This window comes from Mesocricetus auratus, unplaced genomic scaffold (genome assembly GCF_017639785.1).
Source record: "Mesocricetus auratus isolate SY011 unplaced genomic scaffold, BCM_Maur_2.0 Super-Scaffold_100010, whole genome shotgun sequence".
Lineage (NCBI taxonomy): Eukaryota > Metazoa > Chordata > Mammalia > Rodentia > Cricetidae > Mesocricetus > Mesocricetus auratus.
The window spans coordinates 76,828,582-76,972,760 of NW_024429194.1; the positions used below are offsets into that span (position 1 = coordinate 76,828,582).

At 45.2% G+C, this 144,179-nt stretch overlaps 1 long non-coding RNA gene across 1 annotated transcript; it reads left to right on the forward strand.

Annotated features, from left to right (window-relative positions):
- The first annotated feature begins 9,692 nt into the window (after positions 1-9,692).
- LOC121142662 lies at positions 9,693-116,783 on the forward strand. Its single transcript, XR_005879688.1, has 3 exons — positions 9,693-9,852; positions 73,866-74,034; positions 116,034-116,783. It is a non-coding gene; the product is annotated as an uncharacterized LOC121142662 (long non-coding RNA).
- Positions 116,784-144,179: the final 27,396 nt, after the last annotated feature.

Genomic DNA, 144,179 nt, shown 5'->3' on the forward strand with positions numbered 1-144,179 from the left:
GCCTGCTATGTTAAGCACAGAGGTCTTGGTACTGGTACTGCAGCAAGACTCATCTCTTCTGATTAATATGGGGCATGAAAGTATGTAAATAGCAATCCTTGAACCGATGAGGCAGTTCAAAAGGGGTGGGCCTCCCCGAGATCAAGATGCTGGGTAGAAGAGGGCAGGAAAGGAAGGCAACTCGATCAGCTGGCATCAGATTACATCTGGATGGGAGCCAGAAGCTCAGGAGGGCATTGTAGGCAGTTATGCACCATTCATCTTGAAAGGCCAGAAGGCTTGTAAGTGTCCTACTATAAAGGAATGATGACCGTTTGGGGAGACAGACATGTTTAACTCAATTTACACTTTATCCAATGTACACCTGTGTGGAGACATTCCATGGTATCCCTTTAATGAGCACAATTTCTACGTTCTTGTGTGTCAGTTAGATGAGAAGGTTAATTTAAGTTATACAAAGGAATGGGAGCTCTCTGTTCCATGCCTGAGAGTCAGAGGAAGAACACACCCAGAGTCCCGTCCCACATGACTCACCTGTAATGGAGAAAAACACAGATTGGCAAAGAAAGACAAGCAATTTAGCTCCAGTCTTTGGAGAGTGAAAAACAAGCAAAGACCAAGGATGTTCAGAGGGTAAAGCTGAATTTGATGAAGTCAAAAGCTCTATGACATGGTAGAAAAGAAAACCCTAAAGCTTCAAGCCCACCCTGCCTGCAGCTATGGGCTGCATATTGTAAGGGAGCACCATGCTGAGCTAGCATGTACCGTGTCAGGCCACAGCTGTGCAAGCCTGAGGGGAGGTTCAGATGTCTACAGTCAGCTATGGAAAGTCTGAGCCTGTGAGGAAGCTGACTGACAGAGAGGACTGAGGGAGGAGAGATGAGTTTTCAGTAGCCAGGCCACAGGTCACAGGCCACAGGCCACAGGACACAGGACGCAGGACACAGGGCAGTAGGCTGAGCCTTTTCCAGCATGTAAGGACCTTTGGGATCAGAACTGGCTGACTTATTGAGACCTCCAGAACTAGTGTGAACTCCCACCCCAGCTTATTTCACAAAATATAATTATTTTATAAAAATGTTTGCATTCTGGGTCTGGAGAGATAGCTCAGAGGACTTAAGTTTGGTTCTAAGCTCCCATGTGGTGGCTCATAACCATCCCTAATTGCAGTTTCCGGATATCTGATGTCTTCTTCTGGCCTCCTCAGGTACCAGGCCCACACGTGGTACATGTGTATATAATGTGGGCAAAACACCCACATCTGTAAAATAAAATAAATAAATCTGATAAAACTGAAAAAGTAGTTGCTATCCAGAAGTTTACATTTTATTGCCCAAATCTAGCAGAAGGCAACAAACTGCCCAAATAAAACAAATGAAACAAGAATAAATCTGTATTTTCAGCTCACTTGTGGGGCTGCTGCAAAGATCTGCAAGAGAACGAGCAGATGGGTCAGCAATAAAGCACACAGCTCATGTTTAAACAGAGTCACAGCAGCACAGTCTGCTCCAAGCCAAGACGTCAGCTCCCGCCAGCCAAGTCCGCCCAACGAACCAAAGGAAAACAGTATGAATGGATTCTGAAAAATCTATGTCGACGTTAGCAACTTTCCCTAATGAGAAAACAAAGAAGGGAAACAACACCTGCTTACTCAGGTTGTGGAAACGAAGAGGTTCCCCTAAAAAGGACACACAATGGAGTCTGTTACCACCACCAGGTGACGCTGCTGAGGATATCACCAACTGTGACAAGATGGCCTTGAAAAAAAGAATTGACCTACACAGTGGCAGAGTTGCCTTCCTGTCTGGGATCTCAACAGCAGGAAGTGGACTGGGCTCTAAAAATAGCAAATGTTAAAATTCCAGGAATAACGTGTAACTTTTAAAGGGGGAAGGGCGAAACCTCGGGCCCTCTCGCTGGGCCCAGGAGGGAATTACCCTTTTGTCCAATGTGTCAGTGTTGTCCCAGCTGTCCCCACTGCCCACTTGTCTCTCAGGGAGCAGGGAGTACCACAGTGCAGTGTGCAAGGAACTCTATTGCACTTAGAAACATCTCAGTGTTAATCTGGTGATACTTTTATGTTTTATGACCTGATATTGTAATCCATCTCCTACTGTGCTGGATATGTAGATTTAATTTTGTCTTATGTCCAGAAAAGAATAGATGACCTATAGCTCTACACTACTTATATCTACATTTGTATTATCTACATCTGTCTCCATATCATCTGTGTAATGTGTATCTGTGTCATCTATGTATATTGTATCTATCATCTATATTTATTCTGTATCATTTATATCTTGATGTCTATGTCATTCCCATTATCTATACTATTTTTGAAATCTTATCTGTCATTGCTATCTATATCTTCATTATATCATCCATATCTATATCATTTATATTCATATCATTTATGTCAGTCTATGTTATTTATAGCATCTCTATATAGTTTATATCACTTATATCCACATCACATATAATTATATAATTTATATCTATGTTATCTATATAGTCTATATAATTTACATATTCTATATTCATATCATTTATATAACCCATATCTGTCTTATCTATATCCATATAACTTATATCACCTATATCCATATCATTTATAACCATAACATTTATGTCATCAATATCAGATGCAGTGCTGGCCTTCATCCAACTTGCCTATCTCTTGTACTCTTTTTCAAATATAGAGGTATCTTTCCTCACCGACCTAATTCTAGGGCCAGAGTCCCCTCCTTCAGAGTCCCCCATTGAGCTGCTCACATGAGGCCATTCACAGAGGACACAGTATGAGATGCTACTGTGCTTGGATGTAGCAGTGACCTTGATGTATATGCAGTGAGTGAACACGTCAGATGCTGGCCCACCCACTGCTCCACCAAGGCCTGGCATGTGGCTACCTGCCCACTTTTGCTTGCGGGTAGGCATGTACGCACAGATGGGGAGTAGGGGGAGGAACAGGTGGGGTCACCAGGAGGTCAGTGCTGGTACCTCCTGATGTGCTGCATCAACCCTGAACACATGATGGCTCCAGGCTGTCATGGGAATCTCACAGCAGTTCCTCGCTCTAAGGCCGGGACGGCATCCGAATGTTAAAGACTCCCTCAGCTCATTCCAGGCTAGGGACATCTCTGTACTGTTTCTTGCTTTCCATGTTTTCAGTTTTAAGTAGTTATTCAGACATATGTCAGCAGTTTGGGAAGAGCCTCCTCATCAAGGGCCAACCTGTATGAAGCTCCTCTGTATAAGTCCTCAAGCAGAACTCTGAAGCTCTGTCAACCCAGGATGTCAAGATTTAAGCTTCTGTGGAGCTCAGATCCACTATCACCACACTCAGCTCAGAGGCTACTTGACTCTCCCTGGTGTGACGTGCTGTGAATGCCATCATGGTGATCCTCACACAGGCAGCCTATGTTTGCTGCCCTGGAACCCTGGCCTTCTTGTTCTGACATTCTCCCAGACTGTAGGATGGAATGAAATATGAACCTCTGGGCTTATGACTAGGTGCAGCTAGGTAGGTGGGCAGGAGCTATGCCCAGGTAGTGGTGCTAACAGTGGTGTTGGGATGTTCAAGGAGGACAGCAGCTCTGCTGGGACTGCCCTTGGGGCATCTCCTACCCTGAGTCCTCATACCTCTGCCCCTTGTAGGGCCCATGCTCAGCTGACAGTCCCTCCTTACTCAACCGAGCCCCTCTGTTCTAGAGCTGTAGTGAGGCTACCTCAAAAGAGCATGGGATTGAAGGTGCTTCGGGCTCAAGGGCCAATCCTTATGTACTGGAAGTACAGGGCTTAAAAAGAAGGGAGCTCCCTCCCCCAGGGGAGCTGGGCTGGGTTTCTTTGCCTTCTGATTTGTCCACTCTTCTGTCACGTATTCGCTTGTCCCTGCATAAAACTCACCATTGGACTCTTCAGTTGGTGGGACAAAGGGATGTTTTCTTTGTTGTCCTTTGGTCTTGCCTTCATGGAAGGGGACTGAGACCTCTTCAGTGGTCTGTTTGCCTTTCAGGCGTCACAGAAGAACATTTTATTGATTTAAGTCCAGGCCTGGCAGAGCTGGTGCTGAACCAGTGAGGTGAGGACAACAACTACACTCACATGGCGTGTGGAGGAAGTCAGGCCACCGGATGTGAGTGACAGACCCAGGCCTGGCAGAGCTGGTGCTGAACCAATGGTCCAGGCTCTGATCGAGGGTCTTTAGGCTCTGCGTCATCACATAGCCAGGTCCCCTGGGAAATCCCAGCCAGTGCTAGCTTCCCTTAAGGGTTGGGCCAGAACCAGGCCTGTAGAGCCTTTTCAGGAAGTGCTTTTCTCTGGCTGAGGCAGACAGTATTCTCGCAGGCCTCAAGGCAGGGGACAGCAGGAATGTGGCAGTACCCAGTGATCATTTTCCAGTGGAGACTCTGGTGGTCATGTGGACACGGCAAGGGGCACACACTTCTGTCAGCAACCCACGTCCACCAAGAAGACGAAACTTTCCTTTCCTGTTTTACTTCTCGGGGGATTATTTTTATCTGGAGAGAGAAGGATCACACCTAATTAGGCTCTGTCCCTGCCAATGAGTTAATTGCAATCTCTGAATATTTTGCCTTTTCTGAGCCAGGCTGCCCGAATCTTTTAATTACTATCTACAGATCTGTCACTGTTGTCAACAATAAATCACTTCTCCCTATGGCCACAGATGACATCATCACAACAGAGTGTTGTTCGTCCTTGGCCTTCCTCGTGGGTCACCAATGTCTGGAAGTTACTAGACAGCTTTTTCTCAGAGGTCAAATCCCTTAATTTACTCAATAATTAGATTTCCATAAAAATCAAAGAAGGCCACTTCTGACAAGTGACAGGTCTCTAGTGTTTATGGTCAACACACCTTGACCACTCGGAATGGATGGCTCTTTATATTTTAATGAAAGAAAGCCAATTAGCTATAAACTGATTACTAAAACAGAATCGGGGTCATTTCTTTGCAACAAATCAATCAACAAAATGCTAATTACAGATCGTCGTTTCGGCTTGGATTAATCTATTAGTAATTAAAGTGAAGTGCAAACCCAGCCTTGGACTTAATTGTAGCCAAAAGGCACAAACGTCTTTTTCTTGACCGGTAAGATGCTGTTATTTAGCTTAATGTAGACAGAAAACCCATTAATTGTCTAGGACATTCATGGGTCTAATAACATTTTTAGAGGCGGTCTTTGGAGGCATTCACAATGAATGTAACTGGGGTTGTACTTCGGAAAGATGGGCATCTTCTTTTGATTCGTTTATAATTGAATTTGCATTTTTATTGTGCTTGTAAAAGCAGATTTTTTTTCTAGTGCAGAATAGTAAATCTTGGGGCCTAACTCTCAGCAGGGCCACTGAATTCGTCTCTCACAGAGGGCAGCAGGTGCATGGGTGAGGTCAAAGTGGTACTAGTTCTTGACTCCACAGGGGACAACATTTCCTGTGACCCTGGGGAGGAAAGGAGGCTGGGGTCACAGAGAGGGACCCTCTGGTGTCTCCAGAGCGATCTCTTCATTTTCCTATAAAGTCTTTCTATGTGTGTGTGTGTGTGTGTGTGTGTGTGTTTACATGCAAGTAGTGGTCCAAGGTCAACCTTTCTGCTTAGAGCAGAAACCAATTCAGGGACATGGCTTACAGGCTTGCTCCTCTGGCTTACTCTGCTTGCTTCCTTACACAACTCAGGACCACCTTCCCAGGTGTGGTGCTTCCCACAGAGAGTTGGCCCTTCCACCCACATCAATTAGCAATCAAGGAAATGCCCAAAGGGTCAGTCTGTTGGAGGCAATCTTCAGTTGAAGTTCTTTCTTCCAAGGTGACTCTAGTTTTTGTCCAGTTGGCAAGAACAACAAACACTGGCACTTTATTAACCCAGCCATAATTGGAACTCTGTAGACCCAGTCATCACTGGTACTCTGTAGATGCAGTCATCACTTTTCTGTTATTTGCATTTATGGTTTTAGAGTCTATGTGTGCTCATGGTTTTGCTTTGTAGATGAAGAAACTCAGCGTCAGGGAGATTCTCTGCTTGAGAATCACATGAGCAACTGGGACACACGACCCTGTCCCCTGATGATGTTTTTGTAAGAGGTCTTGAGACAAGAAAATAGCTCCGTGTGATGGACACAGAAACCATTCAGGCCCTGGTGACAGCTGGGTAGGAATGTTGAGAGCAGAAGAAACACAACTGGACTCTAAGAAGGCATGTGGGGAGAAGTATCTTCCATACACAGTGTGTGATAGGCTAGTTCACCTGCCAGGGCCCAAGGGACTCAGCAGACAACTGGGGGTCAGTTGTGGTACATTCAGTGGCTCCATCTGGACCAGTGTTGCCACAAAGTGAGTCCACATTGGTTTTCATCCTCAGGCTGTGCTGTTGATGATGTGATTGGCTTGTTGCTTTGTGTGTTTTACAATGGGTCTCATGTTTTATGAAATGAAGAGGCATTGAGGGGTTGGGGCAATGGCTGAGTAGGTAAAGGATGAGACAGGCAGAATCCCAGGGCTTGGTGGCCAGTTAGTCTAGCTGAATTGGTAAGCTCCAAGTTCACCGAGAGAACCTGCCTCAAAAAAATAAAGTGGAGAGTGAGAAGCTCTGGAGTAAGATGCAAATTCCTCAATGCTCCTTGACACTCATCTATTGTCCCTAGGAAAGGGACAGCTCCACATAAACACAGGCTTTAATACAATAGAATTTTGCAGGTGATAACTCAGGTTTACAAGTGAGAGCCATGCTTTGGACTCCCTCAAGCATCAGTGATCAATTTCAAGTTTCAGTGAGTATGTCAGATTTTTTTCTATGATAAAACACTATGAAAAAAGTAGCTTATAGAATGGAGAGTTTATTTGGGTTTATGGTTCTAGAGGAATAAGAGTCCATCATGTCAATGCGATCCCCATTAAAATCCCAGTACAATTCTTCACAGACCTTGAAAGAACAATTCCCAATTTTATATGGAAAAACAAAAGACCCAGGATAGCCAAAACAACCCTGTTCAACAAAGCAACATCCAGAGGCATCACCATCCCTGACTTCAAGCTCTATTACAAAGATATAGTCCTGAAAACAGCTTGGTATTGGCACAAAAATATGTAGGTAGACCAATGGAATCGAATTGAACAACCTGATATTAACCCATATATGTATGAACACCTGATCTTTGATAAAGAAGCTAAAATTATACAATGGAACAAAAACCATCTTCAACAAATGGTGCTGGCATAACTGGAGGCTGACATGTAGAAGACTGCAGATAGATCCATGTCTATTGCCATACACGAAACTTAAGCCCAAATGGATCAAATACCTCAGCATAAGTCCAGCCACACTGAACCTCTTAGAAGAAAAAGTTGGAGGTACCCTTGAATGAATTGGTACAGGAGACTATTTCCTGAACATAACTCCAGTAGCACAGACACTGAGGTTGACAATTAATAAATGGGACCTCCTGAAACTGAGAAGCTTCTGTTAGGCAAAGGACATAGTCAATAAGACAAAAAGGCAGCCCATAGAATGGGAAGATATTCACCCCACATCTGACAGAGGGTTGATCTCCAAAATTTACAAAGAACTCAAGAAGCAAGTCTCCAAAACACCAAAGGATCCAATTAAAAAGTGGAGTACAAAACTAAATAGAGAATTCTAAAATGGCTGAGAGGCACTTGAGAAAGTGCTCAACATCTCTAGCCATTCAGGAAATGCAAATCAGAACAACTCTGAGATCCCATCTTACTCCTGTCAGAATGGCTAAAATCAAAAACACCAATGACAGTTTTTGCTGGAAAGGATGTGGAGAAAGGGAACACTCCTCCACTGCTGGTGGGAGTGCCAACTCTTACAGCCACTTTGGAAATCAGTGTGGAGATTCCTCAGGAAAATGGGAATCAGTCTATCACAAGACCCAGCAATCCCATTCTTAGGCATATACCCAAAAGATGCACATTCATACAACAAGAACATCTGTTCCACTATATTCATAGCAGCATTATTTGTAATAGCCAGAACTTGAAAGAAACCTAGATGTCCCTCAACTGAAGAGTGGATAGAGAAAATGTGGTACATTTACACAATGGAGTACTATTCAACAGGAAATAAACAATGGAATCTTGAAATTTGCAGGCAAATGGATGGCACTAGAAGAAACCATCCTGAGTGAGGTAACCCACTCACAAAAAGAGAAACATGGTATGTACTCACTCCTACATGGATTTTAGACATAGATCAGGGGAGTGCCAGCCTACAATTCCACTGCCAGAGAGCATGGGGAACAGAACCTTCATCCAGTGACTGATGGAAGCAAAGGCAGACATCTACAGCTAAACACTGAACTAAACTCTTGGAATTCAGTGACAGAGACCAAAGGAGTTAAGATTGGGCTGGTTTAACCCACAGAAACAGCTGACGTGAACAAGGAGGAGCTCTTGGATCCCAGACTGATGGCTGGGAGGCCAGCATGGGGCCCCTGAATGTGGGTGTCAGTGAGGAGGCCTAGGCAATCTATGGAGCCTTGGGTAGTAGATCAGTATTTATCCCTGGCACATAAATGGACTTTGGGTGCCCATCCGACAATGAGGGATGCTCTCTCAGCCTGGACTCTTGAGGGAGGGCCTAGGCCCTGCCCTGGATGAAATGACAGACTCTGGAGATCCTCCATGGAGGGCCTTACCCTCCCTGGAGAGGAGAGGGGATTGGCAGGGGGGGTCTAGGGAGTCTGGGGGAGGAGGAGGGGAGGGAGAGGGAGCTGGTATTGACATGTGAAGGAAGCTTGTTTCTCATTTAAATAAAAAACCAGACCCCCCCTCAAAAGAGTCCATCATGGTGGGAGGTCTGGCAATAATCAGTAGCTATGGCAGGCACCTGGGAGCGGGAAACTGAGAGCTCACATTTTCAACCACAAGCAGGAAACAGAGAGTGAGCTTAAGTGCAGCAAGTTGCTGTATACTCCAAAAACCCACCCTCAGTGACATACTTCCTTCAGCAAGATCTCACCTCCTAAACCTTCCTGAACTGCACCACCATCTGAGCACTAAATGTCCAAATGCTTGAGCTTATGAGGTGTGGGGGACAATCTCACTCATATCACCACTGGGAAGATGTGGTAGATCAAAGAGAAGAAGAACCAGAGAGGTGGATGAATTTTCCCAGAGCAAGTCCATCAATGAGGAGTCTTGATGCTCAGGGGGCCTGGGCCACAGCTGTTGCTGTGAGAACCACGACGAACTTCTGATACATGGACCCCTATCTTGGTAGTCTGTGATTTCCTTGGTTAAACTCTTGCCCAGAAGAGGTACGCATGTGGACGCCCTGGTTCCTGTCCTGTTTAAAAACTGCCCATCAGAAATGTTCTCATGTGTCCCAAGGTTGGAAAGCTACAGTTTCTCCTTGTGAACACACTTGCAATGGACTGACCATTGAGCCCATGTGTGGATGGACCACAGACTTGTGGACAAGAAGCAGGGTCTTGGGGGGACTGGGGACTTTGGGGGATAATTCTGTAAGGAAAATTTGCCCAGGAGAATCAGACAAAGAACGTAGACCCTGGGGTCCTTCTGTAGAGGCTGGTGGTACCCAGTGAGTCTTGGAACCCTGGACTAGAAGAGAGCAAAGGCTTGTGTCCTGATGTCACAATGGACACAGAGATAGGACACTGTCAGGTTAACCCTGAATGCCTTTGCCATTGGGATATGGACCATCTCTGGTGGAAGCCTTGGATCAAGAGGCTTAGGACACTGTCAGGCTAACCCTGAATGTCTTTGTCATTGGGATATGGACCATCTCTGGTGGAAGCCTTGGATCAAGAGGCTGAGATGAGGAGGCTGATGATGCCAGCAGTTCCTGGAGAGGTATACCAGCATGGGTCCCCAGGGTGGGAAATTTAGCGTAGCTGTGACTGATTGCCTGAAAAGGCAGGTCCTCACTCTGGGAACTAATTTCCCTCTCCTGTTTCCTAATATTTAAGTTGAAGGCCCTGGGCTGTAAGCTATAGAGTGTAGCAAGAGTTGAGAAGGTTTTAACAGTCATCTCTGCAGAGTTTAGAAAAGTGTACCCCATCCATGAAACAGCAACCAATCTTCCCTACTCCCAAAAGTCAATTAGAGATCCTGTAAATAAAAATATAGTTGCCGAAGTAAATAAACTATGACCTATAGAGGCCTTTGATGACATTGTCCTGACCACCACCCTGCAGCTCATGGGATCCTTGCTTCAATCCTTCTTCAGTCCCAACCCTCGGGCAGGTGATTGCTAATGAAGCACAATCAGAGCCAAACATGCCCAGGGCATCCCAGAATCTTCCATCGTCCCCATGGGATGTCTATTGAAACCCCAGACAGCTATGGCACAGTGATACCTTTGCTTTATTCTAGTAGGTTCTCTGATCCTTGGGCCCATTTTTCCTCCTTGCTTGCTGTGCTGGTTGGGTTCTGGACTGTCTCCAGATAGGTGGATGTGAGAAGAATGGGATGGGACATTAAGAATATGGGCTATAAGCACGAGTATAAGCTAATTTCAACCAGGGGGTAGAGCTACAGTGGTGAACAGGTAGGTAGGAATGTTTGTTAAGCTCTCACTTCCCCCGAGGCTGCCCTGTTGCTCTGCCTAGTTCATCCACTCTGAAAACCAACATCGGCCTTGGTTTTGAAGACTGTGGGGGAAAGCTAGGGTAAGAGGTTTTTGACGTTGGTCCATGCTTCCTTGGGCCTAAAGGGCACTGGGTCTTGATGCCAGATAGTAGGGGTCCCTTTTTTGTTGCTTGTCTCCTGTATCCTCTCAGTTGTCCCAACTGAAACTGTGATAGAATCAAGCATGTCCCCTAGAACCTCTTAAGGATGGGGACGGTGCATCTGCCTTATGGACATCTCAGAGCCCAGAAATCCCACTGACATGTTGAGTTGTGCCATGGGCCAGGCTAGGGAAACTCCTGCTATCTGTCAGGTGGCTACAGCCAGAGACCAGAGCTTTCCAGATGCGGTCTTACCGTAAGCCTGAAAGGGCAGAGCCAGGATTCAGTGTCATCCCTCCCTCCAGTGTGGTTGGATGTTGAGGGCTGTTGGCTTGATCAATCCCTTACAGTATCATGGAGGTGCACACATGCTAGACTGCAGCCTGGTCAACCTGGTGTGACCATTTACATTGCAATCACAGAACAAACGCTGAGACCCTTCGAAATACATTCCCGGTTCCCTTGTCATCCATGTTTGCCTTTTGCAAACTCACTGATGTTTCTCCTGACCGGGCAGTATTAGTGACCTTGCTGGTCAGGGGGAAGGTGAATGGACTGCTGGCTGTCACTCTTGGGGATTGTGTGAGGAAGCCGGATGTCCAATAGGCAAGCAGGGAAGATGGATGACTGCTTTAAAAAAGCCGGAATGCTCTGATCTCCAATAGGAGTGCTTGCAATTTGCATTCATTAGCAAAGCAGGACGATTACAGTTATGATTTAGGGTGCAAATCAGAAGCTGCATCTGCGTCCCCAGGGCTGGAGTAGGTGCTCAGGGAGGGGAGAAGGAGCTGAAGCCCTCAGGGGTCTTGCTCAGCAGGAGGCTGTGTCCCCAGAGCTGTTTTTCCAGAGTTACTTTTACTTATTTATCTTATCCTATTTGGCGTTTTGTTTCTCGAGACAGAGTCTTGCTATGTTGTATGGAATGGCCTCAAGCTTGACATCCTCCTGCTTTAGTCTCTGAGTGCTGGAATTACAGACTTACCACCACATTAGACTCAGGTCTGCTTTCTGAGCCTCAGAGAATCTGTAGGGAGCCCAGAGAGTATCAGCAAAGTGGGGAGATGATTAGCAGATGAGCCAGCCAGTTCTAAGGTCTACACTGCAACATTTTACATTGGACAAAGCAGAAAACAGCAATTACACAACTCCGCCTGGTACTGTCCTCACTTTCCCTGCAAACTGCTGATTCTCATCATGTAACCCACCTGTGAGGCCTGGGCGGTTCCCTGGGAGCTCAGTGCCCACACTGGGTAAATGTCTCCTTTTATGGGTAGGTTGACCACAGTGAGGGGATGTCCTGCCTTACCCCTACGCGTGCCATTAATGGTGTGATTGGAGGTGCCAAAGAGTGTGCCTGCCATGCATGCTGGAGCATAGTTTTACTGGATATCAACTTAAAAGTCAAACCAAGCTTGAGTCAGCACTTATGAACATGAGCATTCTGACCCACTTTTAACAGGTGTTCCCCACGTATTGTCCAGGGAAGGTTCCTGGGCCAGGCTCATAATAGACCTTTCAGGCCCACAGCAGGCCAGTAAACCCTTCTGGGCCTCAGCTCATTCTCTCCTAGGAGAATTGCCTTTCTTTGGGATGGGAATGTGCCTGATGGTGCTTGGATGGATCAATAATAAGGTGGTTTTACAAAGGATGTGGGACAGACTACTGCTGACCTTATACAGGAGCAGATAGATGCCTCTTGAAGTTTGAAAGGGGGAAAACCCACTGGAGAAGTGAGGAGTGTAATTAATTAGAAAATTAGCATTTCAAAGGGCTGTGGAAGCAGGCTGAGTTTGAGGCATGAACTCGCTGAATAGCTGAATAATGGGGTGTGACAGGTTTCAGCTGCCCTAATGATCCTGTGCTCCCACATAGCCAGGGGTTCCACTTTATCCCCAGGAAATGCCTTGGGAGGCTAGCTAGCACTACCACACTGACCAGGAGCCCAGGTCAGCAGGAAGGGTAGGGCTGACTTGATGGGTGGGGCAGGCATGGCTTTATGGGTTTTGGGGGAGGCTGCTGGAGGCTAAGGGACATCCCAGTGCCTGCCAAACCTGGCACTTGTAGCTTTTTCCCGAGCCTGCTCCAACCTGTCTTGGGCTCCCCACTCTGATGGAAATGTTAGAACTGCCTACCCTGTCACTGCTTGTAGCCTTTCTGGGTCACAAGCCTGATCAAACATAGTGGGTCAGGGAGGCCACTGGTCACATCCTCACATGGTCCTGCTCCATGGCAAGGATGGCTTCAGGCTGACTGAGGACAACCCTTCCACACCTCCGAGGAAGCGTCATTTACAGTCTCCCAGATTGTGGGCTAATCTTTCTTTGTCCCCAGATGAGCTACACCGCTTCAAAGGAAGCCACTTAAAACCCTAAACAGCCTCTGTTGTGAATTTCAAGTTTGGAAATGGGACAAACAGCGGGTTGCCGGTTTGTTGTTTTGTGTGTGAAATTATTCGCGTATATCCACTTGTCATCTGTCATCAGCAGACCAAAGCTTCGCCTCAGCAGCTGCTCAAGAGCTGGCTGGGAGCCGGAAGGCAGCCACGTCCAGGGATCCGAATGGGCTTCCTCCCGTCTCCTCCTGGTGGGGGAGATGGAGTGTTTCTTCTGCTGGAGCCTGGCAGGAGGAACAATCACTTAACCTGTGAGGTACTGAGGCCATATCCCATATCCTCTACCGGCTAGAGTGAAGATCTTTGGCTTCTAGTGGTGTAGCTTCTCCCACATTGTACTGGGAAGCACTCAGCTTGGAGTATTTGTCTCCAAGGCAGGAGACAGACAACACCACTATTGCTCTAATGCCCAGGCTTCAACTTGGAGGAAGACCATTTGTTTACCTGTTTAAGCTCCTCTCTGCCTTCACACCCTGCTTCCTTTCCCTTTTTCTCCTCTTCCTCTTTCAATAAAACATGGCAAGCACAGGAGTCCTCTCTTCCCACCCCTTCCTCTTCTCAGTGGCTTCCTGCCCTCAGTAGAAATCTTGCTCTCTGGCGTGTGGAAGGCCTATCCTCATCCCTACCTGTCTGGACTGCTGTGATTATCTCTGAGTTAGTCTTCATTTCTCTGTGTGACCAGAGGGATCCACAGCTATACAGCACTCAGCCAAAGCCACGGCCCAGGGCTCCTTCCCTCTCCTCTCTTTTGCCACCCAGAGGCCTTGAAGGTGCCTCTATGGGGGACATTTCCGCTCAATCTGGTGGAGCTCTTGAAAATAGCACCCCCATCTCATGGGTCACCTGATTGCCTGTCTTCAGGTAGCCCCCACATCTACTGTAAGATAATGAAAAAACCTGTCTTCTGGGGACAGTTTTTGGAACACTTGGAACCCACAGGCAGCCTGGGGAGTGTGGCGGCACCTCTGGGCTGAGGCTAGGTTGGGAGTGCCTGTCATTTAGAGAATAGATCTCTGAGGGGAATGGCCTGTAGAAAAAGTCTAGGTTCTTGCAAGCTCCTAGCAGGAAGCCATGGTACATATAACCTGAGAGAGAGAGAGAGAGAGAGAGAGAGAGAGAGAGAGAGAGAGAGAGAGAGAGAGAGAGAAAGGGAGGTGGATGGGGCAGGGGAGTGGCTCATGACGCTGCGAGCTCCAGGGTTGTGGCTCAAGTTTGTGTGTGGGTCCTGCTTGTTATTCTGCCCACCAGATGACACTGCAGAGATTCAGAGTTCTGTATGCAGGCCAGACAACCCAGAGGGTGATGTCTGTTAGATTACAAGGCTGGGAGGCACCAGGAACTCTTTCTAAACCCATTACCAAAATGCACTTGGCCAAGTCTGCATTAGTTCAAGGGAGGGGGGAGGACGAGTACTGAGTGACTTATGAAAACCCAGAGTCCCTCAGTGGCAAACAGAAGCCACCGTGTCTGCAAAGTGCTGTGCTTCATGCTGAAAGGGACAGCATGCAGAGGCCAGCAGGAAGGAGGGCTCTGGAGTTGGGTTTCTCAGATGGAAACATCAACGGAGTAATATGTGTGCTCAGGACATTGAATAATCAGATTGATTAAAGAAGGTGTGGCTTTGGTGAGTAGATGTGTGAAAGACCCCACAAATAAAATGGAAAATAAGACAATTCAATCATGGGAACCTCAGACCAAACCTTAAGTGGAGTTGGGGCAGTGGGCCTAGGAGCTGGGACATGAGGCCATGGAGGTTAGGTGGGAGTCAGCACCAAGCCATAGGCAAGAGAGATAGAGCAGTATTCAAGCCACATGGAAGAATGAAGCCTGTCTCAACTGAATAAAAGGAAAAATAAAAGTATTAAGATTCCAGGAGTGCAGATAAATCAGGGCTTGAAGGAAATCTCGTAGCTGTAAGTGCTAGTAGTAGAAAAGAGAAATTGTTTAAAATTGGTAATTTAAGTTTCACCATAAGCACATAGAGAATGGAAAAAAAAGCTCAAGCTTAAAGAGAGAGGATAAATAAAATATGAGCCAAGGGTTGATGATATATAAAAAATAGTCAACAGAAAAATAACAGAACCACAATAGGAAAAAATGTGTGGGAATGTTAGTAAATGTATAAACGTCTAACAAGAGGTTACTGAGAGGAAATGCATCATCCATTAAAGAAACAAATAAACCCTCAAACCCTTGTGGTTTTGTGGGTGAATTCAAGAAAAGAAAGCCTTGGAATGAGTGACCCTGGTTCACAGAGGATGAAAAGACATTTCCAGTAGTCTCTTGGGCTCAGAAAACTCTTTGGTACCCCATCAAAGGCAGAGAGGAAATCCCAAGGGGGGAATTAACTATCTACCATGTGTATGGAAGAAACCCAACACACGGCAGCAATAACTAACAACATGAGGCGTTTTGACAGCCCATATTGGTCAAGGGATGTTTGTTCAGGAAGTCAAGAGTTGGCTAAATTTTTTAAAACTAGATATCTGGGACTGGCCACGTGGCTTCATGGGTAAGAGTAATTCTGCTGGAATGAGGCCCTGAATTCTATATCTAGCACCCACAGAAAATACCAGGCATGGCTCTGGGTACCTGCAACCTCAGCACGGGGAATTACAGAAACAGGTATCCTGAGAGCTCACTGGCCAGACAGCTTAGCCAAATGGTAAGCTTCCAGTTCAGTGAGAGACCTACCTACCTTAAACAGAAATGCATAGAGTCATAGAGGAAGATACTTGGTAACCTTCTCTGGCCTTTGCACAACTATATATTTCAGTACATGCAACAGACATGTGCATGACTCACCCCCCAGAATACCACGCATAAATCTAGTGAAGCATTCATTTCAGTAACAGCATTCAGGAGAGGAGGAATTTTTTGTATTGACAGATGTAGAACAACAATTAGACAAAGTTGAACTCATGCACACACAGACGCTCAGCAGGTAGAACTTGAGTCTACTACAAACTGATGATGTCTCCCAGTTAATGTCAGGCTTACTGACGTGTCCAGTGCCTCCCTTAGAACCCGGATGCTGTAAGCATTCAGATCAAAATCCAAACAAGAAATGCAACAATGTCATTGTCACAAGGCCAAGGTGCAAACCCACCAGGCTTAAGTACAACAATGATGAACTATTGAGAAATGAATTGTTTTTTTAAATCCATGTATAATCACTGAAAAATGTTTAAGAATTTCTTCTATGAAAGGCATCTGACTTCTCTACCTTAAAAGCTGTACAACTTGACTGGGTGAAATACACTAAGATCTAAATAAAGGAAGACTTGTGGGATGATGCTTCTCTTTTGAGTATTTTTTCCTAAGTTTGCATCTACTTTTGAAAAGCAAAAGTTGTGCTGTTACTGAGATGATAATGATAGTTACAGTGATCTAGAATGGCCAGGTAGCAGGGCTGGAGAGATGGCTCAGTGGTTAAAATCTTTTGCAGAGGACTTGAGTACAGTTTTTTTTTTTTTTTTTTGGTTTTACGAGACAGGGTTTCTCTGTTTTGGAGGCTGTCGGTCCAGCCTGGCCTCGAACTCACAGAGATCCGCCTGCCTCTGCCTCCCGAGTGCTGAGATTAAAGGCGTGCGCCACCAACGCCCCCGGCTTTGAGTACAGTTTTAAAACCCACATCAGGGGATCTGTTGCCCTCTTCTGGCCATCTGAGGCACCTGCACTCAGGTGCTCATACCTATACACAGACACACACTTAATTCATGTAATTTAAAAAGCTTCTTAGAAAAGAAGATGATTTTCTAAGAAAATGCTTTGTGTGTGTGTGTACACAGTCATGTGCTCCATGATACGCATATGGAGGTCAGAGTGCAACTTGTGGAAGCTGGTTGTCTCCATCAACCACATGAGTGAACTTGAACCATTAGGTTTGGCAGCAAGAGTATTTACCTTCTGAGCCATCTCCTTATACCCAGGTGATTTTTAAAATCTGAAATCCTCTTGTCCTAGCCATGTGAATATGTACAGTTTGTGCTCAGGTTCTTGTGTGTACATACAATAGCATTTCTTTCTCTATTTAAATAAAATATAAATATATTATTCCCCTCTTCTTATCCCTCCTATGACACCCCCTTCTCAAATTTAAGGTCTTCTTTTCTTTAACATGATATATATATATATATATATATATATATATATATATATATATGATCCACATATAAATACAAGCTATCGCTTCCACCCGGTGTTGCCTGCATGTTTATGTTTCTGGCACTGACCATTTGGTATCGGATAACCAATAACAAATCAGGTTTGCATTCCTGGGGAAGACAACTTCTCTCTCCTGGGTGGCCCTTTCTCTGGGTTCCGTGTGATCCTGTCTCCGGGCTCACTCTGCATTGTCTTAGTTCCCTAACTTCAGAGCTCCCCCAGTGTTCAGATGTTTAACCGAGAATAACAAGGAACCTTGCAAAACTGTTTCCCCGTGTCCACACAACTGAGCTGCAGCTCTCTATCTATGAATGGAGGAGATCACACAAGAACACCTCCTCAGTTCTGAGGGCTGATGGCCAAGTCGGGTTCTGTGTGTGAGGTTCTCAGAGAGCAGTCATAGGTAAGAGCTCCTGCAACATTTGCTGTCAGAAGGACTTCCCACTGCTCAAGGCCATATACTTGTAGAACCTGGGTCAAGGCTCAGGAGCACCAGCAGGCAAAGCGTGGGATGAAGGAACCTCGTGTATTCCCTTTCATTGGCTTGAGGGTGGACAGCCCAAAGGAAGCATGGCCACTGGTGTGGACCATTCCACGAGAGAGGAAGAGTGTGAGCAAGGAAGAAGGCTCCTGACCTGGTGCGAGATGAGCAGTGGAGGATATGCTGAAGGAGAGGAGGAGAGAGGGAGGGAGGAGGGAAGGTGAGGAGGAGGAAGGGAGGCGTCAGTTGACAGGCTGCCTTCAGCCATGGCACTGACGGGAGCCTACAGAGTTCAGCCCGGCTGTAAGCAGACCCTTTCCCTTGTCTGTGCTGAGGAGCAGCGGTGAAGGAACCCTGCCCCTCACTGTCCCGTAGGAGGACAGACTCATTACAGAGTTCATGACTGGGCAGGTCCTGAGGCAGGTGAGTCCAAGAGAGCATGATGGACAGTTGTCATCAGACGTTTAGACTGCTTGGAACCCCTTAAGTTCCTCCTATGCGTGAGATGGGTAACCTGAGTCCCGCTGTGGTGAGTGGCAGAAGGCAGACAGCCAGTGTGAATGGGTAAATGGAGAACGGCCTCGTGGCGTAGGTGGGGAGTGTTACCCCAACAGTCTAGGATCAGCCAGTGAAAGACTCTGGCCAGTGTCCTAATTGGACCAACACTGTCATGTTACTGCTCTGTTGGAAAATTAGTTGAGTATGGAATATCTGTCAGACTCGTCCCAGGCCACTTGTCATATCTTTCTCACCCCATGAAAGTCACTGTTTGTCATGGCTAATGAGGCCAAGATCATCAGGAGGCCAGACTGGTCAGCCCAGAGACAGAGCTGCATATGTTTATGCATGTTCATGCATGCACACCATGTGTGCGGGTGCATGTGTACATGCATGTGTGTGCCTGTGCGAGTGTGTGTGTGTGTGTGTGTGTGTGTGTGTGTGTGTGTGTGTATGAGTGCCTGCAGATTTTATGGGTTATCCTTGCTGTGACATCCTCTGTGGCAAGCTGCTCTCTACAGTACTCATTCAGGGCTTGCAGAGAAGGCATTGCTTAGCAGTGGTCCACCCTGTGGTTAGCTGACTTTTACCAGCTACCTCAGTCATGCAATGGGCTGCATCCAGTTGGCTGAAGAAACAGCCAAGCCAACAACTCCTGAGAGACTCCATCTGGAGACTGTATGTACCAGAGGACCCTGCTTGAGCTTCCCACCTGCTGGCCTGTCCTAGAGCTTGTGACTACATGAGAAGTTGTCTTCCAGTGCATCTCACACACACGCACACACACACACACACACACACACACACACACACACACACACACAGAGGTGTGTCAATCACTTCCACACAGAATTTGAGAACTTCCTGGAAGTTGCCTACCCAAAACATATCCCTAGCCTCGAGCACAACGTTCACAGCAATTTGGGTGATTGAGAGGCAATCCGATACTGGAAAGAGAGTGATTTACAAGTTGAGCCCAGCCTCTCACTTCTAACAGGCTGGCAAGGAACCACTCACACTGTGGCACACCAGCCATCATGCCTGATGAGACACTTGAATCCAACTCTCAGAACAAGAGATGAAACAAAAAACAAATGCAGGAGATCCAGAAACTATATATTTTGCACGCTCTTCCCAGAGGGAATTAGAGTAAAAGCCTAGACTGAATTTATTATTGTTTTCCAAGAAGAAGAAGAGGGAAGGACGCGCCTGCTTTCTGCTGGGAAATTAGATTGCCTGAAGGATGGAGAAGCGACCTCTCAGTCAGTCTCCATCAGTGAGAACCCTGAGAAATACCCTCCCAGGCCCCAGAGGAACTCTCCCATACTTCTCTTGGTTTGCTTTGTCTTGAGATAATTAAGAAAATAGTCTCACTGTATAAACAACCAAATACAAAGAAGATGTAGGACCTATTTCTAAAACCTGTTTTAAATGATTGAGACATCATTGAGTAAAAAACCAAGTTCCACATTTATTTTTTCTTTGCTTCTTCATAAGGAATGTTACTTTAAAATGACATCTATGTTTTATTAATGCTAGCAAGTCTGGAGAGAGAAGATATTGTCATATATGAGGGTAGGAATGTCAAGTGAAGCAAAGAGCTGAGGGCCAATGTAATGAAGTGGTCAAATTTTTAAAATAACACACACTGGTTATTTTAACACACACACACACTTCTAGGACCTGGCTCTTCACTGACAAGGGTGTGAACCCCCCATTCAAGGACTGGAACTATCCTATGATATAAGGGGTACATAAGAGAATGGTGACCTTTAGCATACATCTGTGACTGAGCCGTGCATGATCAAGCAAAGACCAAGGAGACTCGGCACCCTTAGCAGGTCGGTTAGGCCTGCTTCTTTAAACACACACACACACACACACACACACACACACACACACACACACACACAGTGTTCTTCTATGTGAGCACTTAGCTCAGTGCTGTACCAGTACTGAAGCAAAGGAAAAGGTAAGCCCCAGGGGAGTCACACTGACAAGCTGTAATTCCAAAACATCCTTCTCTTCTTGCAAGGCTCTTCTCTTGTAGTAGTCTATTTTTTTGGGGGGGTGATCTTCATGGCTGCTAAGTCTTCCCTTTATTCTGTATGCACAGGCAGTAGCTGAGGGATTTCAGGAGTATGGAGACATACCTGCAGGCTGCAGTGCTCCTTTGAGCTGTGACTGTGCTCTATGAACTCCCTTGATGTAGGTCTTCTAATGTGCAAGGGTATAAGTTCCATGGGAGGGCAGATGGTAAAGAACTCAGGACTTGAAAGGCAATAATTTCAGCATGGTCCACTGTAGACACCTTTGAGTGGAAGCTCACCTTGCCCACCACTCACAAGCAGGAAGTGGTAACAGTGGGCAGAGATGGGAGCTGTAGGACTGAAAGATGGGCTCTTCTGTTCTCCCAGCTTTGTGGGGACCAACAGTCCGGAGGCAGGCAGCCCCAACACCTAAGGAGGCATACTGTTCTAGAAGGCTACCAACAAGCCAACCAATGCATGCATTCTACTCTCCACCACCCAGGCAATGCTTATGACCGTGGGTGTGCTTGGGTCTATGAGATCCATCTCTTGGGTCTGAGCTCACACTTGCTTCTGTATTGCATGTGGCAACATTGTATATGATGGGCTTTTCCTCTGAGCTGGTCCTGGGGAAAGCAAGTTTGTTTCTCCAGCTGAGGACAGAGGCAAATTATGTTTTTCTCAACACCACATCTGTTAAGATACCCATGGGCTTTTATTCTCATATTATCGTCCTCTGAACATTTCAAATCTACATTCAACTGAGTCTGGATGGAAGATGTCAGAGACAGAAGAGGAACAATTGGTCTGACTGTGGTGAGCAGAACCCTTAACTCAGAACCTGTTGTCTGGGAAGTAGTTTTGCCTGGGCTGCCCTGGTCTTGTTGTAGAGCAGGGGTTCTCAATCTTCCTAATACTGCCAACATTTAACACAGTTCTTCATGTTGTGGTGACCCACAGCCCCAATATAAAATGATTTTTGTTGCCACATCATAACTGTAATTTTGCTACTGTTATGAGTTGTAATGTAAATATCTGTGTTTTCCGATGGGTTTAGGTGACCCCTCTGAAAGGGTTGCTTGACTCCCAACATGAAGTCTTGACTTATAGGTTGAGAACAGCTGTTTTAGAGCAAGGGATCTCAAGGTTAGTTAAATTCCATGTCTGCCTGTTTTGGGGGCAGAGATTTCCAATTTCAGCCAGGCAATCATGGCATAGCTTGAAGAACTGGCTAGGATAAAGGGGGAACAATAGTCTTGTTGGAAGGCTCATGGAGGGAATGTGTAAGTGTCATCCGTCATAGGTCCACTGGAGAGGTATAGCTGAGTCTTACAGTATGCCAAGAGGGGGCAGAGAGTTCATCTAAGGCATAGTAAGGAGCAGTTCTGTAGACCTAGCCACTTATGATTACATCAACAGGTCACTACTTCTGGGCGTATGGAGGCATGAGAGCATGGGGCTTCTAGTTCCTCGATGTCAGGACTAATCTTTTGTGTGCTGAAACTGTGAGACCTTCTGTCCTCTGGCTGCCTACCAGCTCACTGCTGGCTGTACTCAGACCTGGTACACAGGAGGACAGAGCCTCAGATATGTCAGACTGTGGCCAGTGAGGAAGAATGGAGTTTGGGGACTGGGAACTTAGATACCCTGTGTGAGGGAGGCGCTTCTTGCTAGAGTCACTCTGCCTTAACATCATCATGTCAGAAACAGCTTTCCAATACCTACTGTTTTTTTCAAACTTAAAAATTTAATGTCTGGCCGGGCGTTGGTGGCGCACGCCTTTAATCCCAGCACTCGGGAGGCAGAGGCAGGCGGATCTCTGTGAGTTCGAGGCCATCCTGGTCTACAAAGCGAGTTCCAGGAAAGCCTCCAAAACAATACAGAGAAACCCTGCCTCGGAAAAAAAAAGAAAAAAATTTAATGTCTGGATCCAAATTCCTAAATTTGCTCTAGCGCCTGCTGTACACAGCTCTTCTCTGTGGTGGGTTGGCTGTTAGGGCATTCTCAGAATTTTAAGATCTGTTCTTTTTGCCAAGGTCCAATGGAATTCCCTTTTTGCACACCCTGCAAGGCATGGATTCCATTCATCTAGAAGAATTCTGTTTGAGCATGTTACTGGCAGATAAAATGGATTTGGTTAAGAAAGTTTTACTTTATTTCTGTTTTATTAAGGGTTTACTTCTAAAGAATGAGTAAATATTGGATTACATGAAGTGCCATTTTGCCCATGCTAGGATAATTATAATGTTATCCCCCTTTACTAAATGAATTTACTGAGTGATAATTATGTATTTTTTCTTATGTAAGCCAACTCATGAATTCCTTGGACAGGATGAATAGTTGCAGTAATGTGGCAATAGATTGCTGGATTAGCCTGTTAATGTTCTTGGTCAGAGTTTTACTTAAAAAACATCTTTAAAGTTATATTAGCTGATTTAGGATTTGGAGGCATGTGATTTTTTTCTAGGATTGTTAGGGCTTGTCATGAATACAGAATGGTCTATCCTTAGAAGGCTGGAGAATTTACTTCTAAAACAGCTTGGATCTGACACCCAATTAAAAAAAAATATATATATGGGTGTTTTGTCTATATCCATCTTATGTCACTGTGTGCATTGCCCATGGAGGCCAGAAGATGGTGTTGAGTTCCTTAGAATTAGTGTTATAGATGTTTGTGAGCCACCATGTGAGTGCTAGGAATTGAACCCTGGTCCTCTGAAGAGCAGCCAGTGCTCTTAACTGCTGAGCTGTCTCTCCAGCCCCAAACATCCTAAGCTTAATATTTTAAAAAATGTTAGAAGTTCTAGTTTTCTCATGCTAGTTTTGGCTTTGTGAAAGGTGTGAAGGTTTTGTGAACTGTTTGTTTGGAAGGCAGGGTCTCTTGTAGCCCAGACTGACCTTGAATTCACTGTGTAGGTTGAAGATGACCTTGAACTTCAGATCTTTCTGCCTCTACCTCCTTAGTGTTGAATTACAATCATGCACCAACCCACTTGGTTTATGCAGTGCTGGGGACAAAACCAGGGCTTTGGTATGTTATTTAGGCATTCTGCCAACCAAGTCTTACCCACCTCTGGAAACTGATGGGTTTAAAAATAGATTCTATCAAGTTGTTCATACATTGACTGACCTTCTCGTCTTTCCATCATAGACTTCATCAGCTGTCTCCCCCTCGCCCCAACCCGTTCCTTACTTCTGACCAGTGGCTTCCATTTAGTTTTCTGCTTTATTAAATCTTTTTCTTTTTTTGGTTTTCGAGACAGGGTTTCTCTGTGTAGCTTTGGAGCCTATTCCTGGCACTTGCCCTGGTAGACCAGGCTGGCCTCGATCTCACAGAGATCTGCCTGCCTCTGCCTCCCAAGTGCTGGGATTAAAGGTATGCGCCACCACCCAGCCATGTTTTATTAAATCTCAAGGCTGTTGATTTGGTCCATGTGTTCACAACACTAGTGTTGCTACATAGACCCTCCATGTTTCATGGGCTTTGACCTGATAAATGCATGGCAGTGTTAAGTTAAAAATACACTGAAAGGCCCTATATCTAGTGGAGCAGCTGTAGAGGGTCATCTGGTCCCTTTGAGATAATGGGAAAGAGGTGTGATGTACCACGTGATCCACAAAAAAAGGGCAAAATTAATAGTCTGACACATACTGTGTGTACACCACAGGGATAGCTTTTGTACTATGGTAAACAACCAAAACACCATAAGTCTAACTGATTGTTCATCACAAGTTAGGGTTGAATGTACATTTCTGTGTTCTTCTTTTCTGGCATCTTTAGTACATTTCTGTTTAGCATTTCTTTAACCCCTGCATTGCCACTCTCTATTTCAGTTCTAGGTGCAGACGCTATACTCTTTTCTCAAAGTACCCCATATTTTGACTCTTACCACCTTCCCCCATGTTAGCACTTTTAAATGCTGATTTCTTCCTCAAACCATGCAACATCTAGAAATTGTTTTCCAGTTTCTAGGCTTGTCTCTTTTTGAAAACTCAATCTGTGGCTTGTTATTGGGATCATTTTGAGGTGATGTGGTGTTCCCTGCCTTTGCTGTGACTCTGCGAGCGTTCTCCCCTCTCTGTCTCAGATTTCCATCACTTGTGCCCAAACACATTCATGACTCGAGCAATTCTAGTTTTCACACAGAAGGGTGACTGTCCCGCAGTTCTGTTCATTCTTGTTAATTTTTGTGCTTTTACACATTTTATTTTTAGAGTAGTCCTACATGATGTTGGTTTATGTTTTGGGTTGTTTGGACTGTATGGGTTAAATTTACCAGTGATTCTTCATGTCTATTGCCCACAGAGGTTTCTTTGCTTGTGAATGACTTTATTTTCATTGAAAAAGTTCACATGTATGGATGTCTTTCCTGCATATATGCCTGTGTGTGCAGTGCCGGAGGAGGCCAGAAAAGAGCATTGGATCCCAAGGACTGGAGTTACAGACAGTTGCGAGATACCATGTGAGTGCTGCCAATCAAAGCCTGGGTCCTTTGTAAGAGCAGCCAGTGCTCTTAACCACTGAGTCATCTCTCCAGCCCCTGGGTGTTTATTTTTGAGCACTATGCTTTAGGGGCATCTCAGATGTTTTTTTTCTAGGGCAGTCCAGTGTCCCCTGGGTCAGGAACCTCCTAGTGTGACCTTTCCTTGATCCTGGTTTCCAGCTCCTTTTCTGCTAGCACAGCTGCCCTCTGGTGACCACCCTTGACCTGACACAGTGGCCTGTCCTGCATCAGCCAGCCCTTTCTGTCCTGACACATGCCCACCCTTGATAACCCCCATGACTTCAGAGTCCTTCAGACTTGTCAGCATTTTCTGTGCAGTCTGAAAACCTGTGACTTTTTCCATTATGTAGGTGCCTGGCTACCCTGCAGTGTGACAGAATCCTAGACAAGAGGTCATGGGAGCTTAGATTACTCATAAGTTTGGCCCCTGTGTGGGGCTGCATGTGGTGGTAGCTGTCTTGCTGGCAGAATCACCAGGCAGCAGGTGTGTGTGTGTGTGTGTGTATACAAATGGACACACATGCATGCATGTATGTGTGAGTGTGTGTGCTCCTTGTACTTGTTTTAATCTCTTATAAGATCACTGATATTTGACTTTGGTGACCCCACCCAATCATAATCCCCTTATAGAAGACCTGCTGTGAACAACTTGGCTTCTCTGTACCTCACAACAGGGATTAAATTTCAACTCATAGACTCCTGGGGAGGGCATAGAAACCTTATCCAAATTGCACTGTATCTCCTGTAACCCAAGTGTCCTGGCTGCCACCTTCCTTCTCCTCCCCCTCCCCATCCTCCTCCTTCCCTCCCCCTTTCTTGCCTTCTTCCTGTCTTGCAGGCCTCTTATTCTTCCTCTTCTTTATCCTTGTCTCCATCCTCCTCTTCCCCCCACCCATAACCTTCTTGCAGAATACTCCATGACCTCCTTGTTTCAATCTCCCTGCTCATGGATCCCAGGTCCTCTATGTTTTCATCATCCAAAAGTACAGGTGGCATCAGACTGAATAAGTGAAAGGATGAGTGAGCTCAATCCTGTTGAGGCGTTGTCTATCATGGACTGTAGCAGACTTAAGACACAACAATGAACAGGTTGTAAATGTCAGGGTGACTACCAGCAAAGATCATTTCTTACAGTGGGGGCTAACCTTTGTGTTTATCTTATATCCAAATGTGTGTTATGTGTTAAGAGGTAGCAGCTCAGTCATTGTCTAAGTCAGTTAAATTCCATATTGTTAGAATTAAACTTTGATCTGACCCACAGGTGCCTTTGAGGTTATTGATCTTGTAACCAATTAATCTTTGCTGGCCATTCTTTTAATAGAAACAGGATGAGGTAATGAGTGATCATGGGACTTCACGGCAGGTGTCAACATTGTTCCTAAATCCACCTCAGGTGCACGCTCAGTAGTTTCAGGTGATGAATCCAGAAATACGTTGACATCCTTAGGTCAAGCTCTGGGGAGCACAACCTTGGTTGAAAATGGGTCTTTGCCAGTGCCACAGAGCTGAAATCCTAGCAAGCATAAGAGGTACTGGCCCAGTGATCGAGTCCTTCAAAGGAGTAGAAAGCTGTCAGAGGCATAGGGACGCCACTGAAGTCACAGTGCAGAAGGGATCCTGCCTTCAAGTCTCCCAAGAGGGCATGGCTAACCACATCTTGACTTGGCTCCTAGCCTCCAGCCCAGTGGAAGATAAACCCTCCTGGCTTGTGGCACTCTGTCTGCCAAGGGCACTTACCCCAGTTTGGACTTTGACATACCGTACCTGTGCGTATGGGGCTGGTGACACTACCATCTTAAAGATGCCAACCAGGCCCCATGTGTCCTGACACCAGTATGCTGAGAATGTCTGGTCCCTGTTGGACAGATATCCCTGTGCCCCATCTGTCAGCCAGGAACATGACTGCTAAACAAAAGCTCAAGGTAAGAATGCATTTACAGCTTGCTTTTCTTCAGATATCCCCTCAATCCTTGCTTTCTCTTGGGGAGGCTGTGCATGGTCATCAGCAGCTTCTGAGAACCACATTGGTTCTTGCCAGGCTGGCAACCAGCACTAGCTAACTGTCTGTGCCCACAAGGATGGTGCAGACTTTGCCCCAGAGACACAGCCCCAGACTGGACACATTGTGACTAAACTACCAGCTGGACGATGGCAAGCCGTTCTACCACACCCTGGCCTCCATGTCCTCAGCAGCAACATAGAGACAGTTGTGTTATAATCTCCAGCCTGTTTGTGATGGATTAAGTCAGGAAAAATGTCCACAGTGTGATGGAGTCTCCTGGCCTGAGGCAGCTGTCAGTAAATGACCCTTTTTATTAAAGCATCTGCCCTGTGCAAACATATCTGGGCTTTGTCTTAATGTCATTAATCAAGAGTGACACTAACTCACGGCAGGGATGACAATTCTAACCCCACTGGGGCTGAAGGGAAGTGATTGCGGGTTTTTGAAAGTACTTGACTGGGCTGGGGTGGGGTGGCCCACTCCCGGATCAAACAGCTGGCTCTTTCTCTGGAGCCCTGATTCAGGAGCATTGTTATCGTGGACTACATGTTGGTGTCTTCAGACTCATGTGTTGAAGTCCTAAATCCTCTCATGGTGGGATTAGGAGGTGGACCCTTTGGGGGCTTGGTCAGGTCTTGAGGAGGGAGCATTTTGAACAGGAGGATCACAAATTCCTTCTCCTTACACCAGTCACAGACTAAGACGATGTTAGCTATAAACCAGAAAATGGCCCAGACTAAACGCCAAGTGGTCCAGTCCCTTGATCTTGGGTCTCTGGTCTCAAAGACTGTGGTTTTAGTCACCAAGCCTCTGCCATCTTTACTACAGAACTCAGAATGACCAAGGCAAGGTCCTAGCCTATGTCCACCCTCGTGAGGCAATGGCAGAGCAATGGAGCCATCCAGGAAGCAGGGTGTCCATGCAGAGTTTACCTTCTGCTGTGGCTGGCTCCTCAAGCCAGCTTCTGTCTCCCCCACTGACCCCATGTGGTTTCCCTGAGCAGATGACTGTACATCCTGTCCCTAGTCACATGTGCGTGTCAGCTACAGGGTGGTATGAGGGAGAGCGTCTGTCAGGAGCATGCATGGCAGTGGAGTCCTGGCCCTAGGGTGCATCAGGAAACGAGTGCTCAGTGTGGATGGGTGGCAGGCTCCTGTCAGTTTAACTCCTGGCTCTCTGAGACTAGAGCTGGCTGCACACCAGCAGGAAAAAAACTTCGTCTTCCTCCTCCAGTTTCTGCACACCATTTCACAGGAGAAAACAGAAACACCACAGGATGGCTGATCCCCCAAATCAGTGTTTCTGTGGGATTAGCCCCCCTAGAACCTCTTTACAACGCCCCTCTTGGGATCTGTGGTAAACTCTCCTGTCATTTCTGGGATGAGGGTTTTGGTTCATTTGAGGAAGATTTGCGTTTGGGGTGAGCAGGTATCTGTTTGCCAAAGGGCGATAGGTTTGAGAATAGGCGGGCGCTTGCAGCTGTGCTAGAAGCAGTCAGCTTATAAAGGGCCGGCACTATTTTTATTCTCCAGCCTGTCCATCTGAAGGCAGCGCCAGCACAGAGCCCTTGCATGTTTTTGGAGCAATGTTGGCTTCGGTACAAAGAGCTCCACGATGCAGAAAATGACTTGGAAGGCAGCCTCTCCTGTCTCCCGACACCATTTAGCACATCAGTTAAATTCACAGTGCCTGGACTTCAGGGTCACACTTTGAGCTTTCTTGACCTTGCTCTCCCGAAGTCATTAGCTCCCTCGGAGCCTGTGTCTCCTACACGCTGTGTTTCTCAAGCTGCAAGATCCTCTGCCAGGAAGCCTGCTGACAACCCAGCCATCAGCCACCACCCGGCGTGACATCCTTTCTCATCCCCTGTGGCTCAGGGACAGTGGGTCCCACAAGCTGAATGGCTGGTGTAGCGCCCAGGTTTGGGTCACATAAGACAGCATGTGGTTCAGTATGGCAGGATGTGCTGTTCCAGGCTGTGATGGTCCTCCTCTGGAGATGTGTCATTGACACATGCCCACTACATTTCTGGTTAGCTCATGTGCAATGCTGGGCCAGTTTTCATGCCACTCAGGACCTCAGTCTGTTAGTTTTGGAGGCTATGTTTGTGCTGTGGAAGCAATTGCCCATGCACCTGCTGGGTCGGCCCTTTCCAGGACTTTGCTGCAATGATGCTTCTGCCTCAATGACTGGGCAAGAACCTTTTTTTTTTGCCATGGCCACAGGGACCCAGGTATGCAGCTGTGGTGGCAGGAGAGCTCAGAGCACAGTACTTAAGGCCTCTGCTGCAGTTTCATGGACCATTAGCAATTTGCTAATATTGTTTTAGCTTGCAAATTAGTGCAGCTCCGTGGGTAAGGAAGGGCTCCGTAGCTGTCATCAATCAGATGGAAACTCTTCATGCATGAGATGAAAAACGAGTTCTGGCCTTTGAGGCTCAGACAGCAATTACTGTAACCAGAAATGGGCGGGGGTGGGGGGTGGGGGGTTGGGGCGGTGGGGATGTGCCCTGTGAAGTCTGTTAGCGATTCCATTAACTGTGTTTCTTGATGCACGGGAACGAAACTACAAGGATTCCCAGAAATGAGGGCTTGATTTTCTCGGTTACTAACAAACCAACTATCCTAAACCAGCCCTCTAATTGACTGCTCCTGTAAGCTCAGACAACAATTACCGTAACCAGAAATGGGCGGAGGGGGAGACAGACCTGGAGTGTGGCGAGCACTGCTGGAGAGGAAGACCTTGTGGGGACCCCTGTGAGTTCCTGTCTGGCAGTCCCTGTTTGGTGGATGCCACAGATGATCTTGAGAAGAGGGGCTAAATATGGGTCTCCTTTGTGGGGAGCCATGACGCCTCCTACCCATCCTCTCCAAATTTAACAGCAATCTGTGTGAGGCTTGTAACGGTTCATTTCAGTTGCCAACCTGACGGGGACCTAGAATGACTGGGGAGTCTCCATGAGGACTTACCTTGATTGGGTTGGCCTGTGGGTCTATCTGTGGAGGATTTTCTTAATTGGGTTAATGGAAGTGGGAAGCCCCATTCTGAGTGTTAGAGGCACCGTGTCACGTGCCGGGCCCTGAACTGAATGAAAAGGAGAGTGAGCTGAGCATCAGCGAGCATGCATTCACGCTCTCTACTCCTGACCAAGGATGTATATGACCTGTTCCTTTAAGTTCCTGCTGCTGTGGCTTCCTTGCTATGAAGGACTGTAGCATGGAGTTGTGAGTAAAAATAAAATCCCTCTCCTATATATTGCGTTGTTGGGCATGCTATCACAGTAACAGGAAAGACTAAAGACTTGACAAGGTTGTCAGTTCTTGTCATGTTTCTGCCTTTGGCATTTGGAAGCTTGTTCATGCAAGGAGCCAGATACTGCAGGACTGAATTATGTTTGAACTAGATAGAGTGGGTCACTGTGATGATGCCAGACGTCCTTTAACTGTGACTACACTGGAAGGACAAGCCACGCTGGGCAGCAATTGCACCTCCTAGCTCCAACTTGGTGCTTATGGATGGAAGACTCCAAAACACTTCTAAGTTCCTGGTGGGGATTGATAGTGTGACCTCATTCTGAGTCACCCTACATGATTACTTGTTGTGAGCTGAGCTGTACTTCTCAGAGTCACATGATGCAGCCTCATCCTCCAGCAACTCAGGGCGTGACATCGTGATTGACCCTTCCTATCTGCATTCACAGGCTCAACCAAAGGAGGGTTGGAAATATCCTTTCTTCTTTAAAATTTTTTTCATTTATTAAAAATACATTTTTCATACACTGTATTCTGATTATGGGTTCCCCTCCCCCTATGCCTTCCAATTCCTCTCTACCTCCCCTTCCATCTGTATCCACAGCCTTTTGTTTCTTGTTAGAAAATAGGAATCTAAGGAATAATAAAATACAGTAAAATAAACAAAAACAAAAAAATCAGAAGATGACAAAACAACTAAACAAGAAAAGGGACCAAAGAAAAAACAGAATAAATGCCTACAGATGCAGAAACATAGATATTTGCATACATAGGAATTCCATAAGCCCCAAACTGAAAGCCACAATTATACTCAAAGGACCTATATGATTAAAAAATGCCCCGACTTAATATTATGAGACAAAGAGCCCCCAAAGATGCTGTTGAGTTTATTTTGTGTTGGCCATCTATTGGTGGGCATGGGGCCTGACCTCTTAAGCATGGGTTTGTTTCCTCAGTAACACTTCCTCGGAGAAAACTGATTTTTCATTTGCAGCTGGCTATCAATTTCATCCCTAATTTCAGTTAGGGATGAAGGTGTCAAGTTCTAGGCCAAAGGGGTCCCTTGGGAACCCCCAGATAATCCAAGCTATTGCCAAGGTTTTCTACACAGTGATGATAAGTCCCTATTGCTGGAGACAACACTTATACAACTCAATGAACACAGAGAAGTCTAACTGGTGCCTACAGAGACCTTTACCCCTATGGGTCAGTGTCTGTGGTACTGGAAGGCACTCTGGATACTATTAAAGGAGAGAGATAAACACCAACCCAGCTACAAGCCCTTTGATATACAAGAGTGACCTACCTGCAAGATATGCCAGTGCAATAGAGGCACAGAGCTTGTAGGGGTAACTGACCATTATCTGATTTGAATTTAGGCCTATGCCGTGAGCTAGAACCCATATCCAACACTGCTTGGGTGGCCAAGAAGCAGAGACTAGATAGGCTAGGGACTTAAGTGAAAACCAAATACTACTGTTCTGATAAAGGAACTTGGCAATCAAATGACTCCTAATGGCATTCTTCTGTACCCATAGATACATCATTTCCTCAGCCATCGTCAGAGAAACTTCCCCCATGCAGCAGATGGGTTCAAATGCAGAGACTCATAGCCAGAGAACATTTGGAGAAAAGAGATCTTGGATCTCTCAGCACTGAAAGAGATTTATTCATCAAATACTTGCCATTCAGGACTCAGGGAACTCTGTGGAAGAGGAGGCAGAAAGAACATGAGAGTCAGAGAGGATGGAGGAGATCAAGGAGTCAAGGTTGTCTACACGCAACAGGGCTGGCACACTTATGAACTCACAGAGACTGACAACATGCAAAAAAATGGAATATGGTTGCCCGGGGGTGCAGGCCTATGATTCCAGCTATCTGGAAGGCTGATGCAGGAGGATCTGAAGTTCAAGGCCTATATATTGTAACCCCAAATATGACTTCTTCCTTTGGCTTTTCCCTGTGATGGTTAATGAGTTCGAGTACTGCATGGCTGGACCTGCTAGAACAAAGTGCCAAGGCCTAGACAGCTTAGATGATAGCTGTTTATCTGCAAAGTTTCAGGGGCAAAAGGATATGTGATGCAGCTTTCTTTGCACAGCCTCTGCTCCTATAAGTGATCCCTTACCCATATTCCTTTAAGTAACTCCAATAAAATTCCTGAGACACCACTGCAGCACACTACTTCTCCAACACTGCATTTAATTGGTTTTTAAACCATGAGTGTGAGTTTGATGAACACTGAGGCCAGTTTCCATCATCTGGCCTCTTCCATCTTCCTGGGATCTCTGACAGCCCAATCAGGTCTGATCAATCATTCAATATACATCCTACATCTCAAGCATGGGCTTTTTGCTGCTGTACCATGGGTGACAAAGTCTCTTCCTTGAAGCATAGACATAAAAGGATCTGTTTCTCCCAGATTCCTACTGACACTCCCAAAGAGTACTTATGGGACATCTGGTCTGTTGGGTCACACTTAGTATTACAACATTCCACATGGGCATGGGCCTTTGATATTGTGGAAGTCAGTCCTATGGGACAACCAAGAAGAATATCAACACCATCTTGAGACAGACAAACATTTTGGATTCCCAGTCCCAAACCCATGAAGGCCAAGGCTCCCAACTTGCTGGGTGCTCACCTTCTCCACATCATCTATTGAGAATCCACTGCCACCACACTTTGTGTCTGTTTATGCCGTGTTCTAACATGTTCTGTTTCGTCTGACAGTTTTCTTCTGTTCTGTTTTTGTGAACTTGATGCAACCCTGGGAAAAGGGAACCTAATTGAATTGCCTTGATCAGATTGGCCTGGGTGTATTTGTGAGATTGTCTTTATTGATGATTGATTGATGTGGAGGTCTCAGTCCCGTTATAAGTGGCACCATCCCTGGGCAGATGGGGCTTGGCTGAATAAGAAAGATAGATGAGCAAGTCAGAAAGCAAGCCAGTGAGCAGTGTTCCTCTGTGTGTTCTGCTTCAAGTTCCTGCTTGAGTTCCAGTCCCGAATTACTTCAAGGATGGATTGTGACCTAGAAGTGTAAGCTGAATAAACTCTTTGTTCCCCTGAGTTTCTTTTGATGTTTGTCATGGCAACAAAAAGAAAATATGTCAGAAATTGGTACCAAGAGTGGGAAATTTCTGTAATGAACTTGACTGTGTTTTGAGGAGGATTGTGGATATGTTTGGATCTTTGGGTTTTCTGAGTTATTGTTGCAGAATCTTGGAAGGTAAGAATATTGAGAAAAATCTTGCTCAATAGTTATATATTATGCATGATATTTACTAGAGATGCATTTTATAAGAATATTAGATACAGGGCCTGAAGATATAGGTCAGTGTTTAAAAACTACATACTTCTATTGCAGAGGAATGGAATTAGATTCCCATAACCCATATCAAGTGTCTCATAACCAGTTGTAACCTCAGCTCTGGAAAATCCAGAACTCTTCTCTGGCCTCCTCAAGCACCAGCACTCATGCACATAGACACATAATTAAAAAATCTTTTGAAAAGAGCATTATATATAATATACATAAAATATCATACCTAGATAAATAAAATGTATATAATGTATAAGTATAGAAGACATGGCATTAGATATTTATAATTACATGAAAGCACACATAAATATTTGTGGGAATTGTGTCATATTTCTTCAGAATGGGAGGGAGTTGACTCATAAGGTTCCTATGATGATCAAATGCAGAACCTCACAACTCGGGCAGTCCAGTGAGGGTCATATGCCATTGCACTCAATTCAGGGGTGTGAGGGGATACTTGGTGACAGGGAGATGGAATCGCAATGATTGATGCCTTAGGTTGGGAGGTGGAATGGCTCCCGGTTTGGTCCTGGAGACTGATTATGACAGTCAACACACAAGGCATGAGGTTTTGAAGATTTTAGCTCATGGTCACTTGACCTGTTGCCTTGAGCCAGTGGCAGCAGAGCGAGTGGGAAGAGACCCATTTGCTCCCTTGGCTGAGTGGTAAGGAGAGAAAGAGGGAGGCTCTGGAGTCCCACCATCTTTTTCAAGGGAATGCTGTTGGTGATCTAAGACATCCTTGTAAACTCCTTAAGGATCCTAACCTCTGAATGGGTTCAGTTTTTACCACGTAGGCAGTTGTAAACTGTGGACAGTCCCCAAAAGAACGAAGTTGCAGAATGTGGCTTTGTCTGGAGTTTAGAAATACAGTGCATAGTTGGTGTCCGGGACCAGTGGCCTGGGCAGGACAAGGTCACCTGAGAAACAAATACTGCCTGTCACTTAATATGGCTGATAGATTTTTGTTAGAAGTAGTCAGACCTGAGAGAAGCTGACAATGGTTGACCCCATCATTGATACGAGATTGATGGAGGAATGGATTGCACCTCACAGACAAATTAGATATGTATAATTTAATACTCTCAAATTGGATTTTATTGATACAATAGCCTCAAAATTCCCTAAAGGCAAAACTATAATCAGGAAGGTTGTCATGGATGAGAGAACAATTAATCATCTCTATTGAGAAAGGAAAATACAGGAAGTGTCACCAACGGTCATGTGTCAGTAAAACTGAAAGGAAAATATGGGAAAAGCTGTTTTATCTACCCTGAATTGAAATTTGATCAAAGTAGTAAACTGGCTTAGTAACATAGAAAACTTAGATTTAGTGGAGACTTAACATATTTAGACTGATTTTGATTAAAATATTCTTATTGAAATGACTTCCTGGGTGATGTGCCTGTTGCTAGCTGGTACCCCACAGGACAGCACTGTTGCTCTCATAGTGAGAACTTTGTAGACAGTGACCTGTAGCAGCCCAGAAGACAGAGGATCTGGAGCAATCTGAGGCCATTTGAGCATCATGATAACTCAGGACAGGAGTGAGTATAAATCTCACATCCTTGGTGTCAATGAAGTCCAAACCATGAGGAGCCGTAGGACATGGCTGCTGGCTAGAGGGGATGTATTCCTCAGAATGCCATGTCCATTGCCATAGAAATAACAGATCTTGGTGAGAAAAATCAAGAGGGACTAAATTTAGAGGGAGATTTCTTTTGTCATTTTGCTTTAAAATAATAATTCTTCTTCTTAATCTTTTATTGTTTTTAACTTTCTGACTTGAAGGCATGCAGGGAAGCTACACACCTTTGTCTGGGAATCACCAGGTGCTTTTGGTCAGTCTCTCCCCCACAAACTTAACTATCTTTCAGATTTAAAGCACTAAGGCTCAGAACACAGTGCTCTTCCTTGTCTGTGACGTTTAGCTACACTGCCCCAGGTGCCATTCTTGACTCTTTCTGGTACATGATTCAACGTGGGCTCCCTTGGAGTTCTCAGCTGTGATGTTCCCATCACTTCTTTCACAATTATTCATTAGAATTATGCTGTAAGAAAGAGGTGCTTCTATCTTGGCACTTACCATCAATCAATTAATTAATCATCTATATATTTATAGACTACAATCAATCTGTCATCCATTCATCCATTCATACATCCATATGTACGTCCATCCGTCCGTCCATCAGTCTATGTATATGTATCTATCTGTCTGTCTGTCTTCTATTTATTCTGTCTCAATTAAGACTCATAAGGATTTATTTTACATTGTAAGTAAATCTATTATTAACATGGGAGGTGGTGTTAACTATTTTTGTTTGTAATGGGGCTTAGACTTTCTTCAGTGTGACACACCTCTTTAAGAGAAGTTCTAGAATTAGCCAGTTCTGAGCCTAGCTTGCAGTCTGGGTTTTGACTCTTGTGGTACATCTGGCCAGGGGTGGTGTATAGACCGTTAGGCCTGTATCTAGCCTGGGCCTAGGTTGGCTTGACTGGGTTTGTCCGCAGGTGAGTTGTAACTTTCTAGCTAGATGTGCAAGAAGGTGTGGTTTTTGTATGACTCTGTCCACAGGTGGGTGTGGCTTTCTGACTGGCTCTGTCCACAGGTGGGTGTGGCTTTCTGCCTGACTCTATCCATAGGTTGGGTTTTACTCTCTATTGACTCTGTCCACAGGTGGGTGTGGCTTTCTGTCTGACTCTATCCATAGGTTGGGTTTTACTCCCTATTGACTCTGTCCATGGGTGGGTGTGGCTTTCTGTCTGGCTCTGTCCACAGGTGAGTGTGGCTTTCTGTAGTGCTCTGCCCACAGGTAGATATGAGATGTACAATTAGATCCACCAACAGACTAGACATCGCCTGCAACAGAATTAACCCTGGAGACCCAGATCCCTGGCTGGGTATCTCACCACACTGCATAGTTCAGTGTCTGAAGAAAGCCTGGCTGTGCTGGCTTGGGGACTACCTGTGCCCCATCCACCTTCAGAATTGGCTAATTTTAGAGCTGGTAGCAAAATAAATCCATGCATGCAAGGCAAACTCACTTGATTTTCCTTAAATAAACTCTTTGTGACATATAATTATAGCGTGTTCTTACTGAGAACACTTGGAAAATCCATATAAACTGGAAATCAAAAGCTGCCATGCACAGCTGCCTCCCCTCCTCCCCCCCTCCCCCAGGAATAGGTCTCTGTGGAGGGTTGGGTCAATGGTTTGATCACTGAGTTTTATAGTCACACATTTTGTACCTTGAGTACAAACAATACCTAAACATGTCCATCTGCTCCTATCTTTAATGGATCCATTTAGTTCAGTCCTTCCATGGCGCGAGCCTTTTTACCACAACTTTCCCTGTGATAAATTTATTTGTCCCACCCTGACCACAGCAACCCTCTTGAACTTGGCACTTTAGGATTCTCTGATGCTCTCTGCTGTTGTAGCAAATGGGGTGGCCATCATGAATCTCTTGTCCACCAGTCCCTGCTGGGATCCTTGTGGCTCCTTCCATGGCTCTAGTGGATTGTGCATCTCTTAAGCAGCCCAGATGTAGGGTGATGGTGTAAAACTGACTATGCTTTCTGCAGCTTGACTTGTGGATACTGGCTCTGGGGGACAATCCCAGGTGGCTGGCAGAGAATGAAGGGCCATGGGGAGCAGAGCTGGATCCTCACAGCTGCCCTGACACCTGCTAGTCATGAGAAGCACAGCGAGGCCGCCCACCCGCTGCAGAGCTGAGGAAACCAGAAGCTGCAGCTGTGCTCCAAGTTCAGAGTGAGCAGTTGGATGCAGCTGCTGACATGTGGAGATCAGAAGCATCCTGTAGGCTTTTGAATTTGGGGAGGTTTGTGACTCACAGACAGCTAACTGCTAAGGCCACTCATGGTTTTCTGTGGCCTCGGGCAAGTCATGGGATTTCCTGGTTTCTCATCTCTGAGAGGAGAGGGCAATAGGAGCTGTGGTTCACAACATTGCTACAGGTTAACACGACCTGGGACTCTGTGAGCCTGGCTTCTATCCGTAATCCCCCTCCTACCTGTAGCCCCTTTAACTAACTCCCAATCTCCAGCCTGGATGCTGGGAGCATTCTTGGCATAGTCTCTTGGCTAAGAAAACCCAGTTTTGAATGAACCCCTCCCCCATCCCAATGTATCAGCTGTGTGTGGCTGACACCTCTGGAGGAGTAAAACTGTGACTAGAGTCACAGAACCGTGAAGACACTAGCCTCATGCTGCCCACACAAGTGTTGTCTGGGATATACGTCTCTGACTCGTTGCCTCTGCTGGGCTCCACTCATGCACACTTCACCCCCTCCTCCACCATCAAGCCTCCCTCCCCCAGCTACTTTCAATGTGCTTCTCCTTGTGTTTTATCTGTCCCACATATGACAGGCTCTTTATTACGAAACGACAATCCAGCGTGGGCTCTTGTCTCTGCCCTCCTGGGGACTCAGTTCCATGGTGTCTGAAGCAGGTGTTCCTCAGCCCCAGGGACCTGAGCGTGCTGTGGCATCCTTGACTCTTGACTGAGCCGGTTCCAGCCTTGACACACATGCTGGTCCCTTGATGCTGACAGAGAGGTGATACTCCCTCTCAGAGCACTGACATCCTGGATGACTTGGTCCATGCCTCTCTCCAGTTCCTTCTTTGCTGTCTGGGTCCACTGTCCTTGGAAAGCCAAATGACGTGCTGTGTCCCCTGAACAGTATGTGACATTCTCCCCAGTTCTCAGAGTGAGTGGCCTGGGAATGTGGGGCAAGCACCCAGGGTCTTCCCAAAAGCTGAGGCCCATATTAGGGATGTTCCAAATACCAGAGAAAATATTATGTGTGATGTCACCATTCAGTAGATTGCAAATAAACCTACTTTGAGATATTGCTGGTCCGTGCTCTGTGTTTAGAATGCACCAACCCCCACAGAAAGCCACACAGTGACTGAATTGCAGAGGAAGACCCTCACCACCTGTTAGGCCTGTGCTAGACCCTCTATCTCTGGGCAAGGGGGGGCTCTAAGATGGAACCATGACTATGCTCTTGGGCAGCATCTGGGCAGTCCCCACTGGCCAGTGTCAGCTCTGCTCTGTCACAGATCTCTTGCACAGCTGTCAACCTTCTAGTTGCCCACATGGACAAAATATGCTAACTCATGAAGTCTTTCGGGAGGGAAAAGCACTGGACATATGAGTCCCTGAGTCTGGTGAGGTGGGAGACCAGGGGAAACTGCCCAACCTGTGCGAACCCAGAGCTCCAGCATCCCGAGGATGGAGTTCAAGACATGAGCGAACTGAAAGCTTTAAGACTACCATTAGAAGTAGAGGTGCTCACCCCACTTGCCACTATTGGAAGGGAGCCTCGACTTTCAATATTCAACTACAAAGCATGGCCAAGTCCCTCTTGATTGCAGCCTCTTCTTTGTATTAAACACGGTATGGAATGGTGATTCAGACCTTTGAGGCTGAAGGGCAGCTGACCTAACTTTGGCTGTAAGTAAGTGTGAAAAAAGGGCACAGTATCCCGACACACTCGGCAACTGAGTCCATAATGGGTCACATTCTGACTTCAGAGGCAAAATTTCCTCCAAATAAATTAGAGTCTGTACAACCAACAATATCATATTTAATAAGGGGGGCTTTCCTATGTTTTCTGAGGAATTACGGGCTTCCATTAAGTAGACAGAATATTCTAGGTCCCAAGACCATTTGAATTTGGTTTCCTACTTCTGAAAGGGTGATGTTCCTAGGCTCAGTTTCCCTGCCTGTGTAGGGTGATACCTGCTCTGAAGGGTCTCTGGGGGTCACTCAAAAAGAGGAATCCCAGGAACAGGGGCCTAGAACTTTTGTCTTTCCTGAATGCTGAGGTTGAGTGGCCAGTTCTGATGATCTGGTGTGGACCGAGGCACAGAAAGCCATTCCTCTGAAACTGAGTTGAGGTCTGGGTAAAGGTTATTCCAGAAAAAAACAAAGTGTTTAGTGTGGTGTCATCAACCACTAGATTTTAAATAAGCCTGACTGGGGACATTGCTCCTCCCCCAAACACCCTGTGTTTTAAATGTTCCAAACGCCCTGAAAAATGGTACAGGGACTGAACAGCCTTGGGTGAACTAGCTTCCACATTTTGTCCCTTCAAATCCAAGCCTTGTAATAGAGTCATCTGTCACAACAGTCATCATGCATTTCTGTATCTTTCTATTTAAAGGACATTTTATTCACTGATTGACAATAGAGTTATGAGCTCTGTTCCAAGCCTCACTCTTGGGATACTCTACAGCAGAAGGATCTAGGCATCCCTGTCACCTGCCCTAGTCACCTCCATCCATCCCTCCTTGGTATTCTCAGCAAGCCTGTGGGAGTTGTGGTGGGTGGGTAGAGCATTTGATAGAAGAAGCCCCCTCTTCTTTGCCTGGTCCTCCATGCTGCACCAGGACCAATATTTTCTGATGCATTTATAGGAACAAATAGAAAAAATGATAAAATATGAACTGTAGGATAGATTTCCAGGCTGTGAATATTTCACAGTTGAATTCATCAAAAATTTATGTCACAGGCTGCTGACTTGGGCCATAGAAAGCACAAACCTGTGGCACTGGGTCTTGATTCATGAGAAAACAGAAGCAGCTTGTGACACTAGAAAGGGAACCAGCCCGTTGTTACTCTATCTGTATTGCTCACTGCAGGTTGATGGCTGTCAGTATCTTGGAAACGCCACCCAAGCAAAGCCTCTCTGTAGAGAACATGCCCTGGGCAATGGGCTGCAGACAGCTCAGGAAGCCTATTCAGGCTCTTATTTTCATGTCTAGGCTACTTAGGCCCACCCCTGCAGACAACTCTCCAGGGTCTCACTCAGAGCTGGCACATGTGAACAGAGGTCCCACAGGGCCTCCTTGTATTATGGTGACATGGTTACATTTCACTTCTGCCCTCAAACCCAGCAACAAAGCCTGCTTTGCCATCTCCTGCTCTGTGTCCTTAAATGTCTCACACCATTGAGTCACTAAAGTATCCTATGTTTCCTGAGGAATTACGGGCTTCCATTACTCTCTCTTTGTGTAGTGGGGTATATGTGGGGAGTAAGACATGTGTCATATGCAAGTGTGTATGGAAGAATGAGGGGCTGGAAATCTGTTTGTGTGTGTGTATGTATCCTATGTGTCATGCAGTGTGTACACATAAGGTATGATTCTGTGGTGTACGTGTGTGTCTGGGTGATGTGTGATGTATGATATGTGGTGTGTAGTGTGTACACATATGGTGGGATTCTGTGGTATATGTGTTGTATGGTGTATGATGTGTGTGTATGTAGTGTGTACACATAAGGTGAGGTTATGTGGCATCTGTATGTTTGTGTGTGTGTGTGTGTGTGTGGTATGTAGTGTATGGTGTGGCCCATCTTCCTGACTAGACAAGTTTCTCTTGTTCACATTGCTCCTGGCATTATTACCAAACAGCTGTGTCTGCACATACTAAAGGCTTCAAAGTGAGTTTCAGGAATCCAGGCGATCTGATCTCTGTTCTAGTACTGTAGAGTTTTCATCCTCACCTTCATATTCCCATGGGGAGCTACCACACATGATTTCTCAAGGATTGAAGTAGAAGCAGACAGAAGCTCCCAGAACTCCCACAGGAAACTGAGTTTCAAGGAAGCTGTAACAGAATGAAGTTACAGAAGAGGTGAGCCTCGCTCACCTCTGGTTGCTTTTGTTTTGGAAAACGTCATCACTGTCCATTATAAACAGACATGTTCTAACCTGTAATGGATGTTTTTACCTCTTTGAAATGAACTAATCATGTCCTAACTTCCTATTTTGATTTCTAGTACAATCCATTTTAGTTAGACATGATTCTTGCAGACATTTGTTGCAAAATGTTTCTGAAGAACAATTGTTATGAACAGTAAGAGCTTGATCATTTTGAAATTCATGTGAGAGCAACAGGGATGCATGCTGCCCGTGTGATTGGCTCCTGTGCTCCTGTGTTCCCCAGGGACACAGCTTTATTGTGAGCTCATCTTCATGTGATTGGCATCATACTCTACCCAGCAAACACTGTGCCGCTGTTGGGAGTGAGCATATACCTCTGGTACTTACTTGTGCACAAGAGTGGGCTCAGCCATGGCCGTGCACAGCCCAAATGAGCGTGCCCACTGCTTCCCATTCTTATCCCTCAGCAGGAATTATAATGTTTTCTAAGCCCTTTCTTGCTAACATGGGGCCAGTACATCTGGACCATGGAAGATATTGTCTCCTGCCTGTGTTTTCTCAGATGACCACCGTCTCTGGCTGAAAGGAGCTCCAAGCCTTCAGGACACAGCAGGGGTTCAATGGAGACACCCTCTAACAACACAACTGGGAACTGAGGCCTCTGGCAGCAGCCAACATTGGTATACTGGCCAGGGCAGTCAATTGCTTGGTCTCAGAGTTGAGCTGGTTGCTAGGCAGCTGTGTTCCAGTGCTGGTGTAAGCTTGGCTCAGTCAAAGTCCAGGGCCCAGTGGGTAAGAGGGAAGATGACCAACCTTCTAGACCAAATGTTGGCGGCTAGCCCCTGCTCAGCGTCAAATGGGTCCCAGGGCAACTTTGAGCCACGGGGCTTTCCATTCTCATTGTCCCGACTGCTCTTCTTTGCTTGTGGAACCTGGATGCTTCCTTTCATCTCTGTAGAGCTAAGGATGGGTGCACGTCAAGGCCGTGATTCTGCATTAATATTTTGGAGCAGACATGGAGCTGGGAGGAGGGCTCACCTCAGTGGGCTATGACCCACAGGGCTCTCCTGACTCCACCGGTAGCTGGCTGCATTTCCATATGTTCACATAACAGAATTTGCCTTAAGCATGATCAGGCAGTTTGCTTCCTTCATCCACTACAAACGATCTTTCAGCTCCTGCCACCACTCTTCGCTCTGCAGGCCGTGGGGTTTCGGTGCTAACATTGCACATTCTGGGTGTGTTCTCCCCTTAGCTGTAGCCGCATGCGTAACTCAGTTCCATTGTCTGCTTTGCTAGAAGAATTACAAAAAAATACTCTTAAAATTGAGGGATAGTTAAGCTGATAAATGTCAAAAGACGTGCCTGAAATCTCACAGTGCACAGTGTTGGAGATCACAAGTTATCAATTCAGCTCACATTGCCATGAGCAGAGGAGCCAGGAGGCATTGACATTTGGGGGTATAAATTTGAGGGTGCAGTAATCTTATGTCTGACAACTGGGCAGGTGAGAGTAGGACATGTTTCATTCATGGCCCAGGTTGTTAAATATTTCAAAATACATTGTTCCTGAGTCCCATAAAGTGAGTGTATCTATTACCAGGCAGATTATGCACAGGACATCTAGCTTCTGGCCCTGACAGCCACTGCCTGATCATAGTCACCAGTGGGGCTCAATGTGGGAGGGTCAGTCAGGGAGGGCAGAGACAAACAGACAAGGGTTTCCCTACATTCTTGCATTACTGATAGGTGATAAAATCATCTGCTGCAAGAAGCAAGCTGCACACCCCACACAGCAGATGGACCCACAACCAACCAATGGACTCACATTTCCAATGGCATACAATTGAAAATTCACGAGCAAACATTTGTGTTTACTGGAAACTGATGGTCAGCAAAGTTTTCAAGAGATGCCATGGGAAAGTTGGGAACTCTATCAAGAGGTGCAAGGATGCCTAGTCAGCTAGAAACTTACAAGTTACAAATGAAGGTGGTCCTTGTTTTACACCATGCACAAAATTAACTCAGATGAGCCTTGGATTTAAATGTCAGAGCTAAAAGTCACAAAGTATTCCTGAATTGGGGTTAGATGAGATTCTTTGATATGATGCCAGAGCACGAGTCACAGAATAAAACAAATTTAAATTTAAACACTAGAAATGTAAAAATCTTTTCGACAGAAATGATGAAATCCACTGAAAGGATAACTCACACTCTAGGGGGAAATACTTGCAAATGGTGTACCTGCTGAGGTACTGGAGAGGTTTTTCTGGAACACCCAGAGCCTCAGAAGCTCAGCAGTAAGAAATGCAACACCCGAGATGGCTAGAAAACTTCAAATAATCATTCTGTGAGCATCACCAATGATGAGGTGCCGGTAGCCATCCAGTGGCCAGGGCAGAATCAGCAAGCAAGAGTCTAGTGTTGGGGAGACCAAAGAGAAGCAGGAGGGTGCAGCCATGGGTGCTTGAAGTTGGGGAACCACTGTGGAAACAGTTGGGTGGTTCATCAGAGCGCTAACCATAGCTATCCACCTCTACTCAGAAGTTCTATTCCTAGGTTCTGTGTGCAGTATGAGTACTTCAATATCCAATGTGAGGACTTACATGTGAGCACATGACTGTAATGCCCAAATATGGAAAATAATGATGCAAGTACTACAGCTAAGAAAATTGTGGCTTGAATATGGTCAGCGTTTTACAGCAGTGTATGTACTACTGTTTAACGGTATAGAGAGGAAGAACTGGGATGTGGTGTAGTATGCCTAAAGTTCAGAGTTAGGGTTAGGGGGGCTGTGCAAATGCAATCAGCTGACCATGGATCATGCTTAGCCTTGTGCTAGCGGTGGAGAGGTTGCTAGAATCTTCTAAAGTACAGATCAATAAAAACTGTCAGCTTATAAATTTATAATAAGTGAAAATAATCTGTGAAAATCAAGAAAAAATGCAGGCTCGTTTAGCTAAATGTTGAGTTTGTCAATATGATGAACAAATACTACAGAGTTTGTATAATGGGGTCCCTCAAAACAAAAATCACTGAATGAAGTTCTTTGGGCACATGGTAAATGGTGATGCAATTAGAAGCTTAGATCTGTGAGAAAAGTGAACACTGCTTGTGTGAGAAATATCCTCTCCACACCTTACACCCACTCACACGCGATTCATCCTGAGTAGATAGGCATGTTGATATGACAGTAGTTATTCAAAGCAGTAAACATCACCAATCATCTTAAATTACAGCGGGAAGTATGGCATCACACACAGACACAGGGGCATGTGGATGTCAGGTCCTTCTATGATGCCACTGTGAGGTGAAGACAAATATTGAAAGGGCTTTATTTAACCTCCGGGCTGCAATGCGAGCAGTACAAGGAGCAACTAAGCAGTTAGAGAATACACATAGAGTATTAAATAGAGAAGAGTCCCCACCATAGTGCAGAATAAAGAACCAATTGAATTAGTTTTTTTTAACAAACTTTAAAATGAGAGGCAAATGCTCTTTTATAACAAGCATTAAATTATCGTCTATAAATAACAGACTACACGCTCAATGGAAAAGTAAACACCGTGAGGCTGAATCAAAGTGAATACAATGAATTGATAGATGCTTCTCATGAGAAACCAACTTTAATGACAAGGATGCTGTGAGGACAGAAGTGGAAATGGATGGGAGAGCTCACACACGCTGGCCCACTCCCTGAGCAGGGAGTGGGAAGGCAAGCGAAGGCACTTGGGGGCAGGAGACAGCCAGGACTTATTGAGTGTAGGACACTGGAGTGGCTGTGACATTTTCAGATTTATCAGAGTCCAAGAAGGGGACATAGTGATTAAATGACAAAGTTCCCAGGAGACGTGGTGCTCTTTAGTTTATAATCGCCTAACAACAGAGATTCACAATACGTGATACAAAATAGATAAAGAGGGAGATACTGGGTCCATAATAATCATTTATGGTAGGCTTTTTTGCCAGTCTTTAATTACTTGGTGGTATAGCCAAAAATCTTTGTTACTGGAGTGCTAAAAACACTGTGAACCACATGATACCCAGAATCACTATGGTTAGCAACTGAGAGTGGGTATTCTCAAAGGCACAACTCACTTTCCGTAGACTGCACCTAGGTATAAGAATGCATATTTTGAGGTCTTTGATCCATTTGGACTTAAGTTTTGTGCATGGATCGATCTGCATTCTTCTACATGCCAGTCTCCAGTTATGCCAGCACCATTTGCTGAAGATGCTTTCTTTATTCCATTGTATATTTTTAGCTTCTTTGTCAAAGATCAGATGTTCGTACATGTGTGGGTTAATACCCGGGTTTTCAATTCGATTCCATTGGTCTACCTGTCTATTTTTGTGCCAATACCAAGCTGTTTTCAGGACTATAGCTCTATAATAGAGCTTGAGGTCAGGGATGGTGATGCCTCCGGACGTTGCCTTGTTGAACAGGGTTGTTTTGGCTATCAAAGACCTCAACATAAATGCAGCCACACTGAACCTCTTAGAAGAGAAAGTGGGTGGTATAGGAGACAGCTTCCTGAACATAACACCAGTAGCACAGACAGTGAGATCAACAATTAATAAATGGGACCTCCTGAAACTGAGAAGCTTCTGTAAGGCAAAGGACACAGTCAGCAAGACAAAAAGGAAGGCCACAGAATGGGAAAAAATATTCACTAATCCCACATCTGACAGAGGGTTGATCTCCAAAATTTACAAAGAACTCAAGAAGCAAGTCTCCAAAACATCAAAGGACCCATTTAAAAAGTGGGCTGCAGAACTAAATAGAGAGTTTTCAATAGAGGAGTCTAAAATGGCTGAGAGGCACTTGAGAAAGTCCTCAACATCCTTAGCCATCCGGGAAATGCAAATCAAAACAACTCTGAGATACCATCTCACTCCTGTCAGAATGGCTAAAATCAAAAACACCAATGACAATTTATGCTGGAGAGGATGTGGTGACAGGGGGACACTCCTCCATTGCTGGTGGGAGTGCCAACTGGTTCAGCCACTTTGGAAATCAGTATGGAGATTCCTCAGAAAAATGGGAATAAATCTACCACAAGACCCAGCAACTCCACTCTTAGGCATATATCCAAAAGATGCCCATTCATACAACAAAGATGTCTGTTCCACTATGTTCATAGCAGCTTTATTTGTAATAGCCAGAACTTGGAAGCAACCTAGATGTCCCTCAACCGAAGAGTGGATAGAGAAAATGTGGTACATTTACACAATGGAGTACTATTCAGCAGAAAAAAACAATGGAATCCTGAGATTCACAGGCAAATGGATGACACTAGAAGAAACCATCCTGAGTGAGGTAACCCAGTCACAAAAAGAGAAACATGGCATATACTCTCTCATATATGGATTTTAGACATAGATCTGGGGAGTGCCAGCCTACAATCCTATGGCCAGAGAGTCTGGGAAACAGAAACTTCATTTAGTGGCTGATCGAAGAAGAGGCAGACTCCCTAGGTTAAGTACTGAGCTGAACTCAAGAAAGCCAGTAACAGAGAGGGAGGACTGATGATCAAAGGGATTAAGACTGGGCTGGTTTAACCCCCAGAAACAGTTGACCAGACAAAGGTTAACTCTTGAATCCCAGGCATCAGCCTTGGAATCCAGCATGGGACTGATCAAGACCCCCTGAATGAGAGTGTCAGTGAGGAGGCCTAGGTAATCTATTGAGCCTTGGGCAGTAGATCAGTATTCATCCCGAGTATACACATGGACTTTGGACTCCCATCGAACAATGTGAGGTGCACTCTCACCCTGAACTCTTGGGGAAGGGTCTAGGCCCTGCCCTATATGAAATGACAGACTATGGACACCCCCATGGAGGGCCTCACCCTCCCTGGGGGAATGAGGGGATAATGGGGGGTTGGGGGAGGGCACGGGAGGAGGGGAGGGAAAGGGAGAGGGACCTGGAACTGACTTGTTTCTTATCTAAATTTAAACTGGAAAATAAAATAAAAAAATTAGCCACAAAAAAAGAATGCATATTAAGGACGGAAAAGATAGATTCTATTCCGTAGTCATAATGATTTTAAAGGAGACATAATTTACAGTGAAATACTTGACCCACAAATATTATAAATAAAACACCTTATTAATAATCCATGGATCAAAGAAGATTTCATGCAGGGAGTGGGAATGTCTTGACCTGAATAAAAAGGAAAACTTAGTGTAGTAGCGGCTCAGTATTCATGGGTAACAGTGTTCAGAGGGGAGTTTATAGTTCAACATGGGGATATGAAATCAAAACTGTATAAATAAACTAAATATGTTCTTGTCTTAGGAAAGTGAAGTGACTAAGGTGAGTATACGATATAAGAACTAAGGGGCTGGAGAGACCGCTCAGGAGTTGGGAGCACTGGCTGCTCTACCAGAGGACTTGCTTTAGTTCCCAGAACCTATGTGGTGGTTTACAACCATTCATAACTCTGTTTCAGGGGATACAATACCCTCTTCTGGTCTCTGCAGGTACTGCACACATGTGGTGCACACACAGACATTCAGGTAAACACTTATACAAGTAACATAATATATAACTATATTTTAAAATATAAATATATTATATATAAATTGTGTTGTTTTTGGATACAAGATCTTCCTTTGCAGTCCTTCCTGTCTTGGAGCTCACTATATAGACTGGGATCATCTCAGACTCACAGTAATCTTCCTGCCTCTGTCTCCAGAGTGCTGGGGTGAAAGGTATATGCCACCACACCCACTTACAAATAAATCTTTTAGAAAAAGAACTAAGATTTAAATTCCCCAACACAGAATATAGGCAAAAAATCAAACAAAACAACATATACATTACTGAAAAGATTGATGATTTAAAATGCCTTATTTTTATTTTTGCATGTGTGTAATATTGGGGTCATAGTTATACCATGTTGTATATGGAGATCAAAGGCGAATTTTGTGGAGTAGATTCTCTCCATCTATCTTTACAGTTTCCAGCGTCAGAACTCAGGTCCTCAGGCTTGTTTGGTAAGCACTTATTTTAACGATTTGTATCTTCTTTAATTATTATTGTTTTACACACACACTACAAATATAAATATAATTATATTTATATCTATCTATCTATCTATCTATCTATCTATCTATCTATCTATCTATCTATCTATCTATCTATCCACCCATCCACCTATAATTAACCTGCTTAGGACTGAGCACTTGAAACTGGACAGCTAGTCGTGGGACTTGTCTCTGGAGAAGGCTGATGCCACTAATTCCATCTTAGCAGTCATTAAATGCCTGTAGCTCTTTATCTAGATGGGCTCTGGAGGGAATTCATGTCTGGTACTCAGCTGATACCTAGCTGACTACCAGTGGCTGCTGGTCGTGTACCCTAGAGGAAAACCTACAACTATCCCTTTCCTAAACCAATGCAATTCTTAACTGATTTCTAAATACTCATATTTATACTACAGATAAGTGTAGGTCTTGCCTTTCATCAAAGATGTTTCTTTTTTCCCCCAGGAGATAGAGATCATTATAGAAATTAGTTTTTTAATTAATTTTGTTTCTGTGTATGTGTGTATACCTACATGTGGGTATAAGTATATGAGTGCAGTGTCCATGGAGGCCAAAAGAGGGCACTATATCTCCTGGAACTGGAGTTATAGTTGGGTTTGATCTGCCATGTGCGTGCTGGGGATTGAATCCGGGTCCTCTGCAAGGGCAGCCAGTGCTCTTAACTGCTAAAGCACCTCTCTAGTGCCAATTGATATATTTTAAACACAGCCACTACACTTAAGGCTTAGGGGATCATCACAGAAGAGTGGTCAGAAAGATTATAAGAGCTAGAGGACAAGGGTGGGATATTGGCTAGCTAACATCTTCTATACCTGACAATGAAGATACCCATATTCAGTCTCAACAATACGGTTACCTAAATAAGTCCTGCACGGCAGCAGCACCAGTTGATATGCCATGTGGCTATCTTAGTAGACACAATAAAAACAAATGGTCAAGTTCCTCACCTCATCATGGTAAAGATCCAACTGCAACAAGAGAAATAAGTTTATAAAACCTTGTAGAGAACATGCATTGCAAACCTCACAGCTGCTTTCCCAGCACTTGGGAGGCTATTGTAAGTTCTAGACCATCCAGGGCTATATAGGAAGACTCTAGTGAAAAAAAATCTAGCTGAATAACAAACAAGAGTTCAGCAATTTATTGGTAAAACACTGAACATTTTCTCCACACTAGCAGGAGCAAAGCTAGGATAGCCATTCATTCCACTGCTTCTGAAAATTATATGGAAGATCTTGCTAATGCATTAAGAATAAAAAGAAATAAATGAAAAATGGCACAGAGGATGCCAAAATGCTTTTAGCTGCAGGTAATGAGTCCACACAGGAAGTCTGCCACTGAGCATAGCGAATTCATTTTCAATGGTCACTGGACTTCACTCTGCTACTGGACTTAGCAATTGCTCTGTGTGTTACCATAAAGACTTACGTGAGAATGTTTACAGGACTGCTATTCATAACCAACCCAAACTGAAAATAACCGAAAAGCCTGGTTATGGGAGACAAGACCAGCAAACTGAATATGGCTGAGTATGCAATGAATAGCATAATTAAACAGACAATGGAACATTAGTTGGCAGTTAAAAAATGAGTCATTAACATATGAAACAGAGTAGATACAACTAAAAAATCTTTAGTAAGGAATCTAGGGCAAAGGCATACACACTCCATGTTTCTATTTGCATGAAACCCAAATACAGTCTGTGGAGAAGGCTGTCACTCACGGCTGGGAGGACAAGAAAGAAAACAAGGAAATGACAGGAGGCAGCATTTTGGGTGTGAGCCAACTTGTTTCTAGACTGTTCCAGGCTAAAGCTCATCAAACAGTTAAGATCTTTGTATTTCTGTATGCTACTTACATTGTGATTTAAAGCAAGCATGCAAAACCAGTGAAGCAACTTCCCATACTAGCATAATAAACTAGGAGAAGAAGGCCATCTGAGTCATCAGAGAAGCCTTTTGGAAGACACCAATTACTGAGGAAAAGAACTTAGGCCGGGACAGGGTGGACAATTCTTTATGTGGCAGTAGACCCCACTTGGCGAATAAAGACTTTTTAAAAATTTTTGTTTTTTATTTTTAATTCTATGTATTCATGTGTGTCTACATATGTCAATGTGTGTGAGTTCACATTTCTGCAGAGACCGTAGACAGGCATTGATTTCTTGGAGCTGGAGTTAGAGATGGTCGTGAGTCACCCAAGGTGGGTGCTGGAAACTGAACTCAGGTCCTCTGTAAGAGTACTTCTCACTGTTGACTGCTGAACATCTTTCCAGCCCCGAAATAAAGATCATTATTATACCCAAGACATGCTGCTTCATTCCAATGCTGCCCTGGGAAACTTAGCGTGTGCCCCAAAGCCCTGGGAATGGAATGCAAGAGACTTGGAATAAGAGGAAAGGGTTATTTGGATGCAATTTGTTTGATTAGGTAAAACTTTAAAAAGGTCACAGAATAATTATTAGAATGAATAAGTTACATTGATCATGATTGCCGCAACAAGGTAAATATAAAGTTTGTTTTTACATAAAATACAATAATTAAGAAATGGATTTTAAAAATATTGCATAAATAGTATCAGAAGATCTTGCGAGAAATGTGCATGGCTGGTAAACAGAAAGTGAGGCTGAGAGAAATTAGAGGCTGCCTAATTTATAAATTAGAGGTCCCTGGAAAGGTCCACACAGAAGCTGGCAGCCTGGTTCCCATGGCCAGGTATGCTAGAGGGTGAGATGGTTAGTTTCTTTCTTTCTTTTTTAATAAAATAAGATAAAACAAAACTAAGACACTAGTACAGAACAAAATAAAGAAGCAGAAGGGAAAGAGTCCGAGAAAGGGCACAAGAAACAGATATAGACGCAGAGACCCACTTGTTTGCACACTAAGGAATGGCATAAGAACTCTAAAGTGGAAGACATAAAATATATATGCAAAGGACACTCTTTCTGTCTCCTCTTTCTGCATGATTCCATGGGTGCTGAGGGGAGGGATTTGATGGAGACATCCCATTTAGGGCTGAATGTCCCAAGGTCTCTCATCCTCTATACACTGTCAGGCTGTGAGTCTCTGATTTTGTTTCCATATGCTATAGGGGGAACCATCTCTGATGATGGCAAGGCACTGGTCTATGGCTCTATCATAATGTCATTAGGAGTCATTTTATTGCTGTCTTTTAAAAATGTTACTATCTGATTTTGCCCTAGGTCCCAGGGCTGTCTAGTTTCAGGTCACACTAGCACAGTCAGGTACGGGCTCCATATCGTGGAGTGGGCTTTGAGTCAAATCAGATACTGACACCAACCCCACAAGTTTTGTGCCGCTGTTGCAATAGCGTGTCTTGCAGGCAGGACGCCATTGTAGATCAAAAGGTTTGTGTTTACGTTTCTGCTTTGGTAGCATGTAGAGTACCTTCCTGTACCAAGGACTCTGGAACATAGCAGTGAAGGCTCTATGTCAGCACCAGCTATCTTCTCCATGTTCAGTGAGTTGTGTAAGTGTTGTCTTTAGCAATGGGGCCTTGATGTCGGTTTGTGGAGAGCAACCGATAGTCTTGGCAAGAGCCTGGGTTGTTTGGGGGTTCCCATGGGACCGCTTTGACCAACAACTCAATTAGATGTAGCCAAATCTTGGCACTGGAAGCTTCATTTGATGACAAGAGGTGTACAGTTGGGGCTCTGTCTCCCCTTTATTTGGAGATTTCATTTAGATTGCCTTCATATATATATATATATATATTTTTTATGAAGCTTTTACTGTTTTAGGTTTTCATACTACCTTTCAAATAGCCCTTAATTTTAGCTGTCTTTTCCCATATTCCTTCCCTCATCCCCCCTTCTATCCCTTTCCCCACTTGATATTTCCCTTCCAGCTACCCTGTTCTTCCATAACTACCTATTTTATTTCCCTTTCCTAGGGAGATCCATAGGCTTCCACCTCTAGTCCCTTACTCTGTATCTAACCTCTATGGCTTATGTATTGTAGTTAGGTTATTGACTTAACAGCTAATATCTTCATATAAGTAAATAACACCATATTTGTCTTTCTGGATCTGGGTAACCTCACTTAGGATGATTTTGTTTCTACTTTTAAACATTTACCTGCAAATTTCATGATTTCAATAATATTACATTGTGTAAATGTACTACGTTTTAAATCCATTCATTTTCTGAGGGACATCTAGGTTGTTTCCAGTTTCTGACTATTATGAATGGAGTAGCAATAAATATGGTGAGCAAGTGTCCCTGTGGTAGGATGAAGTATCTTTGGGTATATGACCAAGAGTGGTTATAGCTGGATCTTGAGGTAGATCAATCCCCAGCTTCATAAGGAACCACCACACTGATTTCAGTATTGGGTGTACAAGTTGGTATTCCCACCAGCGCTGGATGAGTGTTCCATTTGCTCCGCAGCCTCAACAGCATGAGGTGTCATTTGTTTATTGATCTTGGCCATTCTGACAGATGTAAGATGAGATCTTAAAGTAGTTTTTGCATTTCCATAATGGCTAAGGATGATGAATATTACTGTAAAGTGTTTCTCAGACATTTGTGTTTCATCATTTGAGCATTCTCTATTTTGATCTGTATCCCATTTTTAAATTGGGCTATTTGTTTTCTTGATATCTACTTTTTTAAAAATATATTTTGGATAGTAGATCTCTATTGAATATGTAGCTGGTAAAAATATTTTTGCCTTCTGTAGGCTGCCACTTTCTCAGAATGGTGGTGTCATTCACTGTTGAGCAGTTTTCAGTTTTGTGAGGTCCTGTTTTATTCATTGTTGAGCTCAGTGCCTGTGCTATTGGTGTTCTGCTCAGAAAGTCTTTTTCTTGTGCCAATGAGTTAAAGACTATTTCCCACTTTTTATTTTATCAGATTCAGTGTTTCTGGCTTTATGTTGGAACCTTTGATCTATTTGGAGTTGAGTTTTGTGCAAGGTGTAGGTATGAATCTATTTGGATTCTTTTATACATGTAGCCATCGAGTTTGACCAGCCCCATTTATTGAAGATGCTGTCTTCTTAGCAGTGCTTGTTTCTGGTTTCTTTATAAAAATCAGTTGTCTATAGGTGTGTGTATTTATGTCTGGATCTTCAGTTCAATTTCACTAATATCTGTTTTTGTACCAATACCATGTTGTTTTTATTATTGTTGCTCTGTGGTGCAATTTGAGGTTGGGGATGGCAATGCCTCCAGCAGATTCATTTATTATTCAGGATAATAAAAAAAGCTATTCTGGCTTTTTGTGTGTTTTCATATGAAGCAGAAAATTGCCCTTTCAAGATCTGCAAAGAAATTGTGTTAGAATTTTGATGGTGGATTACATTGAATCTGTAGATTGCTTTTGGTAGGATAGTCATTATTACTATATTAACCCTACTGATCCATGAGCATGGATAATCTTTCCATCTTCTGATATCTTCTTCAATCTCTTTCTTCAGTGTCTTAAAGATTTTTTTTATCACACTAGTCTTTTACTTTCCTGGTTAGAATTATTTTTTTATGCTGTTGTGAAAAGTATTTTTCCCCTGATTTCTTTCTCAGTCTGTTTGTTGCTTGTATATAGGAAGACTATTGATTTTGTGAGTTAATTTTTTATACAGCTACTTTGCTAAAAGTGTTTATCAGTTGTAGGAGTTTCCCTGTGGAATTTTTAGCACCACTTATGAATACTACTGTATCATCTGCAAATAAAGATATTTAACTTTGTACTTTCCAGTTTGTATTCCCTTGATCTCCTTTAGTTGTCTTATTGCTCTAGCTAAGACTTCAAGAATTATATTGAATAGATATGGGGAGAGTGGACAACCTGGTCAATCATGTTTTGTTCCTGATTTTAGTGGAAATGCTTTGAGTTTCTCATCATTTAAATTGAAGTTGGCTATGTGCTTCCTGTAAATTTCCATTGTTATGTTTAGGTATGTCCCTTGTATCCTCAGTCTCTCCAGGACTTTAGATGTTAAATTTTCGTCAACGGTCTTTTCTGCATCCTATGAGATGATCATGTCTTTTTTTTGTCTTTCATTCTGTTTATGTAGTGAATTGCATTTATCAATGTACATATGTTGAACTATCTCTGAATCTCTGGGATGAAGCTTACTTGATCATGATGGATGATCTTTTTGGTGTACTTTTTGTATTTGATATGCAAACATTTTGTCGAGAATTTTTGCATCTACATTCATAAAAGAAATGGGTTCGTAGTTCTCTTTGTTGAGTCTTTATATGGTTTGGGCGTTAGGGTAACTGTGGCCCCATAAATGGAATTGGAAATGTTACTTCTGTTCCTATTTTGTGGAATAATTTTAGGAGTATTGGCATGTATTCTTCTTGAAAGCCTGATAGATTCTATACTAAAAGCAACTGGCCCTGCTTCTTTTGGTTGGGAGACTTCTAATTACTGCTTCTATTTCACTGGAGTTACAAGTCATAGGTCTGTTTAAATTTCTTATCTGATCTTAATTAAACTTTGGTAAGTTGTATGTATACAGAAAATTATCCATTTCTTTTAGATTTTCCAGCTTGGTAAAGTACAGATTTTAAAATTATGTCTTATGGTTCTCTGTATTTCCTCAGGGCCTGTCATTATGTCCCTCTTTTTGTTTTTATTTTTGTTAATTTGGGTCTTTTCTCTGCCTTTTAGTTAATTTGGGTAAGAATTTGTCAATCTTATTGATTTTCTCAAAGCCAACTCTTTGTCTCATTGATTCCTTGTATTGTTTTGTTTGTGTTGTTTCATTGATTTCAGTCGTGACTTTGATTATTTCTGGCCATATACTTCTTTTGGGTGTAATTTCTTCTTTTTGTTCTATAGCTTTCAGGTGTGCTGATAAGTTTTATCTAGGTAGTGGTGAAACAGTCTTTTAATTCCAGCCCTTGGGAGGTAGAGACAGGTGGATTTCTATAAGTGTTAAGGCCAGTCTGATCTACAGAGCTGTTCTAGGATAGCCAGGCCTATACAGAGAAACCTTGTCAATAAAAATGTACTAATTTAAGATATTTCCAGTTTATTTTTATTTTTCTGTGGGTGCTTTGTGCTATAAACTTGCCCCCTTAAAATTACCTTCATTGTTTACCAGAAGTTTAGGCATGCTGTGCGTTCATTTTCATTCAATTTTAGAAAGTCTTTAATTTATTTCTTAAGTTCTGTCTTGACCCGTTGTTCAGTTTCCATGAGTTTGTAGGCTTCCTGTTGTTTCTGTTGTTGTTGATATCCAGCTTTAATCCAGTGGATGCAGGTTGTTATTTCAATTTTCTTGTATCAATAACTGCTTTGTGTCCAAGTATGTGGTTAGTTTAGGAGAAAGTTCCATGAGGTTCTTTTTTTTTATTCTGTTGCTTTCTTTGTTTTATTTAAGATAGAAAAAAGCTTCTTCCACATGTTAATCCCAGGTCCCTCACCCTCCCCTCCTCCCCAGCCCTCCCCATCAAGACCTCCAGTCCCCCACCCAATCTCCACTCTGATCCTCAGGGAGGGTGAGGCCCTCCATGATGGATCTCCAGAGTCTGTCATTTTATCCAGAGCAGGGTCTAGGCCCTCCCCCAGGAGTTCAGGTTGAGAGAGCATCCCTCATTGTGGGATGGGCACTCAAAGTCTATTTATACGCCAGGGATAAATACTACCCAAGGCCCCATAAATTACCTAGGCCTCCTAACTGATACCCACATTCAGGGGGTCTGAGTCCATCCCATGCTTTGCACACAGCCATCAGTCTGGGGTCCAAGACTGACTTGTTCAGGACAACTGTTTCTGTGGGTTAAACCAGACCAGCCTTAATCCCTTTGGTCATCAGTCCTCCCTTTCTGTCACTGGATTCCAGGAGTTCAGTTCAGTGTTTAGCTGTGGGTGTCTGCCTCTGCTTCTGGATGAAGGTTCTGTTTCCTAGACTCTCTGGCAGTGGGATTGTATGCTGGCACTCCCCCGATTCATGTCTAAAATCCATATATGAGTGAGTACATACCATGTTTCTCTTTTTGTGACTAGATTACCTTACTCAGGATGGTTTCTTCTAGTGCCATGCAATTGCCTGCAAATTTCAAGATTCCATTGGTTTTTTTTTCAGCTGAATAGTACTCCATTGTGTAAATGTACCATATTTTCTCTATCCACTCTTCAATTGAGGGGCATCTAGGTTGCTTCCAAGTTCTGGCTATTACAAATAATGCTGCTATGAATATAGTGGAACAAACATCCTTGTTGTATGAATGTGCATCTTTTGGGTATATATCTAAGAGTGGAATTGCTGGGTATTGTGGTAGATTGATTCCCATTTTCCTGAGGAATCTCCATACTGATTTCCGAAGTGGCTGAACAAGTTGGCACTCCCACCAGCAATGGAGGAGTGTTTCCCTCTTACCACATCCTCTCCAGCACAAATTGTTGTTGGTGTTTTTGATTTTAGCCATTCTGGCAGGAGTGAGATGGTATCTCAGAGTTGTTTTAATTTGCATTTCCCGAATGGCTAGGGATATTGAGCACTTTCTCAAGTATATCTCAGCCATTTTAGACTCCTCTACTGAGAATTCTCTATTTAGTTCTGTACCCCCACTTTTTAATTGCATCCTTTGGTGTTTTGGAGACTTCCTTCTTGAGTTCTTTGTAAATTTTGGAGATCAGACCTTTGTCAGATGTGGGGTTAGTGAATATCTTTTCCCAAGCTGTGGGTTGCCTTTTTGTCTTTCTGACTGTGTCCTTTGCCTTACAGAAGCTTCTTAGTTTCAGGAGGTCCCATTTATTAATTGTTGTTCTTAGTGTCTGTGCTACTGGAATTATGTTCAGGAAGCAGTCTCCTGTGCCAATTCATTCAAGGGTACCTCCCACTTTCTCCTCTAACAGGTTCAGTGTGGCTGGATTTATGTTGAGTTCTTTGTTCCATTTGGACTTAAGTTTTGTGCATGGCGATAGACATGGATCCATCCCCATTCTTCTACATGCCAATGTCCAGTTATGCCAGCACCATGTTGCTTTCTTTTTTCCATTGTTTAACTTTAGCTTCTTTGTCAAAAATTAGGTGTATGCGTATGGGTTAATGTCGGGGTATTCAATTCGATTCCAATTGTCTATCGTCTGTTTTTCCATGAGGTTCTTAGAAGATACCTTTTTTGTGTTTGGGTGAAATGTTTCATAAATATCTGTTAGGTTCATTTGGTATAACACAAATTCGCTCTAACAGTCCTCTGTTAATTTTTGTCTGAATGACCTGTCTTTAGATAAGATTGGGGAATTGAAGTCTCCTAATATTGGTGTGTGAGGGTCAATATGTGCTTTAAGCTGTAAAGTGTTTCTTTTATGAACTTGAGTGCCCTTGTGCTTGTCACATAGATGCCAAGAATTGAAATGTGCTCTTGGTGGATTTTTCCTTTGATGAATATATAGTGTCCTCCTCTATCTCTTCTGCTCAATTTTGGTCTGAATTTCATGGTGCTACAGAAAGCTGGATGATAGTCAGTACAGAGGTGTGGGGGATTTAAGTTGTCCTGACCTTTAAATGTCCTCTTGACATAGCCTACAGGCACATAAGAAGGGAGTCTCAATTGAAGGATGGCTCAGATAAGATTTTCCTGTGTTCATGTCTGTGGGGGATTATCTCAATTGTTAATTAATGTAAAAGAGTCCAGACCACTGTGAGAGGTACCATTCTCTACAGATGCAGCTGGACTGTATGAGAAAGCTAGCTAAGCATGAGCTTGGAGTGAGCCAGCAAACAGTATTCCTATATCGCTTCTCCTTCACGTTCTTGCTTGAGTTCTTACCCTGACTTTCTTCATTGATGGACTATGACCTGGAAATACAAGACAAATAAAGAAAGCCCTTTTCCCCTAAGTTGCTTTTTGTTGGTGTATTTTTGTCACAACAATAGAAAGAAAACTGGAACAGGAGTTCGCACTACATGGGGGATGCAGCACAGTGAGGAGGACTTATGAAAGGATTGGGGAAACTATGTGTGAGAGGTGTCCAAATGCACAGACCATCTTGGGATGTGGGGATGAAGATTCGGATACTGAGAGGATGAGAATCAGAAGGTCATTCTGTCAGGCACCCTGGGATGATTTCCAAGGTGCTTTCTGAATGGTGGCAATTTCTCTGGGGCATTCTCTTTAGCAGGGAAAGGTTTTTCTGTTAAGATCAGACATTATTGGGGCTGGAGAGATGGCTCAGAGGTTAAGAGCACTGACTGTTCTTCCAGAGGACCTGAGTTCAATTCCCGGCAACCACATGGTGGCTCACAACCACCTTGAATGAGATCTGGTGCCCTCTGCTGGCCTGCAGGCAGAAGACTGCATACACAATAAATAAATAAATAAAAATATTTTTAAAAAAAGATCAGACATTATTGTCTGTGTCTTAAGTTGCCCAGTTCTGTCCCAGACTGTCTTCTAAGTCAACACCTTATGAATGGACACTCAGTTCCCAAGTTGCCACATTCTAGCATTCCTGGTGTGCCTGTAGGTTCTTGGTCTGGACTCCAAGTTGGGTAACGTGAAGCTGAGCTGAGAGCTTTCAATTATGACATAACACCCCCACCACATGGTGGATAGGGACATCACTGATCAGTGCTGGATTCATTTTGCTCACAGTACACTGGGCACAAGTTGAGAAGTCTAGAATGAGGCCAGACTCCGGGACTGTGGGGACCATTATTAGGCTGATGTGCTGATGTATACTCCATCACAGGAACTGTAGGGCTGCAATTTCTTTCAACAGGACAGGGGATCCTCGGAAACACTGCACTTGGTATAAAGGAAGCCATCTGGCCTTGAGCACACTGAATCTGAGGTGCCTGCCTGAATCCAGCAGATATGGCTGAAGGGTGCTGTCTAGTTTTCTGACCTCTGTCCTCATAGTGTAGAATCTGTCTGTGCTCAACCGATGGGGTTCATAGCTCAGACTCCTAGTTCTATAGGTCTTGGTCTTTGAGGAAAACCAAGCAGTTACCTCCTGTGTTGAGTCTACAGTTGTTTCCATTTCCAGCTACCCTTTACTCTTTGGAGTCAGAAAGTGCCACTCAGTGTTACTTTGGAATGCTTGCCCCCAGCTAGCATTGATGCTTCACTGGGGAACATGTCTTGACAAGGGCTATCCCTGCTCCCTTTGCTTAAGAGAAGGACGTGAGTTGCAGTTCCACGTGCTCAATTATTTAGCACACTGAACGTGTCTGAAGGATTTGCAGTACATTGTATTGTAGATGCCAACTGTGAAGCTCTCCAAGTCCCTTGAGTTCTTTTTGCAACTGATAAAATGAGGGTATGAAATAACTTTTGTTCCCTGTTAATAATGTTGGAGGAATGCAGAATCAATACTTTTAAATATTTCAGGGATTTTCATTCTGAGGTGAGTAAACAAAAGAGAAGCAAATGGCAAGACTCCCCTGTGAGTGGCTGGCCACACTGTGACTTAGCAAGGCAGACAGGCTATCTCCCTGTGAGGTCATTTACCCAAGATTGTGACAGGTTACAAGGCATCAAGAAGGGGAACCTTGGAGGCACAATACCCAGCCACACTCCTCAGTTGTCCTAAGTTCTTCCCATAACAGAGGAAAGAGCTCAGAGACATCTCTGCAAACAATAGAAGTCAGCCATCACTACCCACAATGCTTCTCATCTCTTCCCTTTCCTTCTCCCCTCTTCCTTTTGTTTTTCTCACTTTTCTCTCCCTTATGCTTCCTTCCACTCTTCCTCTCTCATTTCTCTCCCTTTCCAATTCCTTCTTCCTTCTCCTCCCCCTCCTTCTCTCCTCATCTTCATCTTCCTCCTCCTCTTCCTCCTCCTCCTCCTCCTCCTCCTCTCCTCCTCCTCTTCTTCTTCTTCTTCTTCTTCTTCTTCTTCTTCTTCTTCTTCTTCTTCTTCTTCTTCTTCTTCTTCTTCTTCTTCTTCTTCTTCTTCTTCTTCTTCTTCTTCTTCCTCTTCTTCTATAGGACAGGATAGAAATGAACTTCTGGTCCTCCTGTCCTGTGCCACCAGTCCTGTTCGATATGGGCTCTTATCAGCCTCTGCATGCATGTCTCTATTTCATTTGGAAGAAGGTTAAATCCATCAACACTTTAGTCTTTTTATGATGATTAGGAGGTCTGGGGGTTCCCAGCCATATTTGGCTTATATTCAGTTACCCATAAGCTACCCAGTGAGTACCAGAGCTCTTTTCGTCCCCCATACACCAACTCCATTGCTGTGGTCTCTGAGGCCTCTGTAACATATATCATACACTAAGCCCAAAGGGAGTTAGCTACATGGGCACTGTTAGCAATCCCTGTGGCACAAGTGTCCTCTTGCATTTGAACATGGCTGGCATCTGCTTTTGTCCCACTCTTTTCTTCTCCACCACCCCAAAAGAGTTCCTTATTCTCTTGGCTCCCCAAAGGCTTCACCCTTCAATCTCCCTTTCGTTCCTCCCCAAAGGTGCCTTATCCCTATTTCCACCCTACCCTTAGCTCTCTTCTTGCTGGGAAAGCAGCTCATAAAGCAGGTATGTGTGATCAGCAGGTCCAAATATGAGCTTTGTCTTATGAGTTATGAAGCTTTGACTTCAGCTATGTCTGCTGAAGAAGCTCCACATATCTGGAAAGGAAGACAGAGACGTGTGCTTCTAGGGGGAGGCTATGCACAGCAGGTGTTAGGGAAACTACCTGCTCAGCAGTTGCCTAACTATGGCTTTAACTCTGATGTGTGTATGGAGCTGAGTCAGTGTTGAGCATCTCCTGAACACAGATCTTGTGATGTGCCTATATCCATGGAAGCCACACCGGTACCCCTAGCTCAGCCAGTTCACAGGTGAGGTTACCATCTTTTTTTTCCACTGGTAGCGACTACTACAGACACCTGGACCCCGGGCACATTCCTACACTGCTCTAAACACCTAAAGAGGGAACTTACAGTTTCCTGGTTACTGCTTTTGTCTTCCCAACATATCTTTCTAGTCACACAAAATCTCTTTGGGGGTTAGGGATGTAACTCAGCAATACAGTAGTTGCCTAGATTATGTGAAGCTCATGGTATAATTACTACCAGAGAGAGAGGGAGAGAGAGAGAGAGAGAGAGAGAGAGAGAGAGAGAGAGAGAGAGAGAGAGAGAGAGAGAGAGAGAGAGAGAGAGAGAGAACCTCTATTCTGCTGCATCACCCTTTGTATTGGGCCAAGAGCCCTGGCTCATACTGCCCTGGCATTTTTCATGATTAGTCCATGCTGTGATGGTCTTGCTGGCCAAAGCTGCCCTTAGCTGTCACCACATCATCTACTGAAGCTGTATGCTCACATAACTGACCTTCTTGTGTGGCCTCTTTCCTTCTGCATGGCGGGTGGAGACCCTTAGCTGTCTATCTCCTGCCTCTGACCCTCTCCACCTCCCTGATGAAACAGCATTTCCCCCTTCCTCTGCCTCAGGACAGCAAGCCTCTGACCCTTTTCTTGTCACCTTCAACTATCCCCTCTGCATGTTATGTACCCCTCACACCATTTCCCCACTTGCACATCTTTTATTGCCACTGTAATTTCTTTCCATAAGGTCAAACATCTATAACTTTCAGAAAAGAATTAACTAGGACATAAATGGAAACAGAAAAATATCCTAATATAAAACCTCTGTGTCCTTCTCCACCTACAGAGCCCTGAAGAGCTGCATCCACTCTCCAACCCCAGAACTCTAATTGTCACTTGACCTGTTGCATTCTGGGAGAAACTGCTAGGCTCAGTTGCTGTACTGATGTCTGCTTCTTTACTCCATCTATGAACCTTTGCAGACGGGGAGATGTCCGCAGCTCTCACATTCATTTGGAGAGAGTTGGGGAGAAAAAGTAGAGTTTATCTGAACTTGTGCTGCAGCTCTTATGCACGTGACTTAAAATAGCCCACAGTTTCATGGAATTGCAAACATCCTAATGGTTTCTTACTGGATACTAGATGCTTCAAGGGAGAGAGAGAGAGGACCTGAGGTAGACCAGAAGGACATGTGAGTCACAAGTCATTCCTGTGGGAAAGAAACATTGTTAAAGACTTCCCACACCAACAATGAATAGACTTGTGCAGTGTCTCTCACACCCACTTAAAGTGTTTGCTACATAAGTTTTTTATTTTGCTTTTCACTTACTCTACATATTTTACAGTTTGGTTAAATAATACTAACAATGGATAATTTAATGCCAATAACAACGGATTTACAAGAGAAGTATATGCAATATCAGACAGCAACATAAAATCTCTTTTTGCATTAGCCGCATTTATACACAGAATGGTGTGTGTTCCTAAGACATCATGTTATGATGAATGGCTTCTCTTACATGGGGCCTGAATTGGCTGGCACCTAAGTAAGTTACTGAGTTAAAGACAAAGCCGCCCTGTTACAATGTGTTCAATGTTTATTTTCTGTTGCTACTTGATAATGGGAGAAAAAGAAGGCAATGATTCCAAGAAGGCCCAAATGAAATAAATTAGAAGAAACACATAAAGAGGAGTAAAAGCCAGACAGATTGCTGAGACACCAGGGCTGCCTCCATCATGGCTTCCTTCCCTCTTTTCTGTTTCTGGATTTCTCAGCATTCAGGTCTGTTTAAATGCAAGCCAAAGAGAGCTGCAGTGACCACACTCATTCCAAACAAAACACACTTGAAAGCCAGAGGGAGACAGAGGTGGATATTCAGCAGAGATAAACAGGTAAGGACATTATAACATTAAACATTTATGTGCCTAATGATGTGGGTTCAACGACATGAAAGAAATTATGGAACCAAAAGGGAGCCTACTGCTATATGATCCATTGGACTTCTTAAAATAAATTTCACTGATACTACCAGCAATGATACTTTGGACATGGAGTACATGATATTTTTTCAGTTTTAAAGCTTCAACACAATATTTATACAAATAGACTGCGCAATGGGACATATACAGACTATCATATCTCAGTATAATTGAATTAAACTGGAAATCAATTACCAAAAGATTGTGAGAAAATCCCCAAATATCAGGGACTGCTGGATCACATTTTAGACTCCTTAAAGATTTAGGAAGGAACAACGGGAAATTAGAAATATTTTAATTTAATAAAATTAAACTACAACAGATTTAAAGTTGTAGGACATAGTGAATCAATACTTAGAGAAAATAATAGCTTTAAGTGCATATTTATTTGTTTAAAGAGATATGGAAAAAGCAGCATATCAACCTAATGAAACCAAAATAAGGAAAGTCATAACAGCAAAACCCAATGAGGTGAAACAAGGCTCACCTTAGGTAGAAGTCATAATAGCCCGAAGTGTGTCCTTTGGGAAGATTTGTTGCTTTATTCATTTCCCAGGAAGACCAATATTTTTAAAATGAAAGAAAATGTTATCAATATTATTCATAAAATAGTAAGCACCACTATATCTCAGTAGATATAGACAGTTTCCCCACATAAAATTATTTTCTATTTTACTTTGTGTGTATGAGTGTTTTGCCTGCATGTATGTCTGTGCACCATGTGTATACAGTATCTCTGGTGGCCAGAGGGGGAGATGAATCCCTTGAAACTAGAGTTATAGATGGCTGTGAACTGTGTGAGTTCTGGGAATCAAACCCAATTCTTCTGCAAGAGCATCAAGCACTCATAACTGCTGAGCCATCTTTTCACACCCCCATCCCATGTGGTGGTTTTAACAGGACTGGTCTCATAGACTCATGTATTTGAATTCCTGTCACATAGGGAGTGACATTATTAGGAGCTGTGGCCTTGTTGGAGTGGGTGTGGTCTCTGGGGGAAGTGGATCACAGTGGGGGTGGGTTTTGAGGTCTTTTATACTCAAACTATGCCTAGTGTGGCAGTCTCCTTCTGCTCTCTGTGAATCAAGCTGTAGAACTCCCAGCTCCTTCTCCAGCACCATGTCTAACTGCATACTGTAATGCTTCTCACCATGAAGATAATGGACTAAATGTCTGAAACTGTAAACCAGCCCCAACTAAATGTTTTCCTTTATAAGAGTTGCTGTGGTCATGGTGTCTCTTCAAGGCAATAAAACCCTAGCTAAGACACCCCATATATATATATATATATATATATATATATATATATATATATATATATATATTAGTCAAATTATTCTCTAACAAAAACATTTCTAAATCTGAGAAAATAATTGAAGATATTGAATCTCAATTAACACCCCTGTTTAAAAAATAAAAATAAGAAGGTCTAGACATAGGTGTCTCTGGGTGAATTCTTTCAAAGACCTAAGGATGAAACAATGTTTTATAAATTCTTTCAGAGAATAACACAAGTACTTTTCCAACTCCCATTTAATGACATAGTGGGTCCAAGGCCTGGGACCACCACTTTGACATTAAGGAAAAGGCAGGATATAAAGGAAAATAAAGTGCATGCAGGCCCAGTGACATTCTGTCTCAATGTACTGAAGACATTGGCTTCAGGATGGTGGTGCTATGTCCTCCTGGGGTTCCTCACCAGCCATACTCCAAGCTAGGGTTCTCCATGATTTTCATCACTCTTCACACTTTCAGAGTTTCCTTCCAGTCTTTAAGACAAGCTGGAAGATGAAGACATCTAGTGACCACTGCCTATATTAAAGTCAGAGTGAACAGGACACAGAGTCTAGCAAGGTCACCTTCCTGAGCCAGTTTGAGCCTTGCGGTATCCTCACCAACTCCCGACACACCTTCTTACTCCATGACAGATGAATATTGTCCTTTTGTTGTTGTTTGTGTTTGGTTTTTGAGACAGTGTGACAAGGTTTCTCTGTGTAGCCCGGGCTGCCCTGAAACTTGCTCTGTAGATCATGCTGACCTTGGGTTCACAGAGATCTGCCTGCCTCTGCCTCCCAAGTACTGGGATCAAAGGTGTGCACCATCACACCTAACTTCTGGTCTTTTTTTCACTTCTGGACTGTTATTTACCTTCCAGCACCCAAAGGCCACAATCTTCCCAGAATGACTCCATACAGTTGCCATTCTGTAGGTTGTCTCAGTCTTTCCTTCACAGCCTGTGCTGTGTGTGGTTCATCCTACTGTTACTGCTTATCTTCCTGTGAGGACCATGGACAGAGTAGCTGGCCCAACCTCCCTTTTCCTAGGTTCCCTCTGAGAACCCCTTGGTGACTGCTAGTTGAGCTGCCCCTTCTGCCCTTCTGTCTCCAGTCACAAGTATCTTTATTCCAGAGCTCAGCCTTCGGCATCCTCTTTGTAGGTGTCTCTGAGCTGGCCTAGCTAGGCTGGGTCCTGTGTGCCTGTTGCTTGCTGTGAGAGACTGTGGGTTTGTTGCTGGCTGTGGGAGATTGAGTTTGCTCATTCCTCACATCTGCCAGTCCTACTATTCTGGAATACTCACTTCATCTGTTCTTTTGTACACTTTGCTGTCTAGATGCTATCAGCACCTCCTTTGTGTGTTTCTATCCCCCCCCAAGCCAGACATCTGCTCTAGTGTGAATGGTCTACCCAGGATGCTTCTCTTCTTAGGTATGATACAGGAGCCTTTTCTAGGACTCGTCTCTACCTATCTGGCAGTTAGGCATCCCTCCTGGTCCTGTACATGGAAGAGTTAGCACAGGGCATTCCAACCCTCTGCCCTGCAGTACTATCTGTTTCCTCCTTTGCTGTCACAACTCGTGTCTGTAGGTGGCCAACCCCACTTTTCAGTGGTTAGCTGTCCCGTCTTCCCACCTCTCAGCTTCCTGCAGATGATCTTCTGTCTCTCGGCATACAACCTTGAGCATCATCATGGCAGGGCATTGTCTTACAGGCCAGGGCAGAAAACTAGGGATTAATCGTCTGCTAGCCTTGCTTCATATCCAGAAGTTATTGGCTTCAGGCTGAGACCCAGACATAACCATCTTATCCTGAAAGAGATAGCCAATGTGATGGCTAGTCTTGCTTGTCAATTTGACTATATCTGGAATAGATTCTAATCCAGAAATGGAGGGCACATTTGTGATCCAGATCTTGAGGATGGAAGATGCACACCTTTAATCCAGACCTTGAAGCTGGAAGGCACACCTTTAATCTGGGCCACACCTTCTGGAAACCTGTATAAGGACAATGAAAGAAGGAAGGGTTCATTCTTCCCCTGCTTGTCCTCACCTCATAAGCCTATTCCTTATTCAGGATCCCAGCAGAACAGCTGAGACACCCAGCCTTGTGGGACTGAGCAGCTACTAGATTCTTGGACTTTCCATTCATAACTAGCCATTGTTGGAGTGCATCCTGTAAGTCATTCTAATAAATTCACACAGACACACAGACACACACACACACACACACACACACACACACACACATCAGTTGTGTAACCCTGACTAATACACTCAATGAGGAATTCATGCCTCTCTCTAAGACTGGGAACAAAAGGAAATACAGACCCAAGAATGATGCCTAGTATCCTGATATCCTGAGAACAAGGATCTGACTGTGCTTGGTTCAGCACAGGACTAGGTGGTGAATAGGTACAAAGTTCAATTGTGTGGAGGAGGGAACCTCCCCAGGACTTCAATTTCCTCCTGGTGTTGCATGGATTTCCCTTGGATCTACCCTTCATTCACTTTGTTTTTCTGTTAACTTATCCTGGGAAGAAATGAACAAAAGTCTCTCAACCCCAGTCAGGACACCAACAACAAATCAGAGAAACTATTTCATTCAAGTTCAGCTTGGGGAGCAGATGATTTTATTGGGCTTACTTATAGGAACCTGGGTGAAGGGTTACTTACCGAAGCATAGGTGACCCTAAAACATTCACACAATGTTCCAAGCTGACGTAGGATTCGAGCTCCCAAAAGCTTCATAGGTGGAGCCAGCCTTTCTGTTTCATGCATACTCTAGCACCTCCAGTGATGATGTACAGTTGGAGTAGAATTACAAATGGCTGTAGGGAAAGTGTCAGTGATCAGGGGCCTAGACTCTCAGACCAGGTTCTTATGACCTTTCCCAGCCCCTCCCCCGAGGACCTTCCAATGTCTTGTTGAGGATGGCATAACTGCTCTGTTATGCCATCCTCATAATGGTCATGTTATGTCATAGACAGTGCACCCCCATATTTGAACAATTGCAGCATGACATTACTAGGACCAGATAATCTGTCCAGCTGCACCCCACACCAAGTGTTCCAATCTGTTTACTCAGAGTTGAGAAGCCAAGCCTGGGAACAGTAATCAGCTCCGTGTATAGACATATTGGCACCCCCTTCTCCCTGGGCAGGGCTCTCTGTGGGTCACTAGGAACCCCTCATTGCCAATTCATATTCTGTCCTGCAGGCTCGATGCATGCCTAGCATACAGCAGCCCTGTATCCACACAGGAACCCTGCAAACTTTAGGGGTTTAAAGCTGGTCCCTCATAGGAGATTTTACAGAGACCTGAGTAGGGGTAGTTGCAAAATACTGTAAACATCTGAAGAAAGTGGACCTCTCCACTACTCCAAGAGGTGCCAGGAGTCTAGACGATGAACCCTCAGGGCCAGGCTGTCAATATGTGCAACTCACCTCAGACAGTGCTGTGTTCTATTTGTGGTCCTGCCTGGCCCATGATTGTGCCCTTTTACCTCCTCTCCCAGGTGCCTCAGCAGAAAGGTCAAATCTCATATGATATGAGTCCCAATGGAGTCTGCATCTGGAGAGGCTTGCGTTTTTCCAAGGGTCCTTTAGGGTCTCTAGCATGTCTGAGAAATCCAACCAGGACCGTCACACACCCTGGCTGTTAAGCTTGCTTGCAGGATGTTTCGCAGTCAAGCACACCTCCTGATGACAGGGATAGAGGTCAGGCTATGTGGGCTGGGCTGGCCAAAGGTGCTGGCATTTGCTGGACAGCAAGGATCCGTCTCCGTGGCTTTAGGTAAGCTTCTAAGTGGTATGTATGCCTAATTAATGTGGACTGGTGTGGAGTCTTGATTCACATGCAAGGCAAGGTCTGCATCTCTAGCTGTGTAGCCTTGACCTTCAGACCATCACAAGCTCCGGCCAGGCAATGGCCCCAAGCCAGCCTCACCACTGAAGCATGAAGGGTGTTCATGGAGGGTTCTAATGAAATGCGAATTACTCCAGGAAATTAATTCTCTCTCCGAGTGTTAAAAAGAATACAGCATCCGCACCTGTCCGTATGGCATGAAAGGATGCTGCACACAGGCCCAAGTGTGAGAAAACTCTTGTGCGAGGACAGTGTCTGTGATGAACTGAAAGCTGCTGGAATGCCACCAATTGTCCCAGAGACCATGTCAAATGCAAATGAATACGTAAGTGGGCATTGTTTAGGCAGAAGAGCAACATGTCCACGGCTGTCTGGTTGGGCATGAAACAGAGCCAGGCCTCATTTATTCACCAAGTAAAACCTCCTTCGTCTCGATTAGCAGATGATCTCGCAACGAAGATCAGAGAGAAGGGAGCTGTGTTGCCTGCTGCTTTGGGGGAAACAATATGCTTTGAAACACGGCGTCTGCTTTTCCGTCTCCAATGAGAAGGCTTGCATTATTAAGCAATATGCTTAATAATTTAGGCTGAAATAAACTTGAAACACAGAGGGAACGTGCTCGATCCACCAGGCAATGCTCTTGGACTTGAGTCTAAGGGTTGTAGGCAACCAGTTAAACTGAAGGATGACTGGCTAGCTGTCATCGGGAAAGAGCTGATGGCTAACGTCTTCTGTGAGCCATCCCAGCACATCTCCAAATCCAAGGGACTTGAGAGCAGAAGGTTGGTCTCTGTGCCTCCTCCAGGCAGCCCCTGAGGACTCCTTTGACCTGTATTCTGGGACCCCAGTGGCACAGCTCAGAAGGAGCCACAACATGCCATCTCAGTGCTTCCTGTTGGGCATAGGCCTTTTGAAGCCTTAGCTCTGGTATCTTCACAAGGCTGGCCCATCCCCTTTTAGGTTCCCTAGTCAGGCCACCCATTCCAGGAGCTCCCAGTTAGAGTGTAGGCTCTGGTCCCTCTTGAGCTGAAACATGACCCCAGGTGGAGTTGGGTTCCACAGGCTCCTCTGTCTTCAGAGCCCCTCAGAAGAGGTCTAAGGATGTGATCAGCCTCAAGGTCTTTGTACTGCCTGGTACCAGCTCATCTCGGGGTGGGTAGTGCTCCTAAATAAGTATGTGGCCATTTCATCTTGGACAGCACCTGGCTTCATATAGCAAGAGTTATATTTGTACAGTCCCATGTGGCAGCTTGTGACCACACTTGTTTCCAGCCTCAAGGGACTCCTGGAATCTTCCTTTGAGCTCTATCCATCTTGTCTGCTAGCCAGTGAAGAGTGGGGAATATGGTCCTTCATGTGAAGGACGCAGTGAGGCATGGTATGGAGTCCTCTAATAGTGTCTCTAAAACCAGAGCCTTAGAGACAGGGGCTTCTGAACAGAGGACCAGCAGACATAGGAAGGAAGACCCGAAGGGAAAGTACTATTTTTCTCAGCTAAAACCAAGAGACCACAGGGTACTATCTAGTTGTATGTCAGGACCATACAACTAGATACTCTGTGATGCCCATGGCTAGCAGAGTCCATTTTAAATGAAATCTAGGCCAGAAGAAACCAATGACAACATCTCAGCGATACAGCAAGAACCAACTCCAGGCATCAGGGGTACTGAGAGCATCTCAAGGAGTTGGGAAATGATGCTTGTCATTCCTTGGACTTCTTGAGCCAGCATTATGTGAGTGGGAGGAGAGTAGAGCTCTCGTTTGGAAAGTGTCAGGGGAGGGGGTCTTCAATGCTGGGTACCAGTGTTTTGGGACTGCAGGGCTGTGCTGGCTGGCTGGGTTCTTGATGAGTTACCTGCAGAGGGCATCCTGAAGAGGGACTCAGGTGCTTGCTCTTTGGGATTCTACCACCTAGTTTACAGTAACTGCCTATAGATGCAGTTTTGGAAAATGATAGGACCTTTCTCAGTCCAAACAGGTGTGACCCAGGAGCTTATGAAGCCAGATACTCAATGGTCACCTCAAACCTACCTGAGAGAATGCCTCTTAAGTATGTTTTGTCATGCAAATGGAAATTAAATGTGTGGATATGTTTGCCTGAGACCCACAACCAAATGTATGGTGGAGCTTAGGGAATCCTGAAGAAGAGGGTGATGAAGGATTGTAGGAGCCAGAGGGGTCAAGGATGCCACAAGGGAAGTCCCACAGAATCAGCTAACCAGGGCTCATAGGGGCTCACAGAGTGAAGTGACAATCAGGGAGCCTGAATAGGTCTCTCCTAGGTCCTCTGCATATAGGTTACTGTTGTGTAGCTTGGTGTTCTTGTGGGACTCCTAACAGTGGGAGCAGGGGCTATCTTTGACTCTTTTGTGTGCTTCTGGACCATTTTCCTCCTCCTGGGTTGCCTCATCCAAACTTAATATAAGGCAATGCGCCTAGTCGTTATTACAACTTGATATGCCACACTTGGCTGGTATTCCAGTGCAGTCTGCCTTTTTCTGAAGGGAAAGGAGGAGGAGTGGATCTGGGGAAGAGGGAAGGTTGGGGGGGGGCTGGGAGAAGAGGAAGGAGGAGAAACTGTGGTTGGGATGTAATATATGAGAGAAGAATAAAAATGATTTGGACGTATGCATAAGCAAAACGAAAGCAAGGGTTATTAATAGAAATCATGGAAAAGTGAGAGGCACTCCCCAGGGCAGAAAGAGTTCTCAAGAGAGGAAAACTCAGTGAGATGTTTATCTAGGGCAGTGGTTCTCAACATGAGGGTTGTGACCCCTTTTGAGGGTTGAATGACCCTTTCAGGATATTAGATATCCTGCTTATCAAATATTTATATTAAGATTAATAGCAGTAACAAATTATAGTTATGAAGTAGCAACAAAAATAATCTTATGGGGACACCACAGCACGAGTAACTGTATTAAAGGGTTGCAGCATTAGGAAGGTTGAGAACCATTGGAGTAATTTCTATCAAGAAAAATTAATTCTCTGGGCATATCACAGGTTGAGCTAATTAGGGGTATTAGACTCTGCAAATTTTTCTGACAATAAGAATTGAGGCTGATGTCCTCTTCTGGCCATCATGAGTACCTGTATTCACATTGCATGCATGCACACATGTGTGTAACATACACACGCACATGCACACATGCATGTATATGAACTGATGATCAAAAACTGTGCATGTGCTGCCCACCCAGCTAGGGGTGTATTCATGCATTGAAACCCCCTTCTGTCTGTTCCTATTACTGTGCTAATGACTGACCTTGTCCTGTGTACAAGTCATTAGCCTGAGCTGTCATTTCTGGTGGTGCCAACCTTGGAGGTCTTGCTGGTCTTGGACTTTGCTGGGTTCTGCTGGCTCTTAGGATAAAATCTTTTCATGTGGCCAGATTGTAACTTCTCCATAAAGTCAATTCTTACTACAGCTATCAAAATATAGCTGTAGTCTTTCTTAATTACCTCATTTAATTCCTAGTCTATGGGACAGTCTGAGGTATCTGGGGTAGTCTCTTTCCTGACATAAATGGGAGTCTTTTAGAAACTGTCCTTGTGGAACATCCCTTTAAACTGTGTAAATACATGTCTCAGTGATTGGTTTAGTAAAGAAGCTGACTGTCCAGTAGCTGAACAGGATAAGGTTAGGCGGGAGAGCCAAACTGAGAATGCTGGGAGGAAGAAGGGCAGAGTCAGAGGACTTGCCAGCAGGTGCAGAGAGACACAAGATGGGCATACCATACTGAGAAAAGGTACCAAGCCACATGGAAAAGCATAGAAAAGAAATGTGGGTTAATATAAAATCTAAGAGTTAGCTAGTAACAAGCCTGAGCTATTGGCTGAGTAGTTATAATTTAAGTCTCTACGTCGGTTATTTGGGAACTGGTAGGCGAGAAAGAAAAGGCTGCCTACATGTTCTTACTTACAATTTATCTCATTACAATTGGCCGTGTTAGAAGGAAGAATTGTGAAAAGGTAACAGGGCCTTGCATAGGTTTCTTGGAGCTTCTTGGAAGCTGGTCCTAAACTTGTTTCTCATAGTCCCTTTTTTCTTCTTAAGCTTTGATATCATTCTCAGTAGCAGCAAGGTCTCTTATTTAATCTTCTTAAGTGGTTTTCACTGTATCTTTTGTGACCTGTATGAAGCTTTCATTATGGGGCCTTTCCTCATGTTTTCTACAGTGAGCTAGCTCCTGCTTCAATGTCTATTAACAATACCAACTGCGGCTGGAAAGGTGACTCTGTGGTTAATGTCTCTGCTGTTCTTGCAGAGACCTGGACTTAAGTTTTCCAGCATCAAGGTCAGATGGTTCACAATTACCCATAACTCCAGCTCCAGCGTGCTGGCGCCCTCTTCTGGCCTCCAGAGGCACCTCCACTCACATATACCCACACAGACACACAAGAATGCACAAAATCAAGAATAAAGTGAATCTGGCTTTTTGTTTGTTTGTTTGTTTGTTTGTCCATTCTGGCTGTCCCAGAACTCAATATATAGAATAGGCTGGTCTTGACCTCACAGAGATCCACCAGACTCTGCCTCCCTACTCTTGACTGTGGGGGAATTAATGGTGTGTATGCATCATCACACTTGACCTGAAGTTGCAGAGAAAGTGCTAACTTTGCCTTTATTCAGTGCTTCCCTTGCCTGGCACTGGATATCCAGAGAACCTCCACATTTGGGTTGTGTGGAATATGCTTCGGTGAGTGTTCATTGGAATACAGTAGGGTATCCATCATTAAGAGTATTTGAGCCTCCACACATGCCATGATAAGGCTGGGCCTAGAAAACATTACTCTGAGTGAAGAAGCAAGAAACAAAGGACAGGATATTATATGAATTAATGTACAAGAAGAGTCCTGAATACTTAAACACGATAGCAGAAGATCAGGGACTGCAGGGCTGGGCAGCTCACAGGCGGGGTTACCTTTGTGTATGAAAATGTTTTGTCCTGGGTGGTGGTGAGGGCCGCAGGAGCAGGGCATGCTCCTGCCATCAGTGGAGGGGGGCATCTGTACTGGGAATCTTCAAGAGCTGAACACAGTTGAGTTCAGTTCCAGGGCGTGGGGCTGAACGTTCTCAAGCCGTCACTGTGACTCATCTGGATTTGGGACTTTAGGAAACTTCTCCTAGAGGTAACAGACAGATGCCTGGCAACAGAGCCCTTCTCTGCCCACCCTGGAGGTGTTGGTGTCTGGCAGCAGCAGATGTCACACTCAATTATCCTGAAAAGCCAGGAAAACCCACCCTCGCTGCCGTAGACAGGTGGGCCCTCCCTCGAGGCTGGGCCTCTTCTCAAGTGGCAGTGGGCCCACACCCAATCAATTACCTATTGAAATGAGACCCGCAGACTGCAGATGGCGGGTCCTCACCAGAGCATATGGCTGTGCGGCCTCTCTGGGAAGCTGTGATGCTCATGGTAAAGTAAACCCACCTGAAGTGTTAGCTCCCACGGACCCAGACCATGTGTTGTGCTAAGTTTTCCTGATGAGATGTAGAGAAATGTCTATTTGTCCCAGACAGAAAGTAGCGACAGACCTAAGGAATGAGTCTGCTTGGCAAGCCAGTGAGTTCACTGGGGTTTACGGGAGCACGGATGACCCAAAGGTAGATGGATGGCCTGGAAGCCCACTCCAACCTTGATGCCTGTTCGTGAAAGTTGTGTCCTCAGACTTTTCTGCTTTACTCACAGGCATGCCCCCAGGCAAGAGACTCTCTCCCAGGAAGCTGAGCTGGTGGTCAGAGAGTCTCCTCTGCCCAGAAGTTGTTTGCATCTATAATCTTGAGGAGAGTCTTTGAGTATCTTGTATGTTTCTGCTCTCCTGGTCTTATTGAAGTCTGTTTGTGAGTCTCACCACCTCTCCTTCTTTCCAGGAGGGAAAGTGTTAATCTGAAGGAAATTGCTACCTCAGAGCCTATACTCTAGACCCTCTGTGAAGAGCAGGGACATCACTCAACCCTTCTTCAGTCATGTGCCAGACAGAGAGCTCAGTAACTGCCCCCCGGAAAGTGCTTGCACGGAGGTGTTCCTTATGGATGCACTGTGAGTATGAGCTGCCCTCCCAGGGCTTGTGTGGAGACTCCACAGCTTCCTGAAATCACTGTCCACAGCACCCAGTCCTAGTCTAAAGGCTCCTCAAGGTGCTTTCTCTTGGGGTCTGAGATCTTTCCTTTGCTGCTGTGTCATCATTTCTTTGTCCAGAAGCTTCCACCCAGCTCCCACAGTTCTTTTTTTATTGGTTCAATTTTCACTGTCTACAAACAAGTCCAGTTCATTCCCACTCCCCAAATATCCATGGCTTTGCTCCAACCCTTCTTACTCTCTCTGGGCTTCCAGAAGGCAGGGCAGAGGGTATTTGGAGCCTTCCCCTCACTCATTAACACACGAGTGACACCTGTAAGGCCCAGTATCAGCTCAGGACACTCCAAGACCAAGTTCTCAGCACAAAGGCCAGAGGGACAAATGACAGAGAATAAGAGACAAAGACAGGAGATAGAGGATTAGGGAGAAAGGGGGAGTAAACAAGGGAGTGGGGGAAGGGATGTTTGTCCTGGATGGGAGAGGGCAAAGGACTGCCTATGCATAGAGAGGAGACAGACATGGTCCATAGGCCAATGGTGGTTTATAAAGGTAAAGGTGGAAACCCCGTGTTATGATGAGGTTTAATTTTAATTGGGTATGTTAATTAGGTGAACCAAAGGGGGCTTTTGATTGCTGGCCTCCAATCCTGGTAGTCAGCCTTAGGAGGAGGAAGTGGCCAAATAAGGGAATAGACCTTGGCGGCTAGCTTTAGGAATATAATCTAATGGTTTTCAGCATGGCAGAGGGCCTATCCAGCAGTGGATGTTGAAGGGATGTGTGACAGTGGTGCTTTTCATTTCATATGTTTGCCACTGTAGACCATGTCATCCCTTCTTAGAGTTCCCGTACCTTTCCTCTCTCCTCCCTCATATCCTAATCTACAGCCCTCATGGTGCCCCTCTTGGACCACCCACTCGACATCTGTGTGCTTACTCTTCAGTCTGTCCTTGAAAGCTGAGTGGGTGGTCTCGCCCCACAGTGTGGGCCTTGGTCTACAGTCTGCACATGCATCTCAAATCCCTTTGAATAGACCAAACTCCTTGCAGAGCTAAAGCCCTGGGCACCAACCCACATGATGGAGCTCAGAGTATCCCAAGCATCAGTCTGTTCCATGGTGGGAACCTGCCAGTACTCTTTTTTTATTATTTATTTTTAAATTTAAATTTAAATTAGAAACAGGGCTGCTTCACAAGTCAGTTCCAGGTCCCTCTCTGTTTCCCTCCCCTCCTCCCGTGCCCTCACCCCCAAATATCCCCTCATTTCCCCAGGGAGGGTGAGGCCCTCCATGGGGATGTCCATAGTCTGTCATTTCATCCAGGGCAGGGCCTAGACCCTCCCCCAAGAGTTCAGGGTGAGAGTGCATCTCACATTGTTGGATGGGAGCCCAAAGTCCATTTGTATACCCGGGATAAATATTGAGCCCAAGGCTCAATAGATTACCTAGGCCTCCTCACTGACACCCACATTCAGGGGGTCTTGATCAGTCCCATGCTGGATTCCCAGGCATCAGTCTGGGATTCAAGAGCTAACCCTTGTCAGGTCAGCTGTTTCTGGGGGTTAAACCAGCCCAGTCTTAATCCCTTTGGTCATCAGTCTCTCTGTTACTGACTTTCTTGAGTTCAGCTCAGTGCTTAGCCATGGGAGTCTGCCATCAGCCACTGAATGAAGGTTCTGTTTCCCAGACTCTATGGCCATGGGATTGTAGGCTGGCACTCCCCAGATCTATGTCTAGAATCCATATATGAGAGAGTACATGCCATGTTTCTCTTTTTGTGACGGGTTACCTTGCTCAGGATGGTTTCTTCTAGTGTCATCCATTTGCCTGTGAATCTCAGGATTCCATTGTTTTTTTTTCTGCTGAATAGTGCTCCATTGTGTAAATGTACCACATTTTCTCTATCCACTCTTCAGTTGAGGGGCATCTAGGTTGCTTCCAAGTTCTGGATATTACTAATAATGCTGCTATGAACATAGTGGAACAGGCATCCTTGTTGTATGAATGGGCATCTTTTGGATATATGCCTAAGAGTGGAATTGCTGGGTCTTGTGGTAGATTGATTCCCATTTTCCTGAGGAATCTCCATACTGATTTCCAAAGTGGCTGAACAAGTTGGCACTCCCACCAGCATTGGAGGAGTGTTCCCCTTTTACCACATCCTCTCCAGCATAAATTGTCGTTCCTGCCAGTACTCTTAAGGACGTAACTGTGGCTTTTTGTAACCTACCACCAGCTTCCTCTGCATGACTGGCCAAGCACTGCCACCTCCATTTCAGCCCTGGATTCCCTCACTAACTTTGTTCCTAAACACTTTTCAGATTAAAATCACTCCCTCTGTGGCTAACACCATCCTCATGGTGTGAGTGTCTTCAGTCTTCATTGGAAGAGATCAGGGAGGAGTTGGAGGGAACGCTGTATTTTATAGCCAGTTCTTTTGGGATCTTGTGAAAACCGTGTCTAGGTGGGACCCTTGGTCTTGTATTCAAGTTGTACATACAACTGCAGCTGCCTGGTCCACTCCATGTCCTGTCCCTTTTTTATCCCTCTTCATCCCTTTAACCATGGTAGATTTTATTTTCTACTGAAGCTCCAAACATGTCTGCTTAGGCCCTACAACTGGAATCAGATCCTTCCCAGTCTCCCCCAGCACCTTTACTGAGATCTATCTTCCTCAGTTTGTTAGTTTGTTCGTTGGTTTGTTTGTTCATCCATCCATCCATCCATCCATCCATCCATCCATCCATTCATTCATTCATTCATTCATTCACCAATGCTCACTGAACAGCAGTGAACTTAGTAGTGGACAGTATAGATTATGTCTGTCTGATGGGCTTAGAGACCCCATGGACTGTGTCTTAGTGCCTACTCTATTTGCAGTTTTGTACAAAATTGGATGAATGAATGAAGACACTAATGGCCACGCAGGGCCATGCCCAGCTCTCTTGATTCTGAGTCTGAGAGGCAGAGCATGGTCTTCCTGTGGGTGGCTTCTCCTGCTAAGAGGTCTGCTGAGTACCAAGGGTGATCTGAGCCTGGGTGGGATATGGTGGGGACAGACACCCATGTTGCCCTCTGTGGGGTGAAGGACTAGGGACTGAGAGAGCCCTAATCAGAAAGTTGGGGCAGGAGGCTTGGTAAGACATGGTTGGATGGTGACCGTTTTCACAGCTCTGGGATGTGGGGGAAACAGACCAGTAAGGATGCATCCCAGAGGACTTGAGTGCCTGGGGGTGAAGAGAGAAGCCCTAAACAAGGAGTCCTCTGTGGATGATGCCAGAGGCTACAGACCAGGAATACAGTGACAGGAGTTAGGGAGGCAAGGGGCAGGTGCAGAAGGCAGACTTCACAGGCTCCAGGAAAGGGATGAAGTAAAGGTGAGATACAGATTCTAAAGCATCTCTTCTTGAAGATACTAAAGCCTTGCCACGGAGGAGTAAGCTTGAGGTAGATGCTGATGGACTTGGGTTAACTTTGAACTGTGGCTTCCACAGGTTCACTGGCCTCTCACTGGTTGTTTCTGTTGTAGGCACATTCAGAGGGCACAGCCAGCCCTGAGTCCCACCGGCAGGGGAGGCAGTTGGCTAATGCCAGATCATCTCCTGGCTCCAGTAGACCCTGCCTCGCTGCTGAGTCACACACAATTAAGCTCTGTGAAGACCTCAGCAGCCTTTATGGACAGTTTAATTATTTGCTGTGTGCACTGCACTTGCAAGCATTTGATTTACTGGGCGGACTGCTCACAGAGTGAGCAAATTGACAAGAGCTGCAAATGGTTTTCCTGGTGGAGCCCATCCTTCCCATGGTTTGCCCAGTAATGAGAGATTAATTAAGTAAGACTGCTCCTAATGAAAGCCTCCTACCTGCAGTTTCCGCCATGGCACCAGAAAACGCAGAAGGGAGCAGTGCTCCTCCTGCCATCCTGTCAGGACCGTCTGCCATGGGTGCCAACGCAGGGCATGACTCCATGTGGGAGCCAGTAACAGTTGCTAGTTTTCAGGGTCTCTATTATTTCTAGAGTGTTCTGAGTTAAACCTGCAGCTAGTTCCTAGCATACAATGAGGAGAGAGAGAGAGAGAGAGAGAGAGAGAGAGAGAGAGAGAGAGAGAGAGAGAGAGAGAGAGAGAGAGAGGCAGAGACAGAGACAGAAAGACAGAAAGACAGAAAGACAGAGACAGAAAGACAGACAGATAGAGACAGAGAGGCAGAGAGAGACAGACAGAGAGAGAGACACAGAGAGAGAGAATGTGTCAGGAAATAGAGAAGAGGACACAGAGAAAAATTAAAATCACAAACCTCCCTCGAAGAGAAAGACAAACACACAGACACAGAAGTTATGTGTGCTTATGGCTTATGTAAACATATAGAGGTATTTGAATATATAGAGATTGTGTGTTTTTAGACTATAGTAAAGTTATCCTTCTGTATTCACAGGGTGTGGGTCTCAGGACCAGAGTGCTCAAGCCTTGTGTATAAAATGACAAGGTGTTTGCGAGTAGCATCTGCACAGCCCCTGAGTATTAACATCTCTAGGTTGCTTATAATGTCTACTATGCCTGTAAAGGGCATTATGAATTGATGATTTCCTTCAGTGTTTAAGGAGTAATTAAAAGAAGGCAAGTCTGCCCATGATCAGAACAGTTATTTGGTTGCTTTGCTCTATGGAATCTGCTGATAAATGATGGCAGATACAGAAAGTCCTGATGTGGAATGTACTAGGCATAGTCACACTTTTTGGAAGATGCTCAGGCTGTTCTTTCTCAAATTTGTGACTATGCATTTTAATGTGACAAAGAGAAACTCAGGTTAAAATAGAACTGCAGTTACTAATTAGTTATTCAGTTTCCATCAGTACCAGGGTCATTAAAAGTAGAAGAGGGAGACAGAGAGAAAGACAGGAAAGACTTGAGCCACAGTTGGTTTTGCTGAAAGTAGGTAGGGATCAGGGGATGGAGAGATGGGAAATGCATTCTCCCCGGAGCCCAGGAGGACATAGTATCACCCATACCGTGATTTAAACTTGACTAGACCCACCTTGGACTTTTGACCTGCAGAATTTCAACTACAAGGCAATAGATTTGTGCTGTTTTGAAGCTGTGAGGCTTGTGGTTCTCTGTTCTAGCAGCAGGAGATGAGTGCAGACACACTGCCTTTGAAGTGTCCAATGTCCCCTTTTTAAAGCAACTACCCGCGCTCTCTCTGTGATAAGATATGATTCCACATACATGTTCTGGAAAAGCCAGTTTCAGGAACTGTCTGTCCTTTGAAGTCTGGTAGATTTCCATTTTATTGTACTCTTTTCCAGAGTGTTTGAAGAGGGAAGTCCTTGGTTATAATTTGAATTTCTCCAGTCAGTAGTAGCTCTTTCAAGTTCCTTATGCATTTTACAGCTAGCTTTTGCATTCTTTTTAGAATCTATTTAATCTAGGTTTGCAAATGCATTGGCAGACAGAGATGAATTATGTTTAAGGTTTATCTCTGCTGTGTCTTCAGTTCTATCTATATATCTATGCATACGTGTGTGTATTGTTCAAGTAAAATGAGTGTACATGTGTCCTTCAGTAAGAAAAAATGCAACTAGATGCTGTAGAGATGGTTCAATCAGTCAAGTATGTATTGTGTAAGTACAGAGACTAAAGAAACTGACTTTTAGTTCCCCAAACTGTGTGGTTTTGGGGGGAAGCTGGGCACAGTCTGCATACCTATAATCCCAACATCAAAGAGACAGATGAATCCTTGGGGCTTGCTGGCTGGATAATCTAGCTGGAATGGTAAGCTCTGGGTTCCAAAAATGAACAAATAAAGAGAAATCATGGAAGACACTTGACATCAAACATGTGTCTGCACACACACAAGCATAGACCTGAATGTGAGCACGTGAGTACACCACACATCCACATTAAAATTTTTAAGAAAAAAATTATGACCTCTACAATCAAATAGTGAACAGAGGACACAACGAGGTAGCTTGGACAAAATTGTAAAATATGATGAACCCCATTAGACATAAAACGTACTAACAAAGGACAGAGGACTCTTCAAGTGGCAATGTTGGGGGAACTCAGAATCTGGGGCTCCTAAGAGGTCATGAGACTGACATGCTCTGGGCACGAGGAGCTCTTCATGGGGACCACGCAGGGCAAGAACCTAGATAGACTGGATTTGGGCAGTCCTCCTGAGATTCCTAGGCACATCCCACAGAGTCAGGCTCCTGATCATTGGCTTCCTGGGCTCTCATCAGAGTCCTGGGGAGGTACTACCTGCTTACAGAAGCAGGGAGGGTCTGAGTGTTTGGGTGAGAAGTGTCCACCACAGGCTTGAGCATTTGAATAGCTGGCCCACAGTTGGTGGTGCCATTTGGGGAGGCTTAGGGGTTATGGTCTTGGGAAATGTGTCACTGGGGGGACAGATTTGAGAGTTTAAATACTGGCACCATTTTCTAGTTCATTCCCTCTAGCTCAACTTGAACCATTCCCCCATGGTTCATGATATGAGCCATCGGCATCCTGCTTCTGCCACCATGGGTGCTGATTGCTTCAATGTCTCCTTACCATGACAGACTTAATCCTCTCAAACTGTGAGCACAAATAAGCCCTTCCTCTTTTAAGTTGCCCTGACTATGGACTATTATCACAGTGACAGAGAACTAACAAGTCAGTGTTGGTGAATGGCACAGAACCCCCTGATTTCCTCAGGTGCTGAGACTGATCAGGGCCTGTGATCTTTATGTCCCCACAAGAATCTGGGTAGAATTTACTTCTCCATGTGCTATTAAGATCTGGGGCTTTGAGGAGGTGACCAAGGTTAAACGAGGCTGAGAGAGTAGGCCTCTGGTCCAAGGGGCTGTGGCTTTAGAAGGTCTTCCCACACAAAACTCTGTGCTATAGATTCTAGTCTCCACAAGGGCCTCCATCCTGATCTTACTGGATATCTGCCTGATCTTGTGTTTCTTGGGCCTTCAGATCTATGCCCAGGATACTGTTACTTCGTACAAATTACCTAACGTGTGGTATTCAGCTGTAGCAACAGGAGCCAGACTGAGGCCTAGGGTTGATGGCCACGGGGAGAGGGCTCCATATGCCCTCACACAGGATGGCAGACCTGCCTGAACTCTGTGCTTGCAGGAGGGAACTGGTCCCTGGCTTCTTGTTCTTGAGCCATCATCATTAAGACTCTTCCCCCTCGGCTATCACCAGACTTGACTTTTTTTTCTTTCTTGGATAATTTGTGCAATTTGTATCTGCCCCCCTAATGGCCAATTTTAGTTACACGTGTTTTGTGTATAAATAACACGGAGCCCCCTCAGCCTGTGGAGTCCCTGTATCTCACGTCTCTTTGCTGAGTTGCTGCTCTCAATTAGAATTGACGGGATGCCTCCATCTGATTGGCCTTTCCTGAGCAAAGAATCCTGAACTTAATTATTCCACACCATTCCACTCCCGAGCCAGTACTCTCTGCTTTTGAGGTAATTAAATTCTTCCTGCTTTCTGTTGGTTAGGAGCCGGACTTGTTCTAATTTCTTAGGTTTAATGCTCATTTTAATTTGTATTTTTTAAAAGAAGGGATTAGTTATAAGAGCAATGAAATTTAACCCAAGTAAAGTTTTGATACCATCCCCAAATTTTCGGGTGAGTTATTTTCTTAGTAAATCATAATCATGACTCTGATTCTGATCTTGAATCAGTATTGAGTAAAAGGAAGTTTCTCTCTTCAGTCCAAGATTTTGTGTCTGTGTATGCCTGGCTTTCTTGGCACCAGATTCTGCTGTTACTTTGACAGAGACCACTCTCTGTACAACTGAGTCACAGGTTATTGAACTGTGGTTTATTTGAACAATAGACATAGCTTATTATTTAGTTTTTAAAATCTCTCTTGTGAAATTAAAATAAAATTTCCTTCATGATGGCTCAGGACCTTTCCAATTTCATTCATGTCTATTGGATTTAACAAGAATAAAACCACACAGGTTAGAGTGGCCCACATTGTGGTTTAGGTATCCCCCCTCTTCTTGTTTATGCTTCACACACTGTATAGGGACAGGATAGTGTAGGAGCATGACCACACAGAAATAGGAAGACATAAGGACACAGTCACACAGGAACCCAGGTCAAACGTGTCAGCCTGAGCTGTGATGGCAGCATCTCATCATTGATCCCCATTTCATGCTGACCTTTGGTTTCTAAATAATTTTGTGTGATATGGCTTAGAATGTTCTACTATTTGTCTTTTATTTTCCTATTAACTCTGGGTATCAAACAGAAAATATTTTGTTTTAGGATCTTCTCTTATAATTAACAAGCAGGTGTCTTCTTCCAATTTGAGCAAAATTTCCTTTGGAGAAATTCTTCTGAATTTTAAATCAACATTTTGAATTGAAAACGTGGCAAGTGTTTATATATACACATGACAACAATAAGATTTTAAGTAGTTAAGGGAGTCTAGTTCGGTCTTGTGCAGGGTCCCCATTTGTCAGACAAGAGTCAGTGATCTCTCACTAGCTCAGGTCAGCTGATTCTGTGGGTTTGCCCATCATGGTCTTGACTCCTGTGTTCGTATTATCACTTCTCCCTCACTTTGATTGTACTCCAGGAGCTTGGCCCAGTGATTAGTTGTGGATTTCTGCATATGCTTCCATCTGTTTCTGGAAGAGGGTTCAAGCTTCTCTGGTGTTATGGATTTTAGGCTGGGCATCTTTTGCTTTATGTCTGGTATCCACTTATGAGTGAGTACATACTATATTTGTCTTTCTGGTTTTGGGTTACCTCACTCAGGATGTTTTTTTCTAGTTTTGTCCATTTGCCTGTGAATTTTAGGATGTCATTGTTTCTTACTGCTGAGTAGTACTCCATTGTATAAATTTACCACATTTTCTTTATCCATTCTTCAGTTGAGGGACATCTAGACTGTTTCCAAGATCTGGCTATTGCAAATAATGTTGCTATGAACATAGTTGAGCAAATGTCCTTGTGGTGTGAATGTGTCTCCTTTGGGTATATGTCCAATAGTGGTATTGCAGGGTCTTGAGGTAGGTTGATCCCATACTTTTCTAAGAAATCATCATATTGATTTCCACAGTGGCTGTACAAGTTTGCACTCCTCCCAGCATTAGGGGAGTGTTTTCCTTTCTCCACATCCTCTGCAGCATAAGCTGTCATTGGTGTTTTTTATCTTAGCCATTCTGATTGGTGTAAGATGATTTTGAGTTGCATTTTCCTGATGATTAAGGATGTTGAGCATTTCCTTAAGTGTCTTTCTGCCATTTGAGATTTTTCTGTTGAGAATTTTCTATTTATATCTGTATCCCAATTTTTAATTGGATTATTTGGTAGTTTGAGTTCTAGTTTCTTGAGTTCTTTGTGTATTTTGGAGATCAGCCCTCTGTCAGATGTGGGCTTGGTGAAGATCTTCTCCTATTCTGTAGGGAGCCATTTTGTCTTGTTGACCATGTTCTTTGCTTTTACAGAAGCTTGTCAGTTTCAGGAGGTCCCATTTATTAATTGTTGCTCTCAGAGTCTATGCTACTGGTGTTATATTTAGGAAGTGGTCTCCTGTGCCTATGTGTTCAAGTGTATTTCCCACTTTCTCTTCTGTGAGGCTCAGTATGGATGGATTTATATGGAGGTCTTTGATCCATTTGGACTTGAGTTTTGTGCATGGCATTAGATATGGGTCTATTTGATTTCTTCTACATGTTGACAGCCAGTTATACCAGCACCATTTGTTGAATATATTTTCTTTTTTCCATTTTATATTTTTAGCTTCTTTGTCAAAAATTAGGTGTTCATAGGTGTGTGGGTTGATATAGGGGTCTTTGAGTTGATTCCATTGGTTCACCTGCCTGTTTTTATGCCAATACCAAACTATTTTCATTACTATAGCTCTATAGTAGAGTTTCAAGTCAGGGATGGTGATGCCCCAGATGATCCTTTATTGTACAAGACAGTTTTGTGTATCTTGGGTATTTTCTGTTTCCATATGAAGCTGAGTATTGCTCTTTCAATGTCTGTGAAGAATTGTGTTAGGATTTTGACGGAGATTGCATTGAATCTGTAGACTACTTTTTATAGGATTGACAATGGTATGACTGGGAAAATATGTGAGGCCACTGGCCTCATGTACAAACTGACTTAGAGGAGACCTCCACATGGAGAGATACCTTACCTAGTCTAGACATAGGTATGTGGGGGTGGAAAGTTGCCTTGGCCCTGCCTCAACTAGATGATGGGACAGACTTAGTAGACTTCCTAGGGAAGGCCTTACCCTCTCCATGGAGCAGATGGGAGGAGGGAAATAATGGGAGGAGAGAAGGGAGGGGAAGCTGTAATTGGAATGTAAAAATAAATTAATAAAATATCTAAAAATAAAAATAAATAGGTAATTTAAAAAGATTTTAAGTTGTGTCTCAGACATTGACCATGATGCGTCACCTGTCATTCATTCTAACAAATAGTCTCTGCAGGGCACTGAGGCCATGATGCCCTCTTCTCAGAATCCCCCTCCTTGCCCTGCACTCGGGCTGAAGAATGGTGCTCCACCTCTATTTCTGCCCCGTGTGCCTACAGATGTCCAACCCCTGCAACAACACGCTTTTTCATTTTGCTACCCTGAATTATATTTACTTATTTGACCTGACCCCTGTTTTCAAATGTGCATTTGTTTTTTTTCATTTACTGTGAGTACACTTTGTGTTTTCACTTTTGCATTTCAATGTGTATGCTCATTGTGTTTATACACTATGTGGTTGATAGACACTTGTTTCAGTTAAAACAGTACTGAGACAAAATGCAAAGAGGGAGATTTACCCTCCTGCTTAGAAAATGAATAAATAAATAAACAAGCAGCAAATAGAGGCATTAGGTGGGACACAGTTCTCAAAACATTGAAAATCAGACAAATATGGACAATTATCCCCCAAAGAAAAAGAAATCAACTGAGTTCTAAGAAAATCCTAGTGTTGTTTGAATCAGAAACTGAAGAACAGTTGGCCACCACAAAACAAACTCAGTGGTATTTTGTGAACTTTAGATCTTATTTTGCTTTGTCTGAGCATTTTTTGTCTTACTAGTCTTTTGCCTGTTCATTTTGATTCCTCTTTTTTAGAGTTTTTTTATTGTTGTTGCTGCTTTTTTTTAAAGATAGAGACAAAGGATATGAGGTTGGGTGGGTAGAAAGGTGGAAGGATCTGGGATTGGGTGCGGGGAAGATATGATCCAAATATAAAGTATTGAAAAACATTTTTTTTCTGATTTAAAAAAGAAAGAAAAGAAAATGATCCTGAGTGTTTGTGTGCTGAGATGGTGTGAGGTGGGATTATTGGTTTTTTTTCCACATATTTTTTATTTAACTTTTACACATGTCACTTCAGTTCCCTCTCCCTCCCCTCCTCTCCCACCTCCAGTCCTCCCAACCCATCAACACCACTCCCCCCCCTTCCGCTTCCCAGGGAGGGCAAGGGCCTCCATGAGGGATTTTCAGGGTCTGCCACATCATTCCGGGAAGGGCCCAGGTTCTTCCTCATGTGTCCAGGCTGAGAGAGCATCCCTCCATGTGGTATGGGTTCCCAGAGTCCTTCTGTATGCCAGGAATATATACTGCTCCACTCTCCCAGGTTCCACAGATTGCCTCTCTGTCACCCAGGTTTGGTGGGAAGGATGTCTGGATCAGTCCCATGCTGGCCCCTCAGTCATCAGTCTTGGGTCCATGTGTTCCCCCTTGTTTAGGTCAGCTGCCTCTGTGGGTTTGCCAGCCCGATCTTGATTCCTTTAGTCATCACTCTTCTTTGCAACTTGGTTCCAGGAGTTCAATTCTGTTTACAGCTGTGGGTGTCTGCCTCTGCCTCCATCAGCCATTGAATGAGAGTTCTAGGATGGCATATAAGGCATTCTCATTATCATGGGAGGGCATTTAAGGTAGCCTTAATGCCACTTGGTGTCATCCTTGTAGATCTGTGAAGATCTCACTAGTGCCAGATCTCTCCTCCAACTTATACTGGCTCCCTCTTTTCTGGTATCTCCCATCTTTTCTCCTCTATTCTTACCCTGGCTCAACCTTCCTGCTCTCCCATGTCCTCCTCTCCCCTCCTCTTTTCTCTCTCTCTTTTTCCTATCTCCTTCTACCCTCCCCTTCCCCCTCATCCAATTAGGAGATCACATCCCCTAACCCTTCTCCGGGTTACCATGCATATCTCTCTTAGGGTCCTCCCTGTGCCACAGACTCTCTGGCGGTGGGGTTGTGGTCTGGCAATGCCCTGCTCCATGTCTAAAATCCATATGTCCATATATGAGTGAGTACATAAAAGAAGCAAACTCACCCAGGAGGAGTACACACCAGGAAATAAACAAATTGAGAGCTGAAATCAATAAAGTAGAAACAAAGAAAACAATACAAAGAATCAATGAAACAAAGAGTTGGTTCTTTGAGAAAATCAACAAGATAGACAAACCTTTATCAAACCTAACTAAAAGACAGAGAGAGAACATGCTCTTTAACAAAATCAGAAATGAAAAAGGGAACATAACAAGACACTGGGGAAATTCAAAGAATCATCAGGTCATACTTTGAAAATCTGTACTCCATTAAATTGGAAAATCTAAAGGAAATGGATGATTTTCTGGATAGATAAACCACCATTTCTTAACACACAATAAATACATATTTTAAATGTCTGACTAATACATCTGCCTCTTGCCTAGAGTGTCCTGAAGCTCTGGGCAGGGCGATGGATGAGAATCAGGCAGAACCTGATAGAAGCCTGTTAGGAAGAAGATGAACTCATGCCTTGAGGAAGCCAAGCACATCAATTCCGCAATCAGAGGTCTCTAGAGATGTGAGCTGCAATGGCAGAGGTCTGAGCCTGCAGAGTGTCCTCTAGCACTCATCAGCAAGTCCGTGATGAACATCCAAGCTGGGAGGAGGGGGTTTTGAAAGACAGATAGATAGTTGCTCACTCAGGGTAGAAACATTACTGGTTCCCAAGCCCAGATGAGAAGTTTAAGTTCACAGGACTCTGGGTAGAGTACCTGAGGAAGACCTCGCCTCAGTGACAAGAACTCCAGTACTAGCCTCTACAACATTCTGGTGTGTCCTAAAGCCTTAAAGTAAACCAAAAGATTTAAACTTCCTTTGTAAGTCACTTCCATCTCAGAGTCAAATTCAAAACTCAAACAAACAAACAAAAAAAGGAATGGAAAAAAAGTTCAGCATTGTACCTAGTGAGGTACCATCTGTCAACTCTAAAATAATTTCACACCCAACAATATAAAATTCATGGTGTCTACTATCTACCCAGAAGTGAAAAGAGTTGAAAAGTAGAACGTACAGTGTGGGTGTGCGGGAATCACCCGGCAACTCAAGCAATTTAGGAAACAGATAGAATTGTGGGGCTCTCATTACGTGCTTTCCAGGAGGATTCGGTATTCTTGGCTATGAGACAGCAACACTAACTTGCTCAGAGATTAAGGAATGGCTGTGAAGCAACAGTAGAGATGGGCAGACACCAGAAAACGGACACCACAGAGGCTGAGAACTAACTCCTGGCTAAGGCACAGGGACAACGCTGGTGATTAAGGAATAGCAGTGCTGCAGTGGAGCACATGTCTAAGTGAAAGAATGTGGGATCTATTATGACTGGCACCAGATGAAAGATCTCTTCATGAGGTCATTGTGTATGAGTGAAGTAGGGATTGACTGCTCCCTAGTTCAGTTTTAGACTCGCATGTTACTTGTCAAGATTATTATTTAAGCTATGCCTTAATAGTAGCTATTGCTTAAGACAATGGAAATTCTTTGCCACACTGAGCCTTCCTATGAGATGACCTCACCTCCTTTGTCCCACTGAGTCACTTCTGGTTCTGGCTGTATGGACTTGCTGTGGACTGAGCAGTCATTTCTGCCTCCCCATGATCTGCCACAAGGCAGGAGGCACGCTTGGGTTCTACGCTCTGGTCTATCCACTCTGTCCACACTTTTACTTCTAGACGAAGTGCCCATCTCCAGAGCTAAGGATTTTGTCACGAATGGTTGTGATGCTCAGTCTTCATTGTGTATGTGATTGGATTTGGAGTCACCTAAGAGACACACAATGGCAGTTTCCTGGAAGGATAACCAAGGAAGGAAGATAACACACTGTGGGTGACTCCATTGCACTGGTGGGGTCTTTGACTAAATAAAAAGGGGAAAAAAGAGAAAGTCAGAGGAGAACCAGCGTTCAACTCTCTGCATTTTGATCTGCCCATCACTTGGCAAATTCCTGCAGCTGTAGCTGCCAATTAGCCCTGCCATCCTGCCTCCCCACTAGGGTGGGCTGTATCCTCTGAACCATGAGGCAGAATTAAGTCTTCTCCTGTAGGTTTCTTCTTTCCAGGTATTTGATCACAGCAACAAGTCAAGTGTCTAATACAAGGGCTATTGAGTTATCCAATGATTATTTTTGCATCTTCTGAGATGCCCCAAAGCTATCTTAATATCATTTCTTTTATAAATGGCGATTTTAGTGAATTCCTTTTACACATGAAAACAGCTCTGCCTTCTTGGGGAAGCCACTCTAGTTAGGACATGTTTCTCCAGATTCCTTTATTTTTTATGTTAGAAATGCCCACAGACCTCTAGGGGCATGAAAAAAAGAAAGGAAGTAAGGAAGGGGGAGGAGACCAGTGACTCACCTTGTTGTGGTGCCTCTGGAATCTTGGGGGAAGGGCACTTAGGGGCTGGGGCAGGATGTTATAGGTTTATATCCTGCCTCCTCACATTTTCACATTAAAATCTTAGCAAGACTTCCCCCATCCTTGAGAATTCTTTAGAGGTGTCCACTAGTAGATATGTGAACAGAAATCATCTCATCTGTTTTGACAATTTCCAGACTTCTGAACAGGATGGCCGGAGTCTCCTAATTCAAAGGAGAAGTGTGAGGGCCCCGAGAATCCTATTTGGGAATGACTTGTATGTGCTCACCCCAGTGTGAACCTCCTTATGCCTCTGGGAAATGAAGCTGCAGGTTTTACTGTGAGCAGAATGAGACCCATGGCTCACTGTGACTAGCTGTTGGGTGGGTTTGCTGGCAGATGGAGTTTGAACCTGTCTTCAGGTTGAGACTGAGTGTATCATGAAACTGAGGATCCACCTTGTGACCTGCCTCTTGAGGCTGTTCCCCCAGAGGGGTGCGAGGGACTCATTTGAACAGAGATCATGAGACTCAGACGCATCCCCATCAATTATCATCTGTCTGTCTGTCTGCCTGTCTATATATCTATTAATCATCTATCAGTATTTCTATCAACTACTGACCTATCATCTATCAAGTTCTCCATCATAGATCCTCTATTTACCAATAATCTATCTATAACTATCATCTGTCCATTATCTATCATTTATATATTTATCACCTATTTGTTTTCTACCTATCATCTATCATCTACCTATCTGTCCATCTAGGTAACATCTATCTATCTTTCATCTATCTACTGATATCTATCATCTATTTATTCTCCCATTCATCTGTTGTGGGGTATTTGCACACTGTGTGAAAATGTATTGCTGTGTTTGGTGTAATAAAAAGCTGAATGACCCATAGCTAGGTAGTAGCTGTAGGTGGGATTTACAGGGAGAGAAAGGAAGAGGAGGAATCTAGGTGCAGAAGAGAGATGGGAGGAGGCAAGGAGGAGGCAGGATGGGTGGTACATGACAGGATATAGATTAGTAGAAATGGGCTAGTTTAAGTTATAAAAGCTAGTTAAAAACAAGCCTAAGCTATGGACCGTGCTTTCATAATTAATAATGTCTCTGTATTGTTATTTGTGAGTGGGTGACCCAAAGAAAAATCCTCCTATCATCTATCTGTAATCTATTTACTTGTTACCTATCTATCTATCTATCTATCTATCTATCTATCTATCTATCTATCTATATCTTTCTCCCCATACATTTATCTATCCATCTATGCCTTATGACATATGAATTCCAGCCCCCCATCCAAATCATAGCTAACAAAAATAATGAGATATGAGCAGGAAATTTGCATAAATATGTATGAATGTCCAATAAAGGCATAATGCAACCATTAATAAACAGCCTAATTAGAAAAAACAAGGACTCTGTCAAATGGTGAAATTCAGTAAGCTCATAAAATTCAGGATGATAAGAGGTTGTGAGAATGTGCTTCCTCAGAGGCTGTGGACAAGGCTCCAGCTGGGCCCCCCTTTGGTTTATTCATTCAGTGAGTGTCCCTGCATACACAACATGCACAGACCAGGATGAAAAAGGGAACACAGGATGAGGAACCCCCTAGTATAGAAAAGTTCAGACTGCCGGAATCAGGCCAGAGCAGGTTCCATGAAGAAATCAGGATACCAACCCAGAGGAAAGAGACATCTCAGGGACAGGGTCTGTGCTTGCTGAATGTTGAAGCGCACAGTCTCTTCTGTCCGGTGGTTTTTAGAATGATCTACAGAAACTTGTGCACGTGTAGAAGGCAAAGTGACTGGTGCTCATGATGCATTGCTCATGATGGTGACTGTTGCAAAGGACATATACCTCCATCAGGAACTGGCTGCATAACAATGACACAGCCACAGCTTCCCATTCTCCAGGTGAGTAATGAGAGGCAGAGCCAGAGAAAGAGATGATAGGGAATGTGCAGGCAGGGAACAGATATCAGCACAGACAAACCTCAAGACCTCTGCAGCGGGTGTTTGGAGGGCGGAACTGAACAAGGTACTTTCACCAGCATCATTTCTGCCCATTGAGCAACAGGGTAGGTAGCAAGAAAAGGAGGCGGCTCGTACATCAAACCCCAGTCAAGAGGTAATAAATTCAGGGTAAATAGCCAGCTCTCCACCATCTCTACAGCCTCAGCACCCCTACCTGCCCATCTGATCATCATGGTGATACCATGACTCTAGGGAGTGTGCAGGTGTCCATACACCAGGTGTCTATGGAAACAGGCATGCTTGCACAGAGCCCCCATTTCCCCATGGCCCCTGTTAGCCCGGGGACTCTTCACAACTCTCTCTCTTCTTACTAAGGCATGTTCTATTCCTCTGGAAACCAGACACCTTGGTGGGGCTTGCAAACTTCTGCCTGGGGTTTGCCCAGATGCCAGCTTAATAATGAGACCCCAGGATGGGGGTGAGTGGGTGGGATGTCTTAGGCTTCTGCCAGAAGCCCTCCGGGTACCAGCTTGGTTCTGAGCCCCACTAGGCTAGGGAGTAGAGCAGCCTGGGTCTCCTCTATGAGCCTTTATATCCCTGACTCACATCACAGGTGTTCACAGGCACACACATCTCTGGGGTTTGACAATCAGAGGCAATTGAGTGCTCAATGATTTGTGTCAGTTTCCCACAAGCCACCTTCTTGGTGTCTGTTCCTTAATCATAGCTCTAAAATCTGCATTTTGGTAAATAATTATATGGCTCATGATTTCGTCCTGTCTGCCCCATGTGGGTATGAACAGTGTTGATCACAACACAGAGGGGCAGGACCTGCGGAGGACTGTAGGGCAGGAGTGGCAGGATGAGAGCAGGATAGTTCCAGCCTGGGAAGTGAGTGGCTATGGACGTACACTTTGCTTGAGACCAGGTCCCAGACAGGCACAAAGCCACCGCCCCCAGTCCTGGTGATATCAGTTAGCCTGATGGGTGAGTAGCATCGGACCAGCCATCCTTGCAGCACTGTTCTCTTGCATCTCCAGCTTTTCCACCTCCTGAGGCTCCATGGCATCCTGGTCCCACAAAGCTCCCAGGCAGGAAGAATATTGTATGTTAAGGATGTAGGAAAGGAGCTGTGGCGTTCTTCTCTGAAGGCATGGTTTGGGGCTGATGACCCCTGAAGAGCCAGTTGGACAAACTGGAGATTCCCAAGGATTAGAGGACTTTAACATCACATGGAAGGGTGTCAGGTGGAGATAGAATCACTGAAAGACATTTAACAATAGGACTGATATGGGCTTGAGATATAGCAGAGGGGTAAAGAGCACTGACTGCTTTCCCAGAAGCTGTGGGTTCAATTCCCAGCACTCACATGGTGACCTAGAACTGTCTGTAACTCCAGCCCCAGGGGATTTGATGCCCTCTTCTGGCCTCCACAGCCCCTGAATGAAGGTGGTGCACCAAAATAGGCATAGAGTAAAATAAATAAAAAGAAAACATTGATATATCAGGGTGAATGTCAATGTAAATAACTTTTAAGATTATGCTAAAATAACCATAAATAAAATTTATGATTTTGACTATTTTATATGCTTTCACACTGGCAGTTAATCCAACCACACAGTGTGGTCGTCACCACCACCTCCCCTCCTGACTGAGCCCTTTGTATCTTCTGAACATGAAACTGTCTCCATTAAACAACTCCTGCTGCTCAGCCCCAGTCCTGGGCAGCACCGGCACTCCTTCCTATCTCTGTAGTTTATATTCTAGGGTTTGGTTAAGGGACTCATTCAGACTGTCTGTCTATGACTGGCTTAGCCTACTCACAGTGTCTTCAAGGTTCATCACTCTGTAGCAGGCTGAGCTATGTCCCTCTATGTGGATGGTTCATGGTGCTCATCGCCCATCTATAGGCAGATTCCTGGAAAGTTCCATCTCTGGCCATTGTGGGTCCACTGCCCATATTCATGCTGGACACAGAGGTCTTTGAGTCCCTACTTAGGGACAGTGATTTTAAAAGGAGTATGATGACATGCAATCACTGCCTTCCCTTCCATTTAGTGGGGAACAACGTGTCCCTTTGGTCCCAGGAGTTTGGAGAAGCATGGGAAGCTAGGCTGTAGAGAGCAGATATGGGGTAAAGAGGTGTGGATGGGCTGTATCAGAGCCATGGGAAATATAGTTGCTAGCAGGAGTTCCATCAACCCTGCTCCCTGTTCCTGGCAAGGGAAGAATGGCTGCAGAATCCTTGGTGAGCTTTGCTTCTTGCGGACTGTGCTTTTGGTTTTCTGTATTCTGATTCTTTGACATGGGGTGATCCTGGACACCTGGGCTGACAAAAGCTTAGAGCTAGCCAAATGACTTATTGTAGCTATTCAGATGGGCATATCCAACATCACTCCCTCTTTTTAACTGTATTTTTACATTTTATATATTTTAAAATTTTTATGTGCATTGATGTTTTGCCATGGGTGTTGGGTCCCCTGGACCTGGAGTTAGACAGTTGTGAGTTGCCAAGTGGGTGCTGGGAATTGAACCCAGGTCCTCCCGAAGAGCAGTCCGTGCTTTTAACCACTGAGTCATCTCTCCAGTCCCATCCTACATCTCTTATTTATGCTTCTCATGTGATCCTGTGTGGTCTCGGTGCCCCTTCTATGTCTTTTCACTGGGAAGGGCTCTCCTAGGTCTCCAAAAGCAATAGGAATGCTGCATTTGTGGAGATCCTGCCAAACCTGGACCCTGACAAGTGAGCCTCTGGATAGACTGTGTCCTCTTTAAGTTGAAAAATCTTGTCTGAGTGTCTTGCTGGAAACCGAGTCATTGTCCTCGGCCTTTGCGCATGTGAGCCAGCACCCCTCCCTACTCTCCAAGCCAGACCATCCCCACTCTTCTGTGCCTTCCCAAAGAGATAGAAATATTCATCACTATGATCCTTTGCTTTCTGCTAGAGCTGGCTGCTATCCAGTAGCCACCTGCCCTTACCAATCTCACTGCTAATTGAATTGAGATATAACACTAATATGGGCATGAAGTTCTGTAATTAAAATAGACTTGGAAACAAACCTAGACACAAACTTCTGCAAGCCAGGAAGCTCCTCTCACCAGCGTTTTGTTCTTGCCCATTTCAGCCACTTAGCTGAGCAGAGGTCTATTACAGTGTCCCCTCCAGGCTTTGAATCTGGTCCTCATCTGGCAGAGATGGGGGGATGAGTGTTTACATCTCTTGCAGGATTCTGGAAGCCAAATGGATGCTGTATTCTCTCTTCCAGCACTGATTCTATTTTAACTTTCACATCTGAGGATAGGATGAGAGCTGAACCCTCCCCATCCAGGCTTGATGACACCCTTGGTCCTTGGGGAGGGGCAGATAACTGGGACATTTCTGACTGTCAAACCCCTGGAGAGGCTTGCCTTTCTCTCTGCAAGTGACAGCTGCTTTAGAATAATTCAGGACCCTTCCTGTGTGGGATGCCGTGTTGTCTTCTGAGAGTCTGACCAGCTGATAGCAAAAACCTGAAGGAGGGGCAAGAAAAAGCCCCAGTGTGGCAGTGATGTCTGTGTTTCTTAAATCAGCGATGACAGGCACCCATGGCAGGTCTTTTTCTGTGCCCTGCAGACCAGAGTCACTACTGTGGGGCGTTGATGGTCCCCAGGGACCCTAGGGCTGGGTGGAGAGAGGAAAAGAGTCTAAGGCATCTTGGTACACAGGCTGTGTTTCACATCAGCACCAGTCTAGCTGATGTTCTGTAGTGCTGAGTTCGGTAGCTGCTCTACAGGAGCCAGGTGGGATCCTGGGACTCAGCCACTGTTGCCTGCAGGACTTCTGTCCTGACTTTAATTGAGCCTGCCTGGGTGGGTTCTTGTGTCCATGTGTGTGTGTATGATTCTTGAAGGTTAGGAAGAGCAGCCTGATTACCTGAGAGGGGGCAGAAATCTATTCCCTCCTTTCTTAGAATATCAGAGAGATCAGGTAGAGTCTAAACCTATGTAAGTGTTTCTCAGGCTTGCCTTTGGCTTGTAGTGAGAAGCTGAGGAACGGCAGAATAGAAGGTGGCTGTGCCCTTTGCAGCAGGGTGATGAGGCCTTCTAATCTGTGGGACACAGGAGAAAAAGCCAAGAGAGTGAATCTACGTCTACATGGTTCTGTGCAGCTGTGTCTGAGGGCCATTTGCTCTCCTTTTAGTCCTTTCACACTGAGCATAGCCAGCTGTAGTTCCTCCATACTGCCCAGAGACCCAGCCACAAGTGACACAGACACCCAAATCCTATAGAGTGACTGGTTAGAACCTATATCACATGGCCCTGATCCTCACAAGAGACAGGAGGCTGAAAGGCGACATGGTCACTTTTCATCATTCCCAGTGTCCATCCCTCCCTCTCCATGCCTACAGATCCTGGAATGGCTCAGGTATGCCCAGCCACTATCTGCATGCAATATAGAGGGTTTGGAACGCTAATCCCAGTCCCACTGATTGCCATATGCAGACACTAGTGCTCCTCTGCCTGCTGGCCAGCCAGTACCTGCCCAGAGACTCCTCATGTGGTCACACAGCCAATCTTCTGCTTTTCTGAGGAATCACACCCATGTAAGTAGTTTGAGCTTTTCCACAAAAAGGGACTAATTACCCCAAAGAGACATGGATTCTTCAGTGTGCTCACTGGGCACCGAATACATCTAAGCTACTAATAGGGTACAGAGTCCCTCTGATTCATCCCCAAAGCACGCTATCATTGGACATTGTCTGCCCTGACATCATTCCCTCTTCCTCAGATGATCTGAGGACAGCTAGGCAGCATCCCTCCCCCACACCTCTGGACATGCTATTAGGATCTGGGAAGATTTTCTTGCCTATCAACTCTGGTTGATCAAAGGGTCCTGCCACAATTTTTTACACTGTGTACGCGTGGTACCTGGTGTGCTTGACATGACTTATTGCGTCTCATCAACTCCCCTTTTCTCAAGAAAGCTACTCGGCTCTCGCTGGGTGAGGCAGGGCAGGGTATGGTGTCTGGTAGACTTGCAGCATAGTCACTGAACAAACAGGAAGTGAGCACCATAGCTCCAATGAGCCACATTCTGAACCTTCATTAAAATATGTTTAATAACCCCATATGACAAGACCATGATAAGTAAATAACGGAAAGCTAAAGGGGCCATCGGCAGTAAAGCACTAATTGGGCACTGGCTCATGGCCCTGAGGGTCCCTGGAGGGGAGCGACCATTCTATCTGTGTGCAGGTCACTTGGTTACAATATAATGTAAAATGTCAAATACAGACTCAAGATAAATCTGTTGGGTTTAGACCTAGGACACAAAGCCAGCAATTTGTACCAGTCCAAATTTCCCAGCTCACAGGGATTTCCAAAAGACCAAATGCTGATCCTAAGAGCCGGGGTTACTGGGAGGTATTGCTTCAATTTCTTCCCGTCAGGCTGGTACTCTCCTGTTGATTATAAATAACTGCATGTAATTTCTGATGTGACATCTCATTTTCTAAACAGAAGTAGAGCACTCCCATCTGCCCCTCCCCCCTCCAACTCGCTGCTAGCCCTGCCCAACGGAAGAAATGTCCCTGCAGAAGCTCTGCTCATATCTCAATTCTAACTCCTTCCTCCAGGGGTCCGGGGACTGCTGGCTCTGTATGCCTCGGGGCTGAGTTCTTCCTCTGTTCTGCTCTGTCGAAACACTCGCATGCTCCATGCCATCCCACATCCCCGGAGTCAGAGTTCTTAATAACATTTCCAAAGACCTGAATGCTTTTTTATGAATGTATGGTGAAAATATGGCTTGGCTTTAATATTGCATTATGAGCTTCTGTCTAAGGATTTTAAAAATATGCTTTATGCATGTATATATAAAGTGGGCATATGTCGCAGCGAAGGCTCACTGCTGTGTATAAAGTGTATTATAATAAAGCTGTGGCGTGAGCCGGTGGTGAAGAATCAAAAAGGAAAAGACGAAGTGCTTCCAGCAGAGGGGAGCCATTCTTGGTGCTATCTTTCTTCCTTCGCTAGCAGGGCCGTTTGCCCTTTTTGGAATCCTGACAGGTTAGCGAGTTAGGAGGAGGGAGACTCAGCCAAGCCCCACAGGCAGGGCACCCCTGCCCACTGCCACTGCAGTACTTGCAAACTCAGCCCAGAAAGCTGGGATTCTGCCCTGAAATCTCTGCTTTGCTCAGCTCCTGGAATGCTTCCAAAGGGAAGAGTGAGTGATTCCAAGTTTGGGCACCACTATTTCTTCCTGTGGCAGATTAGTTCAAGAATTGATGTTGGGGTCACTCACATTGCATTTGACGCCAGTGCTTGTGTGTTGAGCATTTAATTTTCAGGACAGATGGGAAAATCCCTTCAGGGCAGCAACTTCTTATGAACATGTCCCATGCCCTGGCTCTCTAGTTCCCTCACCACATACAGACACTCTGTACAGAGCTGTTAGCACATAATTAGCCAAGAACATTACTGAATTTATCTTAAGAAATACTCAGTGAACCAGCGAGAAGTCTGTGGTATGTAGCTTTCCAGTCCCCAGGCTGGACAGCAGAGGGGAGTGCATGAAGGTCAGTGACACTGGGAGATGCAAAGAAGAGACAGGTGTCACCTGGCTCCTGGGTACAGAGAAGGACAAGGTGTAGACAGAGACCTAGTGGACAGAAAGCAAAGTGGCAGCAATCCTGGTACCTTTTGAAGTACAATGGGTGCCATGGCCATGATGTCATCCAGCACACAGGCACAAGACAGAGCAGGTCCTCTCTGCAGATGCTGGGAGAGGACTCAGAAGGGAGAAGAGGAGTTCTCAGAATCAAGGGACTAGAGCTGTTTGATGTTTTCTGCATGAGGTCTTCTGCTTCCCCAAAACATGGGATAGAAGGGTCGCTATCCAATGCGACACAACCCTAAGTAGATAAACCATGTGAAAGAGTGGGTTCATGACATCGTTCACAATAATACACAGGACAATCTGAAGGGTAGAAACTAGGGAAGTCTGTATAGTCTCCTTTGCACCAGAAAGACTCCAGATAGTAGCCCAGTGGGATTCTGGGTTGAAAATCTGTGAGTTCTCAGAAGGGTGGCATACAGAGTGAGGGGGAGTCTCTCCCACATTCCATAGAGTTATTAGGATACACAGTCTCTGACCTAAGCTAGGGGAAGAGCTTCTTGGCAGTCCACAGGCCCAGTGCTTACAAAGGGTTGAATAATTTGCCCTTCACCAGTTAAACCTAATCAAGAACTCCCGGAGGACCAAGAAGATAACCCTGGTCTGGGCACCATTCTGCTTCTGATGAGCATGAACCTACTTCCAGGTGACTTAATTGCACTTTAAGCTCCACAGTGGTTTAGGAGTCTGAAAGTTCTCACTACCCAACGTGGTGGCTTGAAAGAAAATGGCCCACAATGAGAGTGGTGCTATTGGGATGTGTGACCTTCTTGTAGGAAGTATGTCACTGTAGGGCTTGGCTTTGAAGTCTCTTTTGCTCAAGCTTCTCCCAGTGTGACTGCCAGTCTACTTCCTGTTGCCTGTAAGATGTGGGGCTCTCAGCCATTTGTCCAGCAACACATATGTCTGAAGGTTGCCATGCCCCCACCATGATGATAATGGACTGAATTTCTGAAACTGTAATTGAGACACTCCAATTAAATGTTCTCCCTATAAAAGTTGCTGTGGTCATGGTGTCTTTCCACCTGAGCTAAGATACCCAACAAAGCAAATTTCAAAGTGTCCACCCCACAAGGAACAACAACCAGGCATTCTGGGAAATAGGACCCACAATGAAGAGAAAAAAATTGTCAATGAAAAATCACACTAAAGAAACAACTATGTCATAATTAGTAAGAAAGGGCATTCACAGGTCATTTTGTAATGAAAAATAATTGACGTTGTCAACAGGACACCACACTTAAACATTAATGTACCTAACAACAAGACTGAGCTTCAAAATTCATGAAACAAGGATTGATGGAACTATAAGGTCCAATAGAGAACCCACAATTAAAATCAGAACTTTAAATGTTCCTGCTTCAATAATGAATAGGAGAGCTAGACAGAAAATCAGTAAGGATCTAGAAATTCTGAATAATACCATTAACCAACTAGCCCTAATTGACGTTTACAGAACACTCCACCAGACAGCTGTGGAATGCACACTGCCCTCACATCTACACAGGGCATTTGTCAAGGGAGACTGTAGTGTGAGTTGTAAGATGAGTCTCATAAGTTTAAAAGGATTTAAGTCATATAAAAGCATAAGAAGGAAATTGAATTAGAAATTAATAACAGAGACAGATTCAGAAAATCTCCCTGTATTTAGAAACTAACATTTACAGGTTACTCTTGATACAAGTGTAAATGAAAAGACAATATAAGAAGCATTGTGACTATGCTTGGTACTCACAGGACAAGAAACAGAGAATCATACATTCACGTCCAATTTAGGCTCTTGCCTCAATGTGAGAGGCTGTGATGTCAATCTCCAAGAGAGAAAAAGAAAAAGGCAAATATAGGATGTGTAAAATGAACTTAAGTAGAAAAAATATGAAAATTATAAAAAGTATATGTCATCAAAAGAATGCTTGGAGGAACTATGGCTTAAAAAGTCTACATAAAGTCTCAAATAAATAACCTTTGGTTCTACCTAAAAAAATTAGAGAAGGTAAATAAAAGAGAAAATAAAATGGAGAGTGAAAAACCACTGGAATGGAAGAGAGCAGAAAATAATCTCACGAAACAACTGAAGCAGAAAATCTGGTTCTTTGAAAAGATCAATGAAATTGATAAGCTTCTAGCTATGTTGATCAGGAGAAAAAAAAAGAGAGAGAAAATGATTGTTATCTGGGACCAAAGAGGAAGTGTTAGGGACACCAAACAATGGAGAGGACAGTAGCGCAGCAATATGAATGACTTCGTGCCCGTGCAGCCAACACCTTACACAGGCCTGACACTTCCTCAGCAAACGGCACAGCAGAGCTGCTCATGGGGAAATAGGAAGAGAAGAGAAGTTCCCTGCAGAAAAAGTCCTGGTCCAAGTTCACTGGAAAATTATCACCTCTTCCCAAACATTTAAGGAACAAATAATCACGACTGTATATATATTCTTCCAGAAAATTCACTCTGCGAGCCCAGCATCACCCTGACTACAAAACAACCAGAAACATTGTAATAAATAAAAATCACAGACCAGGGGACTGGAGAGATGACCCAGCAATTAAGAGCAGTTGTGGTTCTTGCAGAGGACCTGGATTAGATTCCCACACCCACATGGTATCTCACAACCCTTTGTAACTATAGTTGCAGGGGATCTGACACCCTCTTCTAACCTTTTAAGCATGAGACATCCATGTGGTTTACATAATACATGTAGGCGAAACACTCAAACACACGAAATAAAACAAATAAGTAAAAACAAAACACACAGAGAGAGGGGGGAAAGGAGAGACAGAGACAGAGAGGGGAGAGAGAGAGAGAGAGAGAGAGAGAGAGAGAGAGAGAGAGAGAGAGAGAGAGAGAGAGAGAGAGCAGTCATTCTTGTGAATGGAGAGGCAAGGATTCTAAATACAAACCCAGCAGATGGATGACGGCCCTATGGAAAAAGAAAACTACAACCATGCAGGTTGCGATAGGCCAAGTGTTAATGGCTGAAAGGCAGCATAATTCACTGCCTAATCCAGATGAGAAAGTAAAACCAGTGTAAGTTTTATGAAGCCCAGCACTCACTTTTGAGAGAACTTCTCTGAATCCAGCTGTGGGAAGCAATGTCTGATGAACCCATAGTGTAAGCATCACGGTTGACAGCAAGACCTGAAAGAGCAGATGTCCTTCAAGGTGGCAAATGGCAGAAGCTCTGTACTCTCTGCTTCAGATGAATCTTCCACTGGAGGTTTTAGCCACTGTGGTAGGACAAGACCAAGGAGATACAGAGGACTGAAAGAAAGTAAAAGATGCTTTAGTGAGATTGGGTCTTTATATTCGGAGAAACGTAAAGGAATCCACACGAAAGCTACTAGAGCTGGCAGGTAAACTGAGTCACTTTCTGAAGGTTGCAGCACCCGAGGTCGTGGTAGCCACGTTTGCTGTGAAGTCCTGCTGGTGGCAACATGAAGTGGTGTGCGATCTGGTATGCAGCCACTGCGCTGCGCGCCTAGGCATCTACCTAAAAGAAATGACATAGAAAGTCACAACCAATCAAAATGTACAGCTGTGGAGCCAGTTCCAATGGACACAAAACACACACACACCTAAAACTTGGGTAACATTGTGGAAGAGGGGTAGGAAGGTTGTAAGAGGCAGAAGATCAGGGAGTTTGCTGTGAGATTGTGTTTCTTGGTAGTGTCAGAAGCTACACCCATGAAGTCTCACCAACATGAGTTGAACAAGGATGACTCCAATGGACATGCCAAACTGGACTTGGAAAAGCCTTCAAGGCCTCAGCCCTACACAAAGAACTATAGGCAACTGAGGAAAGCTGGGAGCAGGAGATGTGGTCTTCCCTAGGGAAGAGCACACCAATTGGTTGTCCAATGTCAAACAATCATCCCTGAAAACATACACACAAATAACATTATATGGACGGAATTGGATATATGTAGGCATATATACATATATATGTATATATTCCTAATTATATATGTATGTATATATAAACAATGAAAAAGGCTATGAATTTGAAAGAGAGCCAGGAGAATTTAGAGGGGTGAAAGGGAAGGGGAAAATGTAATTCTATATGATCTCAAAAATAAAATAATGATTTAAAAATCATATCATCTGTTCCTAAGAAGACTGTGTGTGTATGTTCATTATTGCTTTAATTGTAGTAACTTGAAGTACAAGCCACCCAAGAGTCCATCAGCAGGGAAAGGGTCAGCAAAGCTCTGGAGTATCCCCGTAGTAAGCCATCAAATGTTCACATAATGATACGGGAGAGCGTAGGCAGACGTAAGAGAGTACACACTGTGCGCTTTCATTGATGCTAAGTTGCAGTGAATACAAGCTGACACACAGCAGCAGAAAGCAGATGGGAGGCGAGACGAGCCAACAGTGAGAGAGGGAGGACCAGAGGGCTGCAGGAAGCTGCTGAGATGTGCTTATATGTGCTTTAGGAAAAGAGAGGGTGTTACTGCTGGATACACAGGTCAATGCTCGGCAAAGTGATACCTTCTGTGTGTGCAAACTATTGGATGTCAATGTCAATGTCAATACTGCTTAAAAGGAGCTGGGGGAGATGGCCCAGTGGGTAAGGTCCTTACTGTGCAAACATACTGACCTGACTTTGATCCCCTGAGCCCATGTTTTAAAAGAGTTGGGAGTGGTGGCATGTGCTTGTGCTTGTAGGAGAATTCCTGGGGATTTCTAACCAGCCCAGCAGAATCAGAGAATGCAAGCTACTGAGAGACCATGTTTTAAAAAATGGTGAGGTGCAGTTGAGGAAGATATCTGATGCTAACCTCCAAACACACACACACACACACACACACACACACACACACACACACACGCGCGCGCGCGCGCGTGCACACGCGCACACACACATGTACATACACACACACAGTTATTTTTTTAAAAAGGGAATGGAATGTAGCTGTGGTAGGGGACTTTCCTATCACATTCAAAGCCCTTGATTCAACTGCTAGTACTGAAAACAAATGGGGTTGTAGATGAGTAAAATGGTTGTTCAGCTGTGTGTGTGTGTGTGTACATATGATTATGGTGTGAAAGCAGATTCTCTGAAGTCTGAATTTTTATATTCTCAGGGCTTGCAATATGTGGCATTGTCCTCTTTTTAAACACTGGGCAATGGCAGTGAGCTGTGGTTCAGTCAGCCATATGATCCACGGGGGGAAACCAAGGCCCTGGGCTGTGCTTGTCCTGTGATGTTTGGGAGGACAGGGTCTCCAGGGTGGCGCTGACCTGCAGTGGGTATAGAGGTCATCACTGAGCTGAGTAACAGTTGCTTGTATCAGGAGCTCCCCTTGTGGAGACTGAGTTGATAGTTGCTTCCAGGACTCCCACTATCTTGTCACCCTGCCTAGGCCACCTAAGAGCAAGAAGGCACGTATAAGTAGGATTGTATGGCAAATATGCTGGTTGTCATCACAACACACTGAGGATTGGATGTGACATGAGCCTCCCTTTACCAGTTGCACTTGTCTCTCGACAGGCCTTCCTTAAGCCATCCCTCCCACCACCCTTCCACAACTTCAGTGCCCTTTGTCAGTGTTTGGAAACCTGCCTTTCTTTCAACAGGGGCCTGGTTCCCAGGGCTCCTGGTGTTGGTTGAATTATGTATCCTCTGTATGCACAGTCCCCCCCATTTTGCCACATTGGATTCAACCAACCACAGCTCACAAACATAATTAGGCAGTACTTGGCCATGAATTTCTGTAATCCTAGCACTTGAGATCCCAAGGCAGAAGGATCACAAGTTCCAGGACAGCTTAAGCTACATAGCAAGACCCTGTCTTTAAGAGGGAGCATCTTGTTGTTAGGTAATCCAGGCTCAGCGAGACAAATGCTGTGTTCTCAAATACCGCACATTCGCTGTCAAGGGTCAGGAGCCTAACTTGTGATTTGTGTGTGTGTGTGTGTGTGTGTGTGTGTGTGTGTGTGTGTGTGTGTGTGAGTGAGCAAGCGTAGGTAGAAGCCAGGGAACCAGAAAGAGACCTGTGAGAGAGAGAGCAAGGGGAGTTACCAAGTGGGAGGGGAGTGGGGCACATGTGACATGAAAGAGGCATAGGGAACGCTGTGACCAAGTGTACGAGTGGGAAGGAGGGCAGGAAGATGGGGAAGAGCATGCCCAGAGTCCACACTTTGTGCTAAGGAGGTAGGTGCTGCAGTTGGGAATCCCGAAGAGCACTGTTCCCTTTCATCATCCCAAGGTGCCTGAGTCTCGGGGTTTTAGTCCCTGGCTGATGAATCAACATGTCACCCTCAGCTGGGCCCTTCCCAGGGTGTGTACAGCCCATCCGTTCAGAGATTGAGCCCCTGGGTTGCAAAAGTTAGCCAAGTGCCTTCTCAATGGGAGGATAATTGGGGACTCTTAGCTTAGCATTAAACCTCCTGGGCGACTCTTCATGAGTCCTATGCATTTCTGTGGTAATGCTAGCCTTTGGTCTACAAGTCAGGGATGATTCTAGGACTGGGTTGCTATCTGCAAGCATTGACTTCCCCTTGGGTCTGTAGGAGGGGCTCCCGAGTAGTGCAAATGTAACTGGTGATGGTGGGGACAATCCCTGCATTCCCAGAGACCCTAGGCCAGAGCGCATGCATGCACATTAGGAGTCCAGGCTAGAAGGCAATGTGGTCCCCTCTTCTGGGGACATGGTCATCGTGAACAACAGCATAGACACCCTCTGACAGCGGGCCGACACTGTCACACACCATCACTGTGATTCCTGGAACCACCATCACCAGTCCATTCCCCAGAGAGGAACATTGGGGCTCCAGGGTGGGGCATGTGCCCACCTGGGCTCCCATCTGTCCATCCCCCCCCCTTCTTCCCACCTGTGGTTTTGCTTTTTACAATGATAATTAGAGGGAAAAATAAATTGTGTCATTTGAAAAGATTCATATTCAACCTATTATTTCAGAACTTAAATAAAATCCTCCCCCAGGGAATGAAGGAGGGAGAGGAGCCATTAACTGAACAGTGGGACTCAAATCCAGTCACATATCTGACAGGCGGTAAAAGGCTTTGGAAGCTGCGAGAACATTTTGACAAGGCTGCGATGAATAGGAAACCAGCACTGGGAGGCTTGAGCTTGAAGATCCTATTTAGGATGTGTGTGGAGGGAGGGGACGTGAGGTGCAGGGTCAGACAGGGAGAGGGACCAGGCTCCCTTTTCTCCCAGTGGTGGCCTCTCTCTTCACTCATCCCAGCCCAAGGAAGCCCACACCTGCTAGGAGTCAGGAGCTCCTGTTGGCGGTGTAAATCTGTTAATTAACTGACATTCAGATGCTGAGGGTACACGGAGCACAGCTGACAGGCACGCGCTCTAGCGATGGCATTCTGAGATGAGGGGGTTTGAGTCGACCTGGCAACACTTCCAGGGAATGTCTGTCTGGCCCCTCCCTGCACAGTCAGTTCAGGGAATAGATGAATGAAGACGTAGCTCACACTGTTTGCTGAACTCTGTTGGCCAATCTCAAAATTTCAGACAGTTGAAAATGTTTTTTCACCCCATTCGAGGGTTTAACTTTTATCAGTTTTAGTGTATGTGTGTGTGTGTGTGTGTGTGTGTGACTGTGTGTGTGTGTGTGTGTGTGTGTGTGTGAGTGTAGGCATGCTCATTTGCGTGAGGGTGTACACGTGAGCATTCGGTGTGCTTGCGGACACTAGTGGACATATGTTCTTTAACTGATGCCCCCAGTTTGTTTGTTGGTTTTTGATGTGGAGTTTCCTGTCAAGTGTAGACAAGGAGCCTGGCTAGCCTGCTCGGGGGACCCACCTGTTTACCTCCAGAGTACTGGGACTATAAGCACATGCCACCATGCTTATTTTGTTTGATTTTTACATAGGTTTTAGGGGTCAGACTTGGATCCTGGCACTTGCCCAGTGGGTATTTTACTGAGCCATCTTTCAAGTCCAATTTGATCAGTTTTTTTTTCTGGCTGACTCAGTGGCATTTCCTTCATGGTTTGCCATGAGATGTGGGTCCTTGTTATCCCAACGCAGTGACTGTCCCAGTCAATCCACACTCTGCAATGCTCAGCCTTGAGGGTATGCTTGTCAGGAAGTGGGACTGCTGGGAGGTGATGAGGTCACCAGGGAGGAGACACGGGTGGGATTTGAGCCCTTGTGAAGCAGACCCCAGAGAGATCCCGTATCCTTCCACCGTGTGAAGTCACCGTGAGAATAAGAAAGCATGCTATATGAACCAGACGCTGCACGATTCCTGAATCCAGGACTTAGAAGCAGATCCAATAGATACCACTTCGTGCCAGCTTGTGATAGCAGCTGACAGATGTCACTACTAAACATCCCTCGGCTAAATCCTGCTCCCCTCCCCAATCACTCCTGGTTCCAAAACTGTTCAGGGAAACTTCATAGGATCAGCTTGTGCACAGTGAGTCCATGGTCCGTTCAGACCAGTTCTTTCTTGTCTGAACTATAATCAGTCACTTCTGCTGTTCAATCTTCCCACTCGTAAGGACTCAGGCATTATGTTGGCCTGCCCATGTCACCAGGCAGAATGCACCCAGGCAGTACCCTGGTCAGCCCAGTGTTCCATAACTGCTAGTCAGGACGCGGGAGCAAAGGGTCCGTTTAAAAGAAAGACTTCGGCCCACGTTCGCTCTCTTCCCCTCCCTCTTTGCCGCTGTTCCCCTGGGGGCAGACAGGACTTTTCCTGTCTCCCTCTTTTCTTTTGTCTTCTGTCTCTGTGTCTCTATGTCCCTTTACCTTATTTTCTTACCTCCCCCTCAATAAAACTTCCAATATGAATCACGTCGACAGGTCTCTGTTTCCCCCATCCTCCTGCGTCCATCATCTGCCCGGGGACCGACCGCGATCGCCACCTTGGGTTCCAACCCATTTTTCTTTATTCATAACACTCTCTCCCTATGGCTCCAGGCTTGCCACATTTTGTGAACTTCAATAACCACGAATGGATTCACTGTGAAGGCGTGAAATTTTGGAGGGGGACTCCACAAGCCAGGAAAGAGTTTCTGTCCTTTCATACAGTTTGTTAAAAACAAAACTCAGTGTTTAATTGCTTGTCTGTTTTGTCTAATGAGCACACACTATTGGGCTGTCTTTGAGCCTCATTAAATGAAATCTAAAACAAAACTAGTTCGTCTTCATAACCTTTAGCTTTATTCCTAAAGACCAGATTTAAAGATTTATTTTACTATTTATATGTGTGTATGTATGTACAAGTAACTTCAGGGTCCAGAAGAGGAGTTACAGGTGATTGTGAGCCATCTCATGTGGGTGCTGGGAACAAAACTCTGGTTGGTCCTTCGAAAGAACAGCAAGTGCTCTTAATCCCTGACCCCTCTCCAGCCCCTTAAAGAGGAGATTCAAGTCAGGGGTTGCCAGTCTATGGCCCTGGACCAGCCCCAGACGCAATCCAGTTCTGAAAATAGAAATGCATTGGAGCACAGCTGCATTTTTGTCACTGTGCTGCCCATGGTGGCTCTGGGGACACTCTTGGGGGTTTCATAATCTGTGCTCATGTCACTTTATCACCTTGCCAGTGTAACATAGCCTGTGACCTCCTCCACAGGAGGATGTGGAGAAAGGGCCAGCAAGAATTGAGGCGGAGAATCCTACAAGTCAGGACACAGTCAGGGAAGGCAGCATGCAATCGTGCTTACTTTCTCATGATGGCTATGAAGACATAGCCATACATAGGGCCCTTCCTTGGAACTGAAGACTGGGGCTGAGGACGTTAGGCAGTAGGTAGCCAGCCATGACCCTGTCCTCGTCCTGAGCCATAATGAAGGAACCCGAAGGAACCTGGAGGCGGGTACACATTGGAAGAGAGTACAGATGTATATCCCAGCTAGCACTGTGAGCTTGGCCTTTGTAAAGACCCCAAGGAACGTTGCCTGAAGCCACCCTAGCCCGTAAGAGTTATAAGATTACCACTGTGTACTGTATGAAGCCACCAACTAGGTGGTTTGTCCCAGCAGTGGTGGACAAATGTCCAGGCTGGCATCCTGGTATGCCCCTGCCTGATGGAAGCCACAGGGCCTAAAGGGATAACATGTTAAGCATTTAATATCTGAAATGCTACTGGAAAAGTCTGTAAACAGACTGCATCTAGGCACCTGGACCTGAGACCAGCTAATAACTCACCAATAGTCTCTGAGGGGGCAAGGCCCTACTGTAGAAATGGTTAAGTTTCTGGGATCAGCTGAGGTCCCCAACTGTGTGCAGCTACCAGCTTCATCAGCCCACTCTGAAGCAGCAACTCTGCTTGGGTTTGGAGCATTCTGCCTGTAAATCAGGGCAAATGTGTTTATTTTAGCTGCCGCACTTGCTTGGGCTGACTAATTGGCTCTCTGATTAGACTGGTGTTTCGACGTATTAGTCACAGGGTTCGGCATCAAGGCCTGCTGCACGCCCCTGGCTGTTTATACTGGAGACTGAGCTGGGTAATTAGGCCGAAGCTGGAGCGCAGGGAGGCTCGTGTGCTGACGGCTGTTAGGTGACCACTGGGATGTGAAGGGTAGTTTCAAAGTTGGCAACTGCGATTAGAAGTGATAACTTTCATTCCCACCAGGAGAGGAAACAGCATCGCTTTCTGTCTGGTCTCTTGGCAGAACTCACTCCTCAGGGTTTATGGATCATTCTCAGAGCTGCCCAAGTGTGACCCTAGACAGTTTCAGGTCCAGAGGCCAAGCTGAGTGGTGGCCCCTCTTGCTACTGTTATGGTGAAGAGGCCAAGCTGAGTGGTGGCCCCTCTTGCTACTGTTATGGTGAAGACTGACACAAGGCTCTGGTGGGGCATGTCCCACTGTGGAAAAACACAGTGGTTCATCCTTATCCACTGACTTTTCAAGGTTGGCACTCTGGCTTTCCTGGTGTTCCTCGCTTTGATTAATTTAATCATCCCTCTAGGAGTTCACAGCCAGTCTAGGCTACTCCTGGCTCTGGTCACTGCCTCCAGGAGTCCCCAATTCTCAACAGGGGTGGTGGACGGTCCCTTCCTCTCATATACCTCTTCAGGGTGGCTGGAGATGTCCTTAGCCTGACTTGTCCTCCCCTGTCAGGGTTCTGAGGGCTGAGCAGGGCTGCAGAGTACATGAGCACTGACCTGTGTGAACATGTGACCATACTTCCTGGCTTCTTACTTTCTTTTTAGCTGGAGTAAATGGAGTGAACAGCAGCAGACTCTCCATGCACGACCTCCGCCACCCCCCCACACATACTCCTTTCCCCATTTTCGAATGTTTAGACTTAATTTGGTTTTAGGGGAAGACACACATTTCACACTTACCCCTAGGCAGATGTGTATTTACAGGCTTCACGGGGGTTTCTGATTGTTTTAATCAGTTCGGGCCCAGTAACACATACCACCAATGCTTGCTTGAACACCAGGTATGGGTGTTCCCTCATTTTCGACACTTAGACTTTTAGAAGTTCAAGGTCAAGGCTGGTAGAGAGCTTGCTGGCAAGGTTTTTCATGGCTTAAAGATACTATCTTCTGGATCCTCAGGTGACTGGGAAGAGTCTGGTATTGTGGTGGTTTGAATAAGAATGGCCCCCATAGGCTCATATATTTGAATGCTTAGTCATTAGGGAGTGGGGCTACTTAACAGGGCTTAGGGGGTGTGGCCTTGATGGAGGAAGTGTGCCATGAGGGTGGGCTTGGGGTTTCAAATGCTCAAGCTAGGCCCAGTGTCTCTTTCTTCCTCCTGCCTGCCCATCTGGATGTAGGACTCTCCAGAACTCTGTCTCCCTGCACGTTGCCATGTTCCCTCACCTAATGGTCTAACCTCTGAACTGTAAGCAAACCCCAATCAAATGTTTTCCACTATTAAGAGTTGCTGTGGGCTGACCTCACAAGGGGAGCTCTTGAATCCCAGACTGGTGCCTGGGAATCCAGCCTGGGACTGATCAAGACCCCCTGAATGTGGGTGTCAGAGAGGAGGCTTGAGAATCTATTGAGACTTGGGTAGTAGATCAATATTTATCCCGGGTATACAAATGGACTTCGGGCTCCCATCCAACGATGAGAGATGCTCTCTCACCCTGGACTCTTGGGGGAGGGTCTAGGCCCTGCCCTGGATGAATGACAGACTATGGACACCCTCATGGAGGGCCTCACCCTCCCTGGGGAAATGAGGGGATATTGGGGGGGTTGGTGGGAGGGCGCAGGAGGAGGGGAGGGAAAGGGAGAGGACCTGGAATTGACATGTGAAGCAACCTTGTTTCTAATTTTCTAATTTAAATTTAAAAATAAAAATAAAAAGAAATACATACATTAATAGTTATGGGTTTAAAATTAAGAAAGAGGTAGCCAGTAAGAAGTCTAAGCCATCCGCCAAAGATTTTATAAAAGAGGTGCTCTGGGAAACAAGTAATCTGAACAAGGGGTAGCTCCTGGACCCCAGACTGATAGTTGAGAGGCCAGCATGGGACTGATCCAGACTCCCTGAATGTGAGTGCCAGTGAGGATGCCTTGGCATTCTTTGGGACCTACGGTGATAGATCAGCATTTATCCCTGGCATCCAGATGGACTTTGGGAACCCATTCCACATGGAGGGATGCTGTCTCAGCCTGGACACATGGGGGAGGGCCTGGGCCCTGCCCCAGGTGATATGACAAACTTTGGAGATCCCCCATGAAGGCCTCACACTCACTGGAGAGTGGAGTAGGGATTGGAGTTGGGGGAGACTTGCAGGGGGGGCGGGGGAGGAGAGGAGGGAGAGGGAGCTGGGATTGACATATGAAGCAAGCTTGTTTCTAATTTAAATTTTAAAAATAAATAAAATAAATAAAAAAAGAGTTGCCGTGGTCACGGTGTCTCTTCACAGCAATAGTGTTATGATACCGCACAAGAGAGACCTTGGTAGGTTGGGTCCAAACCATGGCGGGTGAGAGACAGACAGATGAGCCAAGCAGACAGAGCTCACTTGAAGGGTTTATTGGGGAGGGGGAGGGAGAGAGGCGAGAGAGAATGGGAGTGCAGAGTGGCCTTGTGGGAAGAGAGAGGGAGAGAACAAGAGAGAAAGAGTGAGTGTGAGAGAGAAATAGAGAGAGAGGGAGAGAGAGAGGGGGGGTGGGAGAGACGGAGAGGAAGAAGAGGGAGAAAGCAGGTAGGGTACTGCCTTCTGAAGAGCAGAGCACAGAGCATATGCACAGAGATCACTCAGCAGGCCAGGGTACTGCCTGCCATATTGAGCATGCATGCAGGGGTGATGCAGTCTGCCAGGCTCCAGGGGAGGGCCAGGTGTGTCTGAATGCTAACAAATAGGACATTGACTAAGAGAGGTATCTTATCAGCTTACCAGTCCTGTCATATAAACCCACCTGTCTATGTCTCCTAACACTGTGATAGCTAATTTGGATTGTCAACTTGTCAAGATCTAGAATCACCAATGGACAGGTCTGTGGGCATTAAGGGGCATTCTAGATTTTACTGAGGGGGAGGGAGGACCCATCCTTGATGTAGGGAGCACCATCTCACAGGCTGTGGTCTTGGACTGCACATGCAGGAAAGCAAGCTGAGCAGCAGCATTCATCTCCATTTCCTGACTGTGGACTCAATCCACCTGCTGCCGTGACTTCTCTGCCATGAAGGACTGTACCCTCAAACTGTCACCCAAATAAACCCTTCTTTACATTGCTTTGGTTGGGTATTTTGTCACAGCAGGGCAGTAATTACATTATTCACTGGGTTTAGGGCTTCAACATGATTTGGGGGGGATACACAGTCTGCCTGTGCTGTCCTTGAACTTGGGTCCAGTGTCTGCAGGAGCAAAGTCCTCCTGTGATATCAGAGACAGGATGCCTGGATCAGTCTCTGCAGGGCAGATTAAGTATGACTCAGGAGGGAGCCTTGCCCGGTGCCATCACCCAGCAATTAATTTTCTCTTTGCCCTAAATCTTGTTCCCTTAGCCCTAATAGGACTGATTATTCATCAATATTAAAGTGGCAAATTCATTATATTCTAATGATCTGACATCAAATATTAAATCTCATTATGTGATTGGCTGGGATTTATGGCAGCGCTAGTTGTCTCAGGTGGTGGCTAGTCTCCTGAAGAAGGACACTTCCTGGCTCTGCCGTTTGCACGATTCCTTCCAGGTCAATAAGCTGCAGCAAGCTGTCAGGGAAGCCTCCAGATTTGGGGTGTTGGAGATATACCCCCGTGCATTTGGGGTAGTCATGTGCCATTATCAGTGATACTGTCCCATGTTGGATGTCATCAGGGTTCAGTCAGATCCTCACAACTCCTCATTGGCTCATGGCACTCAGACCAGGGCTGCTCTAACACAGAAGGACTTCTAGAGGCTTCCAGAATACGTTGTTTTATTTCTGAACTGTATGCCTTCTTTCTAGAAAAACCTCACTACTCCTGTCTATCACACAATGCCCAAATAGAGAGGTCAGCTCTGTCTTGCCCACAGCTCATGGGTCACAGGACCACTACGTCATGTCCATATCGTGTTCTGGGGCCCCAGCACTAAAGGAAGTGATTCCGCGACACCTGTTAAAGCACAGGACCAGAAGGTGTGTGACCACTGAAATGAGATCTTGTAGAGGGGGAAGAGATGGGCTGGACTACAAATATAACACAAGAAAGCAGGGATCCCAGCCAAGGGGCATGTGTGGTCAGGAGATGGGAATCAGCAAGACAAGGTATCAGGAATGGGGATTCTGACTGGAATGACCACATAGTTCTCACTGAAGACAGGCCAGGTCCATCAGTCATGCCCTGGGGATGGAGGTGAATGAAGGACTGACTTAGATGCCAAGGACCACATGCACTCATTCACCCTTTATTCACTCATTTGCTTACCTCTTGCTCTTTAACCACCCACTCATGCTCATTCACTCCTTCATTTTCTCATTCATTCATCCTTTCACTCACCTACTCATTCACTGATATCTAAGTAGAAGCAGCAAAGCCCTTGTTGCCATTCTGCTTTGAGTGAAATAGCTTCTGAACTGCGACCTGGAGCAGATCCATCACTGTAGACTAGAGTCATACGTGCCTAGGTGTTCAGGCTCCCAAACACTGACTGTCATCTCTATTCTCTCCACAGTGTCACCAGGTCCACACATGGCAACCTAAACAGCTGCCTCTGAATGAATCTATCTAGAACATGTAAAACTACCCTCCAACGTGTCCCCATTCTAGACGAGCTGCAGCTCCAAGTACAGAGGGCTGAAAGTCGCTGGGCTTTGTTGTGGGGAGTCACAGCTGATTGGAATACACCCACTTCTGACGGCCCAGCACCACCTTGGAAATCAGAAATAGTCTATCCTGTACCCACCAGCAGAAAGCAGCACCAGGCTGGGCCTCTTCCTCAGCATGGCTTCCAAAGCCATGGGGCTATTGTCAGTTGGTTGCAGAGCAGAGGCAGACTTTTGGAGAGGCTGCTGCTGTGGAGTAGGGGAGCTACGCACCCTGCTGATGCCAGGCTGGGTGTTCTGTAATTAGCCCTGCCTCTAATCCACTTTATAGGATGAGATGTGAAAGGCAGAGTTTAATTCATGAAAGAACATCCCAAAAAAGGTGGACTCAGAGTTGAATCAGGATCTCCTCAGGATTACAGCCACCTCCAGATCATAGTGGGCCCCCTGAAGCTGTTAGTTTATTCTGCAGGGACCCAGGTATGGCGTGTTGTAGTCTTGGTGCCCCCAGTGAGGCATGTAGGTGGGCACATTGACACCATGCAGTACTGCACACTAGCCCTTTGGAGCACTGGGTCCCTGTCATTCAGACCAAGCCCACAACCACTCAGGGTTCTGAGAAGTGAGGTGCTGTGCCTTACCCTTCATCAGCAGCCGTGCACTCCACCTGAGGACTGGGTAGGAGGAAAAGGCCAGCACTCAAGCCATAGCCCCAGGCTTTGCCTGAGGTGAGATAGGCCCTATGTTCATCACTGACATCTCCATTCCAACCAAGAGGGAGGCTGGCCTACCTCTCTGGGCCTGGGATCTGCTTGAGACTCTCATGATATTGGGCCTCCCCAACTGTGCTGGTTATGAGAGTGGCTCTGTTTGGGAAGGTTTAGGAGGTGTGGCCTTGTTGGAGGAAGTGCCTCACTGCGGGAGGAGTCTGAGGTCTTAAAACCTCACACCATAACCAGATTGCTCCTTGCTTGGTGCCTGTGGGTCAAGATAGCAGCCCTCAGCTTCCTGCTTCTGCAGCTGTGCCTCCACTCCCCGCATGGAGAGCACCTGTCCCTTTTCCTCACCAGATGTGCCCGTGATCAGCATCTGTACTGTGCTAGGCACACTTACTATCATTACCAGACTAGCGTTCTTCAGTCTCCCAAGGCTATGCTGGATCAGATGGGAGACTTACGTGCAATAAACAAGAAGTTTACTTATGACCACACACCAGCACTGTCAGCCACTGAGTAGATACACAGGTTCAAGGGTTAGTGAAAAAAGCATTACCATTTTTCTGTCAGCTTCACAGATATAATGGTTTCGTTATAGTTACTGTGTTTCCAACTTCAGAATTTCTATTTAGTTCCTTAGTAAAAGGTCAGACTCTCCTTATTGACATTATGGTTATGTTTGAGAAGACATAGCTCTCTAGTTTTCTTAATTTTTTAATAATAACTTTTTTATTTAATTTTTTACGCGTTACTCCCAGCTCCCTCTCCCTCTCCCTCTCCTCCTTCCCCTGATCCCCCAATCCTCCCAACCCCCCACTCCATCCAGCCTCTGCTCCCCCGGGAGGGTAAGGCCTTCCATGATGGATTTTCAGAGTCTGTCTTAACATCCCGGGCAGGGCCTAGGTCCTCCCCATGTGTCCAGGCCGAGAGAGCATCCCTTCATGTGGAATGGGGCCTTTGGAGTCTTGAACATCTTTACAATAACTGATTTAAAGTCCTCATCTGCTAAGTCAGTGATCTGTTCCTCAGGAACAGGTTCTATTGACTAAATTCCACCACAGGAGTGGGCAGCAGCTCCCAAGGTTATTTATTTCTTGTCCTGGCTAGCCCTGACACAGCCCAGAGTCAACAGAGAAGAGAAGCCCCAAACCGATTTTTAAGCAAGCTCAGGCTGGTTTATAGGCATGTCTCTGAGGGATTACCTTGATTGTTTACTGATGTGGGAAGATATAGATTATTGTGGGTGGCACCCTTCCTTAGAAAGGTGGTCCTGGGCTGTACACAAGACTCTAGCTGAGCACTAGCCAGAAAGTGAGCCAGACAGCAGGCTAACAAGCAGCGTTCTTCCATGGTTTCTACTCTGGGCTCCAGCCTTGAGTTCTTGTCCTGATTTCCCTCAGTGATGGGCTGTGACCTCAAGTGTAAGATGGAACAAACAGTTCCTTCCCCAGTGTGCTCTTGATCAGAGTACTTTATCACAGCAAGGGAAAACAAACCAGGTTATTTATTTGTTTGTTTGTTTGTGAACATCTCATGATTTTATTTTTGTGGACAGTCTGAACATTTAAAATAATACAAGGGAGCAAATCTGTCAGGAAGATGCCCCCCATGTGGGTTATTATAGCTAACTTTCTTGTCACTGTGACAAAAATACTTGATGTGAACAACTTATTTAAGTCAACAAAGGATATATCTTGGCTCAGTTTCAGAGCTTTTAATGTATTGTGGGAGGCGCCATTGTTCCCGGGACCATTGTAGAGCAGCATGGTGGTGGAAGCATGTGGCGTAGGCTGCTTTTCTACCGTAACTATGGCAGAGAAGCAGCAGAGAGACTGGATGGACCAAGGACAACCTGCAGAGACAGCATTAGTTGTTGGGGAAGTCTTATGCCAATAAAGCACTGTCTGGCCAATAGGGAATCTAGATAGGAGGGACTAGGAGTCCAGGAGGACTCTGGGAAGGAGAAACAAGAGAGAGTTCGACATGTAACACCATGGGGTAGGAAGCCTGGAACTATTCTCCGGTAAGAGAAATACTTAGATTAACAATTATGGGGTAATTATTTAAGTCAGAGCAAGCCAGTAAGAAACAAGCAAAGGCCAACAGCTTCATAATTAATACAGCGTCTTGTGTGTTTATTTGGGGACTACAAAGCGACAGAGCCCAGGCAACTGGCGGGAGATAAACCAAAGCAGCTAGCAAAGAAAAAGCTTCTCGTAACAATTAGTAAACTTCCTCCATTTCCTAAAGCTTCTAGGGCCAATCAATATAGCATCATCAGTCAGTGATCAAATGGTCAACACATACATTTGAATATTATAAGCCACAACATTACATTTTAGGATCCACAAGGCCCATGGGTATCCTAAGAGTTCATCTCCAAGAGCCCCAAAGTCTTAACAATTCCAAGATTGTTCAAAACTCTACATTTGGAATATTTTCTGAAACTCAAGGCAATCTCTTGGCTGTGAACACTTGTTTAAATAAGTAAATAAATGCAGAAAGAAAGACAGGAAGAAAGAAAGGAAGGGAGAGAGAGAGAGAGAGAGAGAGAGAGAGAGAGAGAGAGAGAGAGAGAGAGAGAGAGAGAGAGAGAGAAAGTTACATATTCCCAAGATGGAATGGACAGGGTAAACACTCTCATTCTGTGGGAGGAATAGGGGCATACCAAGAAAAGACTGGATCAAAGCAGAGAACAGAACCAAGCAGAGAAAATGTTAAACCAGCTAGTCCCTGTGTGGCCTCTCACCATCTGATATCAGCATCAGCTCTATCAGATCCTGATCCTGTGGCTTTTCCTTTTGCAGCCCACATGGCTTCTGTCTTGGGCCGGTGCCACGTGCTGCCTGCAGCTCTTCACAGCTGATGTTCCACAACTTGGAGTCTCCATTGCAGCCTCAGCTGCACACATCACCTCAGCGATGTCTCTATGGGGTTCCAACCCCACAACAAGTGGCCTGGACTCCAATGGCTTCCTTTGAAATCTGAGAGGAAGCCTCCATGATCCCACATCTCTTGCATTCTGCATGTCTACAAAACCAGTATCATACAAATATTACCAATTAATACCAAGGAATACCGAAATGGATTTGTTGCTGGCTTGAGGGCCAGCTTGGGTTTAGCCTTTCAGATGAAAATACTCATCTAGCTGTTCCTGCACCTACAGGGTGCCATGGGGGCTTCTCAGATGTACCTTTTAGGTGAATTAAAACCTTTATATCTCTGATCCTGTAATGGAAGAGGTTCTGCCAATTCCTCAGATGCCCCAAAGGCATCTTTCCCATTGCCACCTCATTACTTTCACCTATATAACACCCATGCCCCTTTTGCCTGAAACTTTGAACATATCACATTTGTGGTCAAGCAGCACATTTTCCAAGCCTTTCCATTTGGCTTTTAATGCTCTCACTTCTAAGTATAAACTTGGCCAAAAGCAGCCAAGCAACATTCATGCCACACACTAGATGTTGTGCCATCTTGAAAGTCCCCCCACCAAATCAATTAGTTTATTGCATTCTAATTCAGCCTCATTCAAAGTCGTAGGACATGGACAAAACATATATAAATTGTTTGCTAGGATGTACCATGGACAACCTTGCAATGATTAATTTTGATTGTCAACATGATTGGATTACCAGATGCTTATGGCATTAGTCGCTTACTCTTTTGGATGTATTTCAGAGAGAATTAATTGGGTGTTGGGGGAGGGAGAGACCTACTTTAAATATGTGTAACATCATCCAATGGGGTAGAGCTTCAGAAAGGGAAAAAAACAATGAAGGAAGAGGAAAGAGTAAGGTGGATAGCCACATTCCTTTCTTGGTTTTCTCATCGCCTTAGTTCGGAGCCATCAGCTGCTGGACTTGAGACCAAGCTGCTCCTGTGGCCACCGCTTCCCGAGCAGGATGGACAGTATCTTTAATCAGCGACTCCAAACAAATCTTTCCCTCCTCCATTAGCTTTATCCAGATGTTTTATAGCAGCCATGAACCTGTAACCCATTTGCCAACACAGTCCTCTTTGGCATGGGAGTGGAGGGCAGTAATAAACTGCTCTTCAGTCTGTAAACCTATGGTCTTATTAGCTCCTACCAGAACCAATCACTGACCTCCAATTATAGCATCTCAGTGAGTCTCTGGCCCACTTCTTAAAACTCTTCCAGATTCTCCCCACAAGTAGTTCCAAAGGTGTAGGAACCCCATTGTTAAGTATTCACAGTGAAGACCCCACTTATTAGGCACCAGTTTTCTAGACCACCTTCTTTTTCTGTACCGGAGATGGAACTTTGGGTCTTGCACAGGCAAGGTAAGCAAGCTACAGTAGTGATGCACACTCAGCCCTGTGTTTACCTTTTACTTTTGAGACAGGGTCTTGATAAGTTGCCTAGGCTGGTCTTGAACTCACTCTGTAGCCTGTGCTCCTCCTCTCCCTGAAAGAACACAGACAGGGAGGAATTTATTTTGCTCCTGTTTTCAGAGGATTAAGTCCATCAAGGCAGGAAAGGCAGAACACAGCAGGCCAGTTCCTCTCATGGCTTCCAAGTAACAGAAAAGGAATACAAGAAGGGCCAGGACAAGGTACAGCCATCAGTTCTCCCACTCCAGTGACCTAGTTTTTTTTCTCACTAGAACTTTCCTATTTTATAGCACCCCTCCAATGCCATCCTATTCCGCGGGGCATCAGAGCATTGACCAGGGAAGTGTCCCCACTATCTGATCTTTTTTGAAGAAGACCTCCCAGGTACCCTGAAGTGTCTCAGCAATTCCTACATGCTCCTCAATCTAACTGAGTTGATAATTAAGATGAACTGCCATAGTGGTTGCTACCATTTGCTGAGGGCTTTCCTGGGTTACTGCTGCTTATTCTATCCCTCTTTGTCACCAACAGTCTTTGCTTCCCTTTGTTAGTTTAGCAGTCAGCTAATGGTTAGGCTGAGATTGCTACACAGCCTTGAACCAACGAGTCTCCTGCCTCTGCTCTGCCTGCTGGGCTCACTCTAAATACATCAGCAGGTGCTTTATAACTGCCTCAGCCTTTGTTTCTCTTCGCAATGTACCTCAAGGTCAGCCAGAGGTGAGCAATTAGGGCCTTTTCAGTATGTCCTGGGGACTCTCATTGCCCCTCACACATACAGTGCTTTGCAGGATCCTAGGAACATGCTGGAGCTTTCTCCTGTGTCCCTGTAAATGTCTCTTCCCCCAGATCATTGTAAAAGGCTTGGAAGTCTCTCTTTAGCCCCAGCTGGAGAACTTGCCTCCAACAGTTTCACCATTTAATCATTGCTGCTGGTGGGTTTCACAAATACCCTGGGTGTTGTATTGTCTGCACAGAGTGAGCCCCAAGTTAAGTCACATGAGAAGCAGCCTCAGAATGCAATTTTCAGAGGAACCATCACATCCTCTAGGACCATGGCTGGTGAACCTTCTGTCCTATTTGCCCGTGATACTTCTAGGTTTCTGCTTTGCACAGATCCCATGGTTTCAAGGAGTTTGGTCTTCAGGCTATGATATAGAAGTAGATTAATATCAAGAGGAAAGTGGGGTTCGGTTGAAACCCCCATGAAATTAATTGTCTTTATTTTTGTTTTGTATATATGAATGTTTGAGAATGTGTGTGTGTGTGTGTGTGTATGTACCACATGCATGCAGTACTCACAGAGGCCAGAAGAGGGAGTTAGATCCCCTGGAACTGGAGTTAGTGGTGGTTGTGAGCCACTGTGTTGGTACTAGGAGTTGAACCCCAGTCTTTTGCAAGAGACGCAAGTGGGCTGAGCCATCTTTCCATCCCAAGTTCACTATTCCTATCTATTACATATAAGTATGTTCATATGTGTGCAGGTATATATTGGTGTGTGAGCACACACATGTGGGAACTAAAGTCTACCATTAGTTGTATATTTCAGGTTTTTTTTTGAGACAGAGTCTCTCACTGACCTAGAATTTATTAATTAAGCCAGACTGGCTGACCAGCATGCCTTAGGGGGTCTGCCTGTCTCAAACTCCCAACACTGGGCTTACAAACATGGACTACCACATTTTGATTTCTTTGTGTGGGCTCTGGGGATTGAACTCAGATCCTTGGGAAGTAATGGAAGACACAGGAAGGTGGAGTGGTAATATCCAGTATTCTAGGAGGAAAAGAAATTTTTCTCCAATTACCTGACATCTACAAAATGACTTTTAAAAAGTGAAGGTGAAGCAACCACATTCCTGGGTGCTCATTGCTGTGAGAAAATACCACAGGGAAAAAAGACTTAAGAAAGGATCTATTTCAGCTGATGGTTTGAGGAGATGCAGTCCCTCATGGTGGGGAGCATCTGGCATGGGGAGCTTGAGGTCACATGAGCCCTGGTGAAGGAGAGGGAGTGAATGCTGCTACTCAGCTTACTTTCTCATCTCGTCTACTCCAGGACCCCAGCTCCAGGATGGCCTATAGGTAAAGTGGATCTGCCCGCCTCAGTCAACTCAGACTAGACAATTACTCATGGTCTTGTCTGGAAGTTTGTTTCCTGGGTAATTTTAGATCCTATGACTCTGAGAGTCAATATTAACCAGGTACTAGTTAATTTTTTTTGTCAAGTTGATAGAGTCATCTGGGAAAGGGGAACCTCAAATGAGAAAATGCCTCCATAGATTGGCCTCCAGGAAAGTCTGTGGGGGCATCTTATTGATTGCTGATTGCTTGGGGAGGGCCCAGTCCCCTGGGGGCAGTGCCACCCCTCAAAATGTTGTCTAGGGTTGTATAAACAAGCAAGCTGAGTAAGCCTGGGAAGCAAGCCCAGTAAGAGGCACTCCTCTATGGTCTCTGCTTCAGTCCTGATTCCAGACCCCTGCCTTAACTTCCCCTGACGACCGGCTAAAACCTGCAAACTGAAGTAGACGAAGTAGACCTTTTCCTCCCTGTGGTCGTGGCGTTTATCAAACCAGGACAAACCATTATCCTAGGTAACTATGACCTTAAGGGATGTGCTACTCCCTGTTCCTCTAAACAAGAAACACCACAGGAAGCCCCTACTCAGGAGGTGGGTGATTCCATGGTTATTCAACTCCAGTGGAAACCAGGGGCATCAAGGAATCCTTTTCTGAGCTGATTTAAAACCAGCAGACAGGTGACCAGCATGCATCGCGTGGCTCGGCTCGGCTCAGGGAAGCAAAGTGTATGCGATTCTGATAGCACAGAAGCCAAAGTGTGCTGGACTGTGGAGTGATGGCAGGTAGTAGCTCAGATTAGAAAATGAAATATTAAATCAGAAGGTTGCTATAGCTAGCTGTAGACATAAATGAGTCTTCTCCTCTCAGCTTCTTTAAAATGATATAAAGTCACTTATGAAAAAAATCTAACATTGATTCATTGGGTGGGTAACACCCAGATATAATACCAGAGAAGAGAGTTAAGGAAGATTAAAATATCTATGCCAATGGAATTTAGTTAATACCAATCTAGACTAAACCTTGCTGAGTGAAATTAATTAGAAGTCCAAAGTAACCATTAGAAAAGTAATGTTTAGAAAACCAAGACTTCACAGCTGTATCTATATTGTCCTTCTTCCTGGTCACCTTCCTAAAAGAACTGTTACAGTAGAAAATATTCACTTAGTGTGCAAGTTAATGAAGAGAAGGAGGAAGAATGAAGAAACCAAGTACACAGAAAACAAAAGTAAAATGGGAGGTATTAATCCATGGGTGTCAATATTTTCCTCAAATGTCAGTAGATTAAACAATATAACAAAAAGGTGGATGCAGCCAGTCTGAGTTGATATACAATATTTAATTTTATGCTGTATTCAGAGGATGTGCTTGGAGTGCTGAAGAGATGTGTCACTCAGAGAAGGGGACGGGGCTATACTCATACTGGACAGAATGGACTTTGGACAAAAACAGTCACTGGAGAAAGATGTGGTGATGATAAACAGCCAAACCCTTATGAAGAAACAATTAGGGACATGCAGATAACTTGTAAGGTATTCCTAAAACATGTGGAGCAATGCTAGACTGGGTTGAATGGGAGGGTAACCAACCAATAACCACTGGACACTTTAGTAGCTGCCGTGGTTAAATTTCATTATCAATTTGACTGGATTTAGCGTCACCATGGAAACATATCTCTATGTGTATATATGAGGGCATTTCCAGAAAGGTTTAAGTGGGAGGACTCACCTTGAATGTAGGGAGCACAATGTGATGGAATGGACTCCTGGGTTAAGTTTAAAGGAGAAAGTGAGCTGAGCATCAGTCTTCATGACTCTCTGCTTCCAGACTGGGAAAGCCATTTGACTAGCTGCCTTGGGCTCCTGCTGACACTGATGGAACTGATCTCACCACCATTCATTACCCATCATGATGGGCTATGCCTTTAAGCTCAGGGTCACAAAAAGTTCATCCCTCTTTACATTCCTTTTGCTCAAGTATGCAGCAAGAAAAGTAATGGCTATAGTTCCCTTTGTGCTGCTATGATAGAGTACGCTGGCAAAAAAGTTACTTAGGGGGTAAGATTATTTTAAATTGCTGACTAGTCCAGGCTACAGTTCCTCACTCTGGGTAAGGGATGATCATGTGGGTAAGGCAGGATCATGAAGCAGCTAGCCACATCCGATGGCAGGACCAGAGAGAAATGAATGCATGCATGCTCCATGCTTGCTTGCTTGTGCTCAGCTAACCTTCTCCACGCTTACACGGTTCAGAATCCCATGCTTAGGGAATGGTGCCACCCACAGTGGGCTGAAACTTCCCATCTCAATGAACTTAACTGAGGCAATGCCCCCACCACAAGAGAGACTCACAGGCCACTCTGATCTACACATTCCCTCATTGAGATCCTTCCCGGGTGATTCTAGGTTGTGTCCAGCTGACAAAGTTAACCCCCGCAGTAACAAATGCAGGACATTGGTATTGAGAACTTGCAGTTGCTATTGTAATAAACATGATAGCCCATGTGATGGAACAGTTTGATTCTTAGGCCTTTGAAACCCATTGGCGGGAAACGTAGACTAGTGAAGCCCTAGAATTCTTCAAGCAGAGCTTAATGGGTCATTCTGGAGGGAGCTTGGAGGACTAGAATGCTGGGAGAAATGACTGTGGAGGTCTAGTTCATGAGGCCTCAAAGGGGAAAAGAGGCAAGTGAGACGACTCAGCAGGTAAAAGCACTTGCCACCTAGCCAGATGCCCTGAGTTTGATCTGGGGAACCCAAGCGACAAAAGGATAGAAATGACGTCTGAAAGTTGTCATCTGACCTCCACATAGTCCGTCCACACACACACACACACACACACACACACACACACACACACACACACACACACACACACACGAGAGAGAGAGAGAGAGAGAGAGAGAGAGAGAGAGAGAGAGAGAGAATGTAACTAAAAAATTAGAAGTAAAACAAAGAAGAAGAATGAGACTCTCTTAGGCCTGGGGTGAATCTGTTTGTGTTATATTCTGGGAAGGGAGCCGGCCGCATTCTTTTCCTGTCTTGAGGACTCGACTGATGGATGCTGAATGGATCAATTTGTTTAGAGGAAGAAAGTTCAGTTCAGGTTAGCATTCAGGCTGAGGCATGACTACTAACCACTGCTCTTATTTGGATCCACTGTGAGAAAGATAAGAGAAAAGGTAAAGCTTACCTGGTTGTTGTAGTGGTATGTCTTACTATTTTTACTCTTTGGGGGGCTCATCACCCAACTCCCAAATAAATCAGACACAGAGGCTTATTATTTCTTATAAATGCCCAGCCTTAAATTGGCTTGTTGCTAGCCAGATTTTCCTAATTTATATTAACCTATCTATCTTTTGCTTCTGGACTTTTATCTTTCTCTGTTTCTGTATAGCTTACTTTCACTCCCACTCTGTGGCTGGCCCCTGATGTCCTCCTTGCTCTCTGGTTGCTCCTCTCTTTCCCTCCTTTCTCCTTCTATTTATTCTCCCTGCCTGCCCGCCCCTCCTATTCTTGGCCATTCAGCTCTTTATTAGACCATCAGGTGTTTTAGACAGGCAAAGAATCACAGCTTCACGAAGTTAAACGAATGCGGCGCAAACAAAAGTCACAGACCTTAAAATAATAGTCTACCACAGGCTGTCCTACCCATGACTGGAAGTGTGCTCCTCTGTGTTGCTTTTCTTGCTGTTGTGACAAAAGGGAAGGGTTTGTTTTGGTTCACAGTTCAAGGGTGGAGTTCATCATCATCTGGAGAAGGAGTGACAGCGCAGATGTAGCCATGGTGGCAGGAGAATGGGGTGGCTGGTCACACATGTCCACAGCCATGTAGATGATGAACAAATGATAGTAGACTTAGAGCAATGCCAAAGCCCCACAGGGTGCCACAGACCTCTGTGAAACACTTAACCCAAAAGCCAGCTCCCATGCTTGTCGTCTGAGGGGTCTGCAGGATAGATCTCATGATCAGCCTCATGTTCAGCTGCATACCCCTGACCAGCATCATAGGAAATATTTTCTCTTCCCACAGTGGAGCAAAATTACAAAGTGTAGCCAAGAATTTTCAGGATCTAGAAATTAAGCAACAAGCTCCGAATGACTCGTGAGGTAAAGGAGAGTCAAGGAGACAATGAGAAAACATACCTGTGTAAGTGCTTCCCTAATAAATACCTATTTGTTATTTATCTTGAGTCTGGTGGACTCATTTAAACCCCACCTTCAAGAAATGAATGAATTAGCTGGCCAGAACATATGGGTTCTGGAAAAAGCATTGGCGAGAGGGATATTGAAGGCTGAGAAGATCCATATCAAAAGAAGAAGAATCTCAGATCAATAACCCAAACTTCCTCTTTAAAATATTGGGAAAGTGGAGAGAAAAATGAAGCCAGCCTACTCAGAGGGAAGGGAATGATGGGGCTGAGGGTAATGGAACAGAGAACAGAAAAACAAAAGAAGGTTGATAAAGACCAAACATTGATTCACTCAAAAAATCCACACAATTGACTGATCTTTAGTCAAACTGATGAAGTTGGAGAGAAGAAGGATTGAAGACACTAAAACTGAAGGGTGGGGTGTGATTGCCAACTGCAAAGAAATAAGACGTAGGGAGGGGAAATGGTATGGGAGACATTGTGTGCCAGCAAATTAAGTGCCCTTTGTTGCTAGAAAGATGGAAATTCCTGACTCAAGAAGAGTGGAAATGTGGGGAGACACTGAATTAGTATTCTAAAAACTATCCATAAAGAGGCCAAGGCCTCTGTGGCTTCACTGATGAATATTACTAAGCACTTCAACAGGTGCTGACAGCAATTCTTTACAAATTCTCTCAAGACACAGATGAGAAGGAGACACTTCCTAGTCATTCCAGGAGGACATTAACATGTCCCCAAACGAGACAAAACATTTCAAGAAAATGTCGCCACTCTTTTAAATACAGATACTAAAGTCTTTGAGAAGGTACTAGCAAACCATGTCTGGAAATATGTAAAGACTTACTTGCCAAGATGAGGTAGGGCTTATCTCAGAAATGCCAGGGTGATAGGACATGTGCAAATCAGTTAAGGCAATCATATATCAAGTCCATGAAACCAAGGAGTGTCAGCATGGTAACTTGAACAGGTGTAGAAAAAGTAACTGACAGGATTCAACCCCTGTGGGATGAGAGCAGCAGGGAGACCCTCACCTATGGCAAACATCTGAAAACCAGCAGTGACACCACACCTAATGGTCACAAAGAGACCAAGCTCACCTAGTGACTCGGAGCAAGACACGGATGCCCACAATGTTCTAGTTTGTTTTCTGTGGTGATAAGACACTCTGACCAAAAGCAGTGTAGGGAAGGAAAAGAATATTTTTTTGCTTACACTTCCAGGTCATAGTCCCTTAGGAAGGGAATCTGGGCAGGACCTTCAGCAAGAGCTTGAAGTGGAAACCAAGGAGGAAGGCCACTTGTTGGCCGGCTTTCAGGATCACCCCTGGTTAGCTTTCTTATACATCCAGAGAATAGGGTTACCCACACTGGGCACCACTGTACCGTTTGTCAGTTAGGACAATCTCCCACAGATGTGCACACACCAATCTGATCTGGGCCATCCCTTCACTGAGCCTCACTCTTCGGTTTACTCCAGGCCGTATTAAGTTGATGGTCAATGCTGAGGCACCAGGCTTATCAGTTCCATCCAGCTCTGTGTTGGAGATGTCACCAGGAAAAACAGAAAGTGAGGTGAATTAAAAACCACCACTGTTGAAGGCAGAGGAAAGCCTCTCTGGGTTCTAATTACAAGACTTTATGTGGGGAGAGTCATACAGTATCCACTAAAAACCTGTTCAGATTGAGAAATGATGACAAAATACACAGTCAATATATAGTAATTGTTTATTTCCGTATCTTTCCAGAGAAGATGTGGTTCTGAATTGACATACCATTTTTTTAATGGATAGAGCATCTAAAGTCAAAACAACAAAACAAAGCAGGTGTTACTTAACAGTGTCACCATTCCATTTGGTGTGTGTGTGTGTGTGTGTGTGTGTGTGTGTGTGTGTGCTTGTGATGAAGTGTGGGGCCTTGTGTATGCCTCTATAGTGTTAAACCACTGAATCTCAGTCCCAACTCAGCAAAGTGTATCAGAGGGCACCAACAAGTGTGTGAAAACACAGCCAGCACCATTAGAATATAAGAATATATCTACTGATTGTATTGATTGTATATCTGACAAGGGTTTGTAAGTAGAATATAAAGAACACAGAACTCATTAACAAAAGGCATATGGTATAATTAAATTGGGAAAGGATTCCAACAGACTTTAACTCAAAGATTTGACTAGTAGTAAAACACATAAAAATGGTCATCTATCAGCTACCAGGAGTGCCAATGAAACCCACGAGCTGCCACCCTGCAGGAGCTGCTGTTGCTGTAGCCAAAATGACAGTGACATGGAGGAAGGGGAGCGGTTTACACATGTTGTAAGCAGGAATGGAACATTGTGCAGCTGCTTTGGAATACAGAACAGCAGCTCTTCCAACGAATATGGTGTTATGCAGCCACACACTCCCAGATAAGTGTCCAGAGCAAAAAGAACTAAGCATACGCAGAAATTTGTATGTAAGTGTCCATAGTGTCATCCATAAGTGACCGTACACCCAGGGGAATGTGAACACTGAGTATGTGAGAGACTTCAAGATGGGATACAGACAATTTTACGCTCAGTGCAGAAGGCTTGATGTGTGTGGGCGATTACTAGTGGGGTTGGCACGTCTGAGGTAGGTGACAGAAGTGCTGTACAACAGCTGTGATGATGGTAGTTCAGCTCTGTGAATATGTTACAGCCTCCGAGGCACACAGTCTAAAGAGCGAGCTTTAGGGTCTCAATGAGAGCATTGACATTGGGAAGAGTTTTGACATTGACATTTGGAAGAATATTGCTCTATTTTGGGAGGTTGGGGACTGAAGTAGCTGGGAGCCTCTTGGGGGAACAACAGGCAGTGAGTGAGGGGTCCTCTGCATCTGCCTTTTCTCCTCTCCACCACTGTCTGACCTTTGAACTAGGTATGTGTGTGGTGAAACAGGAATGAGCAGGCCAAGGGCACTGTTGATGGACTAAAGTCTGTGTAGTCACTAGCTTCATACCCCCACAAGCAGGAAATGAGGCGCAGATTGTGTAGGTTTCCACTCCACTTGCTGAAGAGGCTGCTCATGTGGAGTACGCATAGAAGTAGAATTGGACCAACCAAACTGGGCAACTGAGGCAAAGGCTCTCTGCCTGCATCCTTGAACCTGGACTAAAAGCCTCTCTCTGTGTCTTTGCTGGCTTAACAAAGAGCGGATAAGCTCAAAGATGGCATCAAAAGCTTTTCTAGGCTTTATACAGAAGCGATAAGGTGGAAGTCCCCAGAAGAACATGCCAAATGAGCAAAATTTCAGATCAAAAAGATACATAGGGATTTCTCCATGGAGTAGGTAATGCCTTCAGACCCAAAGTTACCGTGATTAAGATAATGGAGAAAATTGAAGAAAATAACCAATATCTAGGAAGAAATTGCAGTCTGTGGAGATGTGTAGAGTTCCCATGTCTTTTTTGGATGGTCCTTGGAAGGACAATTTTCCCTGAGTCCACTGCTGGAAAATTTAAAAATGGAAACTAGGAATCCAGTGAATCATGTAGTAGCATGTCAATACAGATTTAGTTAAATAAAAATAAGTCATTGAAAAATAGAATATTGAATAATTAACACACACAGTAAAATAATGATAACTTTTAAAGGGCAAAAGACAATCAGGCTGAAAGTCTTATTTATGTGAGAGTGGACAGAAGACAGAATACTGAGCAGACACAATCTTTAACAATACATGGGTGAAGGATTTTTCTGAAACTACAAAAAAGAAACCAAGCCAAATGTTCAAGAAATCTGAAACTTGGAAAATGTAAAATGATCTACAAGTGACCACTTGTGACCCTAGAGGAAGACTTAGCAAATTGTCAGACACCACCTGCAATTAGGAGACCCTTCACTGCTCAGAAGAGACACACTCACTTACAGAGAGAAAATTTAGGAGTGTTGGTTTTTAGCAGGAGACAATGAAGCCAGAGACAATGGAACAGACATGATCTGTGGGGCTGATCCCCCCACAGAGTGTAACATGGGTAATGCTCTGTCCATTGTAAAAATTAAAAATAAATCCAGCCCCATTTTCAAAAGTTTCTTGAGCCACCTTACATCCACATGCAGATAAACAGAGAACACTGGACCCCTGGTAATACCTGCACCTCTCTCTAGCTATGCCCCAAACTAAAAGTTTTGAGTAGAAAATTATGATTAATAGTCAGACTCTCCTACAGGCATGATGAGGTTGCACATTTGGTAAGGATGTAAAATACAGAGATGAACCCACATATGATCTTCATTGAGACACATTGAGAGGTTAAAAACAAAGATAAGACAAAGTTGACACATAAGATAGAACTATTCTGATTATTCAGCCAGTGAGGAAAGGGAGGAAGAGGTCTACATTGGGATTATACAAACTGTATAATCTCTGTGCTCAGCCAGCACAACTACCTTCTAGGCTGATGCCTGGCTTGGCAAAGTCATAAGACAATCTCCCTTGCTGTTGCTATTCTGAATTTCCAGTGCTCTTATTGTGGAGTGGAGGCTTGTTTCTCATTCCATGGATCATGGGGAAAAGGTGTGGAGACCTCTCCATGTCTCCACAGCTTCTTAAGTCAGTGTTATGCCACAACTGATGGGCCAGATAGTCCCTGTTTCTCAGCTTGTCTGATTCCACATCGTGGGTCTGATGTGCCAGTCACTGTCACTGGGTCACATCAGTGTGTCACTTGCTCTCTCTTTGTCTTAAATTCCTGCCAGGATGCTTGTAGCTCCTCTCACAGAGGCTGGGTAGGTTCTAAGATCTCTCCGGGGTACAGCAGCTGATCCCTGGTAGGTGATGGGTCTATGACTGCTGGCCTGTTTCTCAGTCCATGCTGGAGCAGGAAACAGATGTTCCGTCTCTATCTTGGTTTCTAGTCTTAACCACAAGCTTACAATAGGGTCTGCAGCTCCTGGTTGCCGTAACAGCTCCTTGTGTGTTTCACCCAAATTTCCATCACTACGAGAAAATACTTGAGAAAATCAACTGACTAGGAAGAGAGACTTCTTTTGTCTCATGATGACTGATCTGTGGTAACCCAGCTCTGTTGCTTTGGGACCTGTAGGGTTGTAGAGCAGCTTATGGCATACCAGGAGGCTTGGCATAGGTAGGGTAGCTGATCACCTTAGGGATTTAGGCCAGGAGGGAGAGAGGAAGGGGAAGGGGAAGGGAGGGAGGAAGGGGAGAGAAGGGGAGGGGGAGGGAGAGGGAGAGGGAGGGAGGGGGAGAGGGAGAGGGAGGGAGAGGGAGAGGGAGAGGGAGGGAGAGGGAGAGGGAGAGGGAGGGAGAGGGAGAGACAGAGAGAGAGAGAGAGAGAGAGAGAGAGAGAGAGAGAGAGAGAGAGAGAGAGAGAGAGAGAGAGAGGGACGTATTCAGTGGTACTATTTTCTTCTGCTAGGCTTCATCTCTGAAAGGTTCAGCTCTCTCACACCAGGACTGGGCCCTTTGGGGACATTCAAGATCTATGCTGAAGCAGCCTGTCTTGTGTCTGGAATTCACACACTCTCATGACAGACCATTCTCTGCCTTCAGGAAGCTGTTGAAAATGCTAGCTGGATTCCCCCTCCAACTTTTTTTTTCATATGTATGTATGTATGGTGTGTGTATCTGTGTATGCAAGTGTCACGTACATTAAATTGAGAAAACGTCATCTGCTGTTGGAGCCTGTTAAAAGCTGACTCTGGGAGTGAGGAGGCTCTTGTTTATCTCCCCCCAAACTCCCTGTCCAAGGACAGGGTGGGCGCCTACCTCTACACAGCAGAGAATGGAAAACAAGCAGACAAGGGTATAGCAGCACTGTGTCCTTGAGGAGGACTAGAAGGTAAAACTATTTACAACCCAGGTTACTATTGTTTGTCCCACAGAATAAAAATGCTTACAGTTTAGTGAGGGCAAAAGGACACATGGGACTCGAATGATGAAAAGAGACTTTGGGGAATCAGGGATGGTGGGGGAGTGGGAAGATCAGGTGAAGGAGAGTCACAGAAACACATTTTGTTTGAGAATGCCATAATGATATCCAATAACTTGCACGCTAATTTAAACCATAAAAAATGATATGGTGGGGATAACTGGAACTTGGAAGCTTGTTCATGGAGAAGACAGAAGGGACCCTCCATCAGGACTCTCTCAGTCTGGAGCTCCAGTTGGCTGCCTCAGTTTCCCCAGTTGGTTTCTATTGGATTTTTGCAAGTCCCTAATTTGATGCTGTTACCTTTCTGCTTGGGAACTTCACTTGAGGGGACTCTCTCCTCTGCCTGTGGCTCTCCATTGGGAACTCCAGCTGCCTCAATGGGACTCCCCCATTTCTGCTGGATGTTGGGCCTTTCCTGGTTGGCTTCTCTTGTGTGTTGAGAGTGCTAGTGGGATGATGCTTTGCTGTGGACCTTCTGCTCCCCTCTGTCTCCTATTTGCTATTTAGGTTATCACCTCTGCTTGATAAACACTTCATAAAGCATCCATTTAAAATCAGAAACATGACTGTTGTAGATCTTTCTCTAAACCATGCAAAATATCATGCTTCTCTGTCTCTCTCTGTCTCTCTGTCTCTGTCTCTGTCTCTCTGTCTCTCTGTCTCTCTCTCTCTCTCTCTCTCTCTCTCTTTCTCTCTCTCTCTGTGTGTGTGTGTGTGTGCCTGTGAAGGCCAGAGGTTAATACTGGGTACCTTCCTTATTGGGTGTCTTCCTTGATGATCACTTTCCACCTTATACACCCAGTCAGGGTTTCTCACTTAATATGAGAGTGGCCAATTCAAGCCGTCTATCTAGCAAGCTCAATTCAGGGACCCCTCTCTCCAAGTCCTGAGCTCTAGGATTTCAGGTGGGCCCATGCCGTGTATGCACGGGTACTGAGGATCAGAACACCTGTCCTCATGCTTGAATAGCAAGCACTTTACCCCCTGAGCCATGTCCTTAGTCCCCCATTGAACTTTCTGAGGCTGGAATCTCCTTGGGGTGAGCAACAGCTCCCTCCCACCCTGTGCCCCCAAGCCACCCTTCTTTCCTTAGACTCTAAGCTTTTCTTTTACCCAAGACCTCAGTCAGCTGCCTAGTGTTAAATGGATGATCTGGGAACTCTGTCTTCTCTCTGTGATGGTGCACTCTTTATCATTCTCCACTTGACTTGGCAGAAGCAAACCTGGGGTTACTTCTAGAGTCTTTGGTGACAGCTGAGAACCAGGGCATAAATGTCATCTTCAACAGGGCTCTGAGGAAGCTACTGAAGAACCAGAACTCCTCTGTGTGAGAATGAGGTTAGTCCATAGGACCAATAGACTGATCAAGTAATCAGTCCTGCATATGGCCTGGGGCATTCCTTTCTATTGTGCAACAGGAGAGAATTGCAACCCAAGTCCACTGACTGAGGGGACAGATGGGACCTCTTGGTTAGGTATTATAAACTTTGTCATTGTGAAACTGTAGGACAACACTTCAGATCTGGCATCACCTATGGTAAATAGTGTGAGACATTGCCTCAACAGAGGCAGAATGGCAATCAGACTATGAATGGGAGTCACTAATGAGTCATTGTCCTCTTACAGGGAGAGTGGCAGCAAATCTGCTGTTATGACCCAGTTTATATGACAAGTTAAAACTTGTCTTATGAGAAGGCTGAAAATCTTGACCTCCACCATGGAAAATGCAAGTCTTTGGGTAAAGTGTTTATCAGAAATGAGTCCAAACTGGTTTCTGAATGTTCATCACTAGTGTGTATGGTGGGTCCCATTCCAGAACCTTGCCATCAGGTCCACAGTGCAAGAACCCACTGTCTCCAAAGATTGTTACTCATAGGGTCTGAGATTGAATGTGTGCGAGCAGATTTGAAATGCCAGCTGCACGGTGCAGATATGAATAGAGTTGGTGCCTTGAGTCCGTGGGCCAAACTTCCTGATTAGTTTCCCAAAGGAGGATTGATAGAAATGATCTTAGCTCCACAAATAAAGTCCGGTGAGAGAGTCTTCTCTCTAACTCGGGGAGAAACTGCAGAATGCAAGCCAGCATTGGTATCTTGAAGGACAGAGAGAGCCTACCCCACCACACCCCATCCACACATCTCTTTGTCCTATGCAAGGCTGATGGGCCACAGCTGCCATGTACATGCCTCTGAGCTGAGCACCCTGGCTGTGCCTGCTGCAGCAGGTGCACACTCTCTTGGCAAGGCACTGGGCATCCTATAGGGCCTCAGTGCACGTCAATGCAGATCACACACTCACTATGCTACCACAAGGTCTCCAAACACCTCTCCCTACCTTCACCAATGTGGAAGCCCTACGGTTGTTTGTATTTTCAGGGAAGACTTTTATCCTGGGTGTTTGTATTCTGATTTAGAGTTCTTGCTTTCTGTTACGGCAGATTCAAAAGGTGCTTTGATCATTAGACTTTGTGGAGGACAGTGTCCTAATGCAGCCATTAGAATCCATGCTAATGAAATCTGGAGGGCCAGAAGACACCCAGTCTCATGAGCCCTGTTTGGTTATAATAAGTTACTAGGAATACTTTTGATAAATGACTGACACCACTTTCAAAAGGATCTTGTATCTCTATTCATGAATGATTTTGGGCAGTTTTAATAGTTTTATTGTATCCTTTTCTGAGTTTTGTTTTCAAGCTATAGTCAGAAAAATTCAAAGGAGGGTATTGTTAAGTGCTTTCTAAGTCCTGGACTATTTTCAAAGGACATAGATAAATCTGTTATTTCTTTAAAGATTACATGACATTCTCTTGTATTGAATTCATCTAATCTTGGCGATCTTCTCTAGTGGCTGATCATATTTTTAATACTTTTATGCTAATTGGGCAAGCCAGTTTTCCATTTCTGGGACACATTATTTCAAGACACTAGTAATTAATTAACTAATTGATTAATTTGTGGGTGGGGGGGCTTGCATGCCATGGCTTGTGTGTGAAGGTCAGAGGGACCATTCTCTGTAGTTAACCCTGCCCTCCCACCTTCATGAGGGTTCTGGGGATCGAACGTGGGTGGATAGGCTCACACCACTACCTGCTGAGCCATCTCACTGGCCCCTGGGACATATTTTGTTAATTTTTTATTTCTAAGAAATTATCTGTTTTCTGAGTTTATAAATATGTTGCTATAGAGTTAGATATACAATTTCCATATAATTATCACCGCCTTTTCTTTTCATGTGCTCACTCTCCATTCTGACTCTTTATTCCCCCAGTGTCTCTCTCCACCCCTTCTGTTTCTCTCTCTTCTCCATCCTGTAATTAACTCACAAAGATTTAACTTCAAAGAATTGAATTTGGATTAAGCCGTGCTTTCTGTCTTTTTTGTTTGTTTGTTTGTATTTTATCTTTTTGGCTTTCATGTTTATTAAATGCATTGCTCTTATTCTCTGAGTTCATGTTGCCATTTTCACAACACATTTAGTCCAACACCAAAACCCTTCACTTTTTCTTCCTTCTAAAACAGGGAGTGTTGCAAGGCTCCCTGCACATGGCTCATTTGGGTGTGAAGTGCCCTCCTTTCCAGACCTCTCCAGCACATCGTCATTTCTTTCTCAACTCTTTGATTCAAGGCACATCTAGGAATGGATGCCTTACTTTTCAAACACTCAATCTACTTGGTGCTTCTTTCTGTACTAATTCTGATTTTATTGTTTTGTTATCAGGTCATGTTGGCTAGCAGAGTTTCAACTTTGAATTATTACACTTTTTTATTTTTGCATATGGGGGTTTTTCCTGCATGTATGTCTGTCTGTACATCACATATGTGCTTGGTGCCCTCAGAGGCCAGGAGAGGCCTTCAGATTCCCTGGAATTGGAGTCACAGACAGTTGTGAGCTGCCTTGTAGGTTTGGGGGATTGAACCTCTGGAAGACCAGTACTTTAGACATCTGAACCATCACTCCAGCCCTCAACTTTGACTTTGTTACAAGAGGTTTCATTCCCAGATGAGCATAGACTCGGCATTTTCAAACAGTTTCTGTGACAGAACCAGCCAGTTGCTTTTTTCTGAAGACTTTCAGGGGTCGCATTCTCATCATCTGGTGGGAAGGATGGCTGTGTGTTGTGAATTGACTTGGTCACATTTGATGAGATTCCGTGTGTCCCTGCCCACTGTGCTCTTTGTCACTCAGATCAGCCTTGGAGTGGAGCATCTGGAGAGGGCTCAGGCCGGGCTTCTGGGAATTCCCTCATTTCTCACAGTTTCTGCAGTGAGAATCACACATTTGCCACACACTAAGAGCATGATGGGACCACACGATGCTCACAGGAGCCGGGCAGGAGATCTACTAGGTGGAGTGTGATAACCAGATTTTGTCCTGGCAGCTGTCATTGACTCTGAACTTGGAAGACCGAGAGCCCCCATCCAAAGCCAGGTGAGTGGCCTGGAGTCCTGGCTTCTTCAGTATAGAGCTTACAGCATCATTTCTTAGCATCTGCTTCTCGTTATGCAAGTCTGTTCCTCTGCACGCCTGTTAGCATTGCAACCACAACGTTCTCATTGCTTTTGCTGATTTACTTTGTGTGTATGTTTGTGTGTGTGTGTGTCTGTCTGTCTGTCTGTGTGTCTTCTGTCTGTCTGTCTGTAGGGCAGAGGTTAACTTCAAGTGTCCTTTTTCATGAAGCATTACTGTAAATTTAGAAACAAGTTCATGTATTGGCCTAGTGCTCACAAAACAGGCTATAGTCTGTCCAAAGGGTCCTGGGAATCTGCCCGTCTCTGTTTCCCCAGTGCTGGAACCACAAGCACATACCACCACACATAGCTGTTTTATGTGGGTGCTGGGGCTTGAACTCAGGTCCTAACACTTGCATGACAAGCACTTCACCGACAGAGCCATCTCCTGCTGATTTGTTTTCAAGCAAGAAGTGCTTTTGCTTGGTCTCTGGTGTACTGATGCTCCTATCAGTCTGCCCTCGTGGTGCTCCATGGTTTTCACATGCTCTGATTCAGGTGCTAAGCCTCTGTCCCTCCTCTACACTCTTAGAAGCTTGGTTTGCCCTTGTTTCTCTGGCTCCATGCAGGTTGGATTTGCTTTTCACAGAAGCTAAAAGTCGAACACTTTTTGGGGGAATGGATTCTACAGGGTTGTGTACACATGAGTGAATGGGGTTCCAATGTCTTCATTGTTTGTTATACCTGCCACCAACTGTATTTTCTTATCACATTCTCAACACTTAAACGATTTATTAGAACACTGGGATTTCTCCTTTAGAAACATCTAATTTTTTTCTCTCTTTCTTTCTTTTTTTAATATGTCTTTTTAAAAATTTTTATTTGTAAATTTAAATTAGAAACAAGGTTGCTTCACGTGTCAATTCCAGGTCCCTCTCCCTCTCCCTCCCCTCCTCCTGTGCCCTCCCACCAGCCCCTCCAGTATCCCCTCATTTCCCCAGGGAGGGTGAGGCCCTCCATGGGGATGTTCATAGTCTGTCATTTCATCCAGGGCAGGGCCTAGACCCTCCCCCAAGAGTTCAGGGCGAGAGTGCATCTCTCATTGTTGGATGGGAGTCCAAAGTCCATTTGTATACCTGGGATAAATACTGATCTACTGCCCAAGGCTCAATAGATTACCTAGGCCTCCTCACTGACACCCACATTCAGGGTGTCTTAATCAGTCCCATGCTGTATTCCCAGCCATCAGTCTGGGATTCAAGAGCTAACCCTTGTCAGGTCAGCTGTAGAAACATCTTCCTTATGTGATTTTATTTGTCTATCTATCTATCTATCTATCTATCTATCTATCTATCATCTATCTATCTATTGATTGTGTGTATGTACCAAATCAATGCAGGTGCACGAAGAGGCCAGAAAAGGGCACCAGATCCCCCAGAGCTGGTGTTTCTGAACTACCATGCACGGGTCCTGGGAACTGAACGTGGGTCCTTTGCAAGAGCAGCAAGTGATCTTAACCACTGAGCCATCTCTCCAGCCTTGAAGGCTTATCTAACTTTTACCATTCCTTGGACAATGTGGTGCTAACGCCCCCTCTTCTGGGCATTCACTTTTCAATCTAGTGTGTGAGACCCTGGAGAGCTTGTGTTCCCCATTACATGATGTTCCTGGAAGGAACGACACTTTACTGACATTCCCTCCTTTTTCCTGCATCCCCCCCAACCTTCTAGAATCTGCTGAGATGCTTCAAAACACCCACTCTGACCATTATTAGAGTTTCCATTTCAGCTTTATGATTGCATCTGTATTTGTCAAGGCTGCAGTGAGACTCACATCTAAGACATGCTTCAGGAGCTGGATTGTTCATTCTCAGCATGGCTGGTAAACGTTAATTGCCAGAAATGACCCAAATGTCCACCAATAGAAGCTGATTATATAAATTACAGAGTATTCATGCAACTGAACCCCGCAGCTGGTGAACATTGCTTGAAGCTTTTTATATATGACATAGAAATATCTCAGTGCTGAACTTTAAGCAAAAACAGCAAAGCATGGAATATATATGATGTTACCATTTATGAAAAGAGAGAGTAGAGAATTTGAACTCTGCATGTGGTTATGAATTTTCTTTGTGTGTGGGGGTACAGGGGTGGTGGTGGGAGAGGTGGAGCCTCTGTGGAGCGAGAATGCCTAGCCTTCCCCGAGGTCTCAGGTAGTGCACCTTTGTTGTAGGTAGTTTTCTGTGTCCTAAATAACCACAAAGAGGCTTAATATTAACTACATATGCTTGGCTGATAGCTTTAGGTTTGTTTTTAACTAGCCCTTATAACTTAAATTAACCTGTTTCTATTAATCTATGGGTTGCCATGTGGTTCATGGCTTGTTACTTCATTTTGTACCTCTGTGTCTGACTGGCAACTCCTCTGACTCTGTCCTTCTAAGCACCCCCTCTGCCCACAAATTCCTGCCTAGCCATTGGATAATAAGAGATTTACCAACAATGAGAGCAACACATGTTTAAGTGTACGCTTTGTTCTTTATTAATACCCTTTGCTGAGCGTAAGCTGAGCTGAGTGGGGAGAAGGTGTTGGGGGTTTCCAATGAGCACCTGAGTTTCCCTTCCTCAAAGGGACGAGGCGAGAGATGGGCTTCAGTAAGAGGAGTTGGACACTGGAGGCGCAACTTTGGAGATGATGGCTCTGTCTTTTTTTTTTCTGCAGGAGTCCTGGCTTTTAGCATCTGGATTAGATATTATAGAAGTGGTTGACGTTGGATTTCTTAGCCTCATGAGCCCATGTGAACCTCTCTTCTCTGTCATTACCCAGCCTTGAGGGTTGTGTTATAGACACAGAAGATGGACTAAGACATCTGCCCATTCTGCCTTGTGTGGATGTCTTCTTGGGCTGGGTTTGGGATTCCTGGACGTGGTCCTCCTTACATCATGGGAGTTCTCCTCTGGCCCCTGCTACCTGGCTTCTCTGGGAGGAGCGTGCCAGGCCATCTTTCCTTCCTTTCTTATTCGAGTTTGACTTCTGCACCCACAAGTGGGCACATCTGCACTTCTGATTTGACCTCACTTAGCGATGCCCCTGGAGCCACGGGTTCTTGACCTGCCCCTCCTGCCCCTCCCGTTCCCTCCTGCAGATTCTCCACTCGGAGAAGCATCTTCCATTACTCATTCAGCGATCACCTTTCTCTTGTCTCTCCTTTGGTTTGCTTGCCCTCGTATGATCCTTTGGAGACATGGTATCACTATGCAGCTTACACAGTTCTGGAGCTTGGTATACAGTCCAGGCTGCCCTCGAACTCGCCTCAGCTTCCCAAGTGCTAGGGTTACCGATGTGAGACACCGTGCCCAGCTTGCTTTCTCCAGTGAAATTTGGCTAACCCTGTCTGTCTGATCTTCCAATACTCCCTCTATTCTCATCCTCTGTTCACAGAGCTCCCACGTCACTAATATTTGCCAATGTCACCTTTACATACAAATTTGTGTTGTTTTTAATGCATTGAAAGCAGCTTTCTTAGGACCTCACTCCTAGCTCTTTCATCACTCTCCTGGATTTGGAGCACTGTCTGGTGTGTTTGAACTGGATGTAGGATACAATTCTTGTCCAGGGAAGGCTCTACCTCCATCCCTGCTCGGGCACAGCCTTCCGGTGCTGTCTACAGCAATCTTTGATGCTTCCATATTCCTCCCTCGGCCCCATATGCTAAGATTCCAGGACTGAGTTCTTTATGGGCTTTTGTAAACAGGATGAACAGGTAGACAGGAGGGGCAGGCATGTCCACTGAGCCTATGTACTAGGATACAGGGATGGATGCCTCTCTGCATCCTGTCACTGTGTAACATATCTGTAGCCATCCTACAGGAAATGCACCTCTGTGGCCTCTCTTCAATAGACAAGAGCGTGGGGTATGAGTCTCAGATGAGTCCTAGGGTCCTGGCAGGAGAGGCTTTCCTGGGAAGGACATGAGCTGGTCAGTCAGCGTCTCTGTCTTGTCCCTGAAGACAGCTCCAAACAGCATCCAGTGGCCCCAGCCTCTGCTCTATATCTGCCAAATTGCATTTTACTACTGACCCAGAGCACAGCCCCAAGTCCCTGAACAAAAATCTTCAGTCTTGCCAAGTTGATCTTTTATTGTTGCTATTAAACATTTATTAAATACTTTGTGCAGAGCTAAAGCCGGGTGAGCTGTGCTGTGGGGAGCAAGGGCCAGGCTGATAGTGACTACACCACGTGTCCCTTGTGCATATGGTGGAATCAGACGTCCAGAGGGGATAAGGGGACACAGCAAGGTTCGTGGGGCCACTGGAGCTGTGGCAAGCAGTTGGATAAGGCACAGGCGTGTCTTGGAGAGGCACAGGATTGCTGTGATGGGGAGAACTCAGTATGGCTGCTGGTAGGAAATTTTTATGGTGGCCCTTTCCCTTTGGCATAGTTCTAGATTAGTAGACAGTGTGTACACTTCGTACTGAGCCTCTGGGACTCCACCCTCAATGCCCCCATGTTGTCATCTCATTGGAGAGCAATAGAGAGTCTTGGGAAGAAATAGGGGCTCCCCACTGTCAGCAACTCTGGGGATTAGCAGGACTTTACAGCTACTTCTCTTAGTGTGCTGTAGGGAGGTTTTAAGAAGGAAAACCATGTGAGTCTCTCTCACAGTGACATAAGGCCTGCTGTGTCTGGGGAGCACTCTGGGGGAACCATGGGTGGGATGAGCTCTGGATGGTCACATCTCCCACACTAGACTCTTAGAGTGGACCAACTAGCTCACCTTCCAGAACTCATGTCACTCTCCCAATTATCCCAAATGCAGCTACTTCCATGGGGTCTTCTCCCACACCCTCCTGGTTGGTGCCCTCTTGTCCTCAACCTTCCCTGTCTTCCTGGTTCTTCTCCCTTCCTGCCTTTCCCTGCCCACTTCCCAAAACTCATCCCCAATCCTCACTGGGCTGGTCTGAAGGAGAAGCTGACTGTGACCTGTAGACATCCTACAGTGGGCCTCTTTGCCAGGGATGGCAACTTCAGTGCCAAAGGCCATTCTGTTGGGTTTATGTGTACCCAGACTTGACTTGTCCTCTGGAACAGAACTCCATTCCCAGGGTAAAGCAAAGCACAAAGCCACCATCCAATTTGCCACAGTCACAGGGAATGGGGCAGTCACTCTCAGAGCTTGTATGTCTCGCAGGAGTCCTGGCTTTTAGCATCTGGATTAGATATTATAGATCCAGATCCATCCTCTTTCTCAGTCCCTGCTGCCTCCTACCTTCTCCACCGTTCTTCCCTGTCTTGACCTTGTGATTTATTCCATACGTAGAGCCCCCTGACTCACTTAACTATATTCTGGTTGCTCACACAGCCTGGTCTGTGCTTGGACAGTGCCTTCAGCAGCCTAAGTACCCACAGTAGATTGTGCCCATCCCAAGACTCCTCCTCTAGGTTGGAGACTCCCAGTTTGAACTCTGATGAAAAGAAAAAAGGCATAGATGGGTCAGCAGAGACTGGCTGCTGCTCGCAGTGTGGCTAATAACAAACCCACTGGACTTGTGTGCCAAGTAACTAACTCACTTTGTGGCTGTGCATGGTGAAGGTGTCCACTGCCCTATCCAGGGCTGGCCGGCCATAGAGGCAGAGGTGAGAGGGACCACCAGGGGGCACTGTTGGACAGTTCTCGCAGAGCCTGGCTGTTTAGGTTACTGCAGCTGAGGGTTGGAATGGAGAGCTGGCAGCTCAGGGATTCTGTCCGATTTCATTTTCGGGAGCTGCTGGAGGAGGTCCGTGGCTAAGAAGGTATTGAGGGGACATGCCAATGGCTGTGAGGACCTTCCAGATGTGTGTCTGGGTTCTTCTGGGCTGCACACAGCCCTTGTAAGGGAGCTGGCTGGTCAGAAGGCTGTGTAGAGCTTCAGGGTCTTGCCCTGCCTTCTGCAGACAGAGGCTGCCTGTATTGCATCTGCCCCTCGGCTTGGATGAACAAGAGAGACTGAGGACAAAAGGCAGGTCGCACAGCATGGGACCTCTCTGAGCAGCCACAGGCAGGAAGCAGGGTCGGGACTTGCTGGCTGTATTGGCTTCTGCCAGCTCACAGGGGCAGTCCTGGGAACGGGCACGACAGGTGGGCTTCGCAGGGGGAGGGACAGCCTCCTGGGATGCTCATGTGGAAACTGACCCCTCCATCTCCTCCCCTTCCTCCTCCTCCTCCTGCTCCTCCTCCTCCTTTTCCTGGGAGACCATGGATCCACACGTACAGGTGAAGCTGGGTCATGGGGTCCCCAGGTCTTATGCGTGTTGCCTCCTGTCTGTCTGGGGAGCCACACTGTCAGTATCCCCGATGCTGCTGCAAAAGGGCTCAGGGTGACTTCCAGGTGCAAGAAGGAAGGATCTGACTGAGAGGTTTGCTGTGCATCCCAGCTTCCGGGAATTTTCCTGGCAGAAAGCATTGTGCCTTACCATTTAGGAGGGTGGGCATGGAGGGTGTCCAAGTTGCCTTCTTTACTCATACTGTCGAGTTTCGATGAAGAGAGCCTACAGAGAATATTTCCACAAGCATTAAGACAATTAAAACTCTAAGACCAGTGGGGATCCTGAAGACCCCAAGGATTCATACCCCAGCAGGCTGGTGGTACCCGAATGACACCTAATCCACTCTGGGCCTCAGTTTCCCTAAAACCACTTCCTTGCCTTTGGACAGCTCTCTTTCAGTGCCTTACCATGCCCGCCCACTCTCCTGCTAGAGCCACACCCTTGGACCCATGCTGGTAGGCACCACCATCTTCCTCACTTTGGTTTCTTGTCCCGCCCTCATCACTGGGGTGGGGTTAATTAGAAAGAGTCTGCCTATCGTGGCGCACACCTGCAACCCCAGTGCAGCCTCTCTTAGCTGCCCATGGGGACACGAGCTGCTTGATGCCATCTGTGTACCCCTTCACCTTGTCTTGCTCTCCTCAGCCTACCTTAGCATTGGCTGCTGAGACCTTCATGACGTCCAGCCGCTGCCCTGTCCACCTGACAAGAGGGACCTGCTCTCTGGCCCAGTCACTCACTCTCTCCCTGCTTGTGCCCATCACTCCTTTAAGTCTGGTTCACATTTCTGAAGTCACCTCCCTTGGCACAGGTCCAATCCCCAGGGCAACCTTTTCCCTCTTTGGGGAGTTCATGATTCTAAGAGTTACACCCAACTTCCATTATCCTACTCTTCTCTGTCAGATTAACTTGGGAGTTTAGACAGGAGTGTACTCATGTATGGGTGTGTCTAAATGGACAGCCTTATGTGTAGTTATTCATGTGTAAACACAGAAGTATGTTTGTATATGTGTGTGGGCCCATGTGGATGCATGCTTGTGAGGAGTACACAGGAATGCGTGTTTTCATGTATATACACGCATAGGTATATGCATGTGTACACATGTGGGCGCATGCTTCTGTAAGCTGCCATATGTGGGTGTGTGCTTATGCACATGAGGACATGCGGGTGTATGATTATGTGTACATACATGTGTACATGCATGCTTATGTGTGTTCCCACATGTGGTGCGTGTTTGTGTATGTGCACACAGTTGAGTGCATGCTTGTGTGTGCTCATGGGCGCTCTCTTTTTTCCCAGCAGAAATCCCACTGTAATTGCATAGCAACCTCTTCTTGCCAACCCCATGTCTACTACGTCTTTTCTGTCTCTGTCTTGGTTCGAAGGACTGGGCTTAAGCCACAGTGCCATATCCGCGGAAGGCTGAACCGCCGGCTGCCTGGAGTGAGGCCCCTTTCCTTCTGCCCACCCTTGCTGTTTCCTCGCTGGTGGGCCCACAGCTCCTGACGTGTAATTCACGCTCATGGCCTCTTTTTCCCCCGTCCCCACCCCTGTCCTCTCCATCGCGCCGTTCATTGCTTTATGCCTCCCAACGAGATGGTGACATCTTGCTTGTTTGCTCTGAGACTTACTTCTCCCAGCCTAGTAGTAATTAATTGCTTGTTTCGCCTGGCCTGACTCCTTCCTAATTGTCTGCAAGAGTGACGTCCCCTGGGGACCACCATGCCTCCAGAGGCCCCTTCGCTGTGGGTCGGGACCCACCTTCTCATTCCTTTCACATCCAGACACCCACCACCAGTGTCTGTTCCCTCCCCCCTAGTGAGCTGCCACCTGCAGCCCCTGCTGGACACGGCCCCTCTCACCCATCTGTTCTGAGGAAAGAGCAGTATTCAATCTGCAAAGAGTCACTCTTAATCTCCTGCCTTTCCTTTCAGAAATAGAGCTCTCGGGTGTGACGGGATCACTAATTCCAACCCAGTCCGTCTCCAGGCTTGGCTCTGTCTGTAGGGTATTAGAGTCACATGAGCAGGCCCAAGGCAATGTTGGCTGCTGTCTGTTGGGTTAAAGTGCTTTGCTCTGATTCTTAAAAATAAACATATGTGGGCTTTCTCTGTGCTAGTAGGTTCTTCTCCATTCCCTGGTTCATTCTCAAAACAACTGTGGGAAAAAGAGACTATCCTCACTTTCCAGAGACAGAACAGGATCCAGGAGAGGAAAGAAGGCTTTTTCAAGGAAGCAGGTGGGCAGGGCCCCTTCGAACATCATCTGTACTTAGGGTCAGTGGCTTTGCCTTCCGAGGAGCCTACCCATTATAGATAATGACCCCACATGGGGTTCTGTGCCCCCTGCCTGTTCACCTAGATTCCAGACTAGGATGATTTCTGGGATGTTGGGACATATCTGCACCAGCTCTCCTTGTGCAGGATCCCTCGTTGGTCCTCATCAGTACTCAGAGTAAGAGGTTGTTATTTCTATGTCTGCCTTGCCTCTGTGGTTTTATAAAGTCTGTCCTGAGGCTCAGGGAAAAGGGTGTAGGGTCCCTGGTCTTGGACAGTGTGATCTGGTAGGCCAGGCTCACCTCCAGCTGGGTTGGAGGCCAAGGAAACCATGAGAAGAGCCAGGGCATGAGTCTCCCTAGGGCTGGGGATGTTTCATGCTGACTTTCAAAGTTTACTGAGATGTCTGGGTGCTGTCATCAGTGTCTGTGTGTCTGAGAGCTGTCATCAGGCAGTGTATCTGGGTGCTGCTGTGAGTGTCTGTGTGTCTGTGTGCTGTTGTCAGGGTCAGTATGTCTGAGTTCTGCTATCAATGTCTGTGTGTAGGTGCTGCTGTGAGTATCCACATGTCTGAATTCTGCTGTTAGTGTCCATGTGACACATTTAGATTACAGGAGCTCACTGAGGCATGCTTAGCAAGCCACAGGCAAGGGGGCAGGCTGACAGCAGGATCTGGTACCATAGCCCCAGGATAGCTCTGCTGTCAGGATTGAGACTGTCCTCCTGGACCCCAGTCCCTGCCCTCATCTTTTGCCAGGTAGGTAGACATCTGTGATGGGAACACCTTGTCTCATATTGGCTGTCTCTCTCACACCTATTGTGTTATTAGCACGTCTTGTTGCTAGGGCAATGTAACTGATGAAAACAACTTAAGGAATGGCTCAAAGCTTGAGGGCACAGTCTGTAGTGGCGGACAAGGCGTGGCAGCAGGAGTGCGAGGCAGCTGGTCCTGCTCAGTATGCGGCCAGGACACCAAGGGAAGAAAGTTAGCGCTCAGCTCACTTCTACCTTTGCATGAGATCTCAGAACATGGGCCATTGCACGATGCTGACCATGTGTAGGGTGTGTTTTTGTACCTCAACTTAATCTAGAAATTTCCTCATAGTCGTGCTCAAACGTTAGTTTCCATAGTGGCTCTAAATCTCACCAAGTTGGTAAGCAAGATCAGCCGTCACAGCTCCCCCTTCTCTGCCTTGATCCTACCACAGAGAACACAGGCAGTTATTCAGCTGGAGGGTTTGCCTGGCCAAGGTCTAGCCCTCCCAGGAATCCTAGACACAGATGGGGGGATGCCATCTTCCTAGACACAGATGGGGGATGCCATCTTCCTAGAGCTTTCCTGGATGGGCTGGGTTTGCACCATGGATCACTGTCCTCCCAATGGCCAGATTCCCTTCCGGAAGAATCTCTTGGGGGACTTCCTGATCAGTCA